The sequence below is a fragment of the Atractosteus spatula genome, chromosome 3 (genome assembly GCF_055471065.1).
Source record: "Atractosteus spatula isolate fAtrSpa1 chromosome 3, fAtrSpa1.hap1, whole genome shotgun sequence".
NCBI lineage: Eukaryota > Metazoa > Chordata > Actinopteri > Semionotiformes > Lepisosteidae > Atractosteus > Atractosteus spatula.
Window position 1 is genome coordinate 14492205 of NC_142708.1, and position 144179 is coordinate 14636383.

General features: G+C 34.7%; 1 protein-coding gene across 1 annotated transcript; it reads right to left on the minus strand.

The window, feature by feature from the left end:
* Positions 1–29632: 29632 nt before the first annotated feature.
* Positions 29633–115473, minus strand: ntrk2a (neurotrophic tyrosine kinase, receptor, type 2a). Its single transcript, XM_088910294.1, has 18 exons — positions 114926–115473; positions 113130–113204; positions 112970–113041; positions 112348–112416; positions 111921–112069; positions 103068–103204; positions 101976–102111; positions 101162–101461; positions 94974–95003; positions 85524–85573; positions 85033–85132; positions 78195–78293; positions 59376–59564; positions 49344–49474; positions 46426–46598; positions 45590–45830; positions 31824–31982; positions 29633–30960 (listed from the first exon to the last, which is right to left on the minus strand). Exons 1-18 carry the CDS (start codon positions 115129–115131, stop codon positions 30775–30777), a joined length of 2502 nt encoding a protein of 833 aa, XP_088766420.1. The 5' UTR covers positions 115132–115473; the 3' UTR covers positions 29633–30774.
* Positions 115474–144179: the final 28706 nt, after the last annotated feature.

Sequence of the window (144179 nt, forward strand, 5' to 3'; positions counted from 1 at the left end):
GGACCTTCTGCGATAGCTCTGCAATAGGGTTAACCCAGCACTGGAAGAGACCGGAAATTAGCAATTCTGGGAGCATTTCACTCAAGCTATTGATTTTTATTTCTCTCCCACCATCCTTAATTGCAGAAGACCCAGCGAACCCACATTGGAAGTTCTTTTCTATTTGTAATCTCCAAGGGGTAAAAAAGTTGTCAATAAAATAACCACCTCATCTCTTCAGCTACTGTATCTGACTTTCTTCAGACATGACTACAGTAAGTATTCAACACCCCAGGAATACATTAGCTGTGCCTTGACTATAGATATTCTAGGTTAGAAGTAATCTACAAGAGAGGCTGCAAATATGATGCAGCCATTATAACAATTTAAAATGTCTAGCCAACAATAGAATAGAAGTCTTTGTGCTGAAAGATAGAGGCTATATCACTTTATGTACTACACTATGCACTTTCCCTGTCATAACATCTAAAATTTTCCAAAACAGCTGTAAATCATGTAGTGTATTTGACTCGTGTAGTTTCACCTCATGATCAGACTTCAGTTTTTGTTAGAAGTGGTGACACGAGGTTTGATTCTACATACTGTACAACGGAGTATAAGGCAAGTTTGGCACAGAGTTCACTGATATTAGCCAAAGGTGCAAAAAATATCCTGCTACATCATCACATGCCAGTATATATTAGGTGCCATGATTTTCACAGGTGGTGCCATGATAGACAGCAAAAAAATCTGTAAAATCAAATAAAAAAGCAAAGCATTTAAGCATGTATCTTCAATGGCCAGTTGATAAGAGCCATTAACACATTAACTAGTAAATACAATGACCATTTGAGCTCTGTGCAGAACAAATGCATATACAGTATCATCACAACCTGGTGCTAAAGAGATTCTGTTTTCAGCAGACACACTATTCAATTCCACATTCCCTTCCTTTCCCCTTAAAGAAATTGATAAAAGAGCATAAAATATACCTTAAAACCCATGGATACCCTGAATGTATAAACACACAAGTTCATCTGAAACATTACAAACGCTACAAAAATGTTTTGTGCTGGTAAAATTACACTAGATTGTAGTCTTTTTAAATAAACCCTAAAAGTAGAAGATCGATGGTCTAAGAAAGTTTGACATTACAAAACATCTTGCAAGTGTTTTGACAAAAAAACTCAACCAAATGCAAAATAACTGTATTTTAATTAATCATTAATCGATCTTCTACATTCAGTTTTACTTTGAACTTAAGTCACTTTTTAAATTTTACTGAGCTAATCTATTCATTATTCTTTATACCCTTACTTGAATACCCTTTTAACAATATTTCATTTGACATGCTAATTAAAATATCACCAAACGTTTGCTATATCATTATGTCATGTAATCAGTTTCTAATCAATCATTTCATGTTCCATTAGTACAGTGTAATGCTACAAATTGCAGACTCACATTTTTGTTAATGCCTACAATGACAGCACAGCAGTAGCACACTGTAATGTGTTTCTCTGTGCAAATATCTGGAGCCATGAATTTTATTTCATGTTCAATATTTTGTGCATGGCTTAATTACAAATAAATTATTTTTACAATCTGGCAAATATGGAGATACAGTGACACATACGAAAAGTAATTTCATCCAGGCATAATAGTATTACAAAATAATGCTGACAAATGAAGTTATGCTAAGTCTTCTCCATATTCATAATTATATTCTTGGACAATGTTGTGTTACCAATAGTTATTCATAGTTATCAATGGACATATTATTTAATAATATGAAGAATTATGACACTTACTTTACAGAATACAGGTGTCTCTTCCTCCATAAATTTACCAGCAAAGGGCATGAGTAATACAATTATACAGATGTCTGGTATTGGGTACAATTGAAATAAAACACACTAGCAGACCCTGAAAAAGAAGAATGGTGTTTTGGGTAGTTTGTTATTGTGGGGATGTCAACAATGGCTCATAAAATACAACGTTCTCTTCCCACTTATTGGTTACAAAACTAAACTCATTTGACACGTGTATTCTGTGACCACTGATTGGTTAGATTTTGCTGGATAAAAGCATATTGCCTGTTCACTTACATCTTTGATTATTTTTTTAATCACAAGCCAACAATCAAATGTTTTATCTCCTATTTTTGGAGCATAAAATATAACTGTGAAATTATAGTTTTTTTATTGCAAAACACCTTATGGCACCTTAAAATTGAATATATACTGTACAGTATATATAATATCCTTACACTTACAATATGTACCACTTTTTTGGACACTCCACTCAGTTTGCTTTACAGGTACTGGGGACTCCCCTTCACCACCAATGTTTAGCACACAGCTGGAAGATGCTATGGCAGCCATAGTGCACCAGTACGCTTACCACACACCAGCTATCAGTGGAGAGGAGAACAGAGTGATGAAGCCAATTCATTGTTGGGGATTATTAGGAGGCCATGATGGGTAAAGGCCAGGAGGAAATTTGGCCACAGAGAGTCAGGACCTCAGTTTTACGTTTCTCAAGGACAGTGCCATTTTTAAAGTATAGAATCCCTGTCACTATACTGTACTATATGTCACAAAGACCACAGGACGAGTGCCCCCTACTGGTCCCACTAACACCTCTTCCAACAGTAACCTTAGCTTTCCCAGGAGGTCTCTCCTCCAGGTACTGGCCAGGCTCACACCTGGTTAGTTTCAGTGGGTTGCCAGTTGTGAGTTGCAAGGTGATATACTGTAGCTGCATTCAAACTATGTACAAAACTAAACTTATTTAAATCCCATCAAAAGCAAATGTTGAAAAAGCACTAGTCCTGATGACATATTCAGGAAGTTGATGGCACAGCAGATAAGCAATGATTGCTGATGATACTGAAGGTAATGAACAGATCTATCCACTGAACCTCCCTTCCAAATTACATTGCATTTTTTGCTTGTTTCTTGCTTAAAAAAACACAGAATGGCAATGATTAATTACAAACCATGCAAAGTTCATGGCATTTGAGATTGTGTTATCAATATTCATACACTCTAAAATGGCTACAAGCATAAAGTACAGTATGCATTAAGTAATGTGAAAAACAATTTAACCTAATGTACATTATTATCTTTGTGAACTATGGAGAAAGTCAATGGGCAGAATTTCAATGGGCAAGAAGACAGTAATGGATAAACCCCCCCTCCAAAATCTTGGACAATTTATGGATTCTGTGCTAGATAATGCACAAAAAATATAAACAACTCAAAGAAATCTAAGATTTCCATCAGATTTGGAAAAATATGAAGCTACAAATGCAAAAAGAGGTCAAACTCATTCATAACAGGATGGCCAAGTTGTTACTGCAGAAGACACTTTAAGAATGACGCACTTTCAGTTTCAACTTTCATTTAAGGTGATTTATAAAAATAATATTGCAACAAAATATTTGTACACAAAACTTTGATAAATTGCAAGACTTAAGAACTTGTAATACATTTTCATTTTATCAAATGTACATAAATTCTCAAGTTTGAGAAAAATGAATACCTGCAAACTTTCATTTAAAGCTAGCGGTGCATCTATTTTTTCACTATCATTGACAGCACATACAGTACAGAATAACAAGAAATCACTATTACATGGTGTAAGTTAAGATAAAACAATCTTAGCATTCAGAATATACTTAGTGTCATTGATAATACATAGCATTGACTGTATAATTTTTAATTAACTTTGTTTTATTAGGTTTGATCTTTATTGCAGTTATTTTTATATCCTTGACTGTATTAAATCAAGCCAAGCTAAGATAAGTACAAGCTGTTCTGGGCAGTATTAACTCTTTGTGTATAATTGGCCCAGACAATGTACTAACTGTCCATTGTCATCCTTTACATGATAGGGCTGAAACCTGATAGCTGAAAAGAAAAAAGAAAGATATAAAATGTGTATATTAACTTTCTGTACACAGGGTGACTGGATGTACTCTAAGGGTCAGTTTCATCCTTCTCTTAGAATGGGTTACTATCTTGATCTTAAGTCTATGATGCTAAAAGCCCATGTCAAGCTGCTGCCTCTTCGGTTATATACAGTACAGTACAAATATCTGGGTACATGTGGTATGTCTTTACAGTATGATGCCACACTTCTGCAGCTGGCACTAATTTCTTGAATGCAAAACAGCTGGAATGGTGCACCAGACAGAACTAAACCAAACTAATAACAACATGACTGAATTACATTTCAGGCGAAGAAGAAATAAACACCATCATGCATGTCCACAGATGAGCAATGCAAGGCTTTCTTTACACTGCATGGATGGGCCATACTGACACTATGATGATCCAACCGCAAATCTCAAATTGGTAATCTGTTACATAGCCTTTTTGATTACAAGAGCCCATTTTCCTCTTATTAACAGAATTTACTGTTAGAAAATTGAATTGTAATTTTAAGACTGGTGACGCTGAAGATTTGATTTTATCTGGCGATACATTATTAATGCAGAAAACACCCAGATTTCCTGTAGAGAAAAAAAAAATGAATGAAAAAAGATTCAAACTCTATTCATTCTACCATACTAACAAGGTGCTTCTTAAAACTATTTTTAAAAAAGCAATTGTCCCTTCTAACCTTTTTTTATCCATCCATATTTCCCACTGTATTTCCTTTTAATTTTTTTTCTTACTATGCAGTGTGCTCCATGTCCTACAGAATAATCAGCAACACAGAGTAATTAATAATTAATAATAAATCATAATTTTAAAGGAATATTTTTTGCCTTTCCCACAAATACATTTCCACAGTTAGGAACACAAAAGAATCAGACACATATGGAGCACATTCTTAACAGGTGACGATTAATGCCATTGCCTCACAGCTTTAGGTCGCAAGTTCGATTCGGGCTCTGTGGGGTTTGTATGTTCTCCTTATGTGTCTGCAGGTAATTGCTGGTTATTCCAGTTTCCTCTAAAAACATGAAGGATAGGTTTGTAGAGTGCATTCTACCCTATGGCAGTGTGCATTATTAACTGCTAACTGTGTAGTGCCTCAGAATTCAATGCACCTCTGCACTCTGCACTTTTTACTTGCCCACCATCTATCTATTGTCCTGTGCGTTTATTGCTCTGTACTACACGTTGTATGTTATTATGCTTCGTTGTACTGTTATTATGTATTATTTCTTTCATATTTTATTATTATTTATTGTTTTGTAATGTACTGTGCACATTGAGTGTAAGTGTTGTTTATTGTGCTATGTACATCCCAAGAGAACAGCACACATACGAATATCAGTGTGCATGTACTTATAGTATGGCAAATAAATCTCACTCTGCTCTCTATTTCTGTATCTCTAAAGTCTATAGCCTTGTGGAAGATGACTGGGCTCTCCCCTATTTACCCATAAATGCAGTAGCTTTTTTGCCTCTCTCTCACCACTAGTTCCAGTTGTGTGAGTATGCAGACAGACAAATTATTTCTAATTTTGTTTTTTTCTTGTGCAGAGTTTTGTAGGATGATGGCTTTTACCTACTACTAATCTTGCTCTATAAATCTAAAAGGATTTTTCACATTCAAAACCACATTTTGAATTAGATAAATTGGGGTTGCAGGTCTTGTTAGAACCTTTTCTTTGTGAAGTTCTCAGCATCTGTGAAACACATTATAACTATCCAATGTTATCCAACCTACATTACTCTTCATAAATTAGATTACTGCTTTCTGTGTCTGTGCTGAACACTTTATTGTGGCATATTATATGGATAAGGAGAACTGAAAGTGGAGTGTCTTTTTCTTGATTTGGGGTGTTAGGTGGAGGAGTGGGTGGTTGGGATATCCTTTACCATCACATTTAAAGTATAAAAGTGAAGAAATGTTATAACACAACGGTTCCTAGGTGCGAGGTGGATGTCATGGGTATGTCTTGTTTAGTACAGAAAAGTGTTGAATTATTTAGGATAATTCCAAATACTTCACTGACGTACAGTATGTTTCAGTTTTTGCATTTTCTATACAGTTGACTCGCAACTTACGCGGTTGGCTCTGGAAAATTGAAAAAATCCTTTATTCTCTAAAACAATTTGTCAGGCACACCTATGAGAATTAGTGAGCCTATACAGTTGTCTCCCATGAAGTGAGTCTTCTCCCCCAGTCCCTCCCACTCAGTGACTCAGTGACCCGACATCAATATTTCTGTGTTCTCTCATAGAGGAGCATCACAGTGATCAGTGTCTGCGTTTCTCTTTTCTTTTTGTGAGAAAACAGATGGGAACCCTAAACTATGGCCCCTAAGCGAAAGTCAGTTAGTGAATCTGGTGGTGAAAAAAACAAAACCACTTTCTTTTAATGAAAAAATCGAAATATTAGACCAACTCAGAGGCAGGGCCCCAGCTTTTTGGGGGCCATAGGCAAGATGTTGGAAAGAGGTCCCTTCAGATCACGATTTGCTCATACACTACTCTTATCTGCTTCCAAACCAACCTTACTATTTAGAACAATTAAATAAATGAATTAGAGTTCAGTATATAAGTAGAAACCTTTTATCAACCAGTTTTGAACACATAACAAATACCTCAAAAACAAGAAGCATACATTTTACAAAGATAGTGTATTTTAACTTTGAAAAATCAAGGTCGCTCATTAACAAGGGAGGGGAGATCAGTAAGGCTGAACAGATGGGAAAGTTTTATAAAAATGTTCTATAAATCAATTTACCTTGATTTTGAGTGCATTTATATGTCGTTTACCTATAATTCCTGAACAGCCTCAGTCTTTTGTACTGTATATTCGCTTTCATGCTTTTTTTCTGGCTGGACAGCGCTGATTTTTTGCCAAGCAACCCACACGGCATGTGTGCAATTGCAGGAAATGTGAATCAGTTAACGTCTAATAAAACATCTCAAGTAGTCTATACTGTATGTCTAGATTGAAAATGTGGCATGTCTACTGTTTGCAAGGGACATGGATCTGACAGACTCAAAACCAAATGAAATACAAATTATTACATCATTATGCATATTATGCATTATTAGAATGACTTGATTTGCGTGCTTCTCTTTTGAGATAACTTTTCCTGCTTTCACTTTCTGCGTTTTATGATTGGTCATTTTTTTACTAGACTTCCATTAGGATCATCCACTGCAGCAACAGAAAGAGGCACTATGGGTAATTTTTTGTTCACATTTGAACGTGCTGATTAAAAAAATACATTATTTTTCATGTTGAGGCCTCAGGGCCCTAGGCAATCACCTAGTTTGTCTATATCCAAGGCTGGCCCTGCTAAGAGGTGGCATTTCAGTGACTGGTGTTGCTCGGAAATACGGTGGAAATGAATCCAGCATTTGTGTGATAAAAAAAACCACGAGAAACAAATTTGCAAAGCTGATTTTCATTTGTACTTTTATTTACTGTTTTTATACCCATCTTTAATATCTTGAATTACAGTTAGAGGATAGTAGGGCTTTTCATAAGGGTTATAAGGAAAAATGTGACTACACAAAGCGTCTTAGGCACTATTCAAAACCCCTAATCCCCCCATAAATTGTGAGCTCACTGTACAGATATTTTTTAATTTTCTGAAAAACATTTTCCATTGTCAAACACCTTTACATTAAGCAATGCATTATGTATTTTCCAAGGATATCTTTCAGTTGTTCTAGTTGTTGATCTTGTCTCTTTCCTATTCGTAGTCCAGCCTCACTGCCTCCACTTCAGTCAGTTGTACTCCATGTTACTTTGAATCGTACACAGATAATCTTTGCTGTATTTGGGGAATGTGCTTAATCCTTCATCTACTAGTCATTTTCTATTCATTCAGTTATCTACTGTACTTTATCTGGATATAAAATCATGTGCTGGAAATACAGTATGTTCTAAAGCCTCTAAATGCTGTGATAGAAAAGATTTTTCTGTCACAAAATATGCAGAGTTTTACATGTATCAGAATATTTATGTGTCGATATTATCACATTGCATTGTGACAGCTAGCTTTAATAAGAACTTTAAACAGGTGTAGGCTGGCTTTAATAGACACGTTTATTCCATTCACCTTTGTATTTCTACTGTAAAAATGATTCCACCACCCTCACTTTCTTAGCTGGCTACTAGCACGAACAGCACAGTGATCACTTAGCCTATATGGAAAACTAAACATTCTTAAAATTTTTTACTCTTTACTTCACAATACGAGAAGCCTGCAGGGGCTTGCAATTACCAAATTTCAAAATTTCATATTCCCGTTGGTTGGATTAGTAAACTCCATTCTGTTGAAAAATGTAGTTTCTTTACTTAACCAACAGATGTCACTTCGCACTTTTATTGTACTGTATAAAGGAAATACACTTCCCTCTGAATACCATCTGCAGATATTCACCTGTTTTCCTGAAAGACTCTTGGCTCGCTCTAAACAAAACCCGTAATAAGGTGATCTAAAATTACGTGACTTCTTTTCAATATGTCATTTTCAGCTGTAGACTTTAAATGAGAAAAATAGCTATATAATGTGAGTAAAAGCTATGAAGTGAAGTTGTAAAACAATCAACTGTGTTCTGACAGATGGTAATGGTAAATTTCCATGCATCTACACATTAAGAAAATAATTCTTGAAATAATAGTAAATATATTATTTTTTGGACTTTAACATTATAGTTCTATTGTTGACTTAAATAAATATACATATATAGCTTTCAAAATGTTTTTAGAATCAAACAAATTACAAACACTTGTCAGCAATACTATTTTGCACATGCTCTGGAATTATTTTAAATATTTAATTCTTCTAACTTTTTAATTTGGGTGAAAGAAATTTGATTTGAGTATGTACACTTCCTGTATCAAGTCCAAAATCCTTATCACTACTTTTTTTTTTTATTTATATATTTAACTCTGCTTTCCTATAATATTTCAAATTAGAAATATGGTAAATAGCTGGGGACCCCAATGCAACAGAACCTTTGGAATTTCAGGATTGTTTTTAGCTGCTGATTTTAGTCATTTATGATTAGTTTGGATTGACATGGGGGACTTTCCTGTATATGGAACAAAATCCATTGCAAACAATTAACATTTTAAGTTTATAAACAGTATTATCCTATTTTGGAATAAAAAAACTCTGTTGGATCCTTACATTCCAGCTTCCAGATTTTACTCTTTTCACAACACATAATGCTGTCTCCCCCTGCTTTTCCTTTCACACATTGTTTCCTGTATCACCTGAAAAGTCTAAACTTTGTTTTATCTGTCAATAAACTTTTCTCTCCTGCTTTAACAATAGCGCTTTTAAAGTTACGTTAGGCGCTATAGTTAGCGATCAGAATTATAATGTAATAGTGAAGTACTACTAACCCAGGATAGGCATTTCCACATTCTTGAATCCTCCAAAACTTAAGATTCAAAATTAAAAAAAATACACAGGATAATACAATATAAATCAAATGAGATGGGATTTCAAAAGGATTCTTGGAAGTGGCTGTATGACCTTGAATTCAAGCCAGTTGTAAAGTAAGTTTTTTAGAAGGTGAGATGTTTCTTCCAGATATCAAAGCACAATCTGGCATGTGTCTACTGTTTGTCTCTATGTACCCTTCTGTTTAAAACTAAGTGAGCATACAGTACTGAGCTTGTGAGCAGACCACAAGTCTACTGAGGCTTGGTACGTTATGTTGTCAAAGGTGCATGGTTATCCTCTGTCTGTTTAACTTTAAATGAAACAAACACCACTAAAACAAAATTTGCACTACATCTTGCACTAAAAAATAGGCCCCTGCAGCACTTTGACTCACTTCCTCACTAAAAATAATAATCCTGAAAATGTAGCTTACTGAGGTCTGAAACAAAATTAGAAGCCAGTTAAGTAATATAAAAAGGTTTAGCACACATCTGGCCACTTGTGGTTTTTATTCCTATGCCAAGATCAGCAGGAATAGGGTAGCCTGTATTTGTTATAACAAACATGTTGTTAGGAACATCCGCTGCAATACTTCTGTAGTACTGTGGTGAGGGGGACTTTACACACACTTAAAGTCCACGCGAATATTAAAGAGCCATGAAATCCATGAATGCTACAGGCAATAAAAATATAAAACCCTGACTTTTGGAATAAACGTAGGAATCTAGATAATTTAATGCTAAACTGAATCCTTGCGGAGGAAGAGGAAATTGCAAATCAATGAACAAGAGTACTTCTGCTCAATGGAGGTGGCAACTTGCCACAAACCATGGGGTTTTGTAACAAGACTCTGTCATTCAAAAAAGTCCTTCTTAAGTCATGAAAGGAAAGGAAGGCTGCCAATGCAAAACAGGAACAGGATATTTGAAATCTGCTTCTTAAATCCATTAACGTCCCCCCAAAAAACACATTATGAGACCACATACATGTGTATATTTTTGATTGTTTTATGCTATTTTCACAGAATCATTTCTATCATTTTTCTAGCATCATTTCTGAGGTTGAAGTGAATGTTTTTTTTAGTTTTTCTTGATTAGAGCTTTAGTAATTGGCAGTTAATCCTGTGTCAATATCCATTTTTACTTGAATGGCCTTACTCTTGTAAACCTCTATTTGCATTTGACATTATAATCCCCTAATGCTAATGGCAGTGAATGTCCCCCTTTTGGTGTCAGCAGAGATTCCAGATTCTCTTTTGTGTGCAGTTGTTTTCCTCTGTTCTGTTATCCTTTCTTGAGAATACAGCTTCCCCATCTACTAGCATTTCTTTTAGTTGTTATTTTGGCATGCGCCTCTATTTTACGTAATACTCTTTTTCCACCATTTGTCCTGGTTTTAGGGCTCTTTTCTTTTTTATTTTGAAGTCTCATTCATTCATCACTGCTCTTATTCATTCCTTCTGTCTGGTGTGTTCCAAAGTCCCTTCATTCCTCATTTGTCATACCGTTAAGTAGATTAAAACATTTTAGGTAGCTAGCAGGAAGTTTCTTTCCTAAAGTTTTATATCTGTAATTGAAAGAAATCTTTACAAACTCTGAACACATTTACAAACTCTACATTCCTCATAAGCAGTTGGAATGGTACCCAAACAAACATCTGAAATGTCCTGTGACACACTAGCAATATCAATTTCACAGCTGAACGGGACATCTTTTTTAAACACAGGGTTGACCTCACACTTGGAGATTGTGAAAAACAGGGCAATAACTAACTTCATAAATGTTTATGTCTATGTAAAATGTCATGGCTGAATTTTAAAAACCTATAAAAGCATCTAAGAAGAAACTGGAATGTTAAAATCAGGTTGATTTTTTTCAATAATTTCTTTAAGTGGGAAGTGATATTTTCAAAAAAGTAGTAGGAAGATATATTTTCTCTGTGATAGGAATATATATTGTCCCAATTTAGATCCAGCTCAAGTATTTGATTTTCATGATGCATTGGCCGATGGCACTATTTTAGTCTGGTTTAGTCAATTTGAACAGAATAGAATTGTGCGGGATCTGTGGAAAGATTACACTGGCCTTCCATCATTAGGCACTCCTCTCAAATCTGAAGAAGCATACTGTACAGTGTTGCTGGGGAGTCCTCTAAGAGCTAACCATTTATTACACTGTAGTTACAACTCGACTACAGTACAGTGAGGAAAACAATCTGGTGATCCATATCATCTAGAGTTGGGGCAAACCAAGAATCATGATTAGATGTACAGTATGTCATTTTTTTTCCTGCAAGGATACTAGAGTGTATTATGGAATTTGACCAGATGCAGGGGAATGTGATTGAAAAAGAGGAGCACATACTGATCAAGGTTTGAAATAGCATGAGGATTTTCGGTGTTAGATAAATTATTAAAATATTGTAGAGTTTAAAGTGTTCCCAGTGGTATGTAATAATATGAAGAGAATAGATCAAACATTCTTTATGGAAGGAGCTGCATGATCATGTTTAGCTCTGTTTATTCTCAGAAAACGTACATCAGTGACCTATTCACAAGGGGAAGGGATCTAGTACCAAACTACACCTGCAACACAAACCATCTCTCTCAGAACTGGATGAATGGAAGAGCACTGACAGTAACAAGTGCAGAAGATGCAATATCATTAACGACAGCAAAATTAATCAATACTGTTTCATAATAACAGTTCATAAAGCAGTAAATCAAAATTTTTGCCTAATCCATATCTTAGTCACCCAAGGGCAGGGCTGAACTCTTACTCCAGGTTCCAAGCAGTGATGTCCAAGCCAAGTTCCCTGCAACTCTTTGCTACTGAGATCATTAAAACTGTGTGTAAGAGTCATATACTGTAAATAAACAAATATTTTACACAACACGTACTGTATGTACAGTACTGTACATAGATAAGGGTGATCTCAGCTACCAGTATACATCATGGTTAGGCACCAGAAAGTTGAGACGTGTAGGAAAACAACAAATATAGGAGAATTTTCCCCCCTAAGAACAATGAAAATATGGACAGCTCAGGACCATCGTAAGTGCGTAACCTTTTCCCATGCAATTTAAAGCAGCTTTTCCCATATTAATTAATTAATGGAATAGAATCGGGTTAAGGACCAGAAGTCAGGCTGAGTGTGTTTCACTTGTGTCTAACTAAACAGTGCTGAGGGTCCTAAACAATGCAATTTATAGCAAAACACTTTTATCAATATCTGTAAGGAATAATGTAATTAGCTTGAGAAGTGTTGGCAACGTAGAGTTCAGACACAGGTGTATGCATTTAATGTACCTATAACTCATAAAATAAATAGAAACAGCATTATCAGTTCAACTCAACTTTCAAATTGTAGTCTTGTCAAAACTTATAAGTCATTTGTTTCTTCAATGTTGTGTTTTTTCCCCACACAATGTTCATGCATTTAAAGTTAACATTTAAACCTTGATAAAGAGGTTAGATCAGAGAAATGGTTGTAAGAACACAACTGTATTGCTGAGAAATAACAAATTATAATGTAAGTCCTGAGCAACAGCTTTGCCAACAAAAAGAATAATTTTTAATGTTACATTTTGCTCTTCACAGGTTTTTTTTTCATTTCTGTAACAAAATAATTCACCAACCATTAAAGTTGCTAGATTTTGGTGCCTTGAAAAATGATGTACAGTAAGTGCATGGAATTTTTATACTGAGTTCCTCAATTCATCAGCAATGTGAAGGTGGAGCAATGCTGTATATAGCAGAGTGACTCATAATGGGGATAGTCTGTATTACACATCTGTTGTCCTGCAGGTATAGTACTGTATTTATTGCAGCTGCCTCAGAGCAGTGTTAAACTTTTTACAGCATAATCTCAACACTCATTTATTCCCAGTGATCTGCTAGAGAAAAATCAACTTTGCAAATTCAGTAAAATAAAACAAGAGAGGATACCATGTTTGTTTAGTCATAGTGCTCACCTACAGTATGGTGTATTTCTAACATAACATACAATGTATTTCTAACATTATGGTGATGGTTGGGATGGTGCTGATCATTATGATTTTATAGTTTAAGAAATTTGGTATGATTTTACTTTTGGGGTCTTTTGGCAGGAGATGTAGAGGAGTTACACTAATAGAGGGGGAGGGGAGGCTGTGGGGAAAGAGAAATGTTCTGTATTTGATTCATTATGTTCACAAAACAGGTGTTCATGCACGTTTTATGTGGTATTCTTGTCTAGGGTTTGAAGCTTAAGTGAATGAACGCACTTTGTGGCAGCCATGTGGTTCTTATTTTCAGTTATGCAAATATCACCATCTTCATTCAGGTCCTTTCCAAGAATATGATTGTACCCTTATGAGGTAGAGGGTCCCCAATGAATTCTAAGGTCATCTTGCCAAGAACTGATGAACCACGTTTTGCTCATAATGTAAAAAGAGCTAATTTGGGTTCATTGTGCAGTTCATCCCTGAATAAATTGAAAGACCTTATGCATTGTAATTGGTTTGCCCAAGGCCTCACCATCAACCAGCATCTTCTGCAGAGCAGGCTGAATTCTCTTTGTTGCATATTTTAGAACCAAGCCCTAACACTGACCCTTGTCTTTCTAATTTGTAAAATTAATGTTAAATTTCGTACACACCTGTCTAAATATCTATTTTTTGTTTCTTGAAGTTTTATTTGGACTATTTCAGGATAGTTCACTTTGCAACAGCTACAAAACAGTATGGTAGTGTTTCTTACCTTTCATACAGTACATGCACAAGTAGATAATTTCCATATCCGATCAAGATAAGCTCATCAGGTTTCCATAGGTTTAAGCACACAGGACAGCACAGGATAGAATACCCATCCACCATAGAGTCACCTCCCAGCAAATGCTAATCCCCATTCATACAGCTGGGGGGACTGGAGCAGCTGGAGTAGAGTACATGTACACTCATATTCCAGTATAACAATGTTTGACATCCGAATTTTTGCTGATCCGAACATGAAGAATTTGTACCTTGTGTTACAGTTCTAGCATCCCGCCACCAGAGGGCACTCCAACCTCTAGGTCCTAATTCATCTGTGCAGCAGAGGCACAGATCAAGCAGACTGCAGTAGCCAATCCCTGCTCGCCTCCCCTCCCCAAATGTATTTAAACCCTGCTCTTTGTTCAAGCTGTGCTGAGTATTGTTTTCAACTCTTAGCTCTTAGCTCTTGAGCTATCCTTTGCTGAATTCTTCCTGGACTCCTTGCCTGACTTTTGGACTTTTGCCTGTTTTCTGACCATGGTTTTTGGATTTTGTTTCTGGTGCTTGATTCTAAATTTGTCCTCTGGCTTTGGACTTTCACTCACCTCTTGACCCTGGCCTTGGTTCTCCCTTATTTACTGTTTTAGGATTGTGTGACCTTGAACCCTGCATAGGGTCCATTCCTTGTTTTCTAAGCTGTGACCAGCTTAACACCTGGCAATTTGTTATAAGAATTCAATTTCGCTAATCCGAACTTTGAAGTTCAAAAGTGACCGATTTTGGCCGAGAACCTTATGCAAACCTTTGAATTCAGCACCACCGAACAGAAACGAACAGATGTTTGTTTCTGCACGCATGCAAGGCATTGTGGTTAAGGACACCTTGAGGCAGCACTGCTTTGTTTACAATCACAGAGATAATTTTCAAAGTGTTTTATTGTGTTTGTTTTGTAGTTGCTGTTCATTATGGGGTCTTAAGGAAGAGAAAAAGATTCTTTAGCGTAAACAGTATGCACCTTGTCTGGCCGATCAGTAGTTTCTTGGAGTAATGTACTGTACATGTACTCAAGGCACAACAGAAGTGTCTTGACCAGGGACTTGACCCCACAACCTACCAATTTCTTTTCCACAAGCACTACCTCCAGACAACAAAGACAATCTTCATTTTTTATTTATTTTAGTTATTAGTTATTTAGTATAAGTTATTCACATTTAGTACGTTTAGTACATTTTGGTTTAATACACATTTTAACTGCTTAGTCTGACAGAACAGTTCCAGTTACAAAGAAAGATCTGTAGATGTTTATTCAACTTCTAATGGACAATAATCAATAATATTATAACAAAAAGAAGAGCAATGGCAGGGTGGGTCACACTGCTGCTTCACAGCTTTTGAATCCTAGTTTTGATTTAGGATAGGTTTAGTATTTGGAATAAACCTGCTAGCTCTAGTCTGTCAGTTTCCTCATCCACAGCCTATCCATTACCATAAGACTTAACACCAAAGACAGAATTACCTCATTTTTTAGGTAGTCAAGCACGCATAGCTCACCGCCAACACAACTGTAAAATCCATCATATGAACTGGAAGCTTCATCATGTCTTTTTGAATACCAACACTCCTTGCTGTACAGCACTCTGGATTTGAATTTCTGAATGGATATTTAATGTTTTCCATTTGATACAGTTTGTTAATGAAGCAGTAGAGTCACCCTTGAACTCCACCCTGTTATTACTCCTTACATCATGTTACACCTAATAGACCCTAAAAGGCATGCTTCACTTGGTCTGCATGTACCTTTGAACTCCAGATGTGTGTTATTGCTCATTCCGCGTGTCTGTTTTAACCATTTTTCATTTTTGCACATGAAATATTCACATCTTTCACACTCAGCAAAACCAGAGCTGCCCACAACTCACATACACTAAATGCGAGAAATATTAGAGCTGCTCAGACACTTCTTTCTGTTTTAACCATATCCTGCCTTCTTAAACCATAGACTAATTTAAATTGTGCTTATCCATTATTCCCTCTTTTCCCCCTCCCCCCCACCCTAATTTGTCTCTTCTTCTATTACGGTAAACTGCCTACTGTAAATACAGCATCGACAGCTTTATTGCCCAAGATGCAAATAGTACCAAGCAGTCAGCCTTCTTGGTTTGTGTTTTTCTTAAGCACTTGAAACGAAGAATATTCAGATGCATTTTGATGACAAAACCCTTCATTTTATAAATTGGAAAAAGTATTATTTGTAGTTGCCTTGTTCCTTTTTGGTTGGTTATTGAAGCAATAATTGGTTTGACGTAATTGGACGGAAGACAGGTACAACTAGGAAATCAGACCCTAGAATCAGTAACTGACTCTGCAGCTATAGTACAGGGGAAACCTGAGCCAACACTAAACAACCTCAATGAATAATCTACATTGTTAATCTTATCTCCAAGCTTAATACTGTAGATATTAGTATACATTATACAATATTACCTACTATTATTGTATTACTACAATAGCTGTTTGATTAGGGGTATATATTTGGATATATCTGGATACTGTTTATTTTTTCAAATAACTGCTTGATAAACATGATTCTGTTGTCATTTATAAAATAAAGAAACATGATTTTTGGTTACATCCATTAACGCAGCACATTCTCCAAGCTGAATTGCATCAAATAAATGTTGACATGGTAACGGAATGGAAAAGGAATCATTCTAAAAGGTTTTCTAATAAGCAGGAGCAGCTAGCATTCACTTAGTAGTATCAATAGAAACTGGCATCTGCTATTAATTTGCTTTCTTAGGTTGAGAGAGAAGCAAGGTAATTGAACACTTCAGGGTTTTCTGGGAACAAGCTGGATAAAGTGGCTCTTTGAATGTTTTTTTAACATTCAGTCCTTTGTCCATGAAAACAAAGAAAGGTTCCTGTTTTGTTTACTCTGGAATTTGACGAGTTAGGAATGAAGTGCTGCAACTTTGTTAATTGTTTCGAAGCAGAATGAGCCCAAAGCAGGGATATTGTTTGAGCTTCCTTTTACCACTTAACTATGAGCATCCTCCGTGGAATTAAATGTGTAGACCTGATAAGCAACTAAACATTTTCCACCCAATTCAATGAAATGTGCTACAGAGTATAAAATGCGTGTAGAATATTAAGTTAATAAATTAACATATCTACGGGACTGTATGATCTTGAGCAGGACATGTTACTAGGGTAAAAAAACAGAAAATGAATTCTCGTAATGACGACACTTGCCCTATTTATATAAAATAAAGAATCAGACTGCTATGTTATCAGAGAGTTGTAAAATCCATATTGAACCTTTCTATGCCTTGTGCACATCTATTATGAAATAGTGTTCATATTTGGGTACCATAGTGAACTTTACATTTGTTTTGTGTGTGCCTTGTTCACAGATAAAACTAAGCAATACATCCTAGAAAATGGATTATTATTATCACTGAACACACTAATGCATACCATAGCTAATGCATATAATTCCATGGGTTTCAATGGATTTGTTGCCTAACTGTGTTGCTTTATTTTACTCTGTGTATGGTTACTATATCAACACTAATATTAGCTCTGTTTGAGATGGTGATAACCTTATAAAGACACTCGTTTGGATATAACATTATTTTGAGAAAGAAACCAACAAAAACATTCTTTAAATCAAGGTCACTATTTACGTAAGTTACAAAAGTAGTTGATTATAGGAGAACATGTAGAATGCCACAGAAGTTGAGGCTTACTGTACAAGTAGCTGAGCCAGTTACTGTACTCTTTGGTACTGCTGGGTGTGCCCTGTAATCCACCCTTCACTGACAGGTACTAAGGCAATATGTCAGGTTACAGTAGATATCAAGCTGAGGTTGGGTAGACTTGACTTGAAACAGTGAGAGTATGGCAAGTCAAGGATAAAACAGGGAATTCAGTGATTTCCAGCTGGCTGTGGTGGCTGCAGTAATGTAATGAAGAAACTCCACCAATGTTAACCTCCTATGGGCAACATGGGGCTTGTAGTATGAATAGGGGCACAGGGCTAAGGAAACATGAGTTACAGAGGAAAACTTTCACAATCCCCTATCTCCTCCAAGTTAGTAATGAGAACTTCAGCTGATACACAGCTGTGATTTCTAATGGAGGGTGTATAAAAAAATAAAACAATCCAATACCATAAATTAAAAAAAAATCACACAAGTGAATAAAAACATAAATCCACAACTAGCTGTTGGACAAAATCAGAAATCTATAACTTACTATTGAACAAGTAAAGAATGTAGATTAGGATGGTACAGTGGGTAAACACCTACTGTGATTTCATCATATTAACCATTAAATATTAATAACCAATTTGCTATATGAATGTTATAAATGGCCTCAGACTTCCCAAAATCAATACACATTTGAATGCAATGTCTGCTCTGTCTGATAGCTTGCTGGAGACGTTACAGTTTGGCTGATTGATGCATGGAATATCCTCTAATGTTTTAATGCAAATGCATTTTGTATTCCTAAACACGTGACCCTTGTGGGAACCATATAACAGGAAAGTGAAGGTTTTTCATAAAATGCAGATGTGAACAGTTGCTTTACTGACAACGTAAGTTAAGTATTACAATTGAAATTCACTTCACTGTAAAAAAATATGAAAATTTAAAATGGCTTTTTCTCAAATTTAAACCTTTGTGATCATTATATCAAATTATATAAATGAACATTCATAACTATCACTTCAGAAAATATATACAGGCATGTAATTGTTAATACGGCATTTGGTCATTCATTTATTATAATCTGATTGAATCTGATTGTACCAAATGGCTGTAGGTCCCAGAACACTTTGCGAATTCAGAAGGTTGATTTTCCTATCTTTAGGTACTGTACACACAAGTTACATGTACAGGATTAATAGTTTTTGAAAGAACAACCATATTTCACAAAGCATTTGACCCTAACAGCTTGCATCAGATAACAGGGTCCAAAGAGTAAAAATTGATTTTATTGTGAAACAATTAGATGGCTGAAATCTTTTGTGATTCCACCCACTCACATCATGATTTTTATTGTCCATTATGTACAATACATTGCACAGAGCAAAACTTAATTGCTTTCACTAGAGAAACAGTGTGAAACTCAGTAGTTGCATGAAACTGAGTTTATGAAATGGTTGCAGTTAAGGGGTGGGGGGGGGGGGGGGCTACCTTGGTTTCTGATTAGTACATAAATACTTTTAACTTGTGAGTTCCAAGAAGCAGGATAATTTGTTTAAACTCTGATTTTATTCATGAAAATTCAAAATATTGTTTCATGGCTTTTTTAAATTTGAAATTGACAAGATTAACTGCTATGAGGGAGGAAAGGCAATCCACATTTTCCTGTGAAATGTACACTGCAAGAGCGGAGTCCCACACTACCAAAAGCAGATTATGTACAGTATACATCTTGAGAAGTAATACTTATCTTACTGACAACACTGCAAGCTCACAGGCAGCAAGAAAAGTACGGCAGTCGCTTTTCCAAACTCACCTTAACCTGCTAACATTTTACCAATTAAGTGCATCCATTACTCATACCAATCAAACTGTCCTCCAGTTGAGTACCTTCACTTTTGAGCCACTTGAAAGTACCCAGGTATGTTAACTTTTAGCTTATTGGTTAGATTTGAGATGAGAAAAACTCCAAAGCTGGCTATAAGCAATGCAATGAAACTACCAGTTCAGAATTGTGTTTTACTTGGCTTCCTTTCTTTAAATGGTAAATTAACGCTGTCCAACTCCCCTATCTCTGTAGTGACATTTTCAATTCATACATCCAAGTCACAGCATAGTGCTTGTACACTGTACATTACTGCTATGGAATCATCCATCTGTGTTCTGATAGACACAGATGAAATTAAAGATTATTGGAGCAGTCATGTACTGTATTAAAATGGTATAGTAATATAAACAGAATGCATATTCATTGGGCAGATCAATTGTTTTAAATTACTGTGAAGACAATACAACTTTTAACTGGTTCATTTTTAACAAACATAATGCTTCTTGAAATTAAATATTCCTATTCCTTGTTACAACAAAGGGTTCATCTGAGGAAAAAAAGTAGTTGGGAGCTCAATTAAGCATCTTTCATACTTCATTGATATGCCCAATGTTCCACCCAGCTTTAACATCGTGTATTGTGTCTGTGGTCTTCAAGAACCTCTTGTTACCATGAAGACCAAATTAAATTCAAAAGCCCACAATAGATGTCTAGATGTGTAACTAGGTCACCACAGTATAAGGTGTTGTGCTGATATACACTATTTTGTCCCCCGATAACCACAGCCCTTTCTGAAATGCTTTTAGCATATTCATTTTGTTCTGTTTATGTTCAACACAGTTGGAATATTTATTTTACCTTTTAGTGTAGTCCATTTAACAATCAAATCTTGTTTCCATTCCTCTTTGTTAAAGCACTGTCAAATTAATCTAATTTATCAAGTGTTGGTCTACATTTGAGAGCAGCAAAATGTTATCAGGAGCACATCCCTTGATGATTCTTTTTTTTTTAATTGGTTGTACAGTACATGTATGGATAAAAGGAAGATAAGATCATTTTATTAGCCATTTACAATTTCTTGCATTAGGAATTTGTCTTTTCTCATACTCCAGCTTCTCTGGCACAGGCAGGGAGAGAGAGAAGCTTGGAGTCAGAGCACAGGGCCAGCCATTTATACAGCACCCCTAGAGAAGTTGGGGTTAAGGTCCTTGCTCAGGGGCCCAACAGAGTAGGATTCCTCTGCCAGCCATGGGATTTGAACCAGCTACAGGCACAGAGCCTTAGCCACAGTGCTACCGTTCCACCCCAAGGAGGTATGGGGTATGGATTTCTGAGTAAACTAGTGTGACACACCTGAAGAAGGCTCCACGGCCGAAACGTTGTGTTCTCTTTCTTCTTTTTTTCAGCATGGAATAAACCTATTACTTGTTCCTTTGCAGCCTACGCATGCTGACGCAGCTACCCACCTGAACTTCTAGTGTGAAAATAGAAATGCTTGTCTTAAAGAGTGTTTTAGAAGTATATAACAACGAATGACCTACTGTACGGTTCCCATTGGTAAACATTGCTAACTTAAAAAGTCCATTTGCATCATGAACACTATGCAGCTGTATAGACTCAGTAGTTTCTCTATATACACTTACAAACTTCTGTCTTTATTAGAATTATTTGTAGAGCTTAAGTACTACAATTCAAAACAGATTAACACTTCCTGGCACCATATTTAAAATGTATATCTGCTATGAATTACCAATATTAAGCAGTCACAAAGTGCAAGGACATTGTTTTTCTTCTGCTTCTTGCCATGCAGTTGATACTGTATATGTGCACTCCTGTGTCTGTAGACCACTTGTGTCATCAGGAAAGGGTAAGGAACCATTACCACTTCACTTACAGTACCATAATCAAAATTAAACTCAGTGTATTAAGACTAAGTTTTAAATGTTTTGTGGCAGTAGTGATTAACATCTCTTTTCTGTCTGTTTTTATCCTAAAATTTAATTACTTCCAAAATTAAAAAAGCACTGTTTTTTTGCTACTAGTTTTAGATATTGCCATCCACAATACAATATTATATATAAAATTAACATGATAATTCAATCATAGTGGTTACGTCCCAGTGTGTGGTCTGTGTGTGTTTTGTTGCTGTGTTCCACACTTCATGACCTTGATTGTTCTCCCGCCCCCATTGGTCCATCATTACATCATTGTTTCTGTGTGACGTCATCATCGATCAGCTTCTCGGCCAATCAGAGTGCAGCTTATTTAGTATATTAGTTGGAGGTTTTCTGAATGAAGGGGCCATTTGTCTGACTTCAGTTTCGGTTTCGCTTCGCTTCGCTTTGTTCGTGTGTATCCGTACAGCTTCGGCTTTATTTTTTTGTTGTTTTGTGTTTGTCTCTTTGTCCTTTTGTTTGTTTGTGTGTTTATCCTTGTTTAGCCATTACCTTGCCCAGACATATTGTATCAGCCTCTGTGTTCTTTTGCACCCTGTTACTTGTCTACTCTCATTTTCCCTTTGGTATTTGTAGTTCATTTGTGTATTTGTGTGAACTTTTGTGTACAGGGTTAGTTTAGGTTGTTGGGTACATTCCACACATGTAGTTGATTTTTTGTATTAGTAACACTAGTTTAGTATGGGTGAGTGCCGTTTGTCTTGCATGGTTTTGGGTAGCTACTGTAGGTTGTTTGAAGACGCCGAAGACCGTGTGTTTCGGGTTTTCTTTTGTAGTTAGGTCAGCTTTCCTTCACTTTCTTAGCCAGCTCCATTTTGTTTGTTATTTTCTTTTCTTGGCACCACTCTTGTTCCTTTTCACTTTGTGTTATTGTGTCTTATGAAGTACCAGTCACTTATTCACCTTAAAATAATCACTTTTGCCCTAACCCTTGTTAACACGCTTCCTAGTCCCTCACCAGATCCCACCTGCATCCAGAAATTATCCTAAATGTTACACCCCTGTACCCCTAGACACTTGGGTCATAACAGTGATATAAATTAAAATAAAAAGAGTGGTGAAACTATCTAAGACAGATGTGAGAACAGTTAAGGCCTGATTAGTAATAAATTAGTTTTTAGTAATAAGAATCATATTAAAGACTTTGTGTAGTTCTCATTTCATAAATGACCAAATTTGCCTGTTGTGTCTTTGATAATAATAGTTTTTGTATAGCAGTCACATATTTTTCAATCAATTAAATAGATTTTAAAACTGTTTTTGCTGCTGTAACCTTAGAAATAGTGTATAGTACTGAAATGCTGCTCCTTGGCCTTGCTTTAAAATTTTAATACTGTATAACAGCTTTTGATGCTACAGTATGCCATTACTGGTCAGGCTCATTAAGTGGTCCTCTAGTGTCTATAGTGCTACGGAAACAGCCTATGTTTATTAGCATTTTCAGCATATCCCATGTTTTAGGATATTTCCAGAACACCTAACAAAAAATAAATCTAATTTATTTTGGAACTCTGGTTGCACATACTGTACATGCTCTGTTTATGGAGGGATTGTGATTTTAAAGGCATTCAGACATAATCCTACAGATGAGGGCTTCAAATCATTGGCTCCTCAGCCAAGTAAAGATACCAAATGTCTGAACCTTAGGGTTAGGGTTAGGATAGGGGACCAAAACTCTTTCTCCCAAATTTTCTCTAAGACAGGACCATCTGGGACAAGGAGGACTACACGACCGAAACCCTCCCAGTTTATTTTCTGATGTTCAGGCCTTGTGGAAAGATAGTATCAAGTGTTTTGATCCACTCCGTTTCCTCTGTCCAGTTGGGGTTGCTTTCCAGTCCCATGGCCTCCAGCGCTTCCAGCCCGTGCTGTAGGAAATGTGCTACCAGGTGAGTGCTCCTTTCCCGCTGGCTCTGGATGGGTTAGGGTTAGGGTTCTTGTGACAGTCGGGTTCGGATGGAGTTACCTGTTTCCCCCACATAGATCACCCTGCACTTTTTGCACTGGATGCCGTAGACAGCGTTATTGGTGGTGCCCTTTGCAACTGGAAGATTTCTTTGGTTTTGTTGTTTTGGATCGTTGTTTTCTGTTTGAAGTGTTTGGCTCTTGGTGTACAGTATGTGATCTGCTTTGTACCGGTTTTAGCTTGCTTTTGGACTAAATAATCCTGAAGGTTTTTGTGTTTTCTCTTTGTTCACCATGACATGTTTTTTTTGTTGATTTTCTTTCATTTTTGCCATCTTCCTTCGTACTTTAAATTTTTTAGATTGTGGATGACTGGTGCTCATCTCATTAGGTGTAATCCATAACGTCTGTAGAGGAGGCCTTTCTCTAGTCAAGGTTTCCAGTGGCCAAGAAAGCTAAAGTCATCTTCTGCACACCATATCCTCATTCAGGTATTGTGCTGTTTATCTAGCCACATCATAAATCATGAGAATAGCCACATCATGCAAGCAAGAAGAGTCATACTGGCTATGTTGAAACAACACTTCTTACTTTCCTATTAGTATTTGGATTACAGAAGATGTACCTCATTTTAACCAAAGTCTAAATCAGTAAACTGGTACTAGAATAACTCATCAAGTGTAGAAGGATTACAGGATTTTGCCAAATAACCCTTCTGGGCTCAGACCCAAATACTGTATATTGAGCCTTTTCTATTTTATTGATTAGTTTGTCTAATGTCTAGTTTGTCTGGTCTGATTACTTTTTGCCACATCTTTGCAGTATCACTTAAATTAAATTACTTTACTTTGTTGCAGACTTCATTCAGATTTGAGATAGGTTTTCCACAGTGACATATACAGTAGATCCCATTAGTGAAGCCAGAAATATTGTTGACGCATGGACGTTTTCTCCCAACTCAGCGACTTACAGTATCTCCGTAGCTCTTTCCCAGTTGTCGTTGTCTTAATGGTGACATCCCTAAACAGTTTCCTCCTTGCCCAGTTGCTCAGTTTGAAGGCAAAGCCTTATCTAGGCAGTGTCTACGTGCCCTTCCACTTCTTACTGATTGAGTTCACCATGCTCAAAGGGATATTAAATAGTTTTAGTGAATAGTTTAATACCCTTCTCCCGATCTGTGCCATTATACAACTTTAACCCTGAGTTTGTTGAAAGCTCCTTGGTTTTCAAGGCTGAAAGTCTTGGCCAAACTGAACTGCCTGACAAAAGGACCTCACAGAGACAGGTGTATTTATTCTGAAATCACATTAAACACTATTATTACATACAGGTAGGGCACTCTATTTTGTACTTCATTAATGTAATTTTGTGCGCCTAACTTAATGTAGATTTGCCATAGCAGAGGGTTTTTAATGCAATAATGACTCTTCCATTTTTATTTCACATTTCTTATTTCTTTTTGTTTTTGGTTTTGAATTTGTATGGTAGATTGGGTCTATAACCTTTGCTACTTCAAACCGTCATGACTACAAGCTTTAAAGCAATAAAATGTAAAACATTATGCAAGGGATTGAATACTTTGCAAAGCGCTTCCCCAAGTTTGTTTTAAGACGAAAATCAGTGTAATGTATGCTTATATTTGTATGGCTGTTAAATACATTTAATCAACCTGTACATGGCAGGTAACATTCCTGTTGTCCCATGCTGAATATGTGCTAGCCCAGTGAATAGGAAGTTGTGCATAGATAGTTCATTGAAGCCATGTTCATTTAGCTCAATTGTTAAACTTGAATCTTTAATGATAAATCTACTTTAAATGCAAACTCATAAAAGCAACATAATCTGCATGAATTGTAATTGATTTCCAAGCATTTTAAAGGAACTGTGTGACCTTTTTGATAGAAGCACAACCAACAGCTGATGTAAACATTTTTAATAATACAGTTAATTTTAGAAACTAAAAATTAGTGTAATTTGTGCCAGTGAAAGGCATTGGTTTAGTGGTGTTGATGATTCCGGGTTATTGTGCCCCTGAATCTGCTCATTCAGTCACTAGTCACCTAGGAAACAAAATTTGACTTATAATCGTAAACACAGATGGCTAGAAGAGTGGTTATGGTTGAATGGATCATTTAAATACTTCCTTCCTAATGAAATATTTTCTGCACTTCGTTGAAATGAACATCTTGAATGATCCTGAACATCCATTGATTTAGATCTCCCAGACGTAAAATACCCTTAAAAAAGTAATTTTGTTTGCATTCTTTGAGGCTACCTTGGGCTTATCTCAACACCTGCATGTCACATTTTACACTTCATGGAATTTAAAATTCATTCCAGTTTCATGCACTTGTGTGATCATTGCATTGCTGGGTCTGGTCACAGGCGTTAACAGTACCTTTCAAAAATGGCTGTACTATCATTAATTAATTTTTAGCATTTGTATGCAGACTCTGTTCAGAATCAGGAGAAAAATATAAATAAAATATGCAGACAAGGCTGTTGTCGCTAAACCATAATAAGTTGCTAAACCACAATACAGTTCTTTAAACAAAAATTTTCATAGCAACGTGTTTAAAAGAGTTTGCTTTAGACACACAATCTATCGTAAGACATAACACTTTTATTAAATACACTGTATTACAAGAGACTTTTCCATTTCATTTTGAGAAGCTGGTCACATGGTACACAAATAATAATAATATACTGATATTCAGGCATTGGGTACAAATCAGCCAAGATGCAATGGATAGCTGGAGCAATGAATGCCTGTAACACACTGCAAAAAATCTACTAAAACGGTAGCACAAAGACATCACATATGTAAAGTACAGCATTTGTAACCTTCTATGTATGTAAATAGTAATGCCTTTTAGAATTGTTCTCATAAATTAAAAAAAAGAATTAAAGAACACAATATACAGATACATTCAAAAGAAGAGATTGTTCTTTATGCCAAATCACAGTTTTTCATTTCAAAGAAAAAAAAAAGATTAAACAGAACCAGAGCTGGGGGCAAAACCCTTGCACTTCCAGCCTGTGATGCTTCGTCCAGTACGTAGTCTGTCGGATGAGACAATGCCTTGTGTTATGTCAGCAGGTTTCTTGTCACTGTTTTTAAATGCTACTTTAAAAATCTCATGGACACCTGGCAGATGAGCAAAACCATACACACTGTAGGAACAAACAATACATTACAGAGTTTCAGTGTCCGTTAACATCAAGAGAATACAATACTGCTCCGCTCTCCGAATAAGGATAAAAAGAAAGGCCTGCCATTTTGTAGCGCACAGGAACTTTCAAATCTGGTAAATGCAATTTAAAAAGCTTGTTTTCTTCAATATAGTGCAAACTTACTTTTCTATAAATACTGAACTTGCCAAAGCATACAAGTGTTAGACATTTTATATAGTACTATTACGATTGTGCTGCACCAGATACAAGGGGATACATTTGTCTTTAATACACAACAAGGGCTTTTTTTAATCAGGCTGATGGTAAATGCAAAGACAGAACATTCAATAGATTGTATGAAATCATTTACAAACAACTGTTACCACGGATATTACTTTGGCCTAATAAGCATTGTGCTGGTTAAAGTTACCTCAAGATGCTCAATAATATCCTTATATATTGCCACTGGACCATGAGAATTTTTATCAGTTTTATTCATCTGCTGTCACACATTTTGCATTGCCTTTGACCTGTAACAGTGTGCTACGGACAGAATTTACTTTTAAGGCTTTAAGACCTGACACTTAACCCTCATCTCAGCCCTGGTCAACCAAAGTGCTAAATACTGATTAAAAAATATAATACATTACTCTGTCAGAATATTAGTGTCTTTAGCAATCTTATTTAATAATAATAATAAGAAGAAGAAGAAGAAGAAGAATATAAAAATCTCAAAGATGTAACAGTGTCCTCAAATGTTACCAGCTATTTGTCAATCTTTGCAATGTGTCCACCTGGTAAACATTTTATACATTTGAATACGTTATATAATGATAAATCCTTGCTTTACCTGTGCTATAAAACAGGAGAAAAAAATAAAATGTAAAAAAATCAGTAGTTTTCATGTAACAGGTATTCTTTTGGATACAGCATCTACTAAAAGATTAGATAGGAAAAATGAGCAAATTGAAATGCAAATTATTCATAAAATTGCAGATATGTATTTACATTTCGATTTAGCAGCAACTACTATATGTCGCTCTGCAATCACCAGCTGGGCTTGTCAAGTGTGTCACGAACAGCACTGCCCTCATCTATTCTGTGCTGAAGTAAGGATGTCTTACTATTCAGTGGCTGCCAGGGGTGTTGCAAGTACAGCACATTTTTACAAAAACAAAACAAAAAATGTATATATACAATTTAATTGCATATCTACAGACACACAATACATGATATAGTCTTACTACAAGGTCATTATGCCAGTAGAAACTCTACATTCTTGTCAATGCTTTTTGTCACCTTGAAGTGGAAGGGGATGGGAAGTGTAAACAAAGTGAAAGCTGAATATAAACTTTTTCCTTGAAAATTGTCTAACAGCCCACTCTTAACTCATATGTAGCTGTGTGGTTCTTCCACAGTTCTTCTCTGTTTTATGCCAATCTCAAAACCAGAGGAGGCACTTAGCCACACTGATGGAATTAATTTCCTTATTATCAAACAATGGTGTTATCCAGCATTCAGAAAGAGTATAATTATATACAAGTACATCTGATTGAAGACATAATGAATACTCAAAAAATAATTGGCTGTTGATTGAACTAATTGAATTTTTGCTCTCTCTGTGTAGAGCTTTACCATGAGGGACAAGCAGGCCTCTCAGAAAAGTGTAGTTTCTGCTCCTTCATAAAAGGGAAAATTTGCCCAAAAGACCTCATTCTAGAAAACACCTGGCTCTTAACATTATTGTTGCTGAAAGTTTCCTTATATTAGAAATTCTGGTGAAGTATAGACATATTTAGAATGATAAGTATCTAGTATCTATTTTGGTATCTGGCAAATCTCCCCTTCCTGCATCATAATGTCTTACAAACATCCCATTCCCTTCAGCAAGTAATCTGTCTTTGTTTAAAAATAAAACATTTAAACATATAATAATACCATAAATAACTGTCGCGCTACATTAGTTATTGTACAGTGCAGGTCAAACAAAATAATGTCCAATTGTTAGCTTAGTTCAATGGACAGAACCCTGCTGATACCAGCTACCTAGCATTAAAAGATAAAAAATATAGCTTTGAAGAAGCATGAAATCCACATACAATAAGCATATGGCACTACTGCACTGCAAGGTACAATAAACCGTAGTTGTGCAATGCTTGATGGATTTTCTGTTCTGCTACTCAAAGCAACTCTACCTCCAGTATATTCTTTCTTTACCAATACTTTCAAAACGCTAAAGAGACGTGTGCTTTTATTCAGTAAAAGTTGCACAGTATTCAAAATAGTGAAATGCCTCATACTGTTCATTGGCATCCACCCCTGGAATGAGTTTAATTATTGATCCTTCAAAAAATGAAAGTTTCTTTTGCTTGTTCACGCAATGAACTACAGTTTAAGAAAAATATAAAATGATTCAGCGAAATAAATTAAGGATGCTTAAAAGGGAACTGTTGACACTATTAAAATAATGCATTACAATCTGGAAATCCAATGAAAAATGATTAAATAATACAGTGCAATAAGCAACAATTTTAAGCCATTCAAAAAGGAGAACAGAATGATGATCCTTCCCAGCATAATTTATTTTTCAAAGTCACATTGTTTTTCTGACATAGCTTATTTCCAAATTACTATCACAAACAGATTTCAAGGTTGGTTTTGAAATGTAAAAGTGTCTGAATGCTAGAGATTGATGGGGTAAAGAGCCAAATTTCACAACCACTATTATGCATTTTTTGCAGCAGTGGATTCATGCTCTGCATGTCAGGAAAATTACTGAAGGATTCTGAGAAAAGAAAACCATAGCAACTGAGGTGTGGTGTTAAAATCAGATTTCTATATGAGATAGATCAAATGTTAATTATGAAAGTGATTTCTACATCCATAGGGAACAAAATATTTTTCCTCATAGAATTTAAAATATGAAATATCCAAATAGCAAATCTGAATTCACTATCTTCCTATCACATTTAAACAACATAAAGCCATTTATCCACCATTATTATGACCTCCATTAGCTTTTCTTAATTAAATGTTAAACTATTATGGATAGCTTTGTCTTTAAATAGTAAGTTACCCAAGCAGTGACAAGAAAAAAGGATATTAGACTATAAAGACCATGCAAAATTTAATTTTGCACCATTGAATAAAGGGCAATAACTTTAAAAGATGCATTGCAACAAGCAGATTTTTGGATATTTTGTCAGGGCATCTACAAATGCTGTATTATAGAATTCCCCTGCTTCCAGTGGCTGACCCAGAATTAAATTCTGTGCATTAGTCCAAGCCTGTAGTTTAAAATGATTGTCAGGAAATTGTGGTCATTATTACAGACAAATGTAGTTCAGCCTCTAGTTCTGCTATTGTATACATTTTTATTTGTTCTATGCTTTTTTGTAATATCACTGTTGTTTTCCCAAAAAGGAGAAGCTTTTTAAATTATACAATTACACAAATACTCCCGAAGTCGTAAGACCCAAGTAGACGTTGCATATTTCCTGGGGGTGTTCATCTACCAGAAAGCAACAGCAAACCTACAAAGTCCTAGACACGGAATAAAGTAAAATTTTCCTTAAGATAACAAAATTGTTTCCTGCTTTCAACTTTGTACATAGTACTGTACCACAAAATGTCCTTTCATGAGTCAAAAAAGAAAAAGCCAAAGTTTAGATGAATCCCTATAATTGTTGGTATTTACAGCAGAATTTTATTGTCAGTTTTCCCTTTATTCATCCCAGTCGAAGGCAAGAATACGAGAAGGCAATTTTCATTACAGAGGGCGAATATGAGTGTCTTCAGAGGAAAAAAAAACACTCACAATCAGATATAAGGCCTTTTGTCTATGTAGAGTTATGATGAGGCAGAAGCAGGATCGATAAGAGAAAGTTAACACTGGTCAATAATGCGCCTGCACATGGGAGAATTTATGGAGGCTGCCCTTTGAAAAAGCTTCTCCTCGCCTTCTTCATTAACACCATCGGAGATAAGAGCTGGATTTCAGCTGCACTCACAACTATATCCCACACACACACAGGTCTGCATACACACATACATTTACACACACACCCAAAATACTCCATACACACAGAGGGAGAGGCAGTGATGAGAGTCTAGCCCAGGATATCCAGGTATACAGGTGAGGCCTTTGCCAGGTTTAGAAGGAGGCTGTGGATCTCTTTGATGTTCAGCCTCATATGGGGCTCACGCTGCCAGCAGCCCAGCATAAGGTCATATACTTCTTTTGGGCAGGTTCGAGGACGCTGCAGGACACGGCCCTGAGTGATGCATTCAATCACCTGTATTTGAAGGGGAAAAAGTATAAGTATTTCTTCCCTGAATAACATAAAGTCAAAGGTATGCTCATCTTCACAAGTAATGCACTGTGATACAGAGCCTTTATTACAAGCAGGTCAACCTGAGCTGCTAATAACTCAAACAAACATAACAGACTTGCTTACACCTCTTTTGACAATCGAATCTGTCGGCACAACATTCTTCGTTTTTTTTCCATTCAATGTGATGGAATCTCATGGCAACAATGATAATTAAAGAAAAAATAAAATGACAATGAATAACAAAATAACACAATATTGGAGGTATTATGTTTTCTATTTCCCTACTCAAAATGTGTCTTAAAGAATTATTTTATAAGGCACTGATATTTAAGTAATTATTACCCAAAATTTAAGTAAATACAAAACATACAAAAGACGTCTTTGGTTGTTTTCACCTTATTTATTTTCCAGTATTTTAGGAGCCATAGGGATAAAGAAGTTTTTCTAAAATGTATTAGTGTTTAAGATGTGTTTTCCAAGTACATTACCTGTACGATTTAGTGCAAGTGTCATAATTGTAGTGTCACAACTGCAGGTAGCTTTAGTATATGGCATTTTAATATTTGTGAAATTTGAAGAAACTCTATCCAAATTTTCTATCCCATCTCAAAGGAATGTGTGGAAATAATTATTCATCCAGGACATAGCCTCAAAAATGAACAACCTCTACCTAACATTTCTTAAAAACATACTGCAACTGTTTAGTACATCACATGACACAACCAATTTATTTGTGAGACCGGCAAAGCAAGTTCATCAACTTGTTGTACTATTGTAATTGAGCAACACTATAACTTGTGGAAGTCTGTTACTTATGCACTAACCTCATTGTTAGAGAGTTGGTACCATGGTTGCTTGCCATATGTGAAAATCTCCCATAATACAACGCCCAGGCTCCACACATCACTCTCTGTAGTGAACTTCCTGTACATGATACTCTCAGGTGGCATCCAGCGGATAGGCAGCATTGTGTGGCCTCCGACCTTTAAAAATAAACAAAAAAAATTAAAGCATTTTGTCATGTTTAATTGTTAAGGTAAATCCCTTTAGAAACAACATTTTAATAACATTAGTAAATGATGATTGGATGAAGGAAAATTCTGATTGTGTCAATATTAAAAACTGGAATTTTGCCCTGTGTTTGGAAACTTGGGTATAGAGGTTAAACTACAAGGTTATCATCAGAGACTCATGGCAAAAAATAGCACTGGCCTTTGACTATAAATGAGAGTGAGAGATACAAGGTAACTGCTTACAAATGACAGTAGATAATGACATCATCCCTAAGATCACAGTGATTAAAATCCCCTGGAACAGAGTGGAAGCTACTGTACTTATGAAACAAAGGCTTCAACTTCAACTGCTTTCTCCATAAAAAAAACAACTAAGAACATGAAAATCAAGGACAGAACTGAAATTAAATGCTATATTGTTAACAAAGCACATTAAATGGAAACAAGACACATAAAAACTCAGTATAAATTAATGTTTACAAGCATGATGATCCTCCTTGTTTCTTACTCATCCAAGCACTCCATCAAGATTTTATTTTTGAAAGATGCTAGTGAATTGCCTTTTATAATGTGGTATATAGCTGTTTTGGTGAGTTGGCAATTTTGTAAATTACAATAAAAGACAGGTAAAGAAAAAGCTCATTATATACTGATGAAAGAAGATTTATAATGTAACTCCATTTAGGAAGGTTAACCTTGGTTAATTGTCTTGATAAATTAGTTAATAAAGTTTAAAAATCCTTTCCTAATAAACAACAAAATATATTAACATACTTCTATTATCTTTCAATTGACATAGTAGCCAGAACTATTGTCATGTTATAATTACTTCACATCCATCCATTGGCAAGCCACTAATTCCTGGCAAGGACCATGGCCTAATCAGAGGCTAGAGCTCACCTGGACTACACTTTGGACAGCACACATTCTTCAGCATGCATACACAAAAGCTTACAGGAACTGTAAAGAGAGATCAATTAACCTGTCTTTGAGAAGTAGGCAGAAACCAGAGTAAACAGAATTTTGTCTTATTCCAGAATCAGACTCAAGAGGTACAAGGCATCAGCCCTAACCACCAAGCCTCCCTACTTTACAACAATCTGTGATAATTGCACAACGTGACACAATAGCGTGTATACCTTCACCACTGGAAAACCTGGCTGTTTGGCAGTTTATTTAAACCAAAATCCATCTGCCATTTGTAATTACTATGGTTTACACTTAGCAAATTGGTAATTTATCAAATGTACCTTTAAATGATTGGGTCACATGGATGCTATCCTTGTCCCAATACTATAACTTTTGTTTTCTAAAATAGAATTAATTCATCATACTTCATCCCAAAACAGCTGCCACTTACTGAAGACTGAAAGCCAAAGAGAAAATGAGCACATTTTTTATAATTAGCTTTAAATATTGATGTTTCCATTTCAGTGTTTTTTGTTTTTTTTTTTAACACGCAGTTCATGAATAAAAGGTCAAGTGCATTTAAAAGATGATTAATTGTTACAAGATTCTGGTCTCATAAAATATTAAGACAGAGCTATTAGGCTTGCTTGTAATGCTCATGATTGTCAGGTATAAGCTGTTTCGTTGATTAAAAAATACCACATGCCCTTACTTCTCATGGGGATGTCTTATACCACAAATATTAATGTACTCTACCCACAATCTCACTTATCCTTACCCATAAAAAGTGAGAATTTCGTGGTATGACCTCTTGACTGTGACAAGCTACAAATGTTATCTCGATACTATTCATCATTGTAACAATCTTTGGGTTGACATCTGCATTGTGTAATAGCCCCTGTTGTGTACAGCTCATGCAGATGGAAGCTACCATATTGTGTCTGTCTACCTACTTGCTACAGAAAAAGAATCCCTGTTCTATATTGTACTCTACTGCCCTCTGTTTCTATAGAAACAGTGGGTCTGTGAGGGGATAACAGAATTTGCATTTAAATGGCAGTTTAAAAATATGCTGTATTAGTTTTTGACACTGCATGTCTTAGAATCACAACATTTGATTATAGCTGATAAAAAAGAGACATTTTGGCAGGGGGGCATGTAGCGGTAGGCTCCCCCTTCGATCAATCCGGGGAATATTTCTAATGCTGAACTGATGCACCTGCTTTCTCCACTGCCAGAAACCTTATTCGTGATAAGGTTAGCAACAAACTGCAGCCCTTCTCCGCTGTTGATTAAAGCACGCATGTGTTGTAATGGATCTACTGGTCATTCCCTTCATCTTAGAACTCAGCAACAAAATGCTAATTTCGCTGCAGCAGTATAACGGCAAGGCAGTAGAAAAAGTATTATATAATTTGCAAGAAACTCCAGTTACCCACGCAAAGCAGTCTGTTTCACAGAGATTGCAGAACGAAAAAGCAGAATTTGCCCCAGTGAATCAGCTTCAGAAAGTGCTAATGAAACACTACCCACAAAATCTTTTCCAAACTACATTTTTTTTCTCTGCTTTGATTTTTAACTGAAATGTCATTTATTTACTTAATAAATAAGCTGGAGTATATAAACCATGGGGATTCTTTTGTAACATGTGTTAATAAAGTCAAATAAATGCCAAGAAAATGTGATAAGTAATATTAATTTCATGGAAGATGGAATCTGAAAAAATATTATAAGGAATACCACAGTATTTAGTAAAATAACACATAATAAGGGGGTAGTAGGTTTTGACAAAATGGTGGTTCTTGTTGGAAACCACATTTGCCAGAACGACCTGAGAAAACTTGGTGAAAAAAATGATTGATCAGGTGACATTTAAAACCAGGAAGCTTTCAGTGGTTGGTCTACATGTAATATCTGGGGAAAACATCAATTCCTTCAGGTTGTGCTGCATCAGAGGGAGGAGGGAAGGAAGCATTTGACGGACTGTGGAATTCGGGGTTGTCGTTTTTTTTTTAAATTAGTTTCAGAGAGAGATTTTTGTTTCAAAGCAGGTAAGCATCTTATGGCCTGGTTGTTTATACTATAAATTATAGAGAGGGCACTGAAGATACAGTATTTAGATAGAGCTCAAACAGGGGCTTAGAGATGTTTTTATGGTTTGTTTTGGAGTTTCCGCACTCTGTAAAATGAAGACTAGTTTTTATATGGCTGTGTGTGTGTCTGTTTTCCCTGAGATCCTCCTTTTCCCAAGATCCTGCTACAGCAACCTATCCCTGGGTATGCCATAATATCTATTACATTTTCTTGCCCTAAAAGTATTGCTGTGAAAGTAATTCCTCGAATTGTGTTATAGGACAATAATAAGATTAATCCCATGAAAAAGATATGTCCCATGTTGGCAACAGCAACAAAAAGTAGAAAAAAAATGAAAAAATTGTAAAGAGACCAATAACATTTACAATCCAGGTCATGAAATGCATTCTCTCTCTCTCTGGTTGCCACTGGTGCTAATAAACACAAAGCAGAGTAACAGCACAAGAACCAGGACACTCTCCAATGACCATCACAAGATAAGAATGAAGATTAGGACAATAGGATCCCATCTTATCTGAATGCACTTCCACAACAGCCTGCTGCTCCCAGTATATCAGGAATAAAGTAAATTATCAAGTCAACAAATCCCATTACGGTTTAATCTTGATCAGAGTGACCGTAATGTCCTCAGGTTTGTAAAAATAAAATGGTCTGCACTTTGCTGCAATTTTTTTACATTGTTATTTAGTAGTTGGTTTGTAAATAACCAAAAATGGAATGGCAATGAAGGAATGACAATAATAATTATATTATTTGTCAATTAAGGTGTTTAATATGATGGTCTGCACTTTGGATCAAGAGCATTGAAGCTTGTTTATTTAAAAATGAAAGTATGCCAGTTTCTTAACACATTTTTGAAAGCTTAGTAAAAGTTCATAGTTCTAAAGTCTAATTCAATATACACTGTATGCATTATTTACAATAAAAATCTTTCACTGTGCAAGAAAATCAGTGGATCACTTCATCATCATCATCATCATGTTCTCTGCATTTATATTTAAGCATATATTAATAACAACTAGAAATGGTGCCTACTTTTTATGTTTAGCTCTCTGTTTGGCAACTGAGAATTATATTTTAATGTTACTGCATAACAGGCTTACGGTACTTAAATCATCTTTATTTCCCTATTTGTTTTTTTTTTAGTAAAAACTGTCTCCCACAGTTGCCTAATGCCCATTATGTGCATTACATCACCTGCAATACAAAATTAAGCACCAATTTAGAATAATGGCCTGAAACTGTGGCATGTCCATTTTACCCATTGCTATTGATTTTTTTGTTAATAATTTATTGTAACCCACATTCTAATATGCTGTATTAAATATGGATATTAGATTAAGGTAGAATCCACCTCATTTCAAACATAGCTACAAACAGATTTGAAACAGCTTGATTTTTTCTCTATATTTAACCTTACTTCTAAATGCAGTTGCTTATTGAATTCGTATTGCTGCTGGTGATGAGGATGCTGGTGTTAAAAATTAGCTCATTTTAACACAGAAGCAAATCTAGTTAAATTGGGTTTTTTTTATATAGATTTTTTAAGCATTATGATGTTCCTGGGAAGCGAAAGAGATACCTCAGATTGCTGTATCATTCCTTTTGTTGCAAAAAGCCATGAAACACAGACTACTCTTGCGGAACACACTGCTACACAGCCATGGCACTGCATACTAATCGGAGCTCTTTAATGACTTTTTTTCTCTGGATCGTCTGATACATCCCTGCTCCTATAGCAGCCGAGGTTTGCTGCCATGGAAACCGGGCCTCCAAATGCGCAAAACCCCCATATCAACATTTACAGTGTATTCCACTGGTGAATTTCGTAGAGAAGGGAGGGTCGCAGGCTGGCAGGCTGCGTTTGGAGATAAAATATCCAATAACATTGCAATAGGAAATGAATTTGCTTTTAATTAAAATTAATAGCGTTAGAAAGGGACTGCCTTCTGCAAGTGTGCGCAAAGCAGGTTTAACCCATTAAGCAATGCGTCCTGCATTCCTAATTCCTAATCATTTAATTCCAATATTAACAATTTAGTTTAGAAGTTAGACACTGAACTAAATATCCACATTTTCTCTTCAAAATTGTTGCATATTTGACAATTTCTATTACATTTATGTAATTGAATAGTAAACATTCTGATTGTTCGAACAGTGTTTAGAAATAATGTGTTCTACATAACTACCCTCTTTTGTTATTCGCATGCATTAAAGTTTTAAATAAGAAATTCAAATAACAAAATTAAAAAATTTTCTTAAAGTTCGTAGCAAAATTACTTTTCATTAAACTATGACATTCCGTATATCTTTTTCTTACATTGTGTTACTTTGATCAAATACACGGTAATTAAACACACGAGTAATAAAATTCTGCAATATGCCAAAAAATAAATAATCATGTTTAGGATAAAGGTTATGAATGAAATTGATGCCATTTTTCAAATTGGTGATTTTATCACACATCAAGCATGAGGTACAGTATCAATGCATTACAGCAGTTATTGTATGTTGTTTTGATCTTCCCACAAAGGTAGAAAGGTCATGAACTCAACCCCAAAAAAGTGTTGCTTAAGGGTTAAATCTTAACAAGCATTAGCCAGCTCAGAAAATACATGTTATTCAGAGTAGAGTGTGCCAAACAGTAGGCGTTTGTGAAAGATTGAAGGGGAAAAAATGAAAAAAATAATCTAGCAAAAAAAGCATAACCAAGACTGAGTTGCCACATTTTTATTTCTCCTTTAAATTTAGAATGACTTTTAACTGAAGAAGGCTGAGAATCTTCAGAAGCTATTTCCTGAAAGATGCCAAGGTATCAGTTTCCACAATGTGGAAGGGCAGCTTGTTCCAGACTCCCAAGACCATTTATGCAAAAAGTGTCTCTGTTTTCAGTTTTAAGTAAACTTCCCCATTGTTTCCATTTTAATCCCCTAGTTCGTATTTCACCGTTGACTCTCAAGAAATTCACTGGTGTGACTTTGTCAGTGGCTTTGAGCATTATGAAAATATGTGTCTTGTGTTTATTTGGAGCAATATATTTCTTGTAAGCTGATTATCAAAACTGTACACCACACTAAATGAAAACTTTCTAGTGCATTGTACAGTTTGAACATGTACAGTAAGAGCACAATCAGTCCAGACAAGATGGCAGCCTTGTCTGGAGACCACATTCCCCAGAAACCTCTGGGGGAATAAGATGTTGCTTTCAGTCATGTGACCATTTACTGGAAGACAACTGGTCAGATGACAGTCTGAAGAAGCAGGAAGCGGAGTCTTTGTGCATCAATCCTGAGGACAGAGGGCAGATCCATTGCTAAGCAAGCTGCACCAGAAGGGGCAAGGGAAGGACATCACAAACTGACTGAGCAAGTAGAACAGTAAAACAGCTGTGAGTTTTGTGAAACTGAATTTGTGAGTTTTTGAGAGAGTATTTTTTGGAAGTCCCAGAGAGAGAGACAGGATAAAGTCTCGGTGAGAGACTTTGTTTTTGTGAAGAGTCATAGAGAGAGACTGTAGTGCTGTGAGTTGTTGGTTTTCATGCCAGTAAGAAGTTTGCAGTAGCTGACCAGTCTGTAAGAAAAGGACTGTGTGAAGAAGCTCAAAAAGGAGCTTTGGCTTTGTTTTGGTATTTTGTTTTGACTGGAGCATTTTGATTTCCCTAACTTTTTTTTACCTTATGGCTGTGTGTTGGTGTGTCTCTTGTCCTGGGTCCTCCCATTATATGACACATCCAGCATGGTGTCACCCATACTGTTACATCTCTTAATTTCAGGTCTAAGATGTTAGTATAATTGAAGTCAATCTCACACAAGTCAGTCTCACACAGCTGTATCTAACCATCTTCATCATTATGAAATTAGCTACATGTACCGAACTCAGCATTTAATGAACCGCCATTTGTATTCATCCGAAGCATCCCTCATCTGCCCTATCTCCACCTTGCAGCTATCCCTTGGTTCACTCACTCTGAATGCAGTTTTGAACCTAATTGTCCTATACCCAGGAAGTTACCTACAGTATTAACCAAGCAGGTAAAGCCAAAGTTTTCTCACCATATATTCCAAGCATTCCCAAAACCTTCAATTCTTGGATGATGCTGTCTCTAGTGAAATCAATTTAAAAAATCATTAGACTTAATTTTTCTAAATACATAAATGCTCGATCAATAAGTTTCTTTTGTTGCTCAGTACACAGATTAGGAAGGTCCTGGCAGCCTCCTCAATAGTCTTTCCTCTTTTCTAGCAGAGCACTCTCACTCTGTAGTGTTCTGCTAAACTATCCTTCCTCTCTTCCCTCTTTTACATTTCCTACACTATCTGTCTGGATAAGGGAGAGAGAATATTCATACTAACTAAATCTAAAGGAGATCTTCCTAGTCCATAACTATATAAATGATATACAGTATATGGGAATACATACAGTACATGGATATACTGTATACAGCTGTATACAGTACATGGGGAAATTGTGCCTGCAATCTACAAAAAAGAAGACAAGAGCTGTCTCAAATGAAATCCTAATGTTTTCTGTGTAAGTCAGTGCAAGTCAGTCAAAGTAGGACACTTTATGAATATTTTGTAAATCAAATGGCAATAACAATTGTGATGTAAAAATGTTTATTTTCTCATTAAGCTCTCATTTATCTTTCTCTGTGTTCTTTTACTCAAAATTAGATTCATCATTTTTATTCAGTTCCATGCCACTCATTGTGGGAATGCCACCGCACTATATTCAGATACTAAAAATAAGAGAAAGAGGCACAGTTAAGCATCTACCGCCCACACACCTCCCACCCAGTAACAGTGTGGCTGGAATCTTGTCCTTACTCATTGTAACTTGATTATACATTGCTCTCACCCTGCCCTCCTTTAGCAATGGTTGCCTAACAGGAATATATGAAGTAAACTACAGTTCAAAGGTTTATATCCTTAGTTAAAATGTTTTATGTAACACCTAAAGGTGGGCGAGACATACTGGATATTGCATGTAGGTTGTACAAGTCTTTTTTTCATCTTTGAACCTTGTTGTTTAAATTTAAGACTCATTCATTTGAATTGTAAACTTTGGCAAAATTCTAGGCTGTAGTGGCAATAAAATATTTACCGATAGCATTCTTTCCCAGTCACATATTCTAATTTTGATAATATTCCTACAAATAAAGAACATACGAACTTAAGCAACAATATAAATTAGAGGAGGGGATCGGCAGCATTGGAGCTGCTTGTTTGTTAGGATCTAATTAATCCACGGATTTGGGCTATTTCTTGAAGGAGGCCAAAATATTGGCTTTAACCAAATGTCTAGAAAACCTGTTCCATACCCCCACAACCCTTTGAGTAAAGAAGTGCCTCCTATTATCAGTTTAAATTCACTTCCATCCCAAGGTATTGCATTCAGATGAACTGAATATTATTTGAAATATTTTGTTTCTACACTATGTATTTTTAAAGTAAAAAAAATACATTGCACAGAGTGCCAACAGGATTTCATCTGGGAACAGTTGGAATGTCACAGTGTAACAATAATCCACAAACCTCTGAAAAACAAATTATGTAAAAGAAAGGTGTAATTGTGTTCTCCCAGTATATCTGCTCTTAACATTCACATACACTATAAAGATTTAGCCAGCTCAAGCTATGTGCAGAATATCCCTTAAGGGCAAAAGGAATAGTACACCTTGTGTATTACAAAGGTTCAATTGAAGGGTGAAGAATGTTGTTTCTGGCATAGCAATAACATGCCACTCTCGAGTAAGAGCACCTGCTTTATGCTATTTGTATCCATTCCATGTACTGCAATGATTTGTACAGCATGCTTAAGAGAACTTAAATTAGCTTTGCTTATCACTTGAAAGGATCTATAATACCGGTCTGTATCATATTACTGCATTCAAATACTTCCAATGGCTAAACACAAAAGTCTGTCACTAATCCCAATAACTAGACTCTACAATGCATTCAATGAATATAAAGTATATACAATTTTTGTACATTCAGTGTTACATTTTGTACAATTGTGGATTTTACAGTTGCAGTAACAGCTTTCCTATAGTATGGTTTTACTAAATCTAAGTCAATACAAAATTATCCTGTCCGGGAAAAATTCTGGTTCTATCTGGCTTGCATCCTCTGTCTCTGCCAAGAGAGAGCGCTCAGTTACTGTAAACATCCGGCATAGCACAGACACAGTATCTCAGCTTGGGCTAGTTTTATCTCAGTGTATTTACTGTACATCATGCCCTGACCAGCAGGACAAGGAGAAAAATGTAAGCATGTTGCACTTTCAAGCAGAAGTTGCAGGCAGCATGGAGACTGGAGGAGGGTGAGAATGAGAATAACGTGATAAAGGAATTCAACATTGGCTCGTTGACAATCAGCAACATCATTCTGTAAGCTTTAGCGGTATTGATTATGTGATAATATACTTAAATCTTGCCTAACTGGCATATTTGCCTAACCAGCACTCCTCATTCCCTAAGGATGTTGGATACTAAAGTTCTTACTATAATTTGATGAACAACATAAACAGTGTTGCTTGGACAAAACTCAACATAGAATAAAATATTTTGCCATTCAGAGACTCAGATTATGCTTTCTTACGCTAAAGTCATCAAACTGGACACCTGTGAAGAGAAATTGTCTTCCCTAGTGCTTAACTCAACATCTCACATGGCACAAAAAGTGATATTTTATACATACAGCACATTAGCTGTTAGTGGGGTTAACCATTCCTGTTTAATTCCATAAGAATTATACTGTTCATCTTAGTCATACAGTGTTCTGTTTTAGTGTGCTATGCTGTACAAAATGAGTATTCATGCATTCTAAAGCCTGTATTTGAGATCCCTTATTTATCAAAAAGGGCCCATTTCTCATTGTTGTAACTAGAGAATATTGAAGCTGGTCACTTACTTACACTACAGCCTGAAATTCTTGGACAACTAAACAGCAAACAGGCTTTCTGCACCTGCCAAAACCTTGGAGACAAATGTTTATCTAGTATCAGAAGGACATCAGCAATACAACCCTGAAAAAAACAAACATTTTTCTTAGGATCAGTTCCAGATTAATATTCCCTCATATGTAATCTTACATGGTTTAGATAAGACTTAGATAAGCGTATTGCAATCATGGAATGATTTTCAAATCCCTTTTTATGGTAATATAAATATTAATCTGATAGTGTAATTTACTATTTATCAATCTTGCGTGATATTTGACACATGGTAACAAATCTACTACATACTGTATGAAACATATGACAGTATAAGTTTTAAATACTAATGTCTAATACTAATACTAATGTCCACAATATACAAATGGAAAGAAACAAAAGGAACTTAATACAACTCGGGACTGCTTCTTGTAAATACCATTCTCACTAGGGTTATATTGTCTGCATAAACATAAACATTTAAGAAAAAGCAACAACAAAATAATAAAAACACAGGTGATGTAAAACAATGGCCTTGATTTGCTAATGTTGATAAGGAGTTTGCTGAAAAGAAAGGCAGTGTTTATACTTACTAAGATAACACGGAAATACCAAAACCAATTAAGCAAAGCTTCACTGAAAGGTAAATGTGACAGAAAAGCTGGCTAATCAACACAGATCAGCTTTTTTACATTGTCATCAAGCATTATGATAAAGCTTGAAGCACAATGGAGGAGGCTGATGTGGGTACAGAGATGCTTTTAGTTTCAAAGTTGGTACATGTTATGTACATAGAATTTCTGATAAAAAAACAATACATGAAAACTAATTTTCTTTTGAGTCTTTCTGTATCCTTAGGGGTAATAAGTCAGATGGCTTGCCAATTAGATGACAGAAAACCAAATCAAGAAAAAAAATTCTGTTCCACTTCAAACAGCTGGATTTAGTTGTGGCTGTTTTTTTTCCACCTTCAGTTCCTACTCTAAAATGTTTTCCTCTTCAGACATCTTGATAAACCGTGGTAAGCAACATTGCGAAATGTCTCACAACAAAAACAAAAGGCACATTTTTATCACAACCTTTTATTGACAGGGATAATGAAAATTGGCTATGATTTGTTGGACAAAGGGGAAAACATCAACCAACCACTAGGCCCATGGTCTTCTGGGATTTGTAGTTTCACTACTGCACCCCATCTCCTCTAAGTAACTACAAATTACTAATAGCAAGGTTATGAGTAGTACACACTTTTCAACATCCTGAACCTACAGTACACCCCTTCTACTGTCCTACCCCACATCTTCACACATACTGTATACAGGTACTGTAAGTGGGCAAAACCTTGAATATACTTAAACGTAAAAAACTACACAAATCACTAAAATTACTCAAAAATGCTTTATCAAATTACAACATTTTTGTTTATGTAAGAAACCAAGGCTCCTTCCTACTCTTTATACTTTTAACACTTAAGATAAACATAAAATCTTAAGACAAAATAAGATATAAAAAAAAAAAAACCCAGTCCTCCCTCTTTACTGTAACTAGTCTAAAACTGGTGATTCATAGGAGTAGCGTTTCAAGGTGGGAAAAAGGTGGGACATATGTACAGTACTTTCGTACAAAAGCTTTTGAGGAAAAATCAGTGGCACATTATATAATGCAGCAGAAATATAAAAAGGAACACCTGTACTGAATTCTCCACAAAGTTTATTTGCGTAACGTGTCAATAGTGCTTTGGGCAAATGCAAATGAAAGGGGCACAGGAAAAACACTATAGAGAAAACTTAATTGATATGCAGCAATTAAATGAAATTCAAACAAAAGAGTTTTAATTTAAAGAAGAGAAAAGGCGAAAAGCTCCAGCAAAAGAAAAAACACCCAAACAGATATTTTAAAGCGTTTTTTCTCGTTCAAACTTAAGAAATGAAAAAAAAAGCATTTGTCTGATTTCTATACACTGTTAATCAACCTGCATTCAGTATATTTTCACAGGTACAGTAAATAAACAAGAAACAAATGTGTTTATCTTTTTATTAAATCTGAATTAGGATGGAAAGATAAACCTGCTTAAAAGGAAGTGTTGTATTGATTGGATCTTTGCAGAATGTCAGCAGAGCAGTTTGGAGTGAGAAACAACTAATTACCTGTCAGTCATTTGCTTCTAGATAGAGGTAGGCGGCAGTGCTGTGAAAAACCATTATAATTTCATCGTGTCTTTGGGCAGATACAGGTGTGCTTGGAAAGATATTATCATTTCATTATGTTTTAGCATTCACACCACAACAACACAAGGTGACCAACTAGTTGTATTTATGGCTCTTCGTAATCTGTATCATACTCTGAGATTTACAAATGCATTCCAGTTCTTTCTCTCTCTGTCTCATCTATCCATGCATTATCTAAGCACTTTATCCATTACAGGGTCACAGGAGACACTGAGCCTGTATAGGCAAGCAAGGAACAAGGCAACATACATCCTGGTCGAGACACCAGTCCATCACAATGCCCACACAGCACACACTCACACCATGGCCACCAGTATTTTTTTGGACTGTGGGAGGAAACAGGTGCGCCCTGAGGAAACCCATGTGGAAATATTGAGAACATACGAAGTCCACACAGATAGCACCCCGTCTGGAATTGAACCCAGGGTCCAGCGCTGCAAGGCAGGAATGCTAATCACTGCCCCACCGTGTCACCTGCTCTCTCTCATTTGATCTTTATTTTATAAAACATGATCATAAAAAAAAAACAAAAAAAATATCATCACGTGCGACTTTCTCAACATACTGTATCTCTACAGATTATTTGAAAGACATAGTATCACATAATATACTGTAGCAGTGTAATGTAGTTTTTCTAAGTTCTGAGTCAAATGCAGTAAAAGAAACACTTTGCTGGACACACCTTCCAGGTGTGTTACTGTATCACAAAAACTTACCCAAACAAAAAAGCCCTACGTTAATGGTACATTACACAGAAATACTTACTTACAAAATACTAACTTACAACAAAGTTAGTACCATAATTATTGAGCAAAATCTTTGCTTCTAATAAGCTAACATCAATAACCCTGAGAATTGGTTAATAAAGTAGAATGTATGGTTTACAACTGTTAACCTCTCAATTTTTATTTTCTAAACCATAGGCAAAGTATATGAATTCAGTGTTTTTTCACAGGAATTCCACTATTCTATAGAAAAAGATATGATTGATTCCCTAATGTGTACAGACAAATACTGCACATACTGCATCAATGCAAAAAACTATGAGAAATTTCGGTCCCGTGTCTTTAGACCTCTGTTTCTATCAAATAAGGTAAGGCTGTGAAAAGGGATGTTAAAATATCTACATACTGTACTGTAAATAAATATACCATTAAAAACCTTTTGTGTTTGTGTGCGTAATAAAGGATTTCAAAGTATAGTGACTTCAATGCACTAGTCCATTTTTGTTTGTGTTGAAATATATTTGAAACAGCTTTTGAAGGATGGTAATTAAAAAAACAACTTTGACTAACAAGTTTAATTAAGACCACACTCGGTAAATGAAAGCATGCATTACTACATTGTGCATTTTTGCCTAACCCGGCTTTACGATTGATTAAATACAAAAGACTGGGACACACTTACACTTACCCGGTAGTAGTCAGTGCTGTACACATCCCTCGACATTCCAAAGTCCCCAATCTTCACGAGCAGGTTTTCTCCCACAAGGCAGTTCCTAGTGGCAAGGTCCCGGTGGACAAAATGTTGGGAAGCCAGGTACACCATTCCTGCTGCGATCTGTTGGGCAATGTGCAGCATCTGAGACTGGGTAAGTTCTATTGGACGGTTATTTTGCCCATCTGCCATTAATACTGCATCAGGACCATGAGCCCTGCAGAAAAGACAAGAATAACATCAAAATAAGTTGACATGTACAGACAGATTCAAATTTAAAATGATGAAGGTGGAACTGTAACAAATGCAGATGCATGAATTTTAATTTTGAGCCTATAGTTGACCAGAGGTTCACAAGCAGGTGTGGGTGAAGTGAGACTATGATGCTCCACTCTGTATATTATTTACAGCTGTATAACTTTACAATAAGGAGCACTATCAACAATTTAATCGTGTTTTGCTGCTTAGGGATATTCAATACTGAACAAAAAACCCTATATATACGGTACAGCTTCCTTATGAATGGAAGCATTGTTTATAATATTCAGCTTATCTTTTTTTTTAGTCTGCGTCTGCTTCTTATATTTTGTCTGTCACTAAAAATCATACTTTTTGAAGTGTTTACTTACACTGTCTTTAAAAAAGGAAATAAAAAGAGGTGACTGGTTTAGCATAGCTTGCCAACGACACAATCATTGTTGTGAAATGCTCTTAGTAACCTTTTGTCACTTTAGCACATACTGTATTTCATCACTACCTTTAGAAGTGTATAACAGAACACATCAAGCGGGCACTGTTGTGAAATGCTATACCTGAGGAATTTATTCAGATCTCCATGCTTCATGTACTCAAAGACCATGATGAGCGGATCTCCCTCCACACAGACGCCATAGAATTTCACAATGTGCTCATGCTGTAGGTTAGTCAGCAGCTCTGCTTCCCGATGGAAGTCCTTTCGGGCATTGTCACTGGCTTCTTTCAGTGTCTAGAAGAATAATGTATAAATAAGACACTCTGATAATAATTATTTTCTGTCCTGCTAAAAGTATTCCGATATTCTCAAAATTTAGTATGCGTCTAATAATCTGTAATGGTCAGTGCTGTTTCTATGTGGAGTCCACTTTTAAAATACCAAATGTTGTCTCCAGACTATTCCTGTAATTTTCTGCTTCTCATCATCAGATAAACCCAACACCCTCTATATGTTCCATTTTTCCCCAAAGTACTGGTCATAAACAGATTTTGTCAATCATCGGGATGGCATTAGTTTCTAAAATAAAGAAATCTTCTAAAAATCATGAATCGTTTAGAAAACTAATAAAGCACACCCACAACCAATATGTTGTCCCTCCTTATAAGTAAAGCTAATGTAACTTTGACAATTCTGAAACAAGCAGTAGCTTACCCTTATTTGCCAAAATCAGGGACCTCAAAGCACTTGTAAGAGCTCCCTAGCTGAACCAAGATTTGGATTTGCAAATGTGATAAAAGAACTTGGGTGAAAAATATCACTAATGGAATGCATTATTTCAAATATCCCGTAAAACAAAATTAAACCCAAATCTCCAGAAACTTCCTTAATGGTCATCTCATCAGATAATCAAACTCCTTTCCTTCCTATAAAGTGCCTTCAGGAATCTGCAGTTCCTTTGGAGATACAGTATTTCAGTGCAATGAGCTTTCCTCTCTCAATATTGCATTGTTGTTCAGGAATCAAATTCCCTATGTCTTGCTCTGAGAAAGCATAACTGTAGTATACTGTACATAGGTTTCTCCATAGGCACCTGTATTGCTTTAGCTATTATACCATCTGTGATAAATAAATATTATTGAGGTCTAATATGCCTATCAAAATCAAGCTCCACCTAGACACTTTTGTGGCAATTTTAAATATGGTTTATTCATAATCCATTTTTAAATAAATAATTTGATAAATAGAAACACTTCTTCTCGTGTTATCCAACAGTTTTCAGGTTCTATTTTTTTAAAGTGTAAGACAGCTGCTGGCTTGAGTTACAGATACTGGCGTCATTCCCTCATGATTTAATGGAAAATTGAAAAATGCTGACTTTGCAAATGTAAAGAATGTGAAGGAAAAACGCTTAGGATAGTCTGGAAAACAAGACATTTTTAATTTTTTTGTATGAAGCACTTCTTATCCACTATGGGGAATGTTTAGATATCATATAAAATATAGAGTGAAAGTGAATACCATTTTAACAACTAATGTGTTACATACACATGAAACACATGACATACTGTAGGACTAATTAAATATAATTTCTGATTTTCCAGTATGGCAATTCTTCTACAAGGTCATCTTGGTCAATTCTATATGATCCCAGGAGAATCAGAAATGTGCATTCTGGAAATCTACTGTATGATTAAATAAAAGTCTGATTTTACATTTTGTTCCCTATCTAAAGTTGGAAATAATAGATCTATGTTATTAAAATGCATCACATTTCCACTACTGCTGTAGGATTCTTTCAGAATCCCAACATTTAAATACATAATCAAAAAAGAATACTGTTGCCCTTCACTTCTGAGTCCTTCCTTAATGTGAAACTTTTTAAAAGCTTATATAATCTCCATTTTGAATATTATTTGTAGTTGACTCCCAGTTGTCTCTAGATGTCTTTTAGTCATAGATCTAAACACTTGGATTAATTAAATCCTGTGCTTCTGAAATTTGGTACAGTATATCTTAAATATCACGTTACATTTTTGATACTGTAACATTTACAGTGGGTGTATGTTTGCATAGTTCAGGTGGGTAGCTGTGTCAGCATGCGTAGGCTGTAAAGTAACAAGTAAAGGTTTATTCCATGCTGAAAAGAGAAGAAAGAAAACACAATGTTTCAGCTGTGGAGCCTTCTTTGGGTGAGCCGAAACGTTGTGTTTTCTTTCTTCTCTTTTCAGCATGAAATAAACCTATTGCTTGTTCATTTGTATGTTTGCATATACTTTAATACTGTATTTTGTGTAAAATAAATTAAATGGGTATTTGTTTTTAAAACAACATAGTCATGTTGTCACAGCAGACAGCCTTATCCATGGAGACTTAACATTATATTATGCATTTATTTTATTAGAAACCATGTACAACTTTAAAAGGATTGCCTACAAATAAAGGTTTTAATAAAATTAGTCTTTTAGCAGTTACATGTATTTGCAACTTGCAAATGGAAAGAACTGGGCTTATAATGATAAATATATCTATTTTATATCTCTGATACATATCTCTGATATAAAATATAGAGATTTAAAATTTTATATCTCTGATATAAAATAGTGTTAAAGCCTGATCACAAGAATATGGGTGCACAATATACATGTAAAGTCCAGAGTCACCTTGTATTGATACTAGGGCAGATTACTGCATTTATCGATCATTCAAGTGTATCAAGACCACATGTCATAGAGAAGGGTAAGAGAAAGAGCTACCAATCTGCCATTACATGTATTTTTAATGAAAGTTATGTATTTAATGATATCACATTTCATGATGATCATGGAAAATTTGGCCCTTTAAACTTGTCATATCAGTAAGAATGTCGTCTGTGCTTTCAATCGCTTGCACTGAGATCACATAGCATGCTCTCATGACATTCCATTAGCCTCCAGCCAGCCACAAGCAATATATGTACAGGACTCTTAAATTTGATTTATCATAAAGCTCCTGCAGACCCATCTCTGAATTAATAATGGAAATTCTATAGTCGAATACCTTGACAGCCACGAGGATCTTTTCTTGATCAGGACAGAGGTTATAGCATTCTGCCAGGAATACTTTGCCAAATGCTCCTTCTCCCAGCTCCCTCTTCAGGACAATGTTGTGACGTTTGATGTGTTGTACAACTGTGGAACAGGGAACAAGTGTATTATTAGAATCCACTTTTCTTTGTCATCTTACAGTCTTCAACCAAAAACACTTACTGTATATTATATTTCCAACAATGACCACAAAAATTCTATCCTGAAATGTTCTTTGTGTTAGGGCTTATGAAGTTAGATTTGGTTTTAACGTGTGCAAAGTAAGCATTTTGTGTTTCTGCTTGTTTGCATTCCCTCATCTTTTTATTTCATAACTTGCAAATAACACAGCACAAAAAGTGACACAATCTAGTGATCCACAGCCATCACAAGCTATACCTGTGACTTGATTTATCACTCTGTTTCTAGCGTCAAAGCGTTTACAGTATTCTCTGTTAATTGCATACCTAGTGTGAGCTAAAATTAAAAGTAGTTGAATCCCTTTACAGTGTCCTCTTTAATTCCCAAGTTAATTTTCGGATCAAGCATATAATTTGTATAGTGCATTTAACAAGATAAAGGTGAGACATCAGAGACCATATGCTTCCCTCGTTACCACCCTAGTATACTGTACAGACTGTAGGTGAATTACCAACCCTGTGTTAAGTCATATTTATGAAAACAGAAGATACAAAACAGAAGAGTGTTATGAATATAACACCTTCAAAGAGTGGATTTGTTTCTATGTGAATAAAATTTGTCTGCACAAGATCATTGCTTCACTGACTTTATAAAATTTAAAAAGACATGAAAGTGTTTTTAGAACATTATATCTGATCTGTTATCATTATCTCCCTTTATAAAGATAATTTATAGATTTAAAACGCCTTCTGATTTTCACAGCAAATTGCAGCAGGACACGATGATGGAGTTTCTTTATTTAATTTTAGTAAAGATACTCACACAGAGCCTACAGACTTTGGAATTGATCTGTGAAGACGAAATGAGTAAATTGGGAAAGACACACTCTGCACAGCAGATTATGTTCAGCAAAAGAGGCAGATGTGATCAATAGCAGTAGTAATATATTTAAGGAAATGGATATTTTAACTGACTCTGTTATGTTATGCCATTACAGTAGAACTCTGCAGCACAGAAGATGAAATTTAGTATTAAAGATTGATTTATGATGAGCAATCGTATCTTCTTTTCTCCTCTCAGTACACAAAGAGAACTCAGTGCATAAAACAACTTATTTTAAATTATTAGGAAAGGTTCTGTTAATTGTATGAATGAAGTTCACTTGTTGTTTTTATATCTGAAGTAACTGTAATATTGCATCAAGTATATTTCTGTGTGGAATGTGCACTCTAATATTTACAAGTCAAATTGTTCTTTGCTTACCAGTTTATTGTAGTGGCCTTCGGTGGCAAGAGATTTGCTTAGAGAACAGTAATGTATGATTGGGGTGAAAATTATTTTAGTCAACGACTGAATCTAATAACAACACCACCATACCATCGCTGCATCTAATTTACAACATAGGTTGTGCAAAGTCAAAAACATATTTGATAAAAAGCTGAAACAAATGTAGTGAAAAGATAGCAATAACAGAAAAAAGAGACACAATGTTTCGACTGTGTCTCCTTCCTTTAATTAACAGCATTGAATAAACCTTGACCTGTTCCTTCACAGCCTATGCATGCTGAGGCAGCTACCTACTTGAACTACAGTAAGTACTGTAAACAAACATCTTTTTACTCTTATCTTATATCCTAATTTTATCAAATTGCCAAGCACATTTTCTTTCAATTACATCTTCTCTACTTCAACTGCTTTAGTTTCATCACACAATCCATCCATCAATCAAGAAATAGATCAACATATTCCACAGCAGATTTTGAATTGATGCTATGCTACTGTACTTCATGGTTCAGTCTAGAAATCACGATTAAGCATTCTTCAAAAGAATCTTATATCTGGGTATCTGGGCTGTTTGTCTTGTTTTATATGATTCTGAGAATATTTATTAAATACAATTCAAACCAAGTTACGAATATACCACACAACCCAACATGTTTTATTATTAATAATTTAAAAAGATATGGAAAACATGCCTTGTTGTTATTAATAACGTTTTCCAAAGAATATTTTTAAAACCTACAATTAAAAAAAAAATTCCAATTGTTAATTGACTTGATTCCCCCTACAATTGCTCATTGCCACAGGCTCTACTCAAACAATAACTTCACACTCTTTCCCTAATTTCACACTAGTGAGAAAATTGCCATTGGACACACTGCAGAGTAAGTGTCAACTGGAAGAGTGAGGTTTCTCTCATAGGCAACAATGCAGATTCCAGAGACTGTGGGTGTGAGATGAGGTAAACACACCCTTGTCGATTCAAGGCTGACTAGGATCAAGAAAAAAATGGGCTCTGAAAGTACACATATGACGGTTGGGAAAAGTTAACAACGATGTATTCTCTTAATTTCTTAGCTTAATTTATACATTCCATCTCAAGTGTCGGCAGGTTTTTTAAAATTCTTTAAAATAAAAAAAAAATAAAATAGCCCAAATCCTTATGAAAAAGGAAAAGGCTTTGCTGTTCACAGAGTCTGAAACAGACTCTAATTGATACCTTTTATAGTGAAACACTATAATGTTTTATGCAATGTCTGTGTCAAAAAAGGAAAATAAATAATCTACTAGGCAGACTACCAAAAGAAAAGAAAACATTCATATCAAAACAAACTGTTAATAAAATGCACAGATAAAGATAGACAAGAAAAGGATAACTGAAAAGATAGACCGTTTTTTAATGTGGTCTCTCTTAAGATGTAAGAATAAGGCTAAATTTATTCTATGTAACTACTGTATACTAGTCTTGAAGTATCCTTGAAAAAACCTTTTAAACACAGCATTTAACCATGACTTTGTTGTCATAAGACAGAAGGAAAACCTTTTCAAAAATGCAAATTGTAATAATAGCATTTTTTTAACTCGACTGCAAATAGCTATGTGGGTGGTCTTTGAAAGACAAGAGAAAACACTCCAAAATTGTGTTTATATGCTGCTGAATACAGCCCTTCATTTTTCAGTACTGGTTAATGAAAGTCCTATGTTGCCTTGGACATCTCTCATACTGTATATACTGTAAATGATATGACCAGGTGAATCAAAATCATGGCATCCTTTATGTCAGGAAAACTCACATGTAACTTTTATGATCTATATTTTCATGTGCCACATGTATTAAAGAGGAAACAATACAAGAAACAACAGTTATTCAAAAAAAGCAAATACATTATAATTGGGTGTATGGTGTAAGAAGCACACTCTCCACATCATACAGAGTACATATACTGTAGTATGAATTGCATGTTTGCCAAGACAATTCCAAATATTTAAATTATTATATAAGACATATATGCTAATCAAGCTGAACTGGAGAGCAAGTAACAAGAAAATGCATCTTTAACAGACCCCTGAACATTTTTCTTTAATACTCCAGTTAATTCCCTGTTGCTATGGAAACTAGCACGTTCGTGGATTTCCATTCTGTGCTGACAAATGACAGAATACACTCTTGAGTTTAATCAAGCTAGATTATAACTTTTAGGAAACTGTGTTTTATTTCAGTGAAGTCTATCGAGAAACAATAATGCAGTACATACAAACACAATCACCGCCAAGACAATACATTTTATCACATAAGCCTATGAAAATGGCATGCATCCATTATATTATCCATGTTGTAAATTTTCAAATTGTGCATGGCTACTTAAAGACAGAGCAAAACACACTGGAGAGCATCATTCTGCTCCTGAAGTGAAAATTAATGGACTGCATCACATGGAAAGTTGTTGCAAAACAGGTTTCTAAGTTAAAGTAATTTATTTTTGGTAAATGATTAACATGGGTCATATGAATTGGGTGACATTATTGTCTAGTTTATTTATTGCTTGATTTTACAGCTTGGCAGACCCACTGAAGTTAGCAACCCTGACCTGGATCAACACAACAGGTGCCTTAGTACAAGGGTGAAAGGACAATTAGGTCAAACTCCAATAAATAAATGTAAGACACTAATTGTTTCTTTTTCTGTATAGTAGTGATGTACTGTAGTAAAATACCACTTGTGAGTGTATCAACACTATTTTTAGGCATAAGTTACCGTTTCACAACACCATTTTACTGTACATTGTGAGCACATTAGCAGCACACCACAAAAATATCTGTAAAAAGTGTTAAAATCTTAAACTGATAATACATCTTCTAACGAAATCAATCTCTCAAATGTTCTTATTGATTTCATCCCCTCCCAAAAGACTTGTGCAATTTGGTAATTATGACATTAATAGAGTGCCACTAGGTCTGGGCCTTCCATTTATATTATTTACAGGGGCAATAAACACCAGTTTAAAGGCACAGAAGTCATACCAACAGCTAGCATGGAGTCAGAGTTCCAATGCTCAGTAGACATGACCTGTAATTTCCTTAATTACGGTCAGAGATCCTGCTCAGCACTAAATGCTGCAGAGACCTTTTGAAGCCACTCTGGCAAACTAAATTAAGAAGCTGTCACAGCAAAATATATAACAGACATATATTATGAGACAGTGGTTATTCTACTTCAAATTTGAAGTTATGTGCTAAAATGTCATTTAAATACATTATGCTCTTTTCAAAATGGTACTTAAAATATTCTTTAATTCTGGATCTTTCTAGTACATTTTAAGCTTTTTGAGGGTCAGTATTTGCTGTAGAGAACAAATCAACTTAAAAATAGCCTGCCTTAAATTAGAGATCCAGTGCATTAATTTATCATGTATTTGCATGGAACACCATTAAATGCATAACGACTACAATTTTAAGCCCAAACATAATATGAAAGTCATTGCCACTGAAAATATTCTCTATCATCTCTTAAAAATGAATCTTAGATTTAAAAAATCCCGCAATTCTAAATAGAAGTGAAAAATGGCATCCCACGAAAAAGCTCCAAACTACTTCTTTCATTCTCTCAAAGAGATATTCTTAAAGATATATATAGTGTAGAAAGAGAATTAAAAACTGAAATTAAAAAGAAACATAATTAAGAACTTCATGGGATATATCCTAAAATTTTATCAAGGAGCTAGGCTAAAGAGGTACTTGCATGTTAACAACACAAAACTATACACGCAATGCCTATAGAAAGTCTACACACCCTGAATTGAAAATCTGTGGACTAGCAAAGGTTGTAGTCCATCAATGGTGTCCTCACAATATGACTGAGCTTGAACAGTTGTGTAAGGAGGAATGGGCAAACACTGCCAAGAATTTTGTCTGTAATTCAAGCAATATGTGCTTCCAGCAAGTACTAACTCAGGGGTGTGTACACTTATCCAACCCATTTTTCTACGTTTATACTTGGAATTACTTTTCAGAAAGTACACACATTTGTTTTCATTTGAATGTTATGTGTTATATTGTGTAAATAATAGGTTAAATATATTCAAATTTAATGAGTCTTGATATCAGGTTGTTACAAACAAAATAATGTTAGATTGGAAAGGGTGTGTAGAATTTCTGTAGGCACTGTACAATATTTAATTGGAAAGAGGATGTGAACAAAAACTCTAAAAATATTTCTGAATATGAGAGTGATATGAAGAAATCTACCAATGCCGGGAATATAGTATATTTTACTTGATGACTTGACATATTCCCAACATCCCTGGCTCGTCACTGAAGAAACAGGTTCCATGCTTAAATGTTGCTGAATTTAAATAATATAACATTTATTTCAGTAATTAAAAGAAGAAAATAAATCAGAAGAAATTAATTAAGAAATTACATTGGAAATAAATAAATGAATTATATTATGAAGAGTACAAAATGTTGGTAATATTACTTGGCAAATGTTTCAAACTTAAAAGACTTGAAAAACTACAAAACAAATTACAAATTGTTCTTCCAAGTTTCACTACCAAATATATTAAATGGAAACCAAAGATATTTTCAGGCAAGTTGTTCAAATTCAGTTTGAGTCTGATTATCAGAAATAAAACCATCTAGATATTGTAGAAATGCTCTTCCAGAGAATCATGAAAAGCACCAGAAAAATAATGAGGTGGAGAAAAGTGTTACTTAAAAAAAGAACTTAAATGTAAAATCCTAAAATGTAAGAATAGACCATCTGTTTTCCAGAGATTGTATGCTGAGTGGAAATTTGCTAAGAATCATTTACTTATAAGTAAACGCACCGCAAAATGACAGGACTATCATATGGAACCAAATCAATTACAAATTATAAAGGACTTTTTTCACTCAATTTGGAATCACCATTAATTTCTGTATATTTTGTGGCTTTCTAGGATCACTTTCTAGGGAGTAATCATCAGCTTCTCCTGCTCAGGAGAGAATGAGACTTGCAGTAATGCTCCTCCAGTACACCCATCTGCAGAGCCATTCACCATGATCCACAGCAGCTGACAGGAGAGTTAACAGAGACTGGAGGAGCAGAGCAGCCATCACTGATGTCACTGTAAGCCTGCACTTGCCCAGAAGTTTCAATTGTTTGTCACAGTCCAGCTCAATCCTTGTTCTGTCTGTTGTGTACAACTCTTTAAACTGAACTGGCTACTGACATGACCCAGACTCAAACTCATAATAAACTCTGGATTACAGACCTTAACCTATAAAAAGAGCAAACATCAGACAGTTTAGAAAATGTAGAATTAATGACAGCCATACTCCTGTGTGCATGCACAATGGCCATTGTATTTGAATGGTTTTGGAAAGGTAAGCTGTACAAGTAATGAAGCAACACAGGAAAAAAGTGTTTAAATGTAATGCTAATTTGTTTTAAACTTGGGTTCGTAATCATAGTGTTAAAAAATTACAAACCGAAAATTAATACTTACCACAAGAATTCCAAGGAACTGACACATCAACAGCTTTTTTTTATTTTAAAACATTCCAAAAAACTAATCAAGTCCAGGTGCAATATTTATAATATCTTGCCTGACGTCCTTCAGGCATTTGTCATGTACAGCCTACACACATTCTTTTATAAACTTTATTTTGTTTTCTTTGTACGATGCTGCAGTATTTCCAGTTTCAAATGACAGTTTTATGTACAGGTGAGCCACCTGACTCCACAACAATGTCACGAATGTTAGGTTAAATCAGTTTCAGTCAGGTAGAATACTCTGGATAAAAGCTGCCCAGTCTGGTGTTACTGTAGTATCTGAAAACTACAGATAAATGAGATATTTACTTTTATTGATATGACATAGAAACAGCAATGAGGAGCAGAAACCCTACTCTGCCACCCTCAATGTCTACCCATAACCATTTACTCTAGAAAGGTTATATCTTTTAAATGAGAATTGGTAAATAATTTTGTGTCACATTGCAAAATGTATCGTCAATCTATTAATTAAATTAAAACCCTTAATTCCCCAAATCATAGTACTGTATATAAGGCTGGGATACTTCTAGAAGGGATCTTAATCTATCAGGTCACATGTATTGTATATGCACACAGGGACAATTTAGAATCACAAATAAAGCTAACCGGTATAGCTTGGTGGGGAGAAACAGGAGCAACTAGAGAAAACTCATGCAGATACAGGGAAAATATACAAACACCGCACAGGAGCTGCTCCAGTTCAGAATCAGACTCAAGAACTGTGAGACAGCAGCTTATATATAACATTTATATCCACTGATGTCTTGGATCCATTGGTGTTTATTCAGAAACTGAGTTTTAAATGTTCACATATAATAGATACTTAACACATTAACAAAGTAAAAATTTCTACTATTTTTCTATGATTACAGATATTTTAGCCTTGTGGATTTACATTGTTTTCCTATTGGCTTAAGTCTGGATCTCCTTGTGAAATCAATTAAAATGTTTAAAATTTGAAATAAATTCCCACATATTCATATTTATATTCAGCATGGGCTTGAATCGCACTTTTGCCCCCCAAAAAGCAAATAAAAACTACGTACATTTAAAAAAAAATCTGCTGAACATTTTTAACCTTGTTTCTAAGGTAAGTGAAGGAATGATGTTGAAACCTCTAGGAGCTAAACAGGACAAGGCATGTTACAAAGGATGAAACATCCCAGTGCTGATGATGAGCAGTCACAATTTAATTGGGTGAGAGGGGAAAATATTTTCAAAACAAGTTTAAGGTTAAATACTCGAGACTCCTTTTGCTCTCCAGATTCATGCACACATTTAAAAAACGCTATCAGGAAGACACAAGGCTCTCGAAGCGCAACACCTGGGGTTTAATATACAGAATGAAGAACCTTCAACATTGACTTTAATTTGAATGGGAAAGACAAAACCATTTATTTGTCAATAATATCACTAAAAACAACTGTTAATATCTCATTTTAGTATTGAGATTAATTTGTTTTTTAAAATTTGTTATTCAGCTTATTAATTTACACAAATATTAAAGGCCACCAACAAATAATACTTTCAGACATCCAAGAAGAGTTATACTTTCCTATGGGTGGGATAAACAGATTGCATCAGCACCTTTCGAAGCAGTAAAGCAATGACTGTTATGTCTAAGAAAAATAACCAACAGCCTTTGAAATGAATGTCGAATGAAGCCATGGAGAACATGCTGTCAACAGGGCTTAAGCTTTTGTAACACTAGTGATTACCAGATTAGCCGTAAAGGAAAGCAGAGAAATCTGACCCGAGAAACTGAAAGCTCTGAAGAAAAGCAATTGCCGGCCTTCAAAAATAAAAAAACAGAAGTTTAAAAGGGTGTGAAAGGAAAGTAGACTATAAGACACAATGTGCAAAACAGTTACAGTTTAATTCCATGGTAACCGTTAATATAGCAAATTGGGGGAAACCTTTCATATTCAGTTATTTAAACTGAAAACAGTTTCAGTTTTTTTATGTAATCTTGATCTATACTGTATATGACTGTGATATAAAGAAAAGTCTTCAAATACAAATAAATTACATTAACAAATTTTGACTTGCTTCTGTCACAATAGAACTATCAAATATGGTCCCTCCTCCACCTACATTTCAGTTATATGTTGTTTTCAAATCAAAATATTTTATATGACAATATTATATTAACTGTACACCTAGTGAATGTACTGGAATCTAAATGTTTAATGTTTAACAGCCTAGCAGCTTTTTCTCAAGCATGATGAATTCTGATGTGGTTATAGTTCATGCGCAGCTTATGTCTGAATATAATCATACATGTCTAGAGAGGGAAAATAGACAGTCGTTTTCAAAATGACTCAGGTACAGTATGTTCTTTATTGGCATTTGAAAGAGGCAGCAATCAGAATACGTACTGTTTTGAATGGCTTTTCTTACTGTAAATCTTTAACTGCTCTGCTAGACTGATCAGAGTAATCAAGACCTGGGGTCTGAAAAGAAATAATAAAAAGTGCCACTCATTCTACCTAGCTCAGGAACACAAGGCTTAGCAGACATTCCAATGTCATCACTATGGCAGTAGCAGTAAAGTTACTATGGTAACAGTCATGCAAGAGTAAGTGAAGTACCTAATATGGTGCCTGGGAACTCTCAGGAAAAATACCAGGTATTGAAGATATGGAGTCAACAGCAGCAGCAACAACAACAACAATAATAAACATTTTATCGTATATATACTGTAGTGTCTTAAAAAGCAATCATCTTAAAGTGCATAGTTATGTCTCCTTAAGCTCCTGCCATACCTAATCTTCACTAATGAAATTCTAGTAAGAGTTCCACATGTTCTTGGACATCCCCTGTAAATAAATATAGTGAAGTAAAAGAAATGTCAATCCATCTATGGGGAGCTTTGCAAAGCTTCAATTAAAAGTCTGTCCCAAAGAGTTGAAATCTACAGTAAATTGCTGGCATGTGGCATACCACAAACCCTCAACACAACTGCTCAGCTCAGTAGAAGATCAGTAACAGGAGTGTACATTGACTTTAGGTGAGGAGAAGCACGCATGAAAAACTCATACTCACAGGTATCAGACTTGAGTAAACTGCTGGTGCTCCTGAAATACTGAGGATTTTCGATCACAGGAATCTTCGTCATTCCAATGATGACAGCATCAGGACCGATCTCTGAAGAAGAGGGAGTGTTGCTGCCATTTGACACGTGATGAAGGGGACTTGCAGAGTCATCGTCATTGCTGATCACAGAAGAAGGCCCTGAAACAGAGACAAATGGCCTCTGACTCATCGTTCATCCAGCCGTATTTCGGACCAAACGCTCATTGTGATTTACAGTATCCCATAAACAGAACAGTGTCTGCATTGACTGGGTCTTTGCATTCTTACTGAGCATGCATAGCTGAAGGAGAAAAGAAAGCTAAATACGTTTGAAACTAAACAGGTACCTTAAAAAAAATGATATTGAAATATGGTGTGTTATCGGCATTAGTTTTCCAGATCATTTTAATTGTAGTCACATCTTCCTTAAGAACACCAACCATGATCTTGGACCTGCTTTATGGAAGTTATCGAATGAATATACATAAATATAAAATGTTTTTCTAATAATAATAAATCACCATGTTCATCTCATCATAACAATAGATTTAGGCTCTCTGGATTAATATGAATATATAGTAGTATTTAGTAGAACATGTGTGTTGAAAAGAATACATACAGTAAAAAAGAAAACTGTCTCCTGTTTGCCTTTCAGCATGACTCAAGAGAGACAATTCAGTGTTATATAATCAGCTACAGGCTATTCAGTTTATGCTCTGTTTTCACCAGTTCAAAGACAGAAAAGTTCCCTTGAAGTGTCCAAAAATAAATCACAGCACTGAAGTCAATGCAAGCAGTGATATAGTGCAATATACAGCAAATTTAGGAGATTTAAGAATGCATACATTCTAAAAGAAGCCAAAAGGCTAGATTAATGGAAATAGCTCAAAAATAACATCATAAACTGACAATTAAGTCTTTGCATGAGAAAGAAAGTCAGTGCACAAACTATGTCATTCAAAACCTTATACAAGAACTATTACTTTCTGCCTCCTTTCTTTCATCCAGTGTCAAAATGCTCAAAAATTTCATGCACTGTATCTCAACTCTTTTACATATCCTGAAACATTTCTTTTTTGGAACACTCTACAGTTATAATGATGATCCATTAACAAGGTTTTAATCTGACATTTTCCAACTGTGAAATGTGTTGCTCATTAAGACTGCCTATAAATATGCTATCTGCAAAATCAGTTTAAATTTTTTTTCAGAAATGTGCTTATTGCCAAATTTCCATAAAGTTAATGTGAGAATTGAGTACTGAAGTAAATGACTTAGAGATTACTAAAAAATGTAGGTTTTGTTAATTGGAAAAGCACATTTTTATTCTGTGTCCATAAGTATTTTCATAGATTTTGCTCTACTTTTTCTCCCACTGTTGCTTTAATGAACATTTTAAGATAATATTTTAACTATTGTTGACCATCTTTGACTTGAAGAGATCAATTTCATTATGCACATGAATTTTCTGCAATAAGCAAAGTAAGAATGGCAATAAACAAATCGTCTTATTTGGTCTTACTGTTACTGTTACATACATAATACACAGCAGTATTTTACTGCGATGTTTATGCCATCACCTGTTTAAGTACAGTATTTTGGTCTGATTGAATATTTGGTGAGTTAAACTCATAATTGTTCAGAAAAACTCAAAAATTGTGAATGTCTTCTGAGGCTCACATTCCAACAATAAAGAAATGCTGCAGTCAATACTTTGTCAAAAAATCTCTTAAAAGATTTATTTTCTTTACAGAAAATAATGCAAAGGAAACTGAAAATAAAGAGAAAACCACTTCAGAAAATTACTGTGCTTACTGTACAGTACTGGCATCATTAAGTTACTTTTGAACCTTAATGTAATGACCCTGAATAAACATTTGGCACTGGTAATGAATAGAACTATCTTATGCTTGAGAATTTTCCATTCAATTTTTCATCCAACAGTACAGTATGTATCCAACAAAGTCACAGACCACAAGGTCTAAGATCTGCATGTTCTGTGGTATTCCCTCACCATACACAAATGGATTGCAAATGAAAATTGAAATAAACACAATCAGAAATGTCCCGGCTTTAATGTTATAATAAATCATGCTGAAGTAAGATCAATTTAAAGAATTATGTAAACAGCACTGTGAAACCATAAACATTACCAAATGATGGTAAACTGTATTTGTAGATTGTTTTCCTTTCAGTAGCCGCCTGCACAGAAAATATTAAGTCAGAATTACAGAAAATGTGATGTAGATGAGACCCAGCTGTTGCTCCTGCCTGTTCTGACTAGAGCTTCAGAGATTGAAACTTTCAATCCCTGTACATTTAATTTAAAAATTGTATTTTGATTTTACTTTAGGAAGTGAGATCCTGTTGTAAAGTTTTCAGCACGTAGCTATCCTGTTTCTTTACACTTACAACACACAGACTGCTGTGAAACTAGTCTGAAGAGCTTTGGAACAATGACATGAACAATCCAAATCACATTACATGGACAGCACTATTATTTAGAGAGCAATATCAAAATATTAATAAATTATTAATCTACAGTTCAGTATATGCAATATGTTAATAGAAACATAGTACAATCTTATCAATACAACATCAGTGCCCTAGTTTGTTTTGTTTTATCCCTGTTGTAGATACTGTTTTTGATCCTTTCACTGATAGTTTGAGAGTGCAGGGTTTGGATAGCAGGGTTGGCACCTTGTGCCCCGATCTTGTCAGATCACTTAAGTTATGCAAAGCTAGACCTGGTCACTATTGGCATGGGGCCTACATGGGAAGCCATGCTGTTGCTTAAAGGGGTGCTGGTGATCCAGCAGGTGTTGCTCTTCCCTCAGGAGCACCATTTTCAAAACCAGCACCAGGCTTTGGATGGGACGTTAAACTGATTTCCTGACTGCTTGAAAGGGAGGGGGAGTTAATCTCAGTTTCTTGGCTAAATTCCATTTTGTACAATCTGCCCTGCCCCCCTTAATTCAAATTGGTGAAGTAATTTTCTAGGTTGTGTACTGGGGCCCATTACAGTGGTGAATGAAGTGGGTCCCTCTTACATGTAAACCACATAAATGCAAAATTATTTAAACACTTTTTACTTAATGTGTAAATTGTCATCTCACATAATAGAACATATAGAGTATTTGAAAATGAAATTCCACTCTACTGTAGTCTTTTCCAATGTAGTAATTATTGAAGCTTAGTGACATGCTGTAAGTGTTTTATAAACTGCTTTATTTTCATTTGACCAGTACACATAGTATCTTCTGCTACTCTTCTCATAACACATAACCCATTACTTAACAGATGTTGTGTTATAAAATACTGTATATGAAAATATATTAAATGTATCAAATATTACAGGAAGCTACACCTGGATTGCATTATCAAGCATTAAGGGAAAATGAGCACTGATGGTAATGTGTATTGATAGCTATGAACTGGTGTTCATCTTAAAAAAACTTGACCCACTATGCCTTCCCTCCTTGGTTTGGTCAAGGCCAGGGATAATTAAATCACAAGGGAGTCAGCAGCACAGCCACAAGCAACAGCTGTGTGTGTGGATCAAGGTAGCATCATAATGCCCTTTTAAAGACCGTTTTATATAGCTTGTGGTTCAACAATGCAGCAAATGAGAATTCCTAATTAAGCAGCTATGAAACAATTAAGATACAAGCATTCTGCTAACTTCAGTAAAATATAGTTTGACAGAAATATAATGCCCTTTTTTTAAAGAAAACCTCCTGTATGAATTCCACAAAGATGTACAGTACAAACGCAAAATTATTGACTTGCTTCTTCACACAGTATAAGATTATAAGATTAAAAACAATAATCATATTTGCTAATAGTTTGAAAAAAGTAATACCTTAATTTCCATTCCTGGCAATCTGCTGGTTTAAGCTCCCAATACAACTTTTTAAGTCTGTTAAGTAATTCAGCTTTCACAACATAGTATGGAAATTATGTAACTTAATAGATGGTTAAAGCCTTGTGTGAAATGGTAATTACAGGGATTTGATTCAATGCACAGGTACAGTAGATGCTTACAGACAAGATACTGTGGAGTTTTCTCCATAAGACACTTAACCATCATAGGACTCTGATATTAGTATTTTAAAGAGTGCCTTATGTAGTCTGTCCCTTTGATTAAGTGGGGTCATCTAATTGTGTCTTATAGTCATATTGAAAGGGGGTAATGGCCTCTGTCATATTATATTGATTTTCATCTTTATTTCAGATAAGACAGGAAAGAACTAAAGGTTAGTAATTGTACTCTAATTTTAGTTTCAAGATATCAGAAAAACATATATTTTGTTTTCAGCAGTGTAAAATAAAAGATACAGTATTTTACTCACAATACATGTGCTAATATTTAAATGTTGTATTTATGAACTAATAGATAATAGATTAAAAAACAGATACAGTACATATTTGATTAATTAGAAAATAGGATTTGGTTATTAATGTTACATTCAACATTAAAATAATAGAATTAACCAAAATGTTTTAATTATGCAATAAAAAACTTCCAATATATAACTTTCAGCATTCAATTAACTAAAAGTCAATAAAAATGAATTATTTTTATGGCAATTATAATTTGTTTCTTGCTTACCATATCATTAGGCTTGCCAAAAAAAATCAGAGCACTTTATTTCTAAGAAAACTGAGGTATTTCCTTTTAAAAATACTATTTCCCTTCATATCACCTTTTAGAATGATTCAAAATTTCTTTTGACATCAGAACTAAAAAAATGCTCTGCGGAGTTTATTTAACTGGTGCTTTTTGAAGACTGTTTTATAAACCTGCTTGTACCATTCCATATTTCCACTGTTGGCAGTTATGTTCTTCAACAGCCAGTCAGCAGGGATGGCAGGTGCAGAGCTCTACTGCTGGATTTCATTGCCAGCAATTACAAGGAGTCTAATATCCTTAAATCTCAATATCCTTAAAATCCCATTTCAAATTCACTGAATGATAATAATTTCCCTTTTTTTTTACTTTAGAGCATTTTAAACATCTTATAGTTTCCTTTTAAATCAATAATTAGCGATAATTTAAATTCATAAGTAGTAATAATTGCCAATAATTCGTTAATATGTGAACAAATAATTAATTAATGAAGAACAAAATGAAGTTTATAACTAAAGCTTGAGAGGGATGAAGTTCAATCAACCTCAGCTGTCAGTAATTTATAATCACTCTTGACGTCATTTCCTCACCTAAACTATTATAAATACTGTACGTAATGTCCTCCTGTCCCTCACACGCAGTACATCTTTTTGCATCTCCACCTCTCCAACTGCCTCTTGGTCACTCCCCAGTCTGCATGTCCTCTGGCCAAGCGGGTTTAGCCAAATTTTATTGTGAACTAAAACACTCAATAAACCTTTCAATAAGCTTAAATTCTTTGGTGCTGTTATTCCTACTGAATAATAAATTAATTATCTCTCTCTACTGTATATATAATCTGTTTTAGGAGATATACAATTGTATAAATCTCTGTACAAACTTATAATTCTCAAATGAACCTGCAAATACTGTAGGTAAAACATAATTCCTGAATGTGTATTCATGGTTTGTCAATGCTAACTCGATATTTTATTTGTATTTTACTGAACAGCTGAAAGATTTACTGAAAGATGCTGAAATTCTCAGTTCTCCAAGAGCCACTTCACTCTACCCATGGGCCACTATGTTCTGCATTCCTCTGACTCTTCCAAGGGTTTGAAAATTCAGAAATAAAGAAGCTACATAAAAAAAACAATAATGCTATGGACCTGAAACTGAGTAAAGAAAATGCTTTTAAATTCACAGCACCTCAGAGTCTATCCTAGAAGCACTAGAAGCAGAGGCTGCAAAGACAAATCATGCTACTGATGGGATTCCAGTCTATTGCAAAGTATACATACACAGAGACAATTTGGAGACACAGAGTAACCGAACCACCATATAATTTGGAGATGAGAGGAAACTGCAGTCCCTTGTAAAAAACCCACATGAACGCTAACTAAATTGCCATAGTACTAGCCTCTAATTTAAATTATGTATGTATACACATAGTATTTTAATATTACCTAATAATATCCTAATTTAAAGATAAATTCATACAATGATAACATTGTAACATAATACATTAAAACATTAAATGAGATGCATTTTTACCAACATATTTTTACTCACCTTAATCATTCAGTGATTTTTTCGTGACTTGTAGAAAAGTGTGAAAAATCTGTGTATACTGTAAATACACATACTAACCTTATCAACCTTGCTACTTCTTAATTTCTTTTTTTCTATATAGACCAGAACTAATCAGGCTACTGGTAGCAACATGCTGATGATCTGTAATCAATTCAAACTGATCCTTTCACATAAACAGCCAGATTCACTTTTTCCTTATTGTAAAAGTGCCTCGCCCTGCCCCATGAGCAGTAACATAGCCGTTTAATATTTTAAACACTGCAGACAATTTAAGGTAAGAAAGGATGTGAACTATTGATTTTGTTTAGAATAACAAATTAGTGTTGACCGTTAAAGAGGGCACTCCAATAAGCAACATGAAGAAAATAGAATACCCAACCTGTCACAGGATTTCAATTATGTAAGCAATATTTACAGCCTAACCCAAGCGTGTAAGCGAATTGGCAAGACAATGTAAGCCTTTTGGAGTTGCATTCATTATAATGTTATTACTTTCATTTAAAAAATATAGTTTTGTTTAAAATTACAGAGCACAGCTTGGAGTGGTTCCATCTTCAGATTTATAGAATTTAAAATCCTTTATTCATCCCCAGGAAGGCAAGTAAAGCAATATATCTTATTGTCTTCTTGTCTCCATACTCTGGGTGTGAAATTAATTACAGAAATTGTTTTTTTTTTTAATTGAAGAAACATTTTTTTAATTAACAAGCAATTTGCTTATTAATGTCATGGACCTGCCTATTTTTTTGAGACATGACACAGTGACAGCTCTGTCCTGCATGTAGCACTGACCTTTTAACCACCAGCACACCATTATAATCACATTAATGGTACTGATACTAACCTGAGAATGCTAACTTGAATACATTAATATTGTTGGTGACAGGCACCTGACACAATTCGAGTACTAAGAGTAACGCATGTTTCAAATTGATGATAATGGTAACAACAGCACAAGATAGTTTCGGAATGGTTTTCACATGGAATTGCTACACACTTCCCCAGAGTAACGCTCCTGCATTCCTTTCCTCCAACCCCACATTAATTAGCAACCTGCCATTATTGCAAGCAATTTCATTAAATGCTTTTCCAATTACTTAGAGTTAGGAAAATCCTGGAACTGCTGCATAAATTCTAGCTGTAAAACTGCCCACATGAGCAGCATTTGATAGACACATTTATGCCAGCAACAGTCTGCGCGCCATGACCTGTACATGGTTTGATGACAAATTTATTGGTGATCATTACTGGCAATCAAACATACCACATATTTGACACAAGCTGTAGAGGCACTGCTATACCTTTGATCACCACAGGTTGATGAGCTTAAATAGAAAAAAATATGCCAAAAATAACCCCTTCCCACTATTATCACATCATAGTTTCTAGTGTACTGTATATATTTGATGTGTATGTGAACTATAAAAAGCTATAAATTACTGAGAATCATGTGTGTCAAGGACTAACATTCTCAAGAGAAGACAAAACTTTTTTCATTCAATTATCAATTAATTTGAAATGATTTCTCCATAAATGACTAACGTCATGGTTCAGAAATCAGTTCTGATGCTCCTAAGCAGGAGTTTTAGATAATCTGAATGCTGAAACATAAATTTATATATATACCGCTTGAACCTACATAATTAGTGGTTCTGTTTCTTTAAGACTCTACACAGGGCTCTTCAATTGTTTCTTTCTCACAGTAGGTTAAAAGGAAGTAGACACACTATTAATCGATCACATTGCCAAGCATAGGCCCTTTCAGAAGCACACTGTGAAACTCATGGAGTCCAGTACCTGCCACAATCTGTCTTTTACTTCTGGATGAAAAATATTTTACTACAATGTTAACAGGAAGTCAGGTTTACACAAAGTATTTCTGTGATAATACTTACAATATGTAATCTGCACAAAAGATAAAATCAGTACTGGATGCATATACTGTACACACCTTAATTACTTAATTACTGTAGCTGTTGTTTTCAAACATTCACATTGTAAATCCATAATTTCATTAGTGTAGTTCTGTAATACTGTGTAACAATGTAGAACACATTTAATAAGGCATAAGGTTGGTTAGAAATTAAATGAGAAAAAATATTTTATAAATTCTATATTGATTGCATCACTATATTAGATTCAGTTATAGCAATAGCACTGGTCTTATCAAAGTTGTGTATAAGGTACTATAGTCTGCTCACTCTGGAGTTACAGTATACTGGATATAATGCAGCTGTGTAGCTTGGTTCGTACGTGCAAATGTGTGCTCATAACTCACACACACTTAACTCACACATCTCTCCAATAACCTGGTAAAGATATTTAACCATTTATATGGCTTTTAAGAACCCTCCATCCATGTAGGTTTGCCTTTGCTGCCCTGTTACAATATATTGTATACAGTAGAAACCACTTAAAAATATTTTTCACATTCCATTTCGTTTGAACAGAAAAAAAATCAAGTGATTTTCAGATAAATGCTGCACCTTCAAGCAGAGCCACTGTCTATCCCCTAATTTTGTGATTGTCCAATCTAACAGCCCATCACATTACACACAATAATGAGAACAGGGAAAAATATATGCGACAATAGGAACTCTTTACAATACAAGCCAAGGAATGGCTTTCCAAATAAATACAATATCTGCCATTAATGAAATAACAGAAAAGAGTGGGTATTTTATTCTCAAAAAACAGCATTGTTAACCAAACATTAATCGCTATGAAGCCCAATGTGCTTTAAAGGGGATCAAGGAAATTAATACCATACAAATAAATGAATCAAATCCATTGAGCAAAGAACATATTCCTACTGTACAGCAGCAGATTTGATATTTTGCATTTGTAACATGTTAAGACATCACAAATATGCTAAACGCAAAGAGAATTTTTAAACACACACACCCATAACATACTGCAACAGAGACATACACAACATAATCATTTTTATAGACATGTTTTATTAGTTTAGAAGAAAAATGTTTACAAATCTTTGCAGGCAATTACTTTTACATATGGGTATAAAAATTTAGAGCTAAACAGCATTTGCCAAGAATGTTACACAGTAGAAAACTGTGGAAAAGTTCATCCCATTTTTGCTTATTAGAATAAAGTTAAACATTCAGTGTTAAAATAAACAGTTCCTGGTGCTAATGATTTCACTGTTAAATATTTGAGTTAGGTTAATTTATTTTGCAATAATCTTATGTTTTTAATTGTGTTTTGTAATAATATTTGAATTATGTCAGTAAATATATACAGGACAGTTTGCATTGTAAGGCATTTGGATCTGAAGGTGCAAACTACAGTATTGATCAAACCCATACCTGCTAGACACAATAAAGCCCTCAAAAATTACTTTTTAAATGTTGCCTAAAATAAGTAAAGGAGTGTATTCTTTTTGAACAAATGTCTCTACAACATCATCATTCCGCAGGCTTCCCTTTTTAAAAAGAAAGGGCCAGAAAGATTTGGTTAAGGGCTATACATTATACTTCATATAAATTACATTAGAACTATAAATTCATATTTTAGAATACAATCAATTACAAAACTCCGATTTATTACATTTTAGAGGAAAACCTTAAACTGTTTAGAAGTCTCATTTTTTTGTGTCATGAAGTACCTAATATCTTTCAATGATCTGGTTGTTTCATTGATTTGCCTCTTGATATGGGCTAAAATAACTGCGGTATGTATTTTTCTTAGACACATCATAAGGACAACTTTCTTAACTGAAACTACAGCTGCAAAAGCAGTCTGTTGTTTGAATTATGAAACACAAAACAATATCTCTTAATATAACGGGACTACCGAAAATCAAATTTCATTAATTACAAGTCTCATGGGATATACAAATTAATTTCAATATTAAAATAATCTACTGTTTAATTATTTTTCTCTTTTTGTCTATTTTCAAACAAGTAATTATATTATTTTTCAGTACAAAGTAGTAAAAAGACTCATATTTATGCAGTTTGCGTTCTTGGGTTTTATTGTAATGACCAGTAATCCTGCATTTCAGGCTACTGTCAACTGCTATAAATTCATATTTTAAAAAATATAATTCTAGGGAGAATTGAAATACTACAAGAAAAGAGAAATAAATGTTTCTTGTTTGAAATTTCTCAAGTTTAAGAAGTAAGCTATTACACGGCTTCCTGAAAGTATAACAATGTATTTAATAGTAGTAGCTTAGAGACAGAGCAAAACAGCATAAAGCGAATTCATCTTTTTCAGATTCAAATCCAAAAGCAATATTTAATTTATTAGGTCATATATCATTATGTTTTAGATCATTTTTATGTACATGTTGTTCCCTATGTCCAAAGCTCAACATAAAGAAAAGAAAATTGCTTAATACAGTACATCATAAGACAAAAGACAGTGACGTAATTATAAGTACACAAATGCATATTCACTGATCCAGCTGTTAAATGATGATGGTTGTATCTTTACACTCTTTTACCCTAGGAAATATCTTTTCTTAACCAGCATACACAATTCATGATTTACAAATTTTGTTAATATAGGCACTGTGAATGTTAAAATGGATATGCTTCCATGTGACATTTCACATAATTATTCAAAGAGCCTTCGTCTTCAGTTACTCATCATTTAAAAGGGTAGTATATAAATTCATTTAAGAAGCAAAACTAGTTATACTGCATCCTGGAATTAACACATTTAACTGGTCCTTTGTTTGCAGGAAAACATAGAAATGACAGAAATATGAAGTATTACAAATGAGGAACTTTCTTTTTTTTCTTTTCCAGCCATGATGGCCAACCACAAAAATGGGCAACTCGGTTAACACCTCATTAAAGTAAAATTTGCTTTGTTAAGTAATTTGCTTGTAAACATCCTTTTTAGAGAGCCCTGAGCATCCTCATTTCTTTGATTCTGCACAAAATGCACTACCCAAATGTTGCTACTTTGTGATTTATGAGACCACATCCACTGAGGTGCTCCCAACAGGAGTTTTTTGTGTTTCCACAGATGCTACACTTTACACTGAGTCAGAACCTCAGTGAAACACAAACTAGACAACATTACTGGAATAAATGTTTTTAAAACTGAGAACAGGAGGCACTTCTTTGCCCCAAAGGTTGTGGGCGTGTGAAACAAGCAACCTAGTCATATTGCTGAACGACGCCAGGGTATCATCTTCAAGAAACAGCTGGATGACATTCTTGGATCAATTCACCATTAACTACCAAATGGTCCCCTCACCTTCGTAGGCTTTATTACTGTACCTCCCAATTAACCATTTGTTCTTACGTTATGTTACAGTAAATACTGTTACACACTACAGCCATCTTTACACTGGTTAGGAAACTGCACTGAGAAGAATGATCTTTGACATCAACAGAGAGTTGTTTTGGAGTATACAGTGATTAGACAATGACCATTACAAATTATATTACAGCTTATGTTATGTTTCAGTTTTGTCTCATACTCTTCAACTAATGCTAACAAAAATTAAAGATGAAAAAAAACAAGGAAGGAAAAAGAAGAGAAGAATAAATGCAATTTAAAGATTTTGATTTTGGTATATTAATCTCTATTTATTATCTTAATCCCCATTTTCAGTCCAGACCAGAGCCTCAAAATGATTCTGCCTGCTTTTCCTGTCCCACCTGAGTTGTCACCCAAGTGGATTAAGAAAATGGCATTATCACTCTGAAGCACGTTTAAAACCAGAACATTTTTTTTCTTGAAATCACTAAAAAAATGACTAAGCTACATACGATTATTTTCCTTAGAACTACATATAGATGTTTGCCTAATATTTAAAGTTGCTCTAATTGTAGCCCATTATGAATTTTGTGATTATTACTGTGGTGGGAGATAATGGCCTCCCATCTTAATATGAATAATACGGATAATATAAAACTGGTATTTGTTACAATTAATTTACTGTATAGTTACTGACTTTGCAGCACGTAACACAACAGACTCAAAGGGCCTACCTTTAGATAGATAAAGATAAGACTTTATTGATCCCGAAGGGATTGAGAAAGATAAATGGCATGGTCAAGTAAACTGTCCAGTTTTTTCCCCAACATGCATTTGTAATTCACTATTTCACAGACATACTTTATCCATAGTAAAATGCATTTAACATGTCATTAGTTTTTGGAATTCTTCCTCTGCATACTAAGGGTTACCTTTCTATCAGGAGTCTCTTACTGTGGCTGTTTCTCAAACAACAGCTGTAGCTCTGATGCCACCAACACTGTTTCTCTATTCAGTCTGCAGTATCCACCTCTCACATATCCTAGCCTTGGCCTAGCAATTGTCTGGGACCGAGAAAAAAAAGCTGAGAAGCAAGCATTAACAACTCTGTTACTTGGAAAAAAAACAACCCGAGCAGGCACAGCAGAATCAAATGTATCCTTTTGAAATGTTTTGCCGGTTGTCTGTAACAAAGCCAGTTTGCAGAAGAGTTCTCACCTGATCAAATCACCACATTTCAACCCTTTCTGAAACAAATTGGCTTCAGTAGAAAAGAGTGAAATATGAAATATGGCATACAGATAATTGAGAATGAATAAAAAATGCTTTTGATTTTACATACTACCCCAGTTAAAGGTTTTCATTAAAATATTGATTAATGCCACTGAGTATCAGAAGAACTGTAGGCCCTTTTTATTGTGCAAAATAAAAAAGATTTAAAAAAAACATTAATTCAAAATGACACACAAATACAAATTACACATGACCAACATTTAAAACAGCACTTCCTCTCTCTAGTGTGCAGCTTACAGTTCCAACCACCCAGTGCATTAGGGCTCTCTCATTGCTTATTTCATCAAACCATCCACTGGAGTGTTATGAAACAAAACAAAACCTAAAAGAGACACAGACAGAACATAAATGAACAAATAAATGAAATAAGGATTGGCAGGTAAAATAATATTTCAAAATAAGGTAGGGTGAAATGAAACATGAAATCATTTTTTTTTGTCAAAATATAAAACAAGTTCCTCTCCCCTCTGCTTTTTAAAATTGTCTAAGCACATCTAAGCACATGAGTCCTACTAATTACTTTTTAAAGTATGCACTCAATTAAAGAGCAGCACATACAGATTATCTCACAGCTGGGTGTACCCATAGTCTTGTCCAACATAAACATAAAACAGATTGTGCCTTTTTAATTTACTGCTGAGGCATGCAGTACATTTAATTAAATGAAATGTCCTTACCTCAAGATCTAATGTACATAAACCTGGCAATTCTTTATTGCTTCTGTTATTACTTTGTCACCACTATATTTCTTTTTTAACACTTTATTAGCTTAAACAGAAATCTGCAGGAAGCAAATCCTCTAACTTCTGTGTAGAATAATCATTCAGTTTATTTAATCAAATTGTTTATGTCATTACTCTACTGTGCTTTACTTTTTTTCCATCAATTACCAAATCTGATTTTTTTATTTTCATTAAGAATCTAAATTACATAGATCTTACGGTGCTTCAGCTGTCATTGTAAACATGATTTCTCTATCTATTCGGTAGGGTAACTATCTGAATAATGAATATAAGTACAATTATATTATATATTATAGTATAATACATGAGTACAATTCAAGGGCACCTAATTAGCTTGTTTTCCATTTCACTGTTGGTCAAATATTTTTCTTTTCCATTGCTGGTCTACTAAAAGAACTTTCTATAAATCCAGTGAAGCAGCTCCATAGGTTTAACTGATCATTTTTGTTAAAAGCTATGAGGTTACATTCATAGCCCAGTGTACACCACTGCCACTATTGGAGTTTTCCATTTAAAAACATTGGTTGCCTCAAATCTGGTATCTGGAGAACCTCTTTAAGTCTTTTTAAAGTCTCTTTAAACTGTAATCTACTAAGAACTTGAGAAATATTGTAATTATGACTAATTAAATTAAAAATTAACCTTAGAGTAAAGCACAAAAGCAGAAGCAATGTGGCCCACAAAGATTGAGAATTGGACTGAGACCAGACCTCTTGAATGTCTGGTTACATTTTGCATTATGATTGACATGTAAAATGGAGTGCCTGATACCTTTATACACAACATTAAAGTGAAGATGCCAATACAGTAAAATGATCTGAATGTATAGCATTGCAGAAGCACTAGTATTAAAGAATATATGCATGTCATATAGCTTGCTCACACTTTGTAATGAACGACACACCTTCTATTAGAACTTGACACCAGCTCATACTAGCTGCACAATGTATTGGCACTAATAAACGATTAGGGCAACCATGTTGCCTCAGCCTTTGACTTTGAGATTGGAAATTAATATGTGTTGTCATGTACTGTATCCAAAAAGGGGCACATGGCTCTATCTCAAAAAAGGAACAAGTAGGGGTTAATTCAGTGCTGAGGAGTAATCATTCCAGTATGGAATGATCAGCTGCCAGTTTCTTTGCTGGTGGCACAATGATGTATCTACATCTATGGCAATAATAACCAAACTGAAAGAGGAATACTTTAAATGTTTTTTTTCTAGAATTGTTTTGTCAGCATACAGTATTACAGTTACTTTAATAAAGTAATTCAAATTCAACAAACTGTTTCCTTTGCATTCTGTTTTATATGAGTCTGTCATCAAATGGTTTTTCCAGACACATACGGGTATAACACAGAAAATGTATGTGTCTTCGTTCTTGTACCATTTGCTGCAAAATGCTGAATAAAAAAATGTGCTGACTGGGTGAGCATTCAAAGCATTCATGGCACTAGAGAACTATCCTTCAAAAAATCAGAAAAAATGGTAAGTGATTAAGTCATTAATTAGGTGAATGAAAGATAAAGACATTTCATGTTTTCAGTAATGTCACGTCAAATTCATAAAATTGTTTCACTTTATACCTTCAACCCCTGTGACAATGGTACAATCTTTCAAGATATGTAAGCATAAAAAATGTGTTTAAGGATATCAAGTGTATATTGTATTGTGGTATGTTCCAATTGATTTGGACAATAACTGAAAATTAACTGTCACAGCAGGAGTATTAACACTATGTAAGAAACTAAATAAATAAATGAGTATTGTTTATTTTTATTTCTTCCAAAATTTACAATGAGTAATGTAGTTCTAGATGACATGCCAACAAAAACACAGAAGATTTTCACCTGATTTATGTTTGCACAACATCCTTGTTAAAATATTTCAGCAAGTTTAGAGTTGAAAACTCAGCTCCATAAAACCTTAACATCAACATTAGAAAGTAACAAATGTGTGTCTCTATGCATTGTGAAGCTGCAAGGGGCATTATCCTCAAAGAACTGTGGTTTCCCTGAAGCATAATCCATTTTTTTAAACTTTTTTGTAAAAAAGAACACCACTCAAAAACTGTGTTAGCCAACGTGTCCTGTTTCTTTATTAATCTACTACTGAGTTGGTAAAGTGAGTCTATTGGGAAGTGCAAGGTGAGAGAAGGCAACTCTACTGATGATGCTACAGGACTGCTTCAGAAATGGTGCTTAGGACTGGTAGAGGAATTTGAATAGTTGGAGACTTAGGACCGGAGAAGCAACTGATTTGAGAAACAAACGCTGTTATGGCCAACGGGCCATGAGTGTGGAGAAGATCTGTTGGTTTAATTTAGAAAACAGTGTTTCAAGCATACCGAGTCAGAGTAGCTGTCCTGTATTTTAGACTGGGAACTCAAAGGCACTTAGGAGCCTAGGTTCAAGCTAGGTTAATTTAGTTTCAGGTATTTATAAAACAACAAAACACCATCTGTGTGTCGGGACCTTCACAGCTTTTATTTGGTGTGCCTAAGTGATGAACATGTTCCCCTAGGTATCACAACATATACACCTAAAGGTGTACACAGTTATGGAGCCACCAAGAGAAACAGAAAAGACAAAAATCAGTATAGAATTTTAACTTTTATAAAATCTCATTAAGCTCCTCAAAAGAAAAGTTCATCTAAGCTTGGTTTTCCTTGCTTTTTATGCCTAATTTTGTTTTGCACGCTTGTTCTCAATAACGCTAAAAGGAAGATTAGTCTGGTTATGTGTTCACAGCCATTAACATGTTAAAATTAATCCTTCATCCAAGTAGCCTTCATGTGAGTTGTGTTTAATTAATGTTATTTTAAACACTGTTTTCTGCTTCTCCTGCATTTGTAAAAGAAGAACTACAAACCTTAATATTAAGGTTTTCAGTTGCTTTTCTTCACTCACATTGTTTCTAAAACTAAAAATGTTATTATTTTTTCATCTGTCCATAACTGTCTATTAGTTGCCTTTTTGAGCTTCATGGTCTAATGTCTATTTTATGCCGTTTTGATACTTTCAAACCTCACTCCTTTGGTCCTCTCAGGGTTCAGTGAGAAGTACCTGATTTTTGAAGCTACTGTTTAATCATAAGAAACAGGTGGCAGTATTAAGCGAGCAAGATCAATGACTTTCTTAAAATGCATCTGGTTTAAACAGCAAATAATGTTTTCCACAATGATTTATACTGTGTGTTCTCCTTTAATGAACAGCTGTGAAACTTGACTGAGTCTATTACTGTAACTCTCACAGTTGTTTTACATTTTCTTTTTCAGCCACTTTTACATTATCTACTACTTGTTCTGTATCTATGATTGTGACACTATGACCTAAACCATTAACATTTGCCATTTTTTTTATCAAATATTCCTGGTTTTTAGTTGCTTCCTTCACACTCTGTTTTAGCTTTTAGTATCTCTTCATGGTATTGTTTATTTATTGTATTTATTGTTTGCCTGTATAGGTTTAATTGCTGATACTTGCACTTTATTAGATAAAGCACTCTTCATTAGTTCTGGTTTACCTGAGACTGACAAATTAATTTGTTTTAATGCACATTGCCACCTATGCATGGTGAATGTTTTATAATACAGTTTGAACTGTTTTCATATTAAGAGGATTTGTGTCCACTTAATTTTGAAAGCCTTTTCTGTTTCTTTTCACTTTCTGCCAGGTCACTGGTGATCTTTTTAAGAGAGAAACGTTTCTTCTTTATTGTTCAACTGTCTTTATCATTGTGAAGATACTAAAGGGCAGGACCTATCACTCTGGTTCTTTTGAATTTGAATTTGAGAGTTTAAATTAAAAAAATTTAAAAAATTGACGTCTACTTCAATCCCCTTTTCTCCAATCCTCATTCAGTTTTGAATCCTTTACTAAATGGTTGTGGTGTATTATTAAACTTTGGGGAGCATGACATTTGTAGTCTTTATACTGTAGCTTATTTATCATCTCCTTCACTCTTTTCTAGGCTACAAGAAAAAACACTTAAAAAATACTCAGAACATGTAGATTTTCACATGGTTCTCTTACTTCAGTTAGTTACATTGTTTCAGGTATTCTGAAAGCTGTCTGCAGCCTTCGGACTGAGAGGAAAATGTGCACTCCAGTAGAAAGGGTAATGGTTTCCTAAGTACAACTGAAGTACAATGTCAACAACATTGTATTCACTGATATATTTCACTTGTAAAGCATTGTCGTAAAAAGCTCCTTTAATTTTAACTGTGTACACAAATACATATCTGTATTCTAATGTCAACACGATATTTGCATTCCACTTCATTTTTCAGTGTCTTTCAAACATAGACTTGTGATCTGAAAAAACCCTTGGTTCCCAAAGACACCCATCGTGATTCACATTTCTATCTGTGCTGTTAATGATGCTCAAAACCATGGCAACAGCATGCTGTAATCAGAGAAAAATTCTTTTTGTCTATTTTTTTGACTGAACAGACTAGCAGCATCAGCTTTATTGACAGCCTGCTGCAGCTTTTTTATATACAGTATATACTGATCACTAAATTGGCTTACACCTGCCCTTGACAAGAAAGATGATGCTCCTTTGTATGGTTTGCCAGTATCTTTGATTATTTTTATTAATTTCTGGAAATTGTAGTCAATCACTATTACAAGCTTTGGTAAATATATAGTATATAATGCTCAGCTTTAACTCTCTGTTGTCTAAGTGCACTGTTTTTGCATGGCTAAAGTAAATAAGCACTGTGGAATATTATGAGTATACTGTGGCATGTGAACTTCAAAAACCTAAATTGTCTGTATGTATTCATTCATTACTTGTACTGTATTTCACTCTGATTTAAAATCTGGAATTGTTTACCAGAATATTGATAGTTACAGTATTAACAAAAGTCATGAAGGTGAACCAAGTGAGATGACTTGGCCACAGAGAAAATATCAATGACTGGGTTTTATAAGTGAAAGTATACAATAATTTGAACATGACAAGCAATTCACTCAGAATTAAACTTTTCAATATGTATCATGATATATTTTCATTTCCCCATTCCTTGTTACAATACTATATGTACATAAGACTACATAAAATCACAACAATTATACCCAAAGAATAAATTGTACCATTGTCAAATATGAAGACATCAACACTATAACTAATGTTAGTAGCAGTGCATTATATTAGTGTATTAGTTTTAGTAGAGTACATTGTACCATAGTAGACTTATTAGTATTTGTGCTGTTAGTCTAATTTAAAATGTTTAATTCTTATTGCATTATATCTAACATGAACAATACCTTTTCGGTAGCATTTGTGAAAGGATGCACCACACGCACCTTGTACTAATCCATTATCCCTGTGGCTTCCACAAGAATGTTCAATAGACATTTCCTCCTCGCAGGGCTGCAGTGCTTTATCAGTTTCTATATTGATTTCTGTTGAACAAGGACAAACTGAAACATAAGCTCCATTGCTTAAAAAAGTTTTATGTTATCCACACAGAATCATTGCTCTGTGTTATTCTATAGCATGCTATACAAATGAGCCAAAAAAGCATGTTTGCATTTTTTTCTACTATTAAGAGACCAAAGTTACCTTTTAACCCTTCATTTCTCAGTCCTCCTTCACAAAAATACAACTACCAGATTTACAAAATACCCTCTTTTATGCATATTTTAAAAATGTCAGAAATGGAAAAATTGCTTAATAATGTGCTGCATGTAATTTCTTAGTGAAAATCATTATTGAAATGGTCATTGAGTGCATGACATTTTATAAGACCCCACTTTAAGAGTACATGGTTACATTAACATAGGCTGCCCAGACAACAACGGATAAACCTGATAATATCAAGCCCAAATAAAATACTGATTTCTTCTTATTGTTATTATTGAAAATTATAAACTGTTTATCTTCTAGATAACAAAGGCCTTTGCAATTCTTTCAGGATACTTGCTTTTTATGTTTAGGTGCTTTATTATTTATTTCCCTGTAGGAATTTCAACAGACCTACAGTTGTTCCATTTTGAGGTGTATCAGTTGTTTAAATGTTGCTGAGAAAATAGAGCAGATAATAGATGATTCCCTTTGAAATGCACGTCCCTTACCCTAACCCTAATCACCCTGAAACACAGCAAGACCAACAGGAAGTTACCTGTATAAAAGAGATATTGTTGCTCTCAGTCTAAAGAAGAGTGGCACAGCCTTAAAGGAATGTCGTTCACTGACAGGCTAAAAGAACTAAGTTATTTTAGTTTTGAACAGAGAAGACTTGATTATGGTATTTAGAATCCTCTGAAGTATTGACAATATGAATAATATTTATAAGAATTAAATATTACAGTTATTACATAACATTTATCTTATAGTTTATTCTGCATGTGAAACTACATATTCAAATAATGCATTTGGATAGCAGTCATGCTTTGAAAAGTCATGGTTGATTCTATCCCAAGACAATATTTCAATTCTGCTGAAATATGTCACAGTCTGTCACACTTTTCATCAAGATGGGTTATAAAATGCACTATTGGGATTTTATAATTTCAGTTTTAGTCATTTCAATTGGGAGTTTCAGATGCATACCTACTGGGATTGCTATGTAGTCTAGAAAGATTTTCCTGGCTGTTCTTAGCCGTATGCTTACATTGTAGTATACTGCTGAAAATACAATGATTTAATTATTTTTTCTAAATTTACAAACCCAAAATACCTTGAAATGTGAATCAATACTGGTTCAATACTGGTATTTGAATGCATTCATTTTTCCAGAACTGTAATTTTTTTTCTGACTCTTAACCTTTTCAAAACTTCCATAAACATTTTTTAAATGCACAGATCTGATCATTACTGTATAACAATATATAATAATATACCTGGTTTTAACCATGTGTAAAACTCTATGGTCAATTCATTCATTCATTTTCTAATCCTTATCCAGTACAGTCACAGGAAAGCTGTAGCCTTTCCCAGCAAACAAAAGGGCACAAAACTGGGTGAGATGCCAATCTGTTACAGGGCACACACAGACAAACCCAGACACACACACACTCACACCTGGGGCGAGTTTTCTCAGTAGTCTCAGTAGTAGCAGTAGGTCTTTGCACTGTGGAAGGGAACCAAAGCACATAGAGGAAACCCATGCAAACAGGGGGAAAACATACAAACTCTATATAGATAGTACCCCAGGTCCAGAATTGAACTCAGAGCCCCAGTGCTGTGAGGCTGCAATACTAACCCCTGTGCCTCAATGCAGTACCAAAATTATAAGTCCTTGTAGTGAAAAATAATAAATAATCTAAAATTAGGTCAAACAAATTTATGATTCAGCTGGAGCCAACCACAGACCTGAAGATAAAATCAAACTGTCCTACCTGTTTGTCTAGATAAAGAGTCGGGAATCAGTTATCAGTTCTGAAGAAAATACACTTACACAATACAAGTATGAGCACAAGAACAAAGGATGCTCTGTTACCTAAACTGTTTCTTAATTGCTGAAGCCTGGGGAATGATTTGTGCAGGTGTTCAGGGGTGTGTTCAGAGCACTCACGTTACATGAAAAGCACTCAGAGGGCGGACTATTCACTATTTAATTACCGATTGTCACTAGATTCTCACTCAAAATGGTTAACGACCGAGTAGCACAGGAACATAGAGATTCCAAAGCAGTTGCCCATTGCAGATGACTGCCCAGCTTGATGTACAAGCCTGTGTTTCCTTGAAACTAATTTACAATCAGGCTTTATTCCTCTCATGGAAAATACCCATCATGACAAAGAAAACCTAACATGTCTTTCCAATATTACATTATGTTCATAAATGGCAAATTAACATTTGTTTTTTTCCATCCACTACAGGAGGCTGCTTTTGTGATTTAGCTTACTACAACCTATACATTAAAAAAATAGAACATATGTTACAAATATGTACATACAATGTATTTTTTAAATGTATGTACATCGTTAATTCTATCAACATATGGGTTCTGTAAATCTCTCTTTGTTCACAATAAACAATAAACAACAATAAAATCCTCTGTGCTCACACACTGTACATGAAGTCTGTTCAACACTGGCTTTATCATAGTTTCCTTGCAGGAGTTTGGTATATCCAGAATGAGAAAAAAAGATGATTAGGCACCTCTTATGCATTGATGATCTTCCTCTGATGATTTCAGCACAGGCGATAACCTTTTTTCTGACTATGACTAAGACCCAATCAAACATTTCAGTAATGTGTGCTTCCAGTAAGTCTCAGAGAAGTCAAAGCTAGTAAGCAAGATGCTATTCATTTAATTACATTCTAAGAGCCTTGTAGAACAAAATGTGCCTGTTACTCAAAAACACGTCACAGATTTGATGAGGTGGGAAAAAGGAATTCAACCACAGTCCTCTTCCTATGATAATGCAAGGTTAAGTGAAATAAGATGTTAACCTAAGAGTAACTACTTAGATGTCAATGACTGGTAAGTTAGCAACTGATTCAGAGTAGTCATTTACAACTGATGTAGAAAGAAAGGCAAACACATGGAAGGGCAACTGGTAATATCACATCTTTGCTAAATAAAACCTAGTTAAGTTTTAATTTTGTCAGTCACTAATTTAAAATAATGTTTTTGCTTTTTTCCCTTTTTTGAATGTTAAAATTCATATGCATATACTAAGCCTTTTTAAAAAACTGTACTGAGACTTCACATATATCATTGAAAACATAACTGAACAAAGCTGATACCTTCATACTACATACAATAGTTCTTCATATTATGAAGCACAGATATAATACTAATGAATAATATCTCCTAAAAGTTAAAATAATTCTAAATAATATCCCCTTTGGAATAATAACACCTCAAATGTTTTGAAAGTGTGTGGCAAAATATTTGAAAATTGCATTCTCTTAGAAAAAAACTCTTTATAAGACACAGACAGCAAATGAAATGCAAAGGAGGGTGCTGTGAGAGTGGTTTGCAATATCAAACTACATAACTTTAAGAACCTACTTAGAATGAGAGAGGTCAAGATGTGTTTTCTGCCTTAAAATAACAGTAGCTGTACAACACTTCTTTAAAATACTAGAAAATCATTCTTGATTTTCTCTTCCTCAGCTGTACAAAATACCATTTTGATAAAATCTAGGCTTGAATGACTGAAAAAGGATGCCTACTCCACACAAAAACAAGGAACCATTAAAACAGTAAGCTACTGCAGTCATCCAAAACAGACCACTTTGGATGCTTTCCTTCCTAAGTAAGGGAATCTCTCATCTTCACAAAAGGCAATGACTGTTTCCTTTCCAAGGAAAAGTCATCCAAACCATTACCCATGTTAAGTACTAAAGTGCTCTCTAAGATACTGAGGGACATGTGGAGACGTTTGTGACCTTGAAAGTGATTTATTGATCAGCCAGCACTCATTTGAACACAGGGAAAACTGAAACCTGTCCTCCTGAATCATTAATAAGGATGCTTCTATTGCACTCCTGTGTACCTCCAGTGCCCTCTGAACGGACCTAAGCCCACACACCCTAACGTTACTAATGCAAAAAAGCAGGCCTCATTCCTCTCACATATTGTTACATTATTGTCTGAAAAATGTTAAACAGATTCATAAAGGATAAAAATGCTAGGACAAATTCATAAAGTACAACTGCCTCAAAACCAAAAACTGAAGCTTAGAGACAGGGAACTAGGCACGCCCCCAAAATCGAATACTTTAAGAAAGAATTATGTTTGACCTACAGCCTTCAAGAGCAAATGCATATTGATTTAAAGTGAAGCAAGTTGCACTGTTAAAAATAAAAAAGATTCCAAAGTTTACATAGATTTTTTTAACAGAGATACCGTGTTCAAATAATTTAGCACACCATTCTCCCTGTAAGTAAATTTAGAAGGAATAAATCCACTAGTTCAAGGTGAAAATTCTTAGTGCTGGTGAAATCTAATCCAGATTGCTTTACACAGCCACAACAAAAAGAGTGCTTGGCTCTAATAGGATTGTGGGCTTCTGCTGATAGAATTGATAAGTAGCCTGTATAGACATGCATTTAAAAATAGAACAGATGCCCTACTAAAATCTTAGTTTTCACTTATATATTTAGCAAAGCCAATCTGTCAACTTTAAATCAACAAAAAAAATTCTGAAAATCAATCAGAGACGACAGTGTTAGCATGATAAATATCTTAAGAAAACAACACCTAACCAAATTGTAAATGCACATTTAAATTATAACCATATATGTATTACAGTACATAACCATTTTAAAGCAAGCAATAAAACATTCAATTTGATTTTTATTTATGTCTGGAGCTTAAGGTTCACATATTCTCTGTGGCAAAAAGTTTCTGTTTCTAGATAAATAGTAAACATAAAGGGCTTAAATATAATATCAAAATCTGGAAAATTCGAAACAATTCATATCCATGGAAAGTTACATAAACTAATGAGGACCATAAAAAGAGACTTAAATACATTAAATAATTGTATGGTATCGGTACTATTTTATCAGCACAAAACAAAACCAATGCATCCTGTATTTAATTCTTTAGGAGTTGTTCATATTAGTAATTTATACATATTTAAAGACAGACAATATAGACAATACTATATTATACTAGCAGAGCTAATTTAGCAGAAAAACAAGCACGATAAAATTTTTACTTGACAAATAACAGAAATAACAAGAAAGTATCCCTCTTTCCGTACAGTTTAATTATTTAAAACTACAGCCATCATCACAAGCCTTTATATAATGAAGTGGCTTTGGATAAGGAATCAATGGAATTCTATAATTATATCTTTGGTCTTACACATTACCGGGTTAATGAGTGGCCTAATGTAAAACCAAAATATTAAAATATGTTTGCTTCCCTTGAACAAACAATTTTGTATCCATCATAAAAACCCAGCCTCGGATATGTGCTGTGTATGAAATTTCATCATAAGATCACATCTGCATACTCAATGGAAGCATCTTTAATATACTTGTAATATTTTATTACATAGAAGGTTAAAGTAGTGATACTGTGGAGAATAAACATCTATTACAATGAGTGAGAACAAACACTGGAAAACGTAAAGTGAACTTTATCTTAAAAGGCTGTTCATTTCCTTATTATTGGTAGTTCTGAAAAAGGTACTGAAATCCTTACTACATACAATATGCTCTTTAAAAATAAGCCATTTTGAAATAGATACTGTAAATATTATGCTCCCTATCATAAAAGGTTTCAAAATAGTTTTTAAATTTCCAGGGGATTTTTCCCCTAATCAAATATAAATAGAAAATGAATCAGTCACAACAATCACTGAATCCAGATACAAAACTAATATTTAAAAAATTAAGTATTATATACAAAAGACCTAAGATAGTGTGCAAAATTAAGGAATTCTGGTCCCTAGTGTGCATATTAAATCTACAACCAGCAGCAACTCACAGCATAACTCCAAATATGCCTGGAACCATACAGACTGGTGTGTTTAAGGTCATGAACTTCACTGTGACATTGTATGATCTCTGAATATATGAATGTTATTTTTCCTCTTTGTCAGTAAATTAAAACAGATATCCACATAAACAATATTCACAGTTTAGCTGGACATGTAAATAACTAAAAGACACAAGGGACAGTTTAGAACTGTTCATCAATATCACAAAATATAGATCTTCAGCAGGGCTATACTCAGAATTATCATAGTGCTGGAACTGGAACATGTGCGACTCACAAATATGGCTTCCCCAGTTTTCTGACACCAAGCAACTTCACAGCACCATATTTTATTCAACTGAAGATGAACAATATTTGCTAAAGTACATAAACCTTTATCAAGATGCCACCAAGTAATTCACAGTTTTTCTGAGTGTATTCATAGCAGCCTGTGGACTTGAAGTAAATGTCAATGACTACCAAGGTACTAAATTTCACCTTCAGAACACAGAAGGACATTTATGAAGTACTACATTGTAATTCCAAAAGGTGTATTTATAATTGTGCCTTCATAGTTTAGATACCATGTTAGAAAAAATAAAAAGTCAGTAGCAAGAATCAAATAATCCCCTTTTTTATGTAAAACACTAGGATCTATCAGGTACACTCAGCTCATTTTCTAAAGCTTGCCCATTTTAAAATCTAAGCTTTGAAGAAAACCCAACATCAAAGAGTTTAGAAAAATGGCCTACCCTTGATTCCGAATTTGGAGTTCCTTCCGAATTTAAGGATGATCAACATCAGTACAAATCCTGTGAAGGCTACTGCTGCAATTCCCACTACAACATACACCTGAAAAAAAAACATTAAAGATATGAGCCCTTTAATTCTTCTCTCTTTTAATTCTATCTCTCTTCCTCACACATTGATGAAATGCAAAAATGTGAAAAAGATTAACATTGTTTCCTTGTTTCAAATTAGAAAGTAAACATAAAAAATAAAGAATTGCCTTTCATGTAAAACAAATTTAATGAAATGGCTGTGGTAAAATGTACACATTTTAATAATAGGTTTTAAAAACTAGAAACTCTTGAGGTGTACAGTATGTAAAGGAATGTGTTTACATAGATGGAGGGGATCTGTAAATTGTTATGGAGGTTCAACCATTATTATTATTATTATTATTATTATTATTATTATTATTAATAATAATAATAATATTAAAATTTAAACTTATACTTACAGCAACACTATCCTCATTTACTTCTGAATCCATTGGCGTGGTATAATCTACTTAGAAAAATAACATGAAACGGCATGGTTATTTTTTCCAACAAAGAAAAAAATGTTTTCAACAACATAGTTTAGGATACCTTTGGAATCCTTCTCTGGAAAGTTATAATTATATTGTGAAACTTGTGACTACTCTACAAAGCTGAACACAACAAGGACATGCATGAGTTCTTTGCAGTTATGCAGCAGAAAACGGTTATTATTTCAGAGTGGAACAAGACATGTTCCAATTTGAATTTCAGTATCGCAGCCAGGTCTTAATTAATGCAATATAAAGATTAAATGAATTAAAGGTTTACTTTTGTGTGAGTCGCCTGGCAGAAAGAAATGTAGTCTGCCTTTGAGAACTAGGCTTACAGAACCTTCCCTCTTGTGACAAGGAATGAGCCAAGGAGCTGCTGCGAGAGTGAAGATGGGGTGGAAGGAGGAGTGTGAGAAAGAAGCACAAAGGGGGTGCTCAGCAGGCAGATATTTATGAGTATACAGGCAGGGGTGGAGTGCATAGGAATTTGCCTTCTTCCCAAACTTCTGTTTAAAAACACCATAGGCCATGTTTTGACTGAAGAAGGCACATCTGCATCCTGCTTACACTGTCATTCCTTTTTTATTTTTTTTTCTCGTGTCAGGTATAATCCTGTACATCATGTTTTGTTGTTGTAATTTCACGACTTTGTAATGAGAACTCGCAAACTTCTATGATGTTTTTCCTTATCTTTAAATTGTTCAAAAGGGGGGTTTCCTTCTAAAACTTCCACTTAATGAAATCAAGAATGAAAGAGGAGATAAGTAAGAGACATGCAAGGTCAAATATATTCCATACATTTCCTCTGTGGTTTATTTTCAGAATAAACAATAATAAAAATAATCAATACTTGTAACTATCCATAATTAAATTACTATTCACAGATAGAACCAGACAATATGTGTCATTAAACTTTTCATGCGTCATTTGTGAGCTTGCAGAAGCTCTACACGCACTTAATTTCATCTAAAGAATGTGAAATCTCCTCCTTTTCTAGAGGACAATGGTAACTGCTGCCCTGCTGGTAATTACTAGTTTAAAATTATGTGGCTAATTTTTTGTAGAATGAGGAGATAAATATATTTTGGTCAAATATAAAGACGTTACAAAATTTGCTCCATCTATTCTCTACACTGGACATAATAGTCCATTTTTTCTAGTGATCTTGATTTTAAGACTTAAGTCAAACATAGATCTGGCATGCTGCAAACTTCACTTTGAAGTGCTCTCCTAAAGCCTAAAGGCAGGGTACTAGGGTCCTATAATCCCTCTTACTAGGAAACTAGGAAAGGTCAACATGATGGTCTGATAAATGAATACAGCATTTGATTTTATATAACAAACCGTAATATTTTAGCACATTTTTCAACTTCAGCATTCTGATATTTTTTTATGATTCAGCTACATGGGCTGAAACTTCATTAGCCTCTACAGTAATTGCACATTACAAGCCCATCACTTGATGACCAATTTCCATTGGCTAAAGCCAACAGACAGCTATCAACACACACAAAATTTCTAAGTTGAGAGCTGAATTATTTAATTTAATTAGGTCTGGTGGAACCAATAGGCAACCAATAAGTACACTTCCATTCTCAAGGTTCAGAGACAATTGTTCAATTTTCAAAAGCCTGTTGGGTTGAATTGGGGAGAGAATATGTATGGATCTGAACATTTTCAGAAACGGATAAACACCAAAATCACCACAGTCCAACCACTCTTGAACTAAGAACAAGTAGTTCAATATTCATATACTGTGTGAGCAATACGTTTCATGGTGGTTTCTTAAAGGTGTCTTTCTGTCCAAAGGTCATTCGTGATTAAGAGTTTGTAATGTACAATATGACTGGCAAACAGGTGAAACGATATGATTTGGTTCAGGCAAAATCTGATGTTGCACTAAACCCTATTCCCTTTACAGTATTTTTAGCCTTTGGGCAAAATAGTACCTCTCTATGAGATTATATAGTGTCCACTGTGCTATTTACTTAGTTGATTATCCATCCATTTTCTAACAGCTTCTTTAAATTGAGGGCCATGTGGGAAGCAGAGCCTATCCTGGCAAAGAAATGGGCGTAAGGCAGGGTACAGACTGGAAGGGAGGCCAGTCCATCGCAGGGCAGACAGACAGACACTTACGTCATGGCCAATTTTCCCAGAAGCCAATTAATCTACTAGTATGCCTTCTGACTTTGGGGGGAGACCAGGGCACTCAGAGGAAACCCACATGAACACGGGGAGAACATACAAACTCCATGGAGATAGCAACCCAGGTCCAAAACTGAACACAGATCCCCAGTGCTGCAAGGCAGTAATGCTAACCACTGTTTCACCTTACCACCCTAGAATATTATATACATCATTATATGATTAAACACCAAAGAACTGCACCAAAAACTAGAATTCAAACAAAAGAGGAAAAAGAACTGGCAGTGTGTACAAAAGAAAAAGGATGACATTATTCAGACCACTGTCCATACTATTTCATTTATAGTCTTATAGACTTATAGTCTTATGTTTCATTCTTATTCTTAATAGTGGCCCTAACTGTTCCTTTAATGCAAGAATGTTAAAAAATGAAAACATATCAGCAATATATTCAAAACACATTCATATTTTTTTATACATTTTGTCTTCAAACACAAATAATTAGTTCATGTTAAAGTTGTATAACTTTCCTGGACTACCTTCCATGTAATTTCTGTCACAAAATGCTTTATTATATCACACAAAAACAGAAGCATTTGATCATCTTAAATCAAAGTTAGCAAACTTTTCATCTTGCATTTACTCATGTGCTAAGAACACTTGAGAATTATAAGAAAATTATGCAGAAAAAATGGGCATTGTTAGGATGAAGGATGTGACTGATGGTGCATAATGGCTGCTTTTCATTGGTGGAAGACTGGGTCATCCTCTTTCTGGATGAAAAGCACTATAATGCATGAATATTTTAATTCATTGGCTATCCATGTCAACTCTGCAAACCAGGCAGTTTTTTTCGTGGGGAGGAGTTATTCCAAAACATTGCAAAACAGGTACTATAAACACAAAATTAACATTATTTCTTAATTTCTTTGCTTATGTTAAACTATACTAGCTATTAATTAGTGCGCGAGAAATGGCTAGAAATGTTTCCCTTTTTCATCAATATCATCCCACCATCTATTATTTTTAATTGACAGGCTCTTGAGAAAAGTCTGCAAGATTTTTAAAAAAGAGGTCCCAGACTGTGACTAACAAAACTAGAACTTTTTGTACAAAGTACAATGATTCTAGCTTTTAGGTTTGCACCACAGTTAAACAAAAGCGTGTACTTGATTTAGTCCTGTCATAGATTCAGCACAGTGTCAAATAACATTGCTGACCCCTGCTGTAGTACAGTAGAGCTGTAGTGTAGAATTGAGATGATATATCTATGTCATCCAAAAATCCATTACTGACAACTATGTTGTTTAATGTGTAGTATCTCACAATGATTTTATACATCTGTTTAATGTCTGTATTGTAGAGCTACACTTACTGTACATATTTCTGTCATTTTACCACTAGAATTCAGTAGCTTGCATTTTTTTAAGGGATTCTGTCATTTTTATGCCGCAAAGACCCTCAAAGAATTGACTGATACCTGTCAGAATTATGACAGGTAATTATTTGTACTTAGCACTCTGCTTTGCCTAAACACACACACTCACACATCATCAGTTCAATGTGAATGAGGCTTTGGCATCTCTAACTCAATTTACACCCTGGTTAATTGGATGGTACAGAATAGATCACTCACATTTCCCAAGTAACCCAAGTACTACTATTGTATAAAACAGGCTCCTTACAAATTTGCTCTATTATTTTTATATAAAATATATTATTTCACGCTGACATCACTAGCGTTTAGATGCCAAAAGGAAAACTGCCTCAGCACCTGTAAGTTCTAATACGTCTGTCAATACCAACGAGTCATCAAGTCCTATGTAAGTAGGAAAAAATTCTCATTGTTAGATTTGGATTCATTTGCACAAGCCTTAGGCAGTCTCAAACCATAACAAAAAAGCTAATTCATTTGTAAGCAGCTCAGCAAGGAACAAAAAATGAACAACAGCTCAGCACACTCTTTCTGTAGTATGAATATTATCAACCTATTGACAGAAGCCTTTCAGATGTTCCCCTACAAGATCAGGTTTCATACTAAATAATCAAGTAATATTTATTGAATTTCTCATTGCTCTCAGCAGAGTGGTTCCTGAGAACTTGGTAGGTTGAATGCATTTTCTTCTCAAGATACCTAAGGGTCTTTGTAACTGCTTGGGCCACAGTGCATCTACAGGAGCTCCTCAACAAGTCAGGAGCCATCTAAAGCTGTTGCCAGTTTGATTATTGAGACTCAAGAGCAACACACTTGATGTGAACCACCCCACTTGTTCGATCTGTTGGACTAAACAAGTGGGGTTTGTAAATGTTGCTGGATTTGTCAACGTGCCTGAAATGTCTAAGAAGGCTGATGTTGCTGAGCAACAATTGTTCATTATCTATTGTGTAACAATTCTACATGGCAACAACATGTGACATGATGAATAGCTATTGAGGAGTGTAAATTATAACTATTTAAAAAAAAGATTTTTTAGACACTTTTGAAGACAAGATAGGCTTCAAAATACTTCAGAATGTTTTATTTTCCACTTTATAATATGGATATTATAATTATTATCAATTATCCTTCTTATTTTATTTCCATAAACTGACTTTCCAAATAAACCAACCTAAAACAAAATCAGTATTAGATATTAAAACACCTAATACACCCTTCTATTTTAAAAAAAAAATAACATCTGAATTCTACATGCGTTTTAGTGTTTGATGGCAGCTGCCTGTGTTCTGGGATTTTCAAATATAGAAAGCTACTGTACCATCATGTATTGTGGTAGAAAGATTGGCACTTACACACAATCTCCATGCAGAGATAGCACCCCAGGTCCAGAATAGAACCCAGGTCCCCAGTGCTATAAGGCAGCCGTGCTGACCACTGAACCACCATAACACCCTAGCTGAATGGTCCAAAACTCTGATCTAATTTGCGCCTAAGGGATCTTCCTTTATTATGCAGAACAGGTACTAATTGACACAAGACCTCTAATGAGGTATCTCATTAGAGCAGGTTTACTTTCTTGACTCTCTGTAAACTACTCATATAAAAAAGGCATCATTAAATAACCAAAAGAACAGTCATAAAGCAAAATCCATCCTATGGGATTGCAAAAAAACCTTTGTTGGCCCTGAAAATATTTTGGGTGTGCAGAACACAAAATTAAAGAGAATGACTGGGACCTTTATAGAAATTAACACACCTGTAATTACATAAAAAGTTTAAGGGAAAAAAAGACGTAATAAAATTGCAAGCAATTTATGGTGCCTCTGGCATATGCACTCATATAGTACATATTGTACAGTATATATTAATAAAAAAGTGCATATAAACACATTTTGACAAGTTAGCTCTGATCCCTGATTTGGGGAATTGGGGTCAGATTTTCTCTGTTCATTTCCTGATGTTAATAATTTGTTGGCAACATGCCTAGAGGAAAATGCCATGACTCAGTATGTTGAACAATGAATTTATTTCACTAAGTATCAGGACTGAAACCAGATATACTTTTGACTAAGCATGCAGAAACATTTTATACAATATATGCTAGGTAAGATCGGGTAGTACGCATGTCTGAATGGTTGAATAATGATTGACTGAGCTGGTCTGGAGAGTTAAAGCTTTTTTAGGGGGAGGGGGATTTCTGATTGTTAATTATACTTTATGCACAAACGTAATGCCTAAGGGGAAATAATATCAAGAGAATAACAGAGTTAAATGAAATTATGATGGTTAGGGATGTATGTTAAAACAACTGCATTTGTTGATTAGAGTGACATAAAGTGCATGCATTCTATGAAAAAGTCTTGAATACTACAGTATATCCTAAAGTACATGTCTTCTTTATGAAATGCTATTTAAAAGGAATGCTTATACTATATAATGTTAAGCTACTTTGAACTGGATGTCACCACTGTGATACTCATCTAGTTCAATCAATACCTATGACAACCTACTGTACCATTGTAACATCCATTACAATGGATTCTAGTTAAATCCAAATTGTGAACAGGCTTTATACAAGCTCAGAGTCATGAAGCTGAAGTACAGTAGTTACTCAAGTAGCAAAACTAACTCATTCAGCAGCAGAGCACATCAATAATGGAGAAGTGCATGCTCTCTCTTTATAAAAAATAAAGTCACATACTTACAGTAACAAAATAACAGTGTTTCAGATAAAAGCCACCTCCCAAGTCAACATCTAGCACCTAATTTTGACAGTGTCAATGATTTGCACCTTTTATATTGATTTATCAGAATCTGCACTTGATACGTTTCCTTCATTTAATAAAGACATTTCTACAATTTTTAGCAGAGAATTGTTTAGCCAAGCAAATTTCTAGCAGATAAATTTTTATCTACTAAAAGAATGTTAAGAATATTCCGTGTATGTAAATTAGTACTTTCAAATCAGAGCTTACAGGTAATTGATCTTTAATCACTCAGCTTATCGGGATTACATAATATGTCCATACTCCCAAACCCTTTAATAAAGTATTATTTCTCTGTTGCCATACACAAGCTTTACTGACAAAATAACACATTACACAATAGGAATACCTCGAATTATATAAGTTTAGCTTGTGCTGTCCTATGTATATTATTCTATCTTCATCTATACATGCTGTATATGAAATATATCCATTCTCTCTATTTATAAATCACATTGCATTGAAGAATATCTGGTGCATAAAACGAATTAAGACATGGGCATTCCTTGTTATATTATATTTTTTAAAAGCACAAGAATCTAGAGAATTATTGTGACCTACTCGTAAGTACATTTTGCTCATAATTATTAGGTGTAGCATAACATTTTTGAATGTGCTCTGTCTTCAGTGTAACGTAGATAAAACCTACAGTATATTCAGCAGCACAACATGCAATTTCATAACACGGATGTATTGATATTTGTTGTACTGTCTGACATTTTCCTTTTTATTTATTTTTGGAAATTAAGATAGAAATTGTCCCAGAAGAAGCACTGCAAAGAATGATAGATAAAGTTCAGATATGAAATCAAAGAAAGTGCTGAATACGTCTAATACCAATGTAAGGACATTTATAACTTGGGGGAGGTTACATTATCCCTTTTATTTAGACTCTAAAAAAAGAATTACCAAAACTTTGTATTGAATTCTCCTAAATTGCTGAAGTTGAGATGAAATTTGATATGGACTAACTGATGAATTTCCTACATATTTTTAAATGGTTTAGGAATTAGGACGGATTTGTAAAATGGTTGCTAATTTTGCATATGAAAATGTCATATAACATAATTCATTCATTTATGTGTAATCAGAACAATACACAAGGTCACAAACATTTATTTTTAGTTCAATAATATATATCACACAGAAAATTGTGTTTGTCACACTTATCTTGTGTGGTATTTAGATGCTAGTTTGTATCTGGTTAAATTATCTGCAGACTTAAAAGTTCAACACAGGATGGCATGGGGGTGCAATGGTTAGCACATTGAGTCCTGGGTTCAATTTCACACCTGGTGTGCTATCTTCATTGAGTTTGTATGCTCTCCTTGTTTTTGAGTGGGTTTCCTCTGGGTGTTCCGGATTCCTCCCACACTCCAAAAATGTCCAGGTACAGTAGGTTAATTAGGTTTCTGGCAAAATTAGCCCTAGGAGTGATGCATGTTTGCATTTGTGTCTGTGTGTCTGTCCGTGATGGACTGGCGTCCCATCCAAGCTGTGCCCTGCCTTGAGCCAGTTATTTGGTGAAATAGGTTCCAGCTCCCCCACAACCCTTCATTGGAAGAAGCGGTTAGAAAATAGATGGATGGAAGTTCAATATAAACTGTAGCTATGTGTGTTGTACATAGACGTCAACATGTTTGCCTTTTTTTTCTTGCTACAATATAAAATGTACTATTTTTGTTCAATCCATTTTTTTTTCTCCTCATTGAGACTCAACACACTATTTGATGGGGAGGTTTTTCATACTTGGCAAGTGAGGCCTGGCAAAACAGTAGTTTCTGTAGCTTCTAACTGATTATACATATGACCATGGAGGAAAAGATGTATACTTCATACATGGTAAAAAGATTTTTCACAATATTTTATGTCCATTCGGCTCAATACAGAAATTTAAACATTCTTTACTTTTGGCTTCCACTGCCAGTTTACCACTAACAAAGCACACATAAGAATAAGGGCAGCCGGTTTGGATGACATTTCCTAGGTTTCCTGGGTTCAATTCTGGATTCTCACCTTCTGTGAGGACTTTGCGTGTTCTCCCACATGTTCATATGGGTTTTCTCTGAGTGCTCCACTTTCCTTCCACCTTCTAAAAACAGGCTGACTAGGTAAACTGCCGTATATAAAACTACCTGTGTGTTATGTGTGCTCGATAAAAGGACTGATGTCCTATCAAGGGTGTTGTCCCAGCTTGTGTTATACACATCTACTTTAGAATAGGCTCCAGACAGGAACTCCACAACCTTTACTACCATGGAATAAACAGTTTTCTGATAACTAATGGAAAGACAAAGAAACAAATATGATATGATCTATGCAGGCCCTGAGTTACATTTAGTTAAGCAAATGGATAACACAATTTGGCATATTCCTTTTCTTTGAAAATAAAAATGCCTTTGGCAGGGTTTGTGGACGTAAATCCTAAGGCGCTCACACCTCCACACTTGAAGTACTTATCAGAGATGGCACTATTGTTGAAGATTTGAAGCAGGCAATTTAATTTAAATTAAAGCAATGACCCTAAAACCTCCATATTTTAGTAAAGAGAACATGCTGTATATGATACAGATAATTCACAGTAATAAAAAGCAAGTTTGCAATTTTCTCAAAACTTGAAGAGATACCTTCAGCACCATGGAGAGAGTCTATTCTGCTTTGTAAGCAGAACCTCGTATGGTTTAAGCCTAGTTCCTTCAAAAAAAATTCCACCTACTCTAGCTTTTCAGCCCAAAACAAACCTGGGTTTCAATAATGATCAGGGAAAATGGAAAACACTGCATGTCACTACCAAAAAAACTTGACATCTGCTGCAGGTACTGAAATAAACAAATTGTATTGTAAAAAATAAGACTTTTTTTCTAATAGAATTGTTTGAAAGCATGACATGACAGTTTTAATTAACAGGTTTTCAGTGTCTTTGGGTAAGGGAGTTATGTGCTCATTTTCATTTTCCTTTTTTATAAAACTTTAAAGGTGTCTTGGTTACTCTATTAGCTAAATACAAGTATTAAAAAAGAAACCTACCATAGTAAACAGGATCTGTACTAGATTCCCCTGTAAAAAAAAGTAAAAAAGCATTGTTTAATATGGTTTCACAACATAAAAGTGCAAGAAAAAACTCTCACAAATAAACACAAACAATAAATATATCGCACACAACCCGACACTTTCAATTTGTTTGAACTGTCATAGTTAGAAATCCTAAGCAGAGAAAAAAAATAATTACTTTTATCTGTTCTTTACTAGCTTTTTCTTCTTTTAAATATCTGTATCGTGAATCAATTTGAAGAAATAAACAATTGTTTGTCACTTATTTAACTCATAATGTCATCATTGTGTTCAAACCAGTCTTATTGTAAGTTACAAGTGTAAATCATATCCTCACAAGAATCAATTCAACCTTGTTTTTTGCCTCCTAAACTAGTAAACTACTACTAAACTAGTACTTATGGGCACAATCACAGCCATAATTTGTTTTATTTTGTTTGGGACATTAAAATAATCTTGGGACACGTTTAATAAAACTTATTTCACTTAGTCTGTACCATACAATTTCACTGTAAGACAAATAAAATATCTCATTTTTATTCTAGAGCAGCCTAACTTTTCCATCTAGTGTGGTCTATGTTGGTATGATTTACTCATTCTTAACACAAAGATATTGTCTTTACGTCTAGTATTATCCACTTACATAATCACTCCTTTATTATTCTTACTTACTGGATGAAACCCAGCTTTTACTATTACTCATCCTAACCTATAATTAAGATTAAGAAAAAACTAATATTCATCCTTTTCGTCTTTCAATGCTCTAGTGAAGTTAGTGAGGTTAAGGTGCATTCCTGATAGGATGTTAGTCAAGTAATAAGGGAATTTGTTCAGTGAATTTTCATGCAGTTTTGAATGATAACCTCTTAATTTTTCATTTTTGTTCTTCAAATCTAATTTTTATTATAATACACCAGAAGAGTTTAAAACTAATTATAAAAACAATCACCAGAAGTTTAAAAAGAAAACATAAAGCTATTATATTTAAATATCTACTTTGTACCTAATGCAACATTACTGTAGTTTACTACAGAAAATCACCTGTTCACCAATATCTGTATTCACACAAGATTCTCACTAAAATAGAATAGCCATCAGTACAAGAATTACTTCCGCAATTAAGTTTGAGAAAATATACCACAGAAATATTGTAGATAACTGCATAATAAGAAAAAAAACATAAAACCAAAAAGAAAAAATCCTCCTAGAGCTACTAAACACAAAACAAATGTGATCCATGAAGAATAAGAAAGAAAGAGTTTGGGTCTTCCTGTCTGGAAGAAGAGAAAGGAAAAAAGAGGCCAATAAACTTTCAAAGTTAGTGCCTTGAAATGACAGTTACAGACTAAAAAACAATATATGAAAATACTGTAGTAAAATTCCCAAGGAAACCATTCTGTTAAAATCATCACGTCTGGAATGTTAAACCCACAATAACACACAGAGAGACCAGCTGTTGCAACATCCATTAGCATTTTGAACTAAAAACCAAAATGCATTAACTGAATATTCTCACTACACTATTCACAACTGAACAGAGTTGATTACAACAACAATAAAACCCAGACTGCATGAACCATTGATGTGAATACACTGTAGTAGGTCTGTCAAATTCCAATTCCATACCCATAAGGGTGGCATATTAAAGTTCCAATGGAATGGAATTCCAACGTTATAAGGGTAGCACATTAAACTTTGGCATAACTCTCCTGGCAGAGGTATTGACAACCTGATTGTATAGTCAAGGCTGACAAGACCCCCCCTCACATGTGAAGAATGAAACGGGGAGCTGATGTAAGGGTGATGACATACTGAAGTCAGGGGAGTGAGAAAAGTTGGAACCAAAATGTGTTCAGGAAGTGAGATATTTACACATAGGACAGCAGAAGTGGCTGAGATCAGATTCTGACCTCCTCTGTTTCTGTTTCTAAGTTATACAGTATTTTAGTAATTGGTTCAAAGTTTAATTACTGTAATGAGACAATGGAATTTGTAGATCAAGGCTCACAAGACCCCCCCCCCAAAGCCCCCCAGAGTTATTCAATGACCAGAGCTTGTTGTGTACAAGCTTCTGGTTGATTGGACAGTAGTTTCAGAGGACCACTAAGGGCTCCAAAAGATGCTGCACCAATCCATGAGTACTCTGAAGCCAACAGCTCTGTGTCTGGCTTTAGTTAACGCGATGTGGAAGTTATGCAGGACCCAGGAGTGAGAAACCATTTCCTGATGCTTGTCGGTAAACTGATGGAATGGCAAAAAAGTGAAGGGAGTAATAAGTAACGGTAGATTTGAGTTTGAAATGTTCTGCCTTGTCTGGTCCATCGGTCCTCCATGGAAGCACGTTTAAAACTGAGAAGAGGATTCACTTCTTTGCCAAAAGGTTGTGGGTGTGTGAAACAAGTTATTCAGCCATGTTGCTTAATGCAGATACCTGGCTTCTTCAAAGAAAAGGCTCCATGAGATCCTTGGTTCAGTAACTACCAAACAGGCCAAACTGGCCAAAAGCCCTCCTCTAATTTGTAGCCTGCCTTCTCTTCTCTTTTTCTGAAGGACTTCTTGTTTGGCCTTTGTTCAGTGATACTGTATTTATCGTTGGGGTAAAGTAAGGACAAGAAAGAAAGGGTGAATACTACAAATTTTATTTTGGGTCAGGCCTTTAATGAAGAAAAAGTTGGACTTTTTAAAGACCCAAAAGAATAAAAGTTATAGCAAGCTTTATAGTGGTGATTTGTTCACTGCTTGGTGTAGAGTCTACATTCATTAAACTGATTCACAAGTTGGATATTTCTCAAAGTCTTTGGAAAAACTGCACACAAGGGTGCATGCAAGGCAAGATATTTAAAGGCTACAGAGCAAAAGTGGGAGACATTAGAATCTGACCTCCTCCCGAACTTCTGTTCACACATTCCAGAAGTATAGAATCCATACTTCTCACAACAGTGCAAGAAAACCCAAAGTAAAACATATCTTTCAAACAGAGTTTGAAGCCAAAGACTTAGGTCCAGAAAAGAAAATAACTGAGAAACCAGTAGACATGATCATACATAATATTCGTTGACCTTACATTCCAATTTACAACACTGGCGTAATGACAAACTGGCACAAGATGAAGTCTCGGTTTGTACAGCTTGCAATAATAATTTTGGTTGTAAGTACCACAATACTTGCAACCAGCATATTACAGTTTTTCTTTTTAGTTTTAGCTGACATTTACTGTAACTTATTTTACACTTAGAAATTTTCAGTTTGAGCATCCAGGTTTTGTGTAAAATATTAAGCTTCAAGAATGTGTATGGCATCAGTTTGTAATTTCACAAAATGAGACACCAAAGGAAGAGTCTTAATATTTTCGCAAGGTACTGTAGTAAGGCCAGAGAAAAGTGAAAGAATTTTGCATAAATGCATTTACTTCTGACTCCACCTGGACAAGCTTTAATTTTTTATTTCTTTAGAGGATTAATTTAATTAACTTAATTTTTTCTTTCATTAAAGAGGCCTGCTTTTGCATTATTAACTTCCTTTGAACTGCATGCCTGACATATAGAAAATGTCACAATTCATAGTGTTAAAGAAAAAAACAAAAAGAGAGAAGAAAAAATGGAAAGAATGAAGAATGCTAATGTCAACAAATAAATCTGAAAGCAGACTTTAATACTGTAAGGATGCTACCAATATGTTCTCCAATGAATTACTTAAAATCAGCCAACATCAGCAACAACCTGGGCAACATACACAACAGCAGGTTTTCTAATGTGGAGCAGCCTAGGCATCATAAACAATTTTGATTTTCCCTGTCCCTAAATTAGTCTAATTTCAGACAATCTATTCTTTCACACCTCTCCTTCTCCATCGACCAAACACATAAAAACATAATAAAAAGCAAAGTTACAAAAACACAAAGTTAGAAAAATGAGAAAGAAATAAGAATGAAAAAGAAGCTCCTAGAGCTATCTGCAATAGGAAAATCCAAAAGAAATATGATCAATGAATTTGTTGTTGCTTTTTCTTCATTGATCATATTTCTTTTCTAGGAGCTTCTTTTTCATTTGCTGTCTAACAAACTATTGGAGAAAGCTAGCCAATCACCATTACCACAACTGCATGAACCCTGTTCTTTAACAAATACGTGGAAAAATTAAAAACCAAGAAAAAAAGACAATATAAAGTGAAGGCAGACTAGACCATCTGGACTAAAATATTAATTAAAAAAACACCCAACAATAAGATTCTGAAGGAAACAAGAAACTGTACCCGCTGGGTATTATCTCTGAACAGCCTACACTTTTATTTGCTACAAAAAATATTGACTTCTTGGACCAATACCTTGGAGAGAAGAACACTATTCTTCAGATAACGGCAGAAGACTGTTAAGAAATAAGTTACAGAATCTGAAGCCAAATCCAAAAATTCAGACAATAAAAATCTGCTACTACAGGGAAACGTGTTAAAATGGCCATTCACAAATTTCACAAAAACATTGACCATGAGTTGAAAGCAGTAGCGTAGAACTGCTAAGTAAAAATGACGAAGTTAAGCCTGTTTTCGAAGATGACAGCAACAATGATGGGATCAAATACTATAAGGGGGTGTCGGAGAACCACACCTGTGATCACATTTAGAGGTGAAACACCATATTGGAGATATTACTTTAGTGAACTCTTTTTGCCACATTGATTCATCTGAAGCCTGTAGTGGAGTGCATACAGTATATAACCACTACCTACTGTATATGTCTTAAAGAACCAGTTTATGTGTACATCATGATACAGAAACAAAGCATGTCTCTGTTCTGCTAACACAATTCCTCTCATAATGGAATTGTAAAAAGATGGTATGTGGAAACTGAAAACTCCTATGGAAAAGGAGTCATTTGATAGCACTGCAGTAGTCTTCAAGTACTTGGATGGCAAAATTCAATGCCCCATGCAAAAAATGAAGCAGGTGCTGACACTGCTTCTCCAGTTATGTACTACAGGTTAACTGCAAAAGGAATTGAACATAAAAATACACTTATACCCACATGCTCTGAAACCATGACATTTTAGCTAATGAAATTAGTTGTTTTCCATCTTTTTTGTATACTAATTTTGCAGAACCCAAATAAGCTGATGGAAGTTCTATGAACTTTCTTTTCCTAAATGTTTCCTTTCATAGCTGACATCAAGCCACTCTGGCAGAATGAGACCAGGAGAAGCTTCATACTAAATCATGTCCTTTCACTCTTTTCTCTCATGGACTTCAACTTTGGCCCAGGCAGTTCTGAGGAAATGGATCTTCCTCAGGTCAAAAAGAGGCAAGAAGCTAAAGTAAAAGCACACGGAACATATATAGGCTTCAGGTATTAGTTGAATTCAAATTTGACCTCTTTGCTGGTGTTGTTACACAAAAGTGTAAACATGAATATGACATTAAAAAGAAATTAAAAGAAATCATTAACAATTATTGATTCTGTGTCAATGTTTATATGCAGGTCTCAAAGTCCCAAATTTACAATCCATTCTTGTGCAAAAGTGACACAGTGGTGAGGTAACAAGATAACATTGCTGTACAGAGTACAGATTTATGAAAAATCGTTCGTATTAACAATGCTATTTCCAGAGCATTTCTGTACTTGATACAATAACAGAGAGTTAGATCACCTCTTTGGCTCTAAATTCAAATTCACTGAGGCCCTTGGGAGTGTGGACTGTCTTGCAAATAGCTACTTAATCAGAATGGTTACCAATCATTACTGCATCTCTTTCCATCTGTGACCTCAGTGCGTCCTGTGTCACCTTGCATTATGAGACTATGCATAGCAGTGGAGCACCGAGTCCCTCACTATAGTACTCTACAGCACATCTGTGAGCTTTTTGTTGTCTTGGGTCTGTTATAGCTCTCAACCAGTGAGATACACTTTAAACTTTGAGAAAAAACTCTGGACTCATCTCTATAGCCCTGGCTATTACTCATAGATACTGGTGTATTCATGAAATTATCTGATGGTTACAATTACCCAAGAAAGTTGCCAAAAAAAGTACCGCTTTCCATTATTTGTTTTAGAGGAACTGTCACAGTAATGAGATTTTATTAGTGTGTATAAATTCTATTTACTGATTTGGATTTGGATAAAATGTCTTTTTCATTTTTACCCATATAACAAAAAAAACTTTCTATCTACTTACCATCAAATGGGTCCTGCATAAACTGAGCATACACAGTACTGCTGTCATTGCCATACTCATTCTTGGCTAATAAGGTGTACTGTCCGTTGTTTAGGTGAGTCGGGCTGTCTAGTTGTAGGCATCCGTGGTGTTCACTATCCAGAGTCTCATGAATCATTGTCTTGATGAAATCTGTCTCTTGTAAAACAGCTCCTTCATAGAACCAGTGCAGTGTAGGCTTTGGGTTTCCTCTCACACTGAAGGGAATGCACCAGTGATGGTCTGACATGGCTTGGGCTAAGAGCGTTATTTTTGGTGCAACTGAAAAGATGAGGGAAATTTTAAAAATCATTTGTTATCACCATAACGACTCATTCAAAATAATTGTAGTTCTGTGGGTAATAATAATTCTAATGACTCTAAGCAATATAAAACTGCTAAAGCCCTGTCTTCTGCTCATTATCATTAACAGTAGCATTAATAGTAAGTATTTGTAAAACTAGTAACATACAAAAGTTTTTTTGAGAAATTTCGTTTTAGAATATTTCTAAAAAAATTAAGAAGAATAAGAAGTTTCAATTTCATAATTAAAAAAAAATATTCAATTTTCATTTCCAGTGAAACAAAGACAAAATTATGGTTTTACAACAATTACTTTTGATTTCTAATTACAATGCATGTTGTAATTTTGATTAGATATACACTGATAAATCAATAAAAACATTTATATTACCATTATCATTTTAAGTTGTGCTTAAACTTGGGATTTACTAGATAATCATTAATTGTGAAAGACAAAGAAAAAATGCCAAAATACAAAATATTGTTGACTTACAGAGAATATTTAGAACAGCAGAAAGTTCACTTCCCCAAACAATGTTTTCTGCACTGCATGGAATCTTTTTACCATTATCATGTGATGAAATGTTTGTCAGCTTAAGTATTGAACGCTGCGCTGAGGTATTTACCTTCTAGGGGAAAAATAAATAATTATTTCAATCCATATATCCCTGTACATGTTTTTATATATATATGATTATACAAAAATATGGAACTGGCTTAACACAACATTTCAGAAACAGGATATAGAATAAGATAAACATGTTGAACTAAAAAAGGATTTTGTTTGAGAAATGGAAAGGATCAAATTTATATTGCACAGCATTTTAGAGGAAAAAATGTTGGGACTGTTGGAAAACAGTTGCCAAGGGATTTAACCTGAGAATACAACCATGTATACTTTTAGAATGAACATGCAAGAAGAAAAATGCCATTAAAGAGGCATTTTCTTATATGCCTCATAATTAGGCACACGGCAAAATTGTGTCATCTGAATTATGCCATGGTATTTATAATTCTATTGAGGAATTGCACTGTCATAGTGGTCAGCCATTTTTGATGATAGTCTATGAGTTATCTCTGTTAATTGTGGAATTTGCACTCTCCTATGACAGCAAATTCTGATTTGTACAAAACCTGTGATTTAACACATGGAATATCGTATGTAGGTCACACCTAAGAGTGATTCTTTCTATTAATATCTTCTCTTCCTTTCATCTACTGTATTTATAAACAGTTGAGTTGAATTTTTTATCTTCAGGGAGTCCAATGAAATTAACCTAATTTAATCACAGGACAGTAAATATAACGTGAAAGAATACTAACAGGTAGTATTCATATGTTTTGAGAAATTCGTATTCTGTATATACAGTATAGATAGTATATCTCTAGATAGTATATACTGTATAATGTATATTCTTCTCTAAATGCCTCAGTAAAGTGGCTCACTGTATATCACAAAAAAGAAATAATTTAATTAATGTAATGAATAAATAATAAAGAACACAAAGCTATTTTTGTTGAAAGTGAAAAACTGGAAATCATGCAGTTTCCTTTATTATTTAAACAGTTTTCTTAGGTCTCTTACCTCATAACTGGAAACTAAATGGTCAGTATTCCATTCTAGAAGAGGAGGAGGAGACCCAGTAGCACTGCACTCAAGTATAACATTCTTTCCTTCATGTATGGTGACATTCGAGAGACTAATATCCACTTTAGGCAAGACTGTTTAAAAAAGGTCAGAAAGAAAGACAATACAACATATGAACATTTCTGAATACATCACATTCCAGTCATTGATATATCTAATTTGGCTAACGCACTATAAAACTTACCTTTTATTCTATAAGATCATGCATATTGAGCTAATTTAAATTTAAAAAATGAATGAAATAACTTTACACATTTGATTACTGAAATATTACAAAATAGTATCTAAAATAGTTTCCAGGAGAAACACAATCCTGCATGGTTAATAAGCAAACTAACATTCTCAACAACTAAAGATATTTAAACATTAACAGTTCAGTGCCAATTAAGTCAATAATTGGAACAAACTGATGAAACCAGTATACTCTTTGGGTATACATGAACAGGGATGAGTATGAGCAATCATAAGTACTTATGAACTTTTAAAGACTGGATCCACATTTTACTATCACTTCTTAATCTTATCGAGACCCTTTTAAAAATCTGAGAGCAAATAATATGCTTATGTTTAACAAAACCGAACTACAACCCTCCTAGAGCATCTTATGTGTCTTTAAAAAAAAACATGTTATAATAAATAATTACCCTTTTTTTATTGATCACCCACAATTTTGGAATTGTCAAAAGAGTTGCAGATCATGGTGATGACCCTACATCCACAGAAGGAGAATAAGGATAGATCGACAGATTGTTTCAACCCACCCATTCATTAAACCATTTATCTTTTGACATACTAGAAGATCCACAGCATCCTGTAGCTTCAGTGTCAAATGGACAGTGTCACAAGCCTGCAGAAACCTGAGTAATTGCAGAGGTTGCTGTTTTTCTGTGGACCAAGAGAATTAAACCCAATCCTAACACCAGCAGCACTGAGCCAGTTATAAAAAAATTGATTTTTAACAAAGCCCAGAAACATGTTATCTTAAACTAGCAAACTTTGGAATCCATATACTGTACTATATAGTAATACAGTATTATATTACAGTATAGTATGTATAGTAGTATATCAAGGGTGCTTCTAATGCCAGCCTTTTCAAGGTGCACTCTGTGGCAGTGGAATTTGGCAAATACACCAATGAGACCTTGGCAGTGGCAAATTCCAACGGATAGTGACGGGATTCGCTGAAGGGAGATTGGTGGCAGGTGTGCTAGCTGTTTTCAAGGACTGATTACATGTTCTCTGGCACACAACTGTAGCATTAATGGTTGTGAGAGTATGGAACAAGCTACCCAATCAAGCTAAAGCCAATACGCTGACTTCTTTTAGTAAACAGCTGGATGAGATACTCAGATCAATCATTGGTTAACTACTGTTATGACCCCAAGTGTCTAGGGGTAAAGGGGTGTAACATTTAGGATAATTCTTTTGGAAGCAGGGGGGTTTTGGTGAGGGACTAGGAAGCGTGATAAGAAGGGTAAGGAACTAGAGTGGTACCAAAGGAAAGAAAATAACAAACAAAATGGAGCTGGCTAGGACAGTGAGGGAAAGCTAATCTGACTACAAAAGAAAACCCGAAACACACGGTCTTCGGCGTCTTCAACACCCTAGCTAACCTGCACTGACTACCCAAAACCATACAAGACAAATGGCACTCACCCGTACTAAACTAGTGTACTAATACAAAATCAACTAAGTGTGTAAGTGTACCCAACAACTAGATGAAAAGGTTAGATGGGCCTGTGTGCCTTCTCTTGTTAGTAATCTTCATAATAATGTTATATCCATTAGTCTTGTTGGGTGTGTATTAATATTGTTTAATATTGTTCCCTATGGTCCCAAGTATTTTTTTTTTGCCAAATGCCAAATACTCCATACCCATTTTTCACTATGAAAATTAAATATTGTATTAATATTAAAATCTATTCATATTGGGAAGAGACACAAAACCACAGCTCTAAATTGTAAATATTTCAATCATGAAACACAAAGATAAACACCAGAGTTTTACTCAAATACAGTTAAAACTGTATAACAGATTCAAGTAAATCAGATATTGTACAAGTTCACCTAACATTTATACAGCAGGACAAAATATTTAAGCACCACAAATTGACAAGGTTTTTCTCGTGCCTTTTTCATGTATTCCTTCCCGGGACTGCATGTGAATTACGTTAAATTTTCAGGAATTGTAATTTGTTTTATACTTAGAAATGTTCTCTTGTCATTTTTCTCCATAAAATAGCACTTCACATACTACAACAGGCATACATTAATCCTGCTCACAGCTTTAACTGCATATCGTTTGTGCCTTGGAATCAATTTTGCATAATTATATTACCATAATGAGATCTTTGCTATGAATGCTAAAATAAGCTTTCATTTTACCTATGCTTATGGCTAGGCTTTAGTTTAAATATTAAAAGTATTGCTGTATTCCAGTTCTTACTTTTGGATAATACTCACAAAGTGGAAAAATAATTTTAAAACTGCATCTGGAAACAGTCTGATAGTAATTTTGGTAATTCATCGATTTACATTTCTAGAAACATAAATGTCTAAACTTTCATAGTAAGCATGGAGTGAATTTCATCCAGAAAGGCTCATGGATAATTTCTGACCACTTTTTGTAATGAAAGTCTTTTAGGATATTTGACATTCAAATGATTATGGAAGAACAAAAAAAATACCACCATGTACTGTATCTGTTTCAGTATGTAAATTCTTTGAGTGGCTTAGATACTGTTAAATAGAGAGCACATTTTGATCTGTATTAATTTTCTTCTGTTCCACTTAATGAAGTATATTGACTTCCATTAATGAACTTCACAGTAAGCAAATAAATATATTAGAAAATATTGCATTTCAGCTACAAACCATCTCTCCTTATACTTTATTTTAAGAATGATCTCCAATCCCAACCTATCAACAGCAACTAGGGCACCTCAGTGTATTCAGCACAGTTAACAGATCCTTTCAACAGACCGATAATATCAACAATCCAAAAAACTTATGCCACCAGTTTCAAAACAAACCAAATGGAGCACAAAAGGTCAAATTCAGTTAAAACATGTGAAAAGTAGTAAAAACAAGTTTACTGACTTATTGAGTCACTTTAGAGTTTTCCATATCTGTAATTACAATATTTATTTGACACAGTCAGTCTTATGAAAAAAATAAATTATAGCTTTTATAATCATAGAGATAAACACTAAATAGTTTAATACAGCATTATTTTTACATATTTTATTGTTTATTTTTGTGATTTATAATTTGTTAATTAAAAGTGGAGACGCTGAACTCAGCTCATTTTTTCATTACATAAGCCCACCTGAATGGTGTTTTAATATGCAAATAGAAAACACTTCACTGTGCCAGACACCTTTCTAAGTACACAATCCAAAATAAAAAAGTATTGTGAGGATGTCAGATGTGAAACAAGCATATAATAGAGTAGTTTTTCGTTTGTCATGATTCTGTCATTTGAGCTACTTCTTATGTCATTGTAGAGATTTATATACAATTAAACAAATTTGCAGCCTGATAAAGTAAACCAACGTAAATCAAAGTAAGTCTCAGTTGCAGAGAATGACAGAAAAAATATTTTAACAATTCATTATTCATCTTTAACTCCATAGACTCCTCTAAAATAAACACTTCCATATCTATAATAATGATGTTTCTGCACTTGATATAATGATAACAAAGGCCTTCTAAGACAGTGAAAATGTGATATATTAGCCTTAAAAACTTAAATTAGTACTAGAGAGACATTCTGCAACTGGCCTTCATTAATAAGCATAATTTATTGTCTTACATCCAAAGCAAGGTCTTCATGCACACAATATGACAGGATTTCAAATAAGAAGGTCCCTAGCAATAAATTTCAAGGTTCAACCATGAAGACCAAGGAGATTTCAAAACTCAAAAGATAAAGTTAGAGAAAGGCACAGATCATGAGAAAGATATCAAAAATATGAGACACTGAATATCTCTTTGAGAATACTGAAATTAATCATTTAAGAAGTGGAAGGTAGTTCATACCACCCAGACACTGCCTAGATCAGGATGTCCCTCCAAAATGAGCAGTTGGTCAAGGCGGAAACTGGTTAGGAATGCCACTCTGAGGTTAAACAATGATTTTGACGGAGTTACAGAGTTCAATGACTGAGATTGGAGAAAATGACCATGAATCACAGCTGGTTTCTGTAGCAAAATGGCTAGAAGGAAGCCATTACTGAAAAAACACCATCTTAAAATCTTCATGTAATTTGCAACAAAGCATTTAAGTGTTACTGCAAACATGTATAAAAAGGTTTTATAGTCAGCTGAGACAAAATTGAAACTTTTGGTCTAAATGAAAAGCATTCAAAGCATTACTGGTGCAAATCCAAAACAGGCTATCACCCATTTAACACCATCCATAATGTCAAGAATGTTCATAACAACATTATGTTATGAGACTTCATCAGCAGCGACTGGGAAGCTTCTTATGATCGAGAGTGAAATGGATGGAAGTGCAGCTAACTCTTAGATGAAAATCTACTCCAGTCAGCTAAAGACCTCAAATTGGACCAAAGCTACCTTGTACCACTTGTGGACTGAAGTGGCCTAGCCAAAATCCTCAGTAGAATCTAATAGAAAATCGCTGGTATGACTTAAAAATTGGTTTTCATCAAAACACTGGCTATAAACACTGGTAATAACCACTCTCTTGATTAGATATAATATTATAAAAATTTCCTATTGAGGAAATCTCACGTAAAGAGTCAAGTCCCACAGACAATAACAACAGGATACTTTGAAGATGGGCCAAGACATACTGTAGCTCTTCTCATTAGCCTCCTTGCAAAAAAGGAATTTTTATAATGGTGTTGCTGAGAATACAGGTACAATATGTGTATTAAATGTACTCCCACTGTTCTGTATTATAGTGATTTACACATTCATTTTAATTCAGACAATGGTTAACTACCTTCCAATGAAACTGGGACTCATCTTCTATTCAGTCTGTTAGTGCTCCATTGGCACCCTAGTAATACAAAGCCTCATTAATCTCTTTTAATATAAGGTGTTAAAGGATTCTGTTTCCAAACTATCAGGATTCCCAATTATTGCTGTAGCAAAATAGAAGGTCCTTTTAATTTTATAACCAATTATCAATTGATTATTATTATGAGACTACAAAGACCGACTCTTGAGTTGACCAGAGAAGACCTGATTGGTTTGATCTGAGATACTTCTATTCACTTAATAACTTGTGACCGCTGACTGAATGAAATATGTTGTATGGTTGCATGGATAAAGCCTGAAGACATCTCTGAACAGGTAAGACACAAAAGATTAACAGAGACAGTATGGTAGTTTTATAATGCTATACAAAATGTAAAACCTTACAACTCCTCTAGATGAATTAAATCAATAAAGTATTAAAAATCTATGTTCCCTCTCACAAACAAATCTTCCAGAGGTCACTCAATACAGGAGTATTGCTGTTTAGTGCTCAACCATGAAAGGGAGAGAGAATTAAACCAAATTGACACAAATGAACATTATTCAGAGTAAACAGTGATGAGTGTAGAGTACACATGAAATAAAATATTAACACTATAGTATGGAATAGTTATATAGAATTGGGAATATATTGTAACATTTGGCTTATGTAATAACAAAAGTGATATTTACATTTTAGAAAGAGGAGAGACCAAAATAATCCCTGGCTTTAAGGAATACAATACATACTGTAAATAGCTTCATCATCATCACCACTTTCAACAACTACTTATCAATTTCAGGGTCATGCTGGCCTGGAGCCTATCCATTGGGTGCATGACAGAATCCACCTAGGATGTGATGCCTGTCCATCATAGGGCAGACACACAGACACGCACACACATTCACACCAGGGCCAGATTTACAGATGTCATTTAACCTACCAGTTTGTCTTAGGACTGTGGAAGGAAACTTGAGTATCTGGAGAAAAACCACACAAACACTGGAACAACATGCAGATTGAACCCCAGGAATTAAGACAGGACAGACAGGACATAAGGAAATGCATTTTACTGGAACAAACTACCTAGAAAAGTTAATGAAGCAGATTCTAAAGAAATGGCAGAACAAGACAGGATCAATAAGCCACGAGCATTTAAAATATCATGATGGGTCAAATGGTTAACCTTTCTTATGTTATATTGTCTGCCAAGACCTGACCAGACACTGCTGGCGATCATAAAAATAAAAATGAAAAGGTGTTGGGAATCAGAATGTTCCCTGTATTTTTTATTTGTTAAACATCCAACAAAATGTTCTGCGTTGCTCTTTTGTTGTTTTTACTTAGATTGCATTTAATGTGATATACAACAATTGCAACAAAACCTAAAGACACAGATGGAGAACAAACGATGTAAGCAAGCAATCCAAATTTATACATTGAATGTTTTACCGGTGTAAAACAAAGTACACCACAACACGTCCTGCTACTATACTTTTCAACTGTTTCTGGGACAATAGTAGAATATCATGACAAATAAAAATGTAAAGGGATGCACCTAAAGTGAATTAAAGTGAGGGACAAAGAGAACAATTTAGGGCAATGTTTCAAACTTATTTACACTATTAAACCTATTTCTCTGCAAAACACAGTTACATACTGGGTAGGAAATCACAGATACAGGCCACTTATTATCCAGTTAGAAGTTGCATATATTATAATTTTAAGTGCAAGAATATTCTGTTAACAACAGATAATCTTTCACATTCACACAGACTTTAGAATAAGATGTAGAAGTCAGGTTCTACAGTTACACCAAGAAAGATTTGTGCAATGTGGGCAGAAATACTCAGCACTCCTAGAAGCACAGTAAGATCAGATATTCTGAAATATAATAATAGGTTAAACAAAGATCCTAACCATATCTGGCTGACCATATAGAATATCACCTAAAAGCAGAAATATAAAGTGGCAATCAAAACCCCTTACTCAGATCATCAAGGTCATAGAAAATGCATTAGTAGAATCTGTAACAAATAAGACAAGAATGCAAAAATGCAGAGCCTCATTGGACATGCTGCAGATACAGTCGCAAAATTCTTTTTCAATAAAAATACTAATACTGACAAAATAACACAATACTAAGAACATACCCTGTAGGGTGACACAATGAACTCCAAACTTACTAGGTTCTTAGACCTAGCATTATGGGGTTTTATTAAACCACAAACTATACTGTATTTCCCACTCATGGATGAAAACGCATTTGGAATCAAAGACGAGAAGCCTCAATTTACAGCAGTGTGAGACTTCTATGGCTTTTCACATCTAGAAAGCGAGACATATGAAAGCAGTTTTAAAATGTTAACATGTTCTTTTCTAGTACATCAGAATTGAATTTGTTCGCGGTTTTCTGAGAGCAAATTAAAAAAAAATTAAAGCTGAAAATTTGGTGGAAGGCAGAATACACATGAAAAGTGTGACATTATTTTTCATTTTAGTTGAATTCTGTTTGTACAATACTAAGGTAAAGTGATAGCTCCATTGAAGCAAAATGCCTTTTTTTTATTAAATGTAGTATGTAGCTACACCCCTGACTGAAATAATTCATATTATTGATCACAAAGTAATCTAACACAGTTTCATATTTCAGTGTGACAGCAATCTAAAGCACTGCAACCACATAGTCAACTCCAAACTTTTCAAAGACGACAAGGATCAAAGTGCTGGTATAGTCATTACAAAAGCCTAACCTAAACCCTACAGAAATATTATGGGTGTGTCTAAAGAAAGGCACAAATCTGAATACAGGTCAACTGTACTAAAGAATCAAACAAAGCAAATCTCTTTATATACTCACTTCTGATGTGCCAGGTCCTTGTTTTCCAGCCAAGCCCTTATTTTATTTCCAATCTGCTTTTATTTTAAAAAATCTACCACATGTGTTTAAGATACTGTACATCATGTGATTTTTTAAAATGAAAGTAAATTGAAAATAAAATAATGGCATGGTTGGAAAAAAGGAACGTGTGTTTTTCCATGAATTTAATACAGTATAAGAATTTGACTTAACCGTTATTAATCTGCATGCTTCTTATTTTGCACACTGTTGGTTTAATAATTATTTCCAAACTGGGTACCAAAGTTCATTTAGAACCAAAAAGGAAAGGCCTACAACTATTCTCTATAGCGTCTGTAAAGCCTAGTAAGACAGATAAAGCTCTTTAAATGAATACTATAACTTCAATATAGTCCAGGGTTGGCAAAGAAACCCTTAATGAAAGGTAAACAGATCTAAATTACACAATGGGAAGGATCATCATTGGATGATAAACAACTAGAAACATTTACTTCAAAGGCAAAAGAGTGATGTCTCACTTGTTAACATATTATGCTTTTTCTGAACACAACTGCAACCAAGTTCCTTTTGCTTCTGAAGCAGAGGAAATGTGTTTGACCAGATAATGAATCTTAATGAAATGCCATCACTGTGAATACAGAACCTGAATGCATTATCATTAACTCCAGTGGGCAAAGGAAGAATGCCAGACCCAGAACTTTACCATTACCCTTCATCCACGTGAAACATATTAAATGCTAAACGTCATGTTATTTTTCAAAAGTTATCTTTAATAATTGAACTATCATCCCACCACTTCATATTTCACAACAAGCCCTTCAACAGTTTTTTTTTTAATGAAAATACATGTTTTTATATATAGTACACCAAATTGCATGGTTAAATAAATCATGTGCATTTTATTCGGGGTTAATTTTAATAATAGTAAAATTGAAATTACCGCACTCTGGAAGAGACAGTTTGGAGAGTGGCTTATTTCTATTTTTGTCATCCCAGCACACTATCTCCTGGCTCTCTGTTTCATCTCCCAGCCATAGCTTGATCCACAAGTTACCACATGAGCACTGCAAAGGATTGCCTGAAAGGATACTAAATGGCAGGGTTTTCATATTAAAGTGCTATTTTAATAGACAGTTCTAAACAGACAAGAAAATAAAGGAAATCCGTGGCAAAGTTTATTTTAACTGGGTAAAACTACTTTATTCGGTATTTTATTCAGTTATCTTCAGTTTACTAAGGAAAAAAAAAACATATTTTTGCTTGTGTCACACAAAAAGGATTCATATCAGCCTTTCCTAAGGTAAAAGCATGCATGTTTTATCAAACAATCCCATAGACAGATATTTTGCTTTATCAAAAATACTTACAAACTTGTCAAGTTTAAATGCCGGAAGGTCCTCCAAGATAATGATGACAGCCTGTTGTCTTTTAGATTCCTGCAATTCAATCAATCCACAAATAAACACCTTCATAGCACAAAACACGCAGTGAGTAAACCTAGCAGATAAGGCCTATTAGTAGATCAGCCAATGCTAGGATTTGGCTCTTATTTGAGAAGACACAATGCTCCCTTTTGGTCAGGTTTTAATTTTTACTTTCAAATTGTGCTGCACACAGAATTTTATTTATAGTTCTTGACGGGTTATAAAATCACAATACATCTGAACACTGTCACTGAGATATACTGTAGATATAAAGAACCTGCTGCAATGTAAAAAGTCTGAATCATTTTGTGGCAAAAAGAAAAATACAATATTTTAGCACACTCCCTTTTGTCGAGACATTTTAAAATTAATCACTTGAAATCCAAATTTACACCAAAGTACGTGTACATGACTGAAAAAGAAAAATAGGTTTTCATGTTGTACACAAGATGTTAGTAATTTATTAAAATAATTAAAACTGTGTATATAACATTAAGTTTTTTTTCATTTATCCATAAACTGAAATTAAAGTACTCAACTTACAACTTACTAAAACATTACTTACAGATATTGTAGCTTCACATTGTTCTGAAAAGCCAAACGGGATATATAAGTCAATCCAGAGTTTGTCACAGTTCTGTTGATAATGAAAACAAAATGATTATTGTTGTTGTCGACTGTTGTCATAAGTGTTCTCGTTGCTGTTTTTAATATCTGATACTTACAAATTCCTGAGGCTCTTATAGAACTTCACATCATTATCGGTGATGGCATGTAAATTACTTTGATTTGCAATGTATCTGTTAAAAGACATTAAAATAATGTTACAAAAAATACATTTGCCTTTTACACAGTTAAAAATATAATGTGCATAAATTCAAATAATGGCCCTACATGTTCACTAACCATTCTTGAATATTTTTGTAATTTCCAAAAACTATTAAAGAATGCCTTTGATCATTGTGTATTGTGCTTTTATAAAAATAGAGGGCCCTTTAAGATATTTTATCAAATTAATTTATGTTAAGTCCAGTTATTACTTTTTAGCAGTTCCTTATATAATCGCTTCTGTAAAACGCCTCTATAAAGTGGGCTACATGTTTTAGTCATTTTGTATGCCTTAGTAAAGGCCTTTAAATATTTTGATGAAAACAGCTGGCGAGATGAATTTTTTTTTATCGATTAATTGATCTAGTCTCTTAAATTCAAAGTTGGATCGATCTAACAGTTGTGTGTCAATTAACGCTTTTCTTGATGCACTGGTGGTTTAACTATAGTTATATCACAGTGTTTGAAGACTTTATATCGCAGCAAATAGCAGACGATATACAGTATAAGAACCTTAATGACTAGTATAAAATAAGGCTACACTAAATGCGCTCTATCGTTTGTTTGTTTGAAAGAAATCTGCATCGTACAACAAATAAGAAAAAAATAGTTTCAGGTACCTAAGGGGCTTGATGTTAAGTCTTTAGCAAAAAAGACACTTCGCGGATTAATGTGTAGCGAATTATACGACTCTGCTTCCTTTAAATTTCAATGGCCACATTTATGTTTCGGGCCTTTTTTATCCCAGCAGTCTATCTTTTTAATAATAAGATAGTTATAAAAAAGGAAGAATAACAGTCTTATAATTTCACACCACAGCTGATGTATACTGTAATAGCTATTCTTCTGCATAACCTAACTGACCAATAAAAAGTCAATTTATCGTATGTAAAACTAAAGGTGAGCAAGAACTAAATTCGTTTGCTGTAGGGAGTGATTCTAATATGCCGCGTCTTTGCTCGGATTTTGCTAGGGTTGCGTTCCTTTACAGTCCATCAATCCTCTTATTACGGGAATGCGAAACTGGCTGATAGCAGCAGCCTAAGCCGTTCCACATTTCAGCACCTTTCCAATGAAAAAAATGACATACATCCTATTGAAAGTCGTTTTCGCAAATACGTGTTTCTTGTTCTCACACACGTTGTCTAGTGTCGGGTATTGTGTCCATTTTAGTTAAATAATTATACCACGGCCACTGTTTGAACATACATATCAGCGTGTAGTTCAACTGATGCTGCCCTTTAATGGCTCATACACTACATCGCATTTACCGCTGACAATCCTTTCAGATCTACATAAACCTAACATATACAGTAATCCATTTACTTCCAGTGTATTTGTGTGAACAGAATTTGCCACTTTACAAGTTTATTTCAAAAACTCTCTGGAAACAATCTGCCGAAGCTTCCATTTGATACATTCCTTCAATCTTTCTGCTCATCCTTTCCACACATGTCCTCCAGCGATTTTATTTTCTTTAACACTAGCCCGCTGTAACAGATGAGCTGATAAGTCAACCTTGCGCGATGCTGCTTGAATGAAACTTAATTCTGGCTTTGCTCACCGCACATTGCAACGCGTTTCGTCTTAATGTTTTTTTTTTTCATTTTCATTTCGTTATGATTTTTGTAGTACAACTGGACACATTATTCCAATCCTGAACGTGTCCATCTCTCATGTGGATGATACTCACATTTCAGTAATGTTTTCCATTTCTATATCGGTGTTTAATACAGGGAAAGCCTTGATTCCCCATTCTTGATCGATACTGGTACATGAAATTCTTGAGGTGCTGCAAGTACAAACTGCAGGACAAGCGGCGCTAAACCTCCAAAGCCCCAGCAAAATCCAACAAAATCCCAAACGAGCCATTACACGCCACTTCCAAGAGGAGATCATAGTGGATCCCTCGTTGCCCTTTCCAGATTTGGTTAAATGATCCTTCCTTATAAACCTGTCGGCGATCTAGTCAGAAACAAAGGCGAAAAACCATGAGATAATCCTTTCGGTAAGAGGTGAGGTTGTGATCGAATTGTCTTTTCTCTCTCCGCAGTAAGGGAGTCATACAATATTAAATATACAGGCTGTAAAGTGTGCCAAGGTTTCCTTCCCCCCTCTCTCCTTTTCGTTCGGTGTCTTCACTCTCCAAGGAGATTTGGGTTGGCTGGTTGATCGCAGTGGTGCAAAACACCACAGAAAAAATGATGCTGTTGCTGCTGCTGCTGCTGCTGCTCCGTTTCTGCTGCAGGGCTGGAGGAAAAAAAAACAGGCAGAGATGATCCACGCAGGCTGAAGCGAGCGTGTGGTGCCGTAGTGAAAGAGCGAGTAAGTGCGTGATGAGGACAAGGCAAGGAGGTACCGAGTACCAGCAGTCGTATATCGATAATTACCACACGCGATAAACCTACAACAGCCGCTCGTTGTAATTACGAGCCTGATATCAGAAATGATTTTCGCTGCAGTTTTCCATCAGCAAAAGGTTATTGCTAGAACAGAACAAAATAGATCCTATATAGACAAAACTGGAGACTGGCTTTGCATGGCATAAAACAATGTTAATCATTTATAATACCATTATATTTAAACGTGGTGAGACAACCTAATTCGGAATATAAAGTTCGAAAGGAGATTAACATTCGAGAAAATCAGATTAAAAAAATGTTTGAATTGAATCAAAGGCACACCTCCATATTACCTAATGAGGCTGCAGTGATATACTGTACCTCAGAACAAGCAAGCGGTAAAAGCGTCCAAGAGTGTTTAATTTACAAGCAGGCTGATTAAAGATATGATTTGTACTGTACCTATAAAATGTGAGGTAGGAAATGTATGTTTCACAATACCTATTGCCAGTCACTAAATCCAGCATTAGCAAATATCGGATGAGAGTCAATGTGCCGCGTTGTTTCACACACACACACATAGGCACACTCACGCAGTTTCCCGAAGCACACTCGCTCACGTACTGTATTCCAATAGCTGTGAATGTGACGTGATATTTGACGCACAAGACGGACAGAATCTCAGAAATCAAAAATACGCCAAAATGCCTACAGTAAAATGCTTAAAGTGATTCCTAATATTTTGCTTTTATCTTTACCAATTTGAAACTAAATATGTGCACGCAAGCATAGTGTCTCTATTTAGCAAAAATAAAAAGTGAAGTACGCTTCGAGGTTTCTAAATGTGTTAGTGGCAATATCACCTGTTCAAAAACAATCAGCAGCATACAGCCGTTGAAAACACTAATACTGTATATCCGCAGCAATTACACTGGAGCAGCATCGCTTCTGTATAAATTATTTTTTATACAGGAAAAAAATTGTATAAAGAATTGAGAAATTACAGGATAATTCTCAGGGTTCAAGGAGGCAGAAACGCAATAAAACCCTGTCTCCAGCGTCACAAGACACCTAGTCGCGTCTGTCAAAACTTTCGCCTGCAGTGTAATTCCGTGTTTTTGTCACGTAATGTCACCAAATGGGAATTTCCCCTTTTCCTAGCACGAAGTCACGATGTTATCCTCACGGATTTACCGCAGCATAAACACACCTCACACATTCTTCATAATAGTAAATATTTGATATGATTACATGTAAATAGATCGTATTTACACAAATAGTATCGTATCTGCATTATATGTAATTCAACCCCTTTAGGTTACTAAAAGAGTTCTGTCGCTCTACCTATTATTAAATTTCAAAACATGTCTAATTTAAATATGTATAATGTATGTATAAAAAACAATGTGTATATACAGTATATGTGACTAAATGCTTCCCTTTAAGGGACAAGCTGTATTCTACTGTATAACCTTCAGGGTACAGAGATTTGTCCGTCGTTTGGCGATAAGAAACTTGTAAACCAAGCTTTTATTTCCCCCCCTCACAACGATAATAAAGAGCACCTGTTGTTAATCGTGGTAATTGTGGGATCGTGGTTACCGAAAGGTGAAGACAATGTGTTTTCTGGGAATACGCCGATTCATTTGGCTCCAGACATTGTACCGCAGTAATTCAGCAGAGTGATAGGCACATTTTAAATGGCTGCCCTGACACCTAGCGAGACTTTAGAAAATCTGCACATTTGAATTATTCACAATTCCTTGACCTAGCTGCGCCCTTGCGTCTTCAGAGGCTTATTGTATTTATTACATACAGGTCATGATGAATAAGCATTTGTGTAAAAAATAGTATGAACTTTAATGTATTATATACTGTGTTGGTATTGGACTGCAGAAATTCTGAAATGGTTCCCAAGAATGGCAATACCCACTAAGTCTCCAGCAAGGAGGATAAAGATACAAAGAGCACAAATCTGAGAAAGAACTGTACGGAGGCAAGGGATGAAGAGTATTGATGATACACAGTATACTTGTGAATCATAAAAAAAACTCAGTAAAATGTCCAAAAATATGCCATCATCAGCATTTTGAAGGCTCATACTGGGAATTCAGGCAACGTCAAGTCAGCTGCAGTTCTGTACGGCCCAACAAGTGGAACTAGCCGAATTTTCATAACATAAAGCTAATAATAATAACAATAATAATAATTAATAATGGTTTAATACATGCAGGTAGGATTGTATTGTACTACTGTATATATTACACACAGTTCTTGCCAGTATGCTGTGAAAACCAACCATAGTAATTAATTAAAGTTAAATGAGCCCTTTGCTGTTTTCCTTTTCATGCTCTGTCCTCTGGCCTGCTGTGAATTGATTTACATAACGGAAAGGTATTAATAAACACCTCTACACATATTTCCTTGGCAAAACCACTCTTTTTTAAATGCAATTGTTACAAGATTGTGTTTTTCCCAGCATGAAACAGACAGAAGGCATTCAAGGTTATGCATGACTTTGAAATTAGAACTTGTTCATGTACAGGAAACCAAGAGTAGCAAATACAGTAGGTAGCTGTGTCAGCATGTGTAGGCTGAAAAGGAACAGATAAAGGTTTATTTCATTCAGAAAAGAGAGGAAAAGAAACACAATGTTTCAGCTGTGGAGCTGCTAATATGGTCCAATTAAGCCAAAAATGTATTGAAAAAAAGGTGCGCACACATACACACACCATATTCCAAAGAAACTTTGAAGAAAATAAAATATGAAATCTGAAAACAAGCCATTGCTTATTGATGACAAAATTCTTACTGGCACTTTCAGTTTTTGTAACTTGTTTGGGATTATGAATGCTGTTCCTTGAAACAACAAAAAAGCTTGTTTGGACTAGCTTGATAATTAATGTGGGCTGTAATTATTGACTGAAAAAGTGAAAGGCAAAAAGATGATTCCTATTGACATTATTCTTGAATTCTTCGTCTGTGAACGATCTCATCTGATTTTATTTAAATTCTTTTGCTTGCAACTCAAACAATAAAGTTCAAAAGGATCAATGAGGTTTTAGTGCAGGCAGTGCTTTCCAACCGTGATGTTTGTAGAGTCTTTGGACAAACCTGTTACTAGATAGAGTTATGATTGTTACAAGATAAGCAATCAGAAATTACAAAACCTACAGTCTAATGCAATGAACAAAAACTATAACTACAGGTTATCCTTTAAAACTACAAAATAATATTTCAATACAGCATTAAACACATTCTCTGCCTGTTTTTCCAGAATAGGTCCATATTAACAATATTTTCTATGACAAGCTCCAGATGATCACTTCTGCCTCCTAGATGTTCCAGTACATAGCACTAAATTAAATTTGTACACATGACAGTCATTACACTGGTAAAATGAATACATTGGCCAGTGCTGGCATACCACAGGACCAGTAAACAATCCAACCTGATCCCATCCAGAGTATCTACTATTGAAGTTTGAAACAGACCAGCCCTTTATCCATTTCCCAGCCGAACCAGATAACTAGCTAACTACGTTTTGAATTTCAAATTCAAGCTCTCATCCTGCCACTGTAGCTGCCTATCAATCTGTCTGCCCATCAGTCCATCGTGGAAGTAGATGCTCTCCTTTGACTGCTATCTTATACATACTTCTTATACTATTATTATGCAGTCCTTAAATGACTTTGGGTAGAGAGGCAAAACATTTCAAAATTAACTAAATTAATAACAATCACATTTCCACATTTCAAAACAGATATGACTTTCACTGGATGTTTATAATTGTTCTCCAACTACCTTTTCAACCCCTCAGTTTTTACTGAAGTATGGTCTATGTACCTGTATGCAAGGAAAAAATTGCTTGACCATTCTCTTAACATTGATATTTTTTCTTGATAAGTACATCTTAAAAGACTCAGACAATTCGCAAGGAAAATTGACATGCAGCTGTAATTGAAAAATGGCCCAGTGTCTAATAGGCGCATATTTAGCATTGATTCACTTAGGGAATCTTCTCCCTGTTTTATTGTGTCTAAGAATATTTCAAGGTTTGCAAAATCAGCAAGTCTGCCCATATAAGATTAATGTAGAGAGCTGGATAATGTGCTTCACTCAATAATTTTGTGTTTATCTAATTATATTAAATATCATTAAATCAATATTATAAGGGCCTTGTTTGTTCTTAGAAGTAATTCAGACATTCAAAAACAATCTTATTTTTCGCTCCCCCCAAAATATCCCACTGAATCAACTTTTTGAGAACTATTGGATAACTGTACATTACTTGAGACCTGGCATTTTTTCCACAATGTACAGTATGTTACCTAAGCAAATTGAAGGTAAAACAATTGACATGTACTTGAATCACCAAAGGATGTTTGTTCTGGTTCAACCTTTACTGTATGTCTTATGTTTTTCTCCTCACAGTAGGCTAAAATCCTTCCAGACAAAATCTGGTCTTTTCAAGTTTACATCTTTTAACCTAAATTTAATACAACTTGAAATATGTGTATCAATGAACAGATAACTACTTCCTCGGTTTAAAACTAGTTTTACCTCACACATATACATAAAACACTCCTTCACAATGTGAACATGAGAGGCAAAACTGGTGAATGTGAATGCATTTTATCTGTACTGTATGTGAGAGGTAAAACTAATGAATGTGAGACCGTTTTGTGTGTGTATGTGAGAGGTAAAATGGAGAGTGTGAGAACATTTTATGTGTGTGAGAGGTGAATTATGGCCCAATGTAGGTGGTCCGTCTAAATGGCACAATGTGATTGGTTGAGAAAATGTATCAACAAGCTTTCTCATTTTCTGCTACTCTCCAAGATAAAGGAAAGAAATCAACCCAAACTGTAAGAAGCACTAAGCCAAGCTGTAGCTTAGCTGATAACATCTTAGCCACACCAGAAGCAATAGCTTCATTGTCATTGGCTACGACGCCCGCCATGAGTGTTCTTCATCTGTTCTTGCTTCCTGTATGCCGCTCTCCGTACAAATACGAGGATAGATTAACCTACTTGAGTAATTAGTTATTCTATAACTTAAATTGCTCATTCATGGATCCATTTAGATATTTTTTTGTCTTTGTTTATAATTTAGTCATACTGTACTCAATTTGTCAGGCAGTCTTATAACCATAATTATTTGTGCCAATGTTTCCAGAGAAGATGGGTACAAAAAATCCAGTTTTATCATCTCAGATACAAAGTCTGTCAAAATTATAAGAAAGAAAATAATGTTTTGTTGAACATGATACTCTAGGTTCCTGAAGAACCCCAATCCAATAGGTTACCATGAATACATCAATTTCTCATATTTGCCTTGTAATATGAGTTAAACTGATGCACCCTGTACTTTTCTTCATGTTTCTGGAACAGTCCTGCTTCAGCAGCATTATTGAAACATGTAGCTAGCATAATATCTGTTTTATCAGAGTTGAGACCTGATCCCTGTTTATTTGTATCAATGATGACTACTCACTGAATGGTTTTAATGTAATGCAACACAAAATATATTGGTGGGTTTAACAGCAGCTAAGGGAAATCATACTTAAGCTCTGGACTGAACCTCTTATGGCCACATTACATTGCTGGTTATTGTGTTTTGGGACATGCTTCAAAATGAACTATCAAGTGCTAGATTAAAAGGTGCAGGTTTACATATACAGTATTAAAAGCATAGTTTCCACTTTCCTGGTCAAGTGACTGTAAGAGTAAGTTATCATTAAAGAACAATATTTGTTTTATTTATTTGCTATATTTGTGTATAAACATATATACATAGTTATTTTTTTCAACAACCACAGATGATCTCCAAATAAAACACATTTTTCTAAAAAAACATGGAGGAATGTCATTGGGATTGATGAAGCAGGTGATTTATTGAGTTTAAGAACATACAGATCACTTAGAGCCAAAATGTGAGTGCTCTTAAGACCTGAAGAACCTGTCAATGATGATGACCTGGACTAAACTGTTTCCTTTAACGTTCTTCAAACTAGATACAGCTAAATGCACTTGAATTCATCAACCTTCTTCCTGAGTTGCCTACACTGAAGGAGAGGAGGTCACAGTGCAGGTTTCCCACTGGCATCTAAGTTCCTTGCCTGATGTTTTCTAAGGAATCGGCATGAATACTTTTTGACCTGTTGTGCAGCACAGATTCATTTTCTTTGTGTGTTTGGTTAGCTGGTTCAGTAGTGCAAATGTTTGGAAACACCTGGGTTTTGTTAGCCAGATTCACTTCCCCTTTGTTTGATGAATCCTCTGACACATCGCACTTTCCAACCATATGATCTAAGTGTGGTCTCTATAGAAAATATCAGTGGACCAAGGGAAGTTTTACCCAAGATGCTAGTATTCCCCCTGTCTGCTTTAAACAAACAAAAGCCACTGTTTTACTTAATTGTGGAAAACCTAAGTGAGGAAGGATCACATGTCTGACTTTAATACAGCATGTAATCTATATCATGGATGATTTTAATCTTACTAGTTATACTGCAAATGTTCTCAGATGATGAAATATCAGTATAAGAACAGTATAAGAGAATAAATCAAGCACTCATTTAATTTTTTTCTTGGATCTTGGATTTGGTTTCTAAAGTGTTTCGGCATATTTGAAAAGCTGCACTTGCACATCTTTTAATAGGTAATAAAGATTAATGGTTCTTTCCATACAGAACTTTGACCATGTTATTGCGACTTCTTTAAAAGTGTGACCTCAGACCTACAGTAACAATATCCTTGCTAATGCTTTTAATAATTTGCACAACATGACCAGGGATATGAAGTACTCTTTAATGGCACATTAGTTGTACTAATAAAATCAATAAGAAAAAACAGCATAAATCAAAGTTGTGACCATTTAATATCTGGTGCCTTCTTTTCACAGAACCAAAATACATTGTAGTGACATAAACAACTTATAACTTATAAGATGCACATAAGTCCTTACGTGAGTTAGCCTCTTAGTATAGTTGATCTATTATTCATAGAAGCCTCCCAACATCTTCACTATTGTCTTTCTATATTTGCCATAGTTAGGGTACATTTAAACGTAATTGCTCATAAAATCTTTAGCCAAAAGAAAACTTCTAAATAATGTATATGTTGAGTTATTTTTCAATGCACATCTTCATTCATTAACAATGGGGCACAGATATCCAAAGAAAGTAAAGTACATATATTAAGTGCTTTTGCGTCGTAATAATAGTGTTTAAATTTAAATTTTAAATAGAATTATTTTATTTTTAATATTTTATGGTAAAAGAAGAATCTTTTTGAAGAATAATTGTAACAAAGTGAGAACTTGTTATATGTAACAAGATATATATATATACAATATAATAGATGAGTTTTGTTATTATTGCATTATATATCCTTTGCTGTAGTACTGGAAGGTGTTAATTGATCTAGAAAAATTAATTGCACCATTTCATTAACTCTACTATTTCTAAGCAAGAGCAATACTTATATCCATCCATACAATTAACAACTAGTTGTCACAAAATAAAGCTTCATACTTTTCCCACTTTATTTTCTTGTTACTGTTTATTTTGGGGTTATTTAATGTTTTCATTTTCACACAATATTTTGGGGTATACAGTATCTTTTCTAAAGGTCTATAATTAGCATACCCAGTTGACAACTTACTGCTTCTACCATTTTAATCTACTATAATGTAACACTTATGTAACACAATGTAACACTTATTATTTGTTCTTTAAAATGTGTCCACTGATACACTGACATAATTTGTCGGTGTCACTCCTCAACTGTTAACTGTTAACAAAGACCTTATTTGATGTGTATCTTAATGGGTCTAAAAGGCAGAAGACATACCAGAAATGAAAAATGAATGAATATGAATTATTTACAAGAAAAATACCGTACTTCTATTTGCTTTGTTTTGAGAAAAATAAAAAAAATAAGCTTTCTGCCTTTGAATGACTGATATGGTAAAGAATTGGAGTGTTCAGTTCCAGATCTAGAGAGCCATCTGCATGAAATTCGTATGTTCTCCCTATGTTCGCATGAGATTTCAACAAGGGATCCAGTTTCCTCCCCCAGTGCAATGACACACTGGACACTTAATTGGCTTCTAGGACAACTGGCCCTAAGTGTGAGTGTGTACATATCTCTGCTTGTGTCTGTATGTGCCCTGTAATGGACTAGTGTCCTGTAGGCTCCAGTTCCCCGTGACCTTAAATAGGATGAAACGGCTAGAAGATGGATGGATATGGTAAAGAGAGAGGCCTTTTGAATGATAACCCTGTTACATGAAAGAAATGCTACTTGCTCTTTTATTTAAATGGTATATAAAAATTGCAAAGGACAGTTTTATTTTTTATTGTTAATGGTCCTTTATTAATTCACCTACAGATGTGATTTGGAGAAACTTAAGAGCATTTTTAAAAGTAACAGATTAAAAAACAGAAATACAAATGCATAACTACTTAACATTTAAGATAGGTATAAACCTAAAAGTACAGCAGAATGTTCATTTTTTAATACTGCTGACTGTGTATGGTTACCTGTTGCTAAGCAGTGGACCTGCCTGAAAAAGTTACCATCTGAAGCCTATGAAAGATGTGTGTAACCTTGATCCATCTGTTTTGTGCCTGTTTTGATCCATCTCCATCATTACATGAGGAGATCCTGTTGTGTCCTGTCATTGACGTTACATATGGAATTATAACATCTCAGAACTGCAGTAAGTGTTACTATGACATCTAATGCAGTTTGCTACAGCTTGTTTGGAAGTTCCAGCGTGACAGGTCTCAACCTGAATAAGGTGACTGGCAAGAAGGATCTGAGTAACGGGAGTTGGTTCAGACTTCCGTGTAGTGCGTATTTAGGACCCTATGCAGACGGTAAAATCCAGAAGAGACTGGAGAAGGGCAACAGGGAAACACAACAGGATCAGGACGAGATGACTGACAGGGGGGCGTGGTGACAGTGTTCTGGTGCTCGGGGGGCATGGCACAGGCGAACAAATCGAAAACTATCCAGAAGGGGAAACCAGGAAGCAGTCCAAAAGTCCATAGCCGAGAGATCCATCCAAACAAAGACAGGAACAGGGACGAGGAATCAGGGACTAGGAAGTTAAAAACATAACGGAGCCGGGTGCTCCAAGTCTCGGACCCAGATGGTCAGGATGCCAGGGAATGAGACCTGCCCTCGGGCTACCTGCAAGCCTGGGGGATAGGCCTTGTGGCGCCCATCTTCCAATACTGAGCGCAGAGCTTTGGAGGCACAGGGAACGCCTACACACGGAACAAAGGACGGGTGAACGTAATAATGAAACTAAAATACAAAAAAGGGTTGGAGCACCCTCTAGAGGAGGGATGACGGTCATGACAGTTTTCTTGTAATCACAACTTATATTACTATCAGCATTGTATGTTTAAATATAGCATCTGTCGCAAACACATTTTAAATGCATTTTTAAATACATTGGAACGTTTGTCCTATAAGATAGTCCTCTAGTTTAGTTATAATGTATCCATAACCTTAGACATAACAGCAGCCAGTGACTGTAATTTATTGGTCTAGAAATACTTGATTCAATTTGTTGCCCTTTCTAAGGATGGGTATTGCATTACGAAATTCTCTAGTCAATGGGTACTGCCAGTCATCTGATTGTTGGAAGAGTTGCATCAAAGGCTTCTTAACAACATCTCTTGTTTCCTTAAGTGCAATTGCTAGGATACCATCGGCCATGGAGAATTTGTAATCTTGACTAAAACACTTCTGCTTTTTCTGTTAATACTATTTTTTTATTTATTTAAAACAAACATATATACAAACAGACAGAACTTATATGACATGTTTGGGGGTTATGAGAGAATTTGTAAACAAAAATAAAGATTTAAGAGCAAAAGAGGTAGAGGGAGAAAAAAAGAAAAAAGTGAGAGAGAGGGAAAACTTTATATCTTGTTAAGGCCCTGTTTTGTGTTTAATATGAGAATAGAAAAAAGAATATACAGTAATAAGAAGTTAAAATAATGCATAGGCAAAGTAAATTTAAAAATAGTGTAATGGCTGTAATAAGACGAACAATAAAAATTGTCAGAATATTAACATGTATATACTGTATGTTCTGTATATAGAGTAATAGTGTGTAGAATACATTTTATTACTATTTTTTTCCATAACTATTGGATTAGAGGACAGAATGAATTGGAATGGAAGTAATTGTCAGAAATATCAGATGTGTATTGTGTAAATTTGTCTCATTCAGAAAATCCCATTTTAAACATTTTGTGTTTGTGTAATATGTATTCAATAAATGACTTTAAATTGTTTGGGATTTTAGTAATAAAAAAGTATTGATACAGATTTGAATTCAGAGTATATGAGTAAATGAGTTTGCATTTACATTTTTCAATTGGAGACAATGCATGTAATGTTTTTCTGCAATGTCACACTTCTTATTCTAGTCTGAGAAGCTGAGGAGGGTATTATCCTCAAAAACATAAATGTTGTAAAAATTCTTTTGTCTCCAGGAATGAAAAATGTAATAATTAATGAACCATGTAAGAAATCTGGTGCATTTAGCCCACCCAATTTATTTTCTTTCTCTAACATTGCCAATTTAATTGGACTTTTTTGTCATTTCAGAAAAAACTAGTGATAATGTTGATAAACAATTATTTGTGAGGGTGACAGTTTGATTGTCAATTTGAATTGACAAGTCTGAATGTTTTTCAACTTTTCAAAGTTGAGGTGAAACAATCCTGACTCCTGAGGTGAAACAATACTGACTCCTAACATTCAAAATATCTATAGTAAGGGGTGATAAAATATTTTTTTATCCAGTTTATTAAGTCGTCAGGTATATCTGAGGATTGTTGATCAGTTTGATTGCTTCTGGAAGTGAAATGGATGGATTTTATAAGTAAAGTAATACATCATTGTCACAAATATAGTGTAGGATAAATTTTGGATTTGTATACGGTGTATTTTGTTATTTTGATGAATTGCTACTGCTAGTGACTCTACAAATATAGCGAATAATGAGAGAGAGAGGGTATCCTTGTCTGAGATTAGGTCATTAATGATAACTGTTGTCATAGGTGATTTGTAAAGTATCTTAATACACTGAACAAACAATTTATCAAATCCAATTTTCTCTAGGGTTGCAAATAAAAAATTTCAGTTCACTCTGTGAAAAACATTTACTGCACCTAGTGATAAAATTGTCCTCTTTATTTTTATTCATTGTGAAATATTTATTTGATGAACTAGACAATACATGTTATTTGAGGTTCTTCTACATTTAATAAATCCTGTTTGGTCTGGATGTATAAGTAATGGGATGACTAGTTATTATCTGTTTGTTTATTCTTTTCTTATAATTTTAATGTAGGTCTTAATGAGAGAAAGGGGGTGGTAGCTCGAGCGCAATGTTGGCTCTTTATCCAGCTTTAGCAGTACAGATTTAAGAGCTGATTCATATTCATATTAATATGCACTGAAATAGTTAGAGGGTGCTTTATTTCCACTGTCATTCTTAAGAAAAAAAATGAGATATTGTTTCCCAGAACTGTAATAAAATTCAGCTCTGTAGCCATCAAAACCTGGAGCTTGATTAAATTCAAAACTTGTGATTGGCATGTCAATTGTGTTGCTTCTTCATTACCGAGTTTTGGTAAGTTCAGTCATTCCAGGAAAGAGTATACTGTATGTCGATTGTATTTGGATACTGGTTAGTTTTAGCCAATTTGGATACTGGCTAGTTCAGTGGGATTGTATATGTTGCATTTATTTAAGAGCTCAACAAGTTTCTGTTCTAAAAGTTTCAATTTCTTTCTTTTTTTATGAGATGAATATGAAATATTTTTTGCTGCTTAAGCCATTTCCTGTAGAAAGGTATCTTAATGTTTCTTTTTCAAACATTAAAACCAAAAATATAGTTTCTTGTAAACTCCCCAATGTACAAAATAAAAGTGGAATGAAAAGGATTCACAGTTCTTTCCTATGGAATGACTGGCCAGAAATACCCAAATATAGAAAATCTACAGTATATACTGTATCTATATATCTAGTCCATTTTCAATAAATACACGACATATTGTGGTGAGTTTTAGTTTCCCCTAGTGCCAGCAGACCTAGAAAGCCAGGCAGAAGCAGATGAATCAAAGTTAGAATATTACATTTACAAACACACACAATACTATGAGATTATGAGTTCTAACTTCTACAAACATGTGAACATAGAAATCTAACCAGCAACAGAGGCACAAACACTGTACAGGGGATAGAAGGAAATAACGAATCTTATCAAATAAAAGAGCCTACTCAGGACTAAAGTTCTCTGGAAACTGCATGCTAAACAAACAGTAGGAACAAGTAATAGGTTTATTCCATGCTGAAAAAAAGAAGAAAGAGAACACAACGTTTCGGCCGTGGAGCCTTCTTCAGGTGTCACACCTGAAGAAGGCTCCACGGCCGAAACGTTGTGTTCTCTTTCTTCTTTTTTTCAGCATGGAATAAACCTATTACTTGTTCCTTTGCAGCCTACGCATGCTGACGCAGCTACCCACCTAAACAAACAGTAACCTATTGCCCTTTATTATCCCAAATAATGCTTCACTAACAGAATCTTTTGGCATAGTGGATACCATAAATAAGAAATCAGTACTTCCACAAATAAATTAAAATAATGATAACATTAAAATATAAATATAAAACACCAGTCCCATACTTAAAGCCTAGGGTCAAAATAAGTCTACCTTTCCTATGTCTCATCCCCTGCAATTGGTTCAGTCTTAGCTTAAAATCAGTAAATCCAGCCAGATCTTTGCCCATTGCAAGTGACAAAATAAGATAACAGAACAGTTGTGCAAATACTCCCTAGTCCACCTTTTGTTTTATCTTTAAAGAATGTGGTCCTTTTATGTGAAATGTAAACATTATATACCAAACACCAAAAGACTCATAATCTTACTGTGTTTTATAACCTTTGGAGCACTGTTGTGACACATTTCTGTTGGAATGTACAAACGTAGACAATACACTCAGTAACCATGATGGACTCCAAACATTTTCTCAGTTAATCAGCATTTGTTCCTTCTCATAACTGTGCCTCTCTACGCCTCTTCAGTTGTGGCCTTTTCACCTACTTTGACCAGCTGCAACAAAGGAAATGGATTGTTGTACTTTGTTGTAACTGAGCAAGGTATTTATGCAATTTGCCTCTACATTTTGTGTCTGTTCTACAATATACTGGCACCCAATCCAGAATATAGTCTTGCCTTGTTCCCTGTACACCTGGAATAAAGCCACAAAACATTCACATTCCTAACTTTCCTGATTGAGTTAAAGAAATACATTTATACAAACAATAAAGGTTCGTTAAAAATACTTCCCATCCTCATAAATTCTTTTATAAAGAATGTGCCAAATCACCAGTACTCTATTCAACTACTAGACCTTTGTATGTGTTCACTGGTTATATAGTGAATTATAGCAGGGTAAAATGAGCGCTGTGTCAGGTCAGAACATCACGTTCTGAACAAATAGGCCAAAGTAAAACTAGTTCTAAAAAATTGGATACTGTGAGGTGAGCTGGGTTGATCTGAGGTAATTGCGTACACTCAATACGTCATTTTAAAAAACGATTGTGTCATGTCATTTTCCAAGAAAAATATTCACCCATCTTAAATCAAAATATAGAAACTTTTATAAACAAGCTTTTTATAAAATATATAAAGGGAGATTTGGCAATTTAACACCATATTAATTTTTGTTACATTCCTGTGTCTTAAGTGTGAGGATACACAAATACACAAGGAAACATTTGTTATGTTGCTTAAGTACCATGTTTCCTCAAGAAGATTGATGCAAACAGATAAAGGGCAGTAAAAAACTGGAAAAAATTCCAGTGTGTAATCTCTGGATGCTAAAAACATAAAAGCAAATCGGTTGGTGTTCAGAAAAGGGAGTATGGGAATCATGAGCTGGAAGTTTTGTTTTAACAAATTCTACACATTTGCCAAAAGTCCTCTTGGCTGTCACTTCTCTATGTACACATGGATTACTGTAGCAGCTACACATCAGAGCTCTGACACCGGGAAGATTTATCATCAGGTAGAATTAAAAACATAAATCAGTTCACCAGGTTTTTATTAATATAAACAACTTCACCAAATTTTAAATTTTGCCTTTGAGCTGAATAAGATGAGATTTTTTTCTTGATTTTATTTTTGATTTTTTGTAAATGGATTTTATTAATAAATTCATGATACATAATAAGTTGTTGCCTTCAATGGGAATCATATTTTTGATAAAGAATCTTCTGCTTGCTGTTTATGCCAAACATTATTCACTATTATTCACACTGTCTATAGTGACTATTATTCGCTATTATTCACGCATCTTCTTTTTACTTCTTTTTGTGATCTTTCTGTTTAGAGAATCACTATTCCAATATTATTATTGGAATGTGAAGTCTCCTTTCCCTCTGAACATTAACCATATTTTCTGGAGCTTTGGGTCTCCTTGCTATACACCCTATCAGTATTCTATTTAGTTTTATTGATTATGTCCACCACCAGCCACACTATATTTTCTATTAATGTCCTATTCATTAGTACTTGTATTATTCTACATACTGTATCATTGGATTGCGATTCCGATTGAGAGGGAATGCTGGCGCATTTGACTGACGCTTCTCTCGCCAGTTTTCATTTTTTCATTATCTACTTTTTAATTTTTATTTTCATTGTGCATATCTTGTGTATTTTTTACAGTAGTTGTTGTCATTCTGAAAAGTGCTGTAAGAAGCCACCTTTAAAGCCGCTTTATAAAATACAGTTTATTATTATAGTTCATTATATCATTTAAGTTTGATATTGTCACTTATCTGACAATCTGACTAGCTAATCTGGTGAAAAAGCTTTTGTCTACTTGAAGTGAGAAATAAAAGAATGTGGGCTGATTCAATGCACACCTTCAAACAATAAATCCATTCACATCCATAACCACCTTAAAATGTGACCCTCCCACCTGTCTCAGGAAAAGGTTTTCATTAACACCACTCACTGTGTTCAAAAAGGTTTGATATGATGCAGCTTAATGAACATTTCAACAGAAGCCAAAAGAATTGGGTCACAAATCTTGGTTTTGAGGTAAGAAAAGTTTATTAAACTTAATCTTCAAACATGTTTTATAGAGCAAGGATTGATCACCAGTCCTTTAGTTATTTATTGAACAAAGGTACCACACAGATTGTATGATTTGGAAGGTGCCGTTTAAAGATTAAACACAGAAAACTACCAAAGCATGAAATCAGCAAGAAATATTTAAATTATTTTAAAATAATTTCTGTGGTATTTCTGTGCTCTGTTTGTTATTTAATGTGCTGTGGAGTTAACAAAATCCTTTTTGTTAAAAAAGGACTAAAGAAAAAACTAAATTATATTTCAGAAGCATATTAATTAGTCATTTAATACTTTTTACAAGCAACATAAATACATACCTATGTGAGAAAGGTTCTTGCATGATAGTATATTATTAATCAATTCCAACTTAATAAATAGTATAATCTATAATCTATATTTTGCAAGGCCTTGAAATCTACAAATTAACAGAACTGATGGAACAAGTAATGCTGACAAGTTAAAACTGTTTTATCTATGCAGCCTCCCTCAGGTATAAATAAATATGTACTGTAAATGTAAAGATAAATATCTTTATATTTACTAATGCAAAGTAGCTTTAGTTAGTACATGAGTTGCAGAATTCTGGACATACTGAAATCGTTTAAGTACCATGGAAGATACCCCAGAAAACATGGCATTATTTTTATCTAGTCCTGATGATATGCTTTGTTTTCATACTATGTATTCAGACAGGCAGCACTTTGCAAGTGTATACACCCCATCCAATGATGTCCCATTTTGTTGAATCATGAATGATGAGTTCACATTTTTAAAGTGAATATTTTTAATCAAAACCTGAATGCTCAAACGAAAAACTTTTATGGGTGTTATTTACGTAGTTATGTAGAACCAAAAGGCATTTGGTTAGTCTAATGGGCGTGCAGATGTTGTGGAAGTCACAGAGGATCGAGGTGGAGGGGAGGACGTCGGGGACAGCTGGCACTGTGCCACTTGGCGTATCTGAAAATGAGAAGGAGGGGAATGGACATGGACGGCTGCTGCCTGGGCCACAGATGGAGTTCCTGAAACAGCAGGAGCTGCAGTGTGGGTGCTGGGGAGAGCAAGTGCTGTGAATCAAGAGCTGACACCGTCTGCAAATGTGGGCCTTCAGGAGAGCTTTGGGCATCGCAGGCAGGCTGGGCTTCTGTGGGGATAAGTGAAGTGAGGAGGTAGATGGGCAGAAGGGAAGAGACAAGAATAGAGTAGACATTGGTGGGGCAGATGGCAAAGTGGGTAGGATGCCTGATGTTGAATGGAAAAAGACATTGCGAAAGATCAATCATATAGACCTAGGACCTGGAGCTCAGTGAGTTGAAATTTTTCAGGGCCTATGGATTTGGGCGGAATATGAGATTTGAAGAGGTGAAGATAGCTGGAAGTGGCCATCAACTCATGTTGGAGAAAGGGTCTTAGGAGAGAGCATCAGGAAGCAGTAAGGGCCAGACGTTAGAAACTGGAGCTTGGGGCATCAAAGAAATTAGTTTTAGGCTAAGCTGGATGCCAGGCAGAGACACAGAAGAGAATAAACATTGAAATTTTTAAACATGGAGGAAGGGCACAGACCTGGAGCCTGAGACTTAATGGATTGGGGTTCTGGAAAATGGGGGTGATCAAAAAAGAAGGAGCAAGTAAAGATGGCAAAGAAGAAGGGTGAACACTAGAACATTAGGTAGAAAAAAAGGCCATTTTATTCAACACAAAGAGAAAAGAAAAAAGCAACAGACAGCATACAACAGAAGGACTGGCAAGCATAGACACAGGTTGCACATGGATTTTGGTTTTTTTGTTTTGGAAAAACTTCACCATATTACTAAAACATCTTGCATGAATATTTGTCACTGCATTACTAAAAGATATTGCTGCTTCCAAACAATCCAAACAACAATCCAAACAACATCAATCCAAACAACGTCAAAAGGTTACAGTCTCTGGTTTAAATGAATCGCCTACTGACGGTTAATGAGCTTTTTAGTTTTGAACATGGAGGACAATAAAGCAATCTAATTCAAGTATTCAAAATTCGCAAAGGCATTGACAAAGTCAACTGACTGGACTTCTTCACAATCAACATGGATACCCAAACCTCTGGGAGAGTACGTTTAAAAACTGCAATCAAAGGGACATTTATTTGCCCAAAGGATTGTAGGAGTCTGGAACAAGCTACTGAGCCATGTTGTTAATGCTGATACAGTTTTCTTTCAAGAAACATGGAAGCAAACCTCAAATTACTTTGCTACTAGAAACCAAATGAGCAAGAGGCCCAACAGCTTCTTCACCTTCGTAAACTTTGTAATGCTCTTAATTAGTAACTTGTGGTGAACCTTTATCTGGAACATTGCAGTTTTGATTTGTTAAAATATATTTGAATATAGTGGTTAGGATGTACTGAACCTTTACAGTTAGATTAGTATATTGCCTTCACATAGTTTAAAAACTACAATCAGGGTTGGTTCTACCATAAGGCATGGGACTTCCCATTTCAAAACTCACTTAAAGCCTACCCATATCAACAAACATCAATCACTGTGCAGAATGTGCAGCCTAACATGACAGTACAGTTCTGGATACAGTACTTAAAAAAATCTAGAAACCTTAAAGCCCAGCATCATTTTATAGATATACTATTATGACAGATTAGGAAGAAATGTTATTAGATGTCAAACTGCAAAAAACTACATCACTTACAGCAAATGGATTGATGAGAATCAACATGGTGCTATCAGCAGGAGAAACAAAATCAGCCTAATGTCTGCCAACCTTTACTAATGCTCATAATATTATGATACATTAATGCCCTTATGTTCTATTAATTGAATTACATATATTAAGATTTATATTGTGTCCTTGTGTTCTTTGCAGCACCAATGGCTCCAAAAAGGCGAAGTGACATTGTCAGTTGTGCTGTCAGGGCTCTGATTCCTGGCACCGTCGCCGGCTTCATGACAGCTTGTGTCGCAGGTGAAGAGGGCGTCTGAGAAGAATAAGAGGCAGACTAAGGGGGCCCCAAGTACAGTATAACAGGCACATGCTGCACGTATTCTAGCGAATCACATTAAAATCCTGGTTGTCATTTGAGTTAACTTAACAGGATGCTAAAAAGCTCCTGTATTCTTTACTTATTTTCAAATATCTAAAGATACACATCTATCTAGGTAATTTTATCTATGGAAGTAAAGTGGAAGTAAATCCCATTTCAGCTTATCTTATTTTTGAATGCTAGGTTTGGGATGAATATATTTTCATTCATTTGAAACTTCTACTGTTTTCATAGGAATTCTGTACATACCTGTGGCACAGTTACCTTGCCACATTCTCCTTGAAAATTAGTTTAATTCAACTTCGCCACGTAACAGCACCCAACGTGTTAACTGTTGTTTGGAGCTTTATAACGGGTAGGAGCAATAAAATGTTCCATATTTTCTGATTATCATCCAGAATGATCAATTATACCATAAGAGACAAGGGCTGAAGACTTTGAATGGAAAGATTAGCATTATGTGTGTTATGCTTTTAAAACTCTGTAATAAAAAGTGCTGTTTGAGTCTGCAGGCTTAGCAGATTTGAATTACTGTATATAGATACCTCAGCTTAGCTTTGCAAACTGCATAAATTCATACAATCAGACAGATAACCCATTGTATGAAAATCCAAATTTATCCCACAGATTTTATTAACTTGTTTTAGAGTGTCTAACCAATTTTTTAAATGTACTGTTCCTGTTGTAGCTCAGTGGTAAATCCCCCTTCAGGTGGCATACTGGGTGGAAACTACAGTTTGATTGCAGGCTGCTGCTCCATGGTGAATTCCACATCATTTGACTGCTCTTGGTTCCTTCCTTAAATCAGAAGTGCTGGTAGAGTTGATGGGTAAGAAATCCAGGAGTTAAAGATCTACATTTTTCATTCAATAGTCCTTAAAGTCACACATCAAAAAGCAAGATAAACATATTTACATTTGCATACAGTTTTTATCTGATTACTTACACTATTGAAATTTACTAAAGCAGTCCCCTTTCTATCATAGACTGAATATACATCACATGCAAATTGGATATGGAAAATGTCTGCTTTTCTGCCTCACAAATGGAACAGATATTAATCACAAACGTTACCTTGGCTACAATGATTCATGATTCATGAAACAATCTCAGTTACGTTTCTACCAGGAGAGAGCAAATCTTTTTTTTCAGGGACAGGCTGTGGGTTGCTGTGACACCCACCAGGAATAAGGCTTTCTGTAAAAGGATGAATAGACTTAAACACACCTTTGAAAAAATATATTTAGATATACTGTATATATTTAAGTGTATCTTGTAACTCAAAATACAATGACGGCCCTACTAATGTGTTTGTCCAAATCCAGCTTGTGTTGTGATATAAATACATCACATACAAGACGACAGTAGTTTCAGGTTATAAGTTGGTATTGAATGATTTCATCTAAAATGTTGATTGATATCACTTAAAATTAACTAGATAATGACAATCCTGTATGTTGCAAATAATGTATTCAATCCATATGTATTGTTGTAGTTACTGTATAGTTAATTTGTGATGCAAATGTTTTTGATGCTGAAACATACCTTCTTGAAAAACGATAGTTCTATTGATAGACTTGGCCAAAACTAAATCAGTTTCAGGTTTGATATAGACTCCCCATAGCTACCATGAATAATCTCATAAATTCTTTAAATGTCACTTTTCTTTGCATAATTACATGTCATATAGTGTTTTTTTTTCTAATTTCAGCATACTTACATAATTGTAATGAATATCTCTTGTGGTGAATCCCTGGAATTATCAGTCATTTGTTCATATACATTATACTGCTGCAGAAAATACAGAATGTTTTTTATGTACATTAATGTGTAAGACCAATTAGCCATGATTTTTGTATCTGACATAATTTAAAAGACATGAATGATGAGTGTGAATTACTGTATTTGTGGCATGAGACACAGTCAAAAAATCTCAAACAGTCGTTGTAATATGAAAATTCAAAAATAAATCAGAGTAAACATTTTTACATACTAAAATCTTACATGTTCACTAAATGGTATTCTTATGACAGAAAAATAGTCTAGGCACTTATATTCGAGGGTTAATTAGTAGAAAGGAGTAAACCTAGATTTATTTGTAGGTTGTTGTTCTAAAAAAAACATTTAATGATTTGTGACTGTGATCAGAATTGAGGTTTGCCCCGATTATTATTATTATTATTATTATTATTATTATTATGATCATCATCATCATCACCGCTGGTCTAGTCCTGCAATTCTTCATTCGCGAGAGTACAATTTTACATTTATTCCACACGAGGGCAGTATTGCTTCATGCAACCGATATAAAGTTTTCCACGTTAATGTCTAATGCTATTGCTGTCATTCCTTCAATGTAGTTACAAATATGTAGATTTTAATAGTTTTTCTAAATATTTAAATAATTTTAAAATGTTATATTGAAACTGCAAAAAGCATTATAATTATTTGGTTTGGGATATTTATACGTATCAAAAACCAGTCTGTTTTCATTAACAAGTGAGATCACCAAAGATTTGCAGGGTCCTCTCCAGAGCCACATAAAGCACTAGCTTGAATAAGGTATTCCCACATCCAGAACCACAATCTACTTGTGCGATCATCAATGACAACACATTTCACAAAATGATCCTTCAGCGTTTTCCTGACCCACTACTGTACCTACTGTAACGTACACTGCTCTGCTCCTATTCCCAGAACTGTCCACAGTCTCCGTCCACTCCAGCCACTTTCTGCTGCAACAGGAGTAGCTGAATCACTTGCAAATACTGTACATATCCAGCAGCACATGTACACATGGCCTCTCTGGCCTGTTAAGATGGCCAGCATTTTCATTTGTCGCATTGCTTCTTTGCAGATCATGCTGTGCCATTTAAAAGAACTCAACAAGAAGGTTGGTTTATTTCATAGACCACATCAGAGCACTGAAGATCAAGATCTCTCTTACCGACTGCCATTTTACCTCTCTCCCTGCCACGGTTACTCTGACCTTTCTGTCTGCTTGCTTTCAATTGGATGTGAAAAGTCACATACCAGAAACACATCAGAACCCATAACTATCATTAAACTCAGTTTGCACATCACTCATATTTAAGATCTATCTCCCCTTCACACCTGAAAAAGGTTCCATGACCAAGTTTTCTTTTTCTTTTTGACTATCCAACATGGAATTAACCTCTACCTGGATATTCATACGTAACTAGAGTATGGCCCATAGTACAAGGCACAGACTTGTAGAGATTATTTCTGTATCTGCATCTTTTTGCTGACAACATCAGGAAAGGACTGTATTGTCTCAGACCTAAAAGGATAAGGTTCCTACCAGTGATTTCATCTAAATACATTAAAATGTCACTAAACATTTATTTGACAATTTTTTTGACTGAACTAGATATCTCAAATCAATAATGATGAATTGTGTAAACCAGTCTTGACAATTATTCTTTTAAATTCTTTGAACAACACAATCCTTGAGAATTACTATTCTGTTTCAAGGTCACCCTTTTTCATAGAGAAGAAAAGATAGCCCACTAGATATCATACATAAATGCGTCTCTGTTCCAAGCACTTAAAATGGGAAATTCACATAAATATTTATAAAAAGTTGTGAAAATCAGACCAGCATTGAAACCTTGAATTTCTGTAGAAGGCACTTGTGAAATTTGTTAAAATATCTTTCTTACAAAGTTTTCCTTAAAGTAATCCTAATTGCATTACTTTTTGTTAAATCTAATTATAATCATTGGTAATAATCAGTCCAATATGTATCCATACCAAGAGTAACCACTGGAACAGAATCAGATCACAATTTTACTGTGTATTACGGAAATACTTCGGAAAGACCATTAACAAAATTAGTTTTTGTCAATAATAATAATTATTATTCTTCAATTACTCTTTAATTTACCACTTGGTAAAAACAGCAGCAGCTTGGTTTTACAATATGTAGTCTCTCATCCCAGTGCTGACTCCCTCAGCTTCTGAGATCTGACAAGATCAGACTACAGACACTAATAAATAAGCCAAGAAAACAGTCACCCCAAAAAATACACAAAACAATGAAAAAGACAGAAAAATAATCAAATCAAAGTGAGAAGTCACATTCTTTATTTCTTCATTAAAAAATGTGTTTTTAGTGTTTGCATTCCAGTTTTGAAGAGCCAAGATGAAACTTTTGATGAGGTGTCTTAAGTCTGTGTTTTTGGATGTAGTGTCATGCATTGAACTTTGTATTATTGCATCTTTTGTATTTTTCTAAGCATTTCCTCTGAATATTGGATTTCATATCCCTGTTTCATTTTCTTCAGACGTACACTAGATCTCCAGTATAGAACAGGAACCAATGAAGATCATTTTTCACTTCGACTTCGTAACATTAAGCAAAGATGGACTCGTAACTTATTTTCAAATAAAACCTGAGTGGCTCATGACAACATTAATTTGTTGTTTCGGACCTTTTCACTATTATACTGTATGTGCACCGTCTTTATTCAGGTATCTTACCTGAATAAATGAATAAACCCAGAAAACAATCTCATTGTGCTCTATAACAACACCAAAATGCACTTTGTATTTTCTGTCAAGTCCTCCCAGATTGTATGAAGAGAATGGGACATAGCTTTTTTTTATACAGAGCATTTCCAAGCAGCTGAAAATGGTTAACTCTGGAAGGTATAAAAGCAAAATGATGATGAGTAGAACAATACATTGTGCATTAGCAGCATTGTGGAAAGATGAAGTTGCTCTTATTAGAACTGAATTATGGTAATACAATTAACTACATTAATTGAAGCTGTTGTAGTTTCTTCCTCAATGGAAAAATCATTACTTGGTTTAGAGATTATTAAGTCTTGTTAATTTATTAAATATATAATGTAACACTTGGCAAGCAGCTGTTTTCTGCAAATTAACTTTGAAACTCAGTTTTTTGCTGTCATGGGAGAATAAACATAACATAGCCCCATGCATATATTCATGTTCAATTTTTTTCTCTGGATTCATGTTTATTCCATTAGTGTGGAAACCTAGCCAGTTGACACCGTTTGACATTACTGACATTTTAATAATTGTGAGCCTGAAAGTAATAGAAAGTGTAAGAATGGTGTTAGAAGATACAGCAGTCTAGTCATAATGATGGTACATAATAAGAATAAAAATCTATGTCTAAACTGCCACGGGGCAGAAAATATAGCAGTTGAACTGACTGATGTGAATTCATATGTTCTTTCTATTTGGGGGGCAGGCAGTATTCAAAAATGTTTATCACAAATTATCATAAGCTGGCCCAGGTAAATGGTGGCAATTAATTCTGAAAGATGGAAAAAGCTTTGAGTACTTAGTTTTTTTTATCAGAAAGTTTAACATTGGAACCCGAGCTAATAAACAGTGACGTGATGAGCAGTGATTCAAAATGCTGCACTTGCAGAAGAACAGTGATTGCACAGTTGTACGTGGCCAATGTGCTGGATATTGTCAGATTGCCATGGAAACTATAACAGAATGCCAGCCTATTATTAAATGCACTTAGACATTATGTTTACCTGCTGCTTTGGACAAAGATGATCTGTTTATCCTAACTCTTCATAATCTGTTGTTTACAGAACAATCTATTTCTCATGTTCTACTAGCTGTACTTAAGCACTAAAATTACTTTAATTACAAATAATCGGGAACACATTTGCTGGACATTTCAGTTTTTATTTTTCAAAATGTGTTTGTGTTTGATTTTCTATTTGATCCTGTTATTCTTGTACCACAACACGCTGCCCATATAGATGTTAAGAGGTCTAAAAGAAATAAATGCATTTTATGTCAAATGTATATATGTGTTTATGAGAATGTGTAGTTTTAAAGTTAAGCAGAAAGAAAAATATTTGAAGGCTGTGAGTAAAATCATGATCAAGAGTTACATAGCAAATTGTTTTTCCTAAGGGCATTCAATCGATATACTAATATTCAATCAATACACTGTTTATCTTCTGTCTTATTACAGCATTGGGATACTACATATTCACAATAAAACTTGAACTGCAGACCAAACAGATATTCATGAAAGAAATACTTTCCCCCAAATAATCCAAAATCAATATAGTGAAGGTATGAAAGAACAGACTATTATGTATTGGTTATGAACTGTTATGAACAGCACAAGTTGCTCAGTAACATTATCACATTATCAATCCATTATCAGACGCACGTATTTGCAAAGAATGTTCCGAGATTAAGTTTTATTTTAAAGCCCTTTCACCTGAAAACTAATGAGAATTACGCAGCAAGAAAACAGTAATACACAGCTGTTAGTGGGTGAGATACAGATTTATTGATCGCCAGTGACTACCTGGAATAGAACAAACATACTGTAAAATCTACGTTATTATACAACCCCAGCCACAACAGGCTCGGAAACAAGTTTTATCATGTGTCTTCTGCAGCTGTCTGGTCACATCTGTTTGTTTAGGTTTTAATGCAGTACATGCAAGTTACTAGTCAGGACTGTAGTTATTAAAAAAAAAACAGACGTCCTGTTCTTAAATAACACAAGAACACCAGAGGTACATTTTACTCTATTACTCATATCCTGAAGTGCTCATCATTTTAACACTGCAAACATTTTGTAGCGACAACAAACTAATCTTAACCAGGCACTTTTTTTATACTGCATTTTCCTTGAGAAATAAAGGAGATGTGTTTGATTTTAACGCTGCTACTACTACACTTCCTAAAGTACTTAGAACCTGCATTCTCACTTGCACGACGCTTAAAACTCACCATCGTATTAAAAGATCAAATAAAAAAAAGTCGTCGCTGCTGAAGTTCACACCAATACTTGTTTTTTAAACAAAAGTTATTTCAGTCGAAATCGACTAAAGTGCAGGAAATTTTTAGGTCGCGCCCTCCCAAAAACGGAAAATATTTCGTCGCGTATCCGCGCCGAGTTTAGGGCAACTTATAACGGAGACTAATTCTATATCGGTGAAATGTACAGTGTACAAAAGTAATTATTGGCCCTGCTATTTGGTTTTAACCTTTTGGGTTATGTCGGGAATATATTGGTTCTTCGTTTTCAGTAAAACAGCAGAAACATACTGTAGGCCTATACACAAAAATTATTTTGTCATTTCAATATTATAAAAACATTAATGTATTTGTTTAGTATGTAGTTCAGTAGAACGTATCTTGAAAACAAACCTCAACACTAGCACGTATGTTGATTATGAAGGAAAGCAGAATAGCAGGAGTTTCCACTTAAATTGTTCCGTTCGTAATTTCGTTAGATTGTATGAAAGGATGCGCTATCTAAAACCTCACCTGAAATATACTGCATGTACTTATCAAAAAGCAATAAGAAACTGCGCTTTCATGACGCAGGATGTTTGGTAATGTTCACTAATATTAATATCAGAATCGAATGGATAATGTAGTGCGAGTTAAAGATTAAACGGCTAGATATAAAACTGGTAGATTGAATATTCTTCAGAGCAAATATGCTTTAATATATCAATATATTTTGGTTTGCTGGAATAATATAGTGGATGTTTTAGTTTTCCACGCCATGGCTGGACTTGGACTATAAAACCATCTATAACATTGTTGTAATTTGGTGCACTGTGTCAAATACTATACATCTTTTGTGTGGCTCCTTCTGTGTTCTCTGGAAATGGCCATTTTTCTTCAAAATTAAACTCATCTCAAACCTTCTCTGGACTGCGCTGTGACACCTTGCATCCCTAAAATGTGTTCTTGCTCCCCTTACTATTCAAAATTAATAACATGTTTTAATTGTGCTAAAAGCTGGCTTTGAAATTACAAGTAATCACAATTTTATCCCTATGTACGTCAGAATCTATGTAGCCTTTTTATTTAAGGAAGTGACATTCCTGTGAAAAATCACAACCCAAAAGCTTAGTGAAAAAATAAAAGTAAATAACTGCTAAATGATTTTTATTTTTTTATTTTTGCACCTACTGTATATCATGAGGAGGGACATTTATCTCACCTGTCTCCTTGGTGCCTAGTGGGAGACTTGTAATTCATACTGTATATCACTGCACTGCACGTGTGTACCCAAGTGCCCTACAAATGACTACAATAACTATTTCTGCAAAAGGCAAGGATACACTTTGATGACAGAAAAATGTGGTTCCTCTTTAAGAAACATACTGTTATCTCTAGTTCTTTTTAAGTCTTGTATTATGGGGGTTATTAGCAGTGCTGGTTCTGGGTTCAGTTCGGGACCAGGGCACTTCCTCTAGATTGTATTTACAAGTGTTTGTGTGTTCCTTGAGATGAATCGACATCCTGCCCAGGGTGTAGTTCTGCCTTGCCTCCTGTGCTGCTGGGATATGTTCCAGATTGCTGTGACTCTTACTAGAAATAAGTCTTTCTCATAATGGATAGATGGGTTAATTATTGAATCATTTGGCGTTTTAATTAAAACAATTAAAACTTCAAGGCAGCTATGTATTCAAGACAAGAATGAAGGTAGGAAAGTATTCCACGCCACATCACTATAAAATGCAGGTTGTCTGAAGAACAAGATGGACTTCATAGTATACTGTGCATAAGTGAGTCTTTTCAGCTACCTCATGCTAATTACACTGTACTAGCAAGCTGTCCTGTGGCCAGAAAATCTGAGTTGACAAACTAGTTGTTGAATAGAGAGAAGCAGTGTTCCTTAATTGAGAAACTTGTCAGTTCCATCTCCATGTCTCTAAAGCTATTCAAGTTAAACATGATGTTTTGCTTCACAAAGGTAATACATTTGGAGATCTCAGGGCTATAATACCCCCTATACAAAGCAATCCAAATAAAAATTCTGTCTTGAAATATTTATTCATTGTCAGGCCTTTCTTTAAACTGTTTCATTATTAAAATTTGCTTGTGTTCATAATTTGGTTCTACTGTGAAAAACAGAAATACAAAGGAAGAGAAAGGTGGTACTGTATGTACTGTAGATTTTCAGTGTGCTGGAGCACATATATACCTCACAAAACTTCACATACGACAATATTTATGAAAACAACTAGTACTGTTCTAAATATTTGAAATTTTAAGCGACAAGGAATGCCTTTAAATTTTTGTTTTATTTGTTTGTCACAGCCACATGCTTTTTAGCTAAAGTTTAGTGAAAGTCTTTTTTGATGTTTTACATTCCTTCATAATTTTCAAGAAGAACCTTCTGATTATAATATGAAGCCTTCTACTTAGATAAGAAATGTGAAAGCTGTGTAAACACCTTGTGTTGCTATGGTCTGTGCACAATCAATGTAATATTGTACAATTATTGTACATTTTATATTGAAAAGTCAAAAGACCTTGAGAGTATAACCACAGTGACAGTCAAGGAGGACAGGAAATAGAGATCAGTATGAAGGTTATAACTGAAGTTGTGTTCAGGCAAAAACTATTCAGAAACATATTTTTTAGGTCTGACCCCAGTTATTCAAGAAATTAAAAGTAGCATGCTTTGTTTTTTAAAGGAGCAACATCTAAAAAAAATGCTGTCTTTTACTGATTGAAAATAGGAATTAATGATTAGATGCTGTCCATTAAAAATTAAAACATGCTGGTTTGTTGTATTCTTCTAAAAAAACATTTGACATCCATCTAAGAAATCACCACACTGCTTCATAGAATGGATTTTCTGTACTGTCTAATGAGGTAAAATCTGCTATCAAAAATACTTGTTACTCTTGTGACCTGAAATTCTCTTCATCTTTCAGATAAACACTTCATGAGTATGTTTTCATATACAATTTAAAACAATATAAAAATGTTTAAGTACACTTGTGTTGTTTTAATATTCCAGAAATGTCAGGTTTCCATGGAAATAATACTAATGTAGCCCTTTATATTTCTTATAACATTAAAGAAGTACTCTTACATATACTTGTGTGCTTTGTTTTCATCTGGAAATGCACTCTTCAGGAATCCATGGCAACAATATATACAACTTGAAGATCTAGTATTATTAAGGAAGCTATTAATAATAAGCTTGTTTTTCCAAACTAGACTATATATTGTTCTATATTTACTGTTGCATTTAGTGAAGCTGTATCCATGGAAAACAGTGCTTTTTCTTGTTAGGATTTTTTTCCTATTAGAAAGATCTTATTCTGTGAATAATTTGTAAGCTTGCTATCAGAGTAAACACTTTGACAAAATGTCACAAAAGAGAATGAAACTTGAATGTGATACAAGAGAATGAAATGGGCCTTCAATAGACACAACTGTGGTGAGCTTCAATAGGAAGCTCACCACAGAAACAAACATTAGGCGTGTTATATATATATTACCCTCCAGATTTACTCATATCCCAGATATAATAACAATGAAAAACATCATATAGCCAAATGAGTTATGTATTTGATAACATTCTAATTATGTT

What these genes read in the sequence shown, in the direction of transcription:
- ntrk2a (XM_088910294.1), bottom strand. Translation starts at nt 115,131, where the DNA reads ATGATCTCCTCTTGGAAGTGGCGTGTAATGGCTCGTTTGGGATTTTGT. An exon ending in ATTTAGTTTCCAGTTATGAG is followed by an intron (nt 102,112 to 103,067) that starts GTAAGAGACCTA and finishes TTTTTCCCCTAG; the next exon opens with AAGGTAAATACCTCAGCGCA. An exon ending in TACAGATCCTGTTTACTATG is followed by an intron (nt 85,574 to 94,973) that starts GTAGGTTTCTTT and finishes TATTTTTCTAAG; the next exon opens with TAGATTATACCACGCCAATG.